Source organism: Salmo salar, chromosome 09 (genome assembly GCF_965601325.2).
Source record: "Salmo salar chromosome 09, fSalSal1, whole genome shotgun sequence".
NCBI lineage: Eukaryota > Metazoa > Chordata > Actinopteri > Salmoniformes > Salmonidae > Salmo > Salmo salar.
Window position 1 is genome coordinate 27,454,432 of NC_138299.1, and position 111,496 is coordinate 27,565,927.

A 111,496-nucleotide genomic window follows, 5' to 3' on the forward strand; every position below is an offset into this window, starting at 1 on the left:
ATGAGGGCCAGACTGGGAATTTAGCCAGGACATCAGGGTTAACAACCCTACTCTTAAGATAAGTGCCATGGGATCTTTAGTGACCACAGAGAGTCAGGACACCCGTTTAACATCCCATCAGAAAGACGGCACCCTAGACATGGCAATTTCCCCAATCACTGCCCTGGGGCATTGAGATACACAGTGCCTTTGGAAAGTATTCAGACCCCTTGACTTTTTCCACATTTTGTTACGTTACAGCCTTATTCTAAAATTGATAAAATAAAAAGATTTCCTCACCAAACTACACACAATACGAGATAATGACAAAGTGAAAACAGGTTTTTTGAAATATTGGCAAATATTTAAATTAGAAATACGTTATATACATAAGTATTCAAATCCTTTGCTATGAGACTCTAAATTGAGATGATGTGCATCCTGTTTCCATTTATCATCCTAGAGATGTTTCTACAACTTGATTGGAGTCCATCTGTGGAAAATTCAATTGATTGGACATGATTTGGCACACACCTGTCATTTTTTTTTTTTTTTACCTTTATTTAACTAGGCAAGTCAGTTAAGAACAAATTCTTATTTATAATGACGGCTTACCCCGGCCAAACCTGGACGACGCTGGGCCAATTGGCGCCGCCCAATGGGACTCCCAATCACGGCCGATTGTCATACAGCCTGAATTCGAACCAGGGACTGTAGTGACGCCTCTTGCACTGAGATGCAGTGCCTTAGACTGCTGCGCCACTCGGGAGCCTAAAACGCCCGAGGTCCCACAGTTGACAGTGTATGTCAGATCAAAAACCAAGCCATGAGGTCGAAGGAATTGTCCGTAGAGCTCCGAGACAGGACTGTGTCGAGGCACACATCTGGTGCAGGGTACCAAAAAATTTCTGCAGCATTGAAGGTCCCCAAGAACACAGTGGCCTCCATCATTTTTAAATGGAACCACCAAGACTCTTCCTAGAGCTGGCTGCCCGGCCAAACTGAGCAATCGGGGGAGAAGGGCCTTGGTCAGGGAGGTGACCAAGAACCCGATGGTCACTCTGACAGAGCTCTAGAGTTCCTCTGTGGAGATGGGAGAACCTTCCAGAAGGACAACCATCTCTGCAACACTCCATCAATCAGGCCTTTATGGTAGAGAGGCCAGATGGAAGCCACTCCTCAGGAAAAAGGCACATGACAGGCCGCTTGGAATTTGCCAAAAGGCACCTCTACCCTACCGAATCTCATACCATAAGAAACAAGATTCTCTGGTGTGAGGAAACCAATATTGAACTCTTTGGCCTGAATGGCAAGCGTCACATCTGGAGGAAACCTGGCACCATCCCTAAGGTGAAGAATGGTGGTGGCAGCATCATGCTGTAGGGATGTTTTTTCAGCGGCAGGGACTGAGAGACTAGTCAGCATCAAGGCAAAGATTAACGGAGCAAAGTACAGAGAGATCCTTGATGAAAACCTGCTATAGAGAGCTGAGGACCTCAGACTGGGGCGAAGGTTCACCTTCTAACAGGACAACAACTCTAAGCACACAGCGAAGACAACGCAGGAGTGGCTTCGGGACAAGTCTCTGAATGTGCTTAAGTGGCCCAGCCAGAGCCTGGACTTGAATCCGATCGAACATCTCTGGAGAGACCTGAAAATAGCTGTGCAGCAACGCTCTCCATCCATCCTGACAGAGGATCTGCAGAGAAGAATGGGAGAAACTCCCCAAATACAGGTGTGCCAAGCTTGTAGCGTCATACCCAAGAAGACCCAAGGCTGTAATCGCTGCCAAAGGTGCTTCAAAAAAGTACTGAGTAAAAGTTTTGAATACTTGTGTAAATGTGATATTTCAAGAATCTATTGTGTGTAGATTGATGAGGGAAAAAACGATTTAATCAATTTTAGAATAACCCTAACCCTAACCCTAACCCTAACCCTAACCCTAACCCTAACCCTAACCCTAACCCAAGCTAATTTCCTGTAATTAAAAAAAGAAAATCCATGGCTTATGACATGTTCATATGCTATCTGGGGTTCCGACCTATGGTTAAAAAGGGAAGGGGTGCTGTCCGAGGTGCTGAAAATGAAGTACAATACCAATAAAAAGGAAACATCTGGTTCTGTGAATATGATTTCCGGCAGTTATTATGCAGTCCCTTAGATTTTGTATTGGTCCAATTGATGTCTCCTAATTTCAGCACTTGGATAATGTGATGCTTGCTGTCTGGTGTCTGTGTTGCCTGGAGATAGCTAAAGCATGGGACAATAAAATGTCATACATGACAAGAAGGGATCTCAACAAGGCCTCCCGAGTAGCACTGTGGTCTAAGGCACTGCATAGGTTTGAGTCCAGGCTCTGTCGCAGCCGGCCGTGACCGGGAGACCCATGGAGCGGCGCACAATCCGGGTTAGGGGAGGGTTTGGTCGGCAGGGATGTCCTTGTCCCATCGCGCACTAGCAACTCCTGTGGCAAGCTGGACACAGTGCACGCTGACACGATCACCAGGTGTACGGTGTTTCCTCCGACACATTGGTGCGGCTGGCTTCCGGGTTAAGTGGGCATTGTGTCAAGAAGCAGTGTGGCTTGGTTGGGTTGTGATTCGGAGGACACACAGCTCTCGACCTTCGCCTCTCCCGAGTCCGTATGGAAGTTGGATGAGACAAGACTGTAACTACCAATTGGATACCATGAAATTGGGAGAAAAAGGGGTAGAAAAAAGAAAAGGGACCTCAACAAATGACATAATCCTCTCTTTATTACATTTGTATTTTACTATTTTTTTAGCAGATGCTCTTATCCAGAGCGACTTACATTTACAACATACTTTGTAATGGTGTATTCTCCTTACATTCTATTCTCTCTTCAATTAGGGTGTTTAATTAACACTTGTAACTCCACAAACAAAGCCTGAAAGCACAAAACAAATAGAGGGGATCTACTGTAAAACCATGAGATACCACTTGGCATTACACATGTAAATGTATTGTCTCTCGCCAACAGACTAAACACGCACATAGAGATTTAGAGAATACTGGGTTCTGAGGACCAAAGGGGGAAAGTGATCCTGAATAGCCTGCCATTTGAGGTAACAATGTCAAGACAGTCAGGGCTTTAAATACCTCTCTTCAATCGCTGTGTCATGGAAGGATAATTACCATCATCATCCCCACCATTTAAGAGGAGAAGAACAGACAAGGAAAAATACTGATTACATAAGTCTGCTGTTAACTGCGGCCATATTGATATAGCACGCAGTGGAAGGTATGCTGCTTATTAGTAGGCAGACATTTGTGACATAAATGTTCATAGAAATGATTCTCCATAATGTGTCATCTCCTCCAGCTTGGCTAGCACAATTAATTGTCCTATTTAGGACAGAGATGAGGAGGCATGAGCCATCACAGACATCTACATCAGCCTGTCAGTCAAAAAGAGATTTCCCTAAATGAATATAATTAAAGGTCCAATGCAGCCATTTTATCTCAATATCATATACTGTCTGGGTAACAATTGAGTACCTTAATGTGATTGTTTTCAATTAAAATGGTAATAAATTAAAAAAAATAGCAGAGCAAACAATCATTTTTCTAGTACTGTATAGGTGTGATCTGAGTGGGGAGGAGAAATCTGAAAACTAGTTGTTATTGTCAGAGAGGTTTGGAACTCTCATTCGTATTGGGTCTATTAACTCATTTACAGCATGATCACCAAAACAGGCTGACATTTCAAGCGGTCTTTTCAAACAGCTCTTACACTAAAAGGGCATTATCATAATGTTCACAATTTCACAGTATTATTCCAACCTTATGGTGTGGAAATATATATAAAAGACATCAAAATCATGTTTTTGACTGCACTGGGCCTAGTCCCTTGGCACATACAACTGTCAACGGGGCTGCAGGTAGCTTAGCACTTACAAGCGTTGGGCCAGTAACCAACCGGTTGCTGGTTCGAATCCCTGAGCCAGCAAGATGGAAAAATCTGCCGTTCTGCACTAGAGCAAGGCAGTTAACCCCCAACAACAACTGCTCCCTGGGTGCTGTGGATGTCAATTAAGGCATTCCTCCACACCTCTCTGCAGAAGACATATTTCGGTTGAATACATTCAGTTGTGCAACTGATTAGGTATCCCCTTCCCTCAATATGTAAAATGTATACTCTTGAAATGTGTCTTTATATGATAGTATTTCTGAGTATCATATTTAGCAGTGCACAATTGTTACAATTCTCCAGCTTTCAGATGTAATATTTCCATTTTCACTGAGTAGTCTATTTTGATTTCTTCCTGTCTGCATGTCTGTGCTGTGTTATCCAATAGGACACATGCTGTGCCATGGGGTGACACAGCAGTCAGATATTATATCACAGTGTGATTCATCAACCTGACCTAGGAGTGTGAGATAGGCCCTAAGGGCACCTTAGCCATACTAAGCTCAGTGCAGTGAGCACATCTGTCTCTAAACAACTCTGCTCTGTATTATGCAATGGTTTCTCTCTCTCTCGCTCGCTCGCTCTCTCTCACACACACACACATAGAAGTTTGCTGTTAACTGTTGTCTCCAGACCTGAACAACCTGTCCATCAAAAATGCTTAACTTAGAACCAGAGATGACAATATAGGGATGATCCACAGCCAGTTCAAATGCCCACACAAAGTGACCTAAAGTTACACTATGGTGCCATCTGGTGGATGTATTTTCCAATGCTCAATTCTCACATGGACAGTTATACAGGCCTTTTTGGCCCTGTATGGAGTGGCTGTGGATCCAACTTCTCTGGAACCCTCTTCCTGACAGGAAAGGTACAAAGCTTATGCACATGTGTGGGATGCTCTACTGTTCACACAGGGAGAATCTCAATTGCACACTCCTCGCGTCCTCGCCTTCTTCCCAAAACCAATTGGAAGAGAAGGCCAGAGGTGAGGGATCTGTGGCTTTCTCATCCAATGGGTTTTGAGAAGGCATGGAGAGATGCAATTGAGATTCTCCCACAGTATGCAATTGAGATTCTCCCACAGTCTCTGCTCTAGCCTACTGTTGGGCTGCCAAGAGAACAGGCTACTCTGACAAATGTTGCTTGTTTAATAAAGTTAGATCAAAGCTGAATCAATGTCAATGATAGTCTCCTACATACTGTAACAGAGCCTCGGCCTAAGGTCTGTACACGTGTCAGCAATTTCCTTATCCTGCAATCCTGGCTGATATCCCATTGAGTACAATGGATATTTTGTAGGAATTTTTATCCTGTGTTAACATTCTCAAAATCTACAGGCCTACTATTCTACTGATATAATGCCATGATCATTTATAAAAGCTTTAGTGCAACAATCTTGCATTGCAGATTTACTGTATCTTCCCAGTACACAACACAGGCCTAAATTGTTGCATTGACAGCATAGATTGATTATTGCTGTGTAAATATATTTTTTATTTTCTTTATCTCGGGAAAATCGGGTTTGAATAGGCATCTGTAGGTACCACGCCTTGTCTTCTGTCCAGTAGAGACTGCTCTGGTACAGTTGTGGAAAGCATGCAACCTGGACTCAGGGGTAGACTTAACATAGTTAACAAAAATCCAGGACATTCAAATTAGTATTATATGTTACATTTAGTATGGTATGTATTCATTTCGGGATGTCCATCATCCATTTCATATGATACACTATATATACAAACGTATGTGGACCCCCTTTCGAATTAGTGGATTCGGCTTTTTCAGCCATACCCGTTGCTCCAGCCATGCAATCTCCATAGTCAAACATTGGCAGTAGAATGGCCTTACTGAAGAGCTTAGTGACTTTCAACGTGGCACCATCATAGGATGCCACCTTTCCAACAAGTCAGTTTGTCAAATTTCTGCCGTGCTAGAGCTGCCCTGGTCACCTGTATGTGTTGTTATTGTGAAGTGCAAATGTCTAGGAGCAACAACAGCTCAGCCACAAAGTGGTAGGCAACACAAGCTCACAAAACGGGACCGCCGAGTGCTGAAGAGTGTAGCGCGTAAAAATCGTCTGTCCTTGGTTGCGACACTCACTGCCAAGTTCCAAACCGCCTCTGGAAGCAATGTCAGCACAAGAACTGTTCGTTAGGAGCTTCAAGAAATGGGTTTCCAAGGCCGAGCAGCTGCACACAAGCCTAAGAACAGTATACGCAATGCCAAGCGTCGGCTGGAGTGGTGTATAGCTTGCGACCATTGCACACTGGAGCAGTGGAAGCGCGTTCTCTGGAGTGATGAATCACCCTTCACCATCTGGCAGTCCGACGGACGAAGCTGAATTTTGCAGATGCCAGGAGAACGCTACCTGCCCGAATGCATAGTGCCAACTGTAAGGTTTGGTGGAGTAATAATGGTCTGGGGCTGTTTTTCATGGTTTTGGCTAGGTCCCTTAGTTCCAATGAAGGAAATCTAAACGCTACAGCATACAATGATATTCTAGATAATTCTGTGCTTCCAACTTTGTGGCAACAGAAGGCCCTTTCCTGTTTTAGCATGACAATGCCCCCGTGCACAAAGCGAGGTCCATACAGAAATGGTTTGTCGAGTTCGGTGTGGAAGAACTTGACTGGCCTGCACAGAGCCCTGACCTCAACTCCATCGAACACCTTTGGGATGAATTGGAACCCGACTGTGAGCCAGGCCTAATCGCCCAACATCCGTGCCTGACCTCGCTAATGCTCTTGTTGCTGAATGGAAGCAAGTCCACGCAGCAATGTTCCAACACTCTAGTGGACTGCATTCCCAGAAGAGTGGACATTGTTATAGCAGCAAAGGGGGATCAACTCCATATTAATGGCCATAATTGTGGAATGAGATGTTCGACAAGCGGTTGTCCACATACTTTGGGCCATGTATTGAATGATACGAATTACAATCCATATGATATGTTACGAATTGCAATTCATACAATATGTTACGAATTTCTAATATGTCAGATATTTCTTGTGGCTAATGTTAACTAGCAGGCTAGGTGGCTAACGCTAATGTTAGCTAGGTGGCTAACATTAGCTAGACTAGGGGTTAGGGGTTAAGGTTTGGGTTCAAGTTGGGTTAAGGTTAGGGGAAGGGTTAGCTAGCATGTTAAGTAGTTGTAAAGTAGCTCAAAAGTACTAAGTAGTTGCTAATTAGCTAAAATGCTAAAGTTGTCCGAGATGAGATTCAAACACACAATCTTTGGGTTACTACCTGTTTGTGTTAAACACAGTCCTTCCATTTTTGCCTTAAGTAACCTTCTGTCTTATATAACCATAAAACTTCACTGCTGTTTAATGGGCATTTCATTTCTATTCAGATACTGCCCCTCTTTTATATTTATTCTTCAGGAATGAAACACATCAATGCAAAGTCGCAGACAAAGCTATTTGCTACTCATGCCACAACTGCATTGTATGAGTAGGCCTAGACAACCATAGGCCTATAAGCCTACAATCATCTTTGTGTTTTGATCCACAGGCAGAAGAATTTGAGTATTCTCAAGAACTATGATCATCAGCTGTTAAATTATTAGCCAATTTGTTATCTGTTAAATAGTCAACTGTTTTATTTTAACACAATCTCTTATTGATATCAATGCTGCACTATTTCATGATGTGACCCTAGCACTTTGTGCCCACTTGTCCTCACAGGGTAACCTCAGGGCAGAGAGCCCTTTCCCAACCTATGTGCCAGTGTTCTCTGACCATCTCCCCAATACCACCAACCAAATGTTTGGTTCTGGGCAGGGAGCTGTTGAGAATGGATCAGCTCTTAACTAGAAGCTATAGTAAGTGCAAGCAGGGTACAGATAGGCAGCCTTGCTAGCATCAGGACATAAGACTTTCCCAATAATGTATCAGTCACACCTTCCTAAAGAGTGCATATCAAATGGCTATGTTCCTTGAATTGAGGTTTTACTCATATTCTTTGGATCCTTGCTTGACAGTAGGAACACAACTTTTATTAATTTCTTCAATAAATCAATTCTAACTGATAAATGTGTTTCACCAGTGAATAGTTTCCAAATTGCCAAGAGATTTATTATAGACTCTACGTTGCTTAGAAAAGTATGCAATTTTTGTAACATTTCTGTTATATTTCTAAATAAAGAAATACAGTGTATTGTACTATGTATATTATTGTGTGAACGCATAGCCTATTCAATGATACATAAAAAAGCTGTCTTTTCATAGTGAATACTTTCGCATCAGAAGTTGACCACAGAAGTTATCATAGCGAGTCATTGTCATTTGCCATATGTTGTGTAGATCAACCGGCCATATGCCTCAACCTCAAAATAATGTATAGGCAATACTTGTAATGAAATGATATGGTGCTATTTTCCACATTCATTTGGGATTGAGGCATACCTGGAGCTACACAACAGATGATGAACTGAATTATCAATGGGCTTGTAAATGATGAACACATCAAAGCTATGTCAACGTGATGAACCATCTTAAGCAGCCATCTTCAGATACAGTAGAACATACTTCGTAGACTCATCTGTCACTGCCTGGAGATAGCAGTCTGCAACTCAATAAACCCTGCATGTTGTTCAGCTGCCCCTGCATGTGGGTCATCGACTGCTTTAAATTGTTCAGCAGGACCTGAATCTCCGGCCTAGAGGAAATCAGGTGAAGATGAAGACAGAGGCTTAATGCCCATTTGACCATCTTTAGGATTCTTTCTCACTTTCTCACCAATCAATAATCTGGTGCCTCTGGCTGAATCCCAAATCACCCCTTCCCCCTCGGCCCTCCATTTGCGTGTCTGCGCGCGCCTCCGCCATTTCCAAAGCTGAGGGGGTGAAAATGATCGAGGTGGTGTAGGGGGTAGTTAGACCCTCAGATAGCCACTTCGACCAAGCCAGCAAGGCTTCAGTACAAAGTGCTATCCTGACACGCACTGCAATATGTTTGGAGTTTGCACAATTTCATATAAAATGGAGAGGCGTGTCTAATTAAATTCCGCCTGCATTTTTTTATGTCTGATTTCGAGACTTCACACATGTAACAGATTAACTACCTCACAAAATAAATGTTCAAATCAAATCAAAGTTTATTTGTCACGTGCACCGAATACAACAGTGAAATGCTTACTTACAGGCTCTAACCAATAGAGCAAAAAAGGTATTAGTGCAAAAAAGGTATTAGGTGAACAAAAGGTAAGTAAAGAAATAAAACAACAGTAAAAAGACAGGCTATATACAGTAGCGAGGCTATATATAGACACCGGTTAGTCAGGCTGATTAAGGTAGTATGTACATGTAGATATGGTTAAAGTGACTATGCATATATTATGAACAGAGAATAACAGTAGTGTAAAAGAGTGGTTAACTGTTACTGATGTTGATATCTTCTAAAACGACAGGGGGATTTGTTAATTTGAATTTCATGCTCGTTTTATTATTTAAAAGTGGAACATGAATTGCATAATTCAAGTCAGGAGTGTTAGCAACATGTGACAATGTAGGGCCCTCTGAGTTAGTTGGTAGGGGCAAGGAGGTGGTTTCGGATTCCCCCGAAGGGCCAGGGTTCAGGTCTGGAAGCACGGTTTGGATTGCTCCTACAGTTTTGCTTCAGTACTGCATTTTAACTGACGCCAGGCCCAGAAAGACAATTTCCATAGACGGCCACATAGAGAAGTCAGATTAGAAAATTCCAAATAAGAATCTTTAGTCAACACTTTTATGCACAAAACATTAATTGAATTATTCAAATAATCCTCGCTGAGGCCGATTTTTCTCCATCACACACCCGAAGATATTAAGATTTTATATTCACCCAATGTCTGACATGTTTTTGGATGACGTGATGATGTAATTGCTGCTAGCGCTGCTGCCTGTGTGCACTGAGTGCTAGTGCGCATGTGATGTTGGTCCATATGAGTCAGTCAATGAGCATTATGGGTAATGTAGTCAGATTCATGGAGTGACTGGCAAATGCTGATTTTGGAATGAGACCCAGCCAGGGTTTATGCCAGGATGGCCAAATAGATTATGCATAAACGCATTTCATCAATCAGTGTCTGTGATCTCCGTGGTGTGAGACCAGTCAGGCCACCTATCCAGGTCGGAATATAACGTTGCAATTAGGTGCAAGTTCACAGAATTGATTAATTACAGAGTTCGTTTTTTGACTGAGTGTTCCGAATTTAAAGCAAAAGTAGGCTATGGTTTGTCTTGACAAATCCTACTGGGCACAGACATCAGCTCAACTTCTAGTTTTGAGTTACATTTGGTTGAGTTGTCAACTAACGTGAATTCAACAAAAAGTGTCACCATGTCAATGGATTTAGGTTAAAAGTTGGGTGAAAAAAAAGACTAAATACCCTTATGTTGATGACTTTTTTGCAAATTCAATCAGTTCTCCATGTTGATTCAACGTCCTCACATAGTTTTTCTTGGTTGAAATGGCGTGGAAACAACAATGATTCAACCAGATTTTGCCCAGTGGAATGCTTACCTTGCCAACTCGCAGTGTTGGAAAAATCACTCAAGTATCATCTTGATTAAAAGGAAAGATACCTTAATAGAAAATTACTCAAGTAAAAGTGAAAGTCACCCAGCAAAATACTACTTGAGTAAAAGTAAATAAAATATCTGGTTTTAAATGTAATTAAGTACAGGGGTGGAAAATCACAAAATTGTCATACTTAATTTTTTTGTCTTTTACCCCCTATTTTGTTATATCCAATTATGATCTTGTCTCATCGCTGTAACTCCCCAATGTGCTCTGGAGAGGCAAAAGTCGAGTCATGCGTCCTCCGAAACATAACCTGACAAACTGCGCTTATTAACACCAGCCCGCATAACTAGCTGCACCAATGTGCCGGAGGAAACACCGTTCAACTGACAACCAGAGTCAGCTTGCAGGCGCCCAGGCCACCACAAGGAGTCGCTAGAGCGCGATGAGCCTTGTAAAGCCCCCCCCAGCCAAACCAGCCCCTAACCCGGACGACACTGGGCCAATTGTGCGTCGCCCTATGGGACTCCCGCTCATGGCCGGTTGTGACACAGCCTGGGATTGAACCCCGGTCTATAGTGATGCCTCAAGCACTGCCTTAGACCGCTGCACCACTAGGGAGGCCTCTAAATTGTCATACTTGAGTAAAAGTAAAATGTAAAAGTAAATACTATACATCAACGTTAGCTAGGTGGCTAACACTATCGTAAGCTAGGTGGCTAACGTTAGGTAGGCTAGGTGTTAGGGTTGGTTAAGGTTAGGGTTAGAAGTTAGGTTAGAGGGTTAAGGTTAGAGTTAGGTGTTAGCTAACATGTAGTTGTCTGAAGAGGTTACAGAAGACATAAATGCAAAAACTGTCCCACTTTTTCTGAATTCACTCAAATAACAGTACTAATGACAGTACTACAAGAAAAAATTAACAGGATATAGTACTACAAGAACCAGAGCCCTGACTAACCTAAGTACAGGGGGTCCCTTATGTAAACTGGATCTCTTTCCTCCATTGGAAAAGCCTATAAAATTGTCCCACTTTATCTACTCCATGCTGTCCTACTTTAGCTAGCTAAGGTTGGTAAAGTGGGACAACAAAAAATGACAATTACTAAATATAAACATAATATTGGCAACTTCTTTATGTATTTTGATGCACCAGTACATATTATGTACATTTACATCACAATTTGGGACAGTGCATTATTTATGACAGTTTTATAATCTTAAAATCAAAACAGAAAAAAAGCTATGTCACTGATCTTACTGTGAGCTTCCTAAAGTGATGTGGTTTTGAACATGGGTTTTCTCTGCAAAGGCTTAGTAACAATAGTTTTGATTTGTCAGACCAAAAAATAAATGGGTGAAGATTAAGCTGTCACTGTTTATATGATGTCCCACTCTTTTTGAATTCATCCTAGAGGTTTGATTGATGTGTGCTTGTGTTCAACTCCCCACTCTGACATCCATAAAAAGGCTTAAAGCCCATCACATGTTCCACATCAAATTTAATTGAGATTACATGTACTGCACCACTAAAACTACTGTATGTAGCCTACAATATCCTATGAGGATCATATTTCCAATACCAGAATCATGGCAATGGAAAACACAATAAAACACTGAGTGTACAGTAGACTTTGAAATCCACTGTAACACAATAAAATGGCTAATTAAAATGTATTGAATAAATCCCCTACATTAGGCTACAAATAAACGGTTTTTTTTTCTCGAAAGAGTGTAATTAAATTATAATTGTCTGTTTGAACGATGCTGAGTGAATGGCGTTTCAAGCCTCTCTGCCTCACACTAGAAAACAATGAGGCTATTCTTATTGAAATATTTGTAAACATTTTGCGCAAAGTTCATAATATTGGAAAAATGTTCTCCAAAATATCGATTTAAAGCCACCGTCTACAATATTGCTATAAATTAAAATGATAGATACCGGTAATTATAATAACTTTCAATTTCTAAATTTGTTTTACTACGGATGGGACTTGGGGTAAAAAAAAAAAAAAAACATAGGGGTGGGGTAATGTGTGCGGAAGTGAAATCAAAACTCCGTGCAAGCCACCTCGATCCTGTGATAGTTAGTAGTCGTTAGTGATCTATGAGCCAAAGGTCGATAGATCTTCATCTAATTGTGAAATCATGGAATCAGACAAGGTACTACATGTCGCTAACTTTAGCACACTGTTTGTGTGCATGGTGCTAAAGTTTCCGCAAATATTTGTTTTGATGCGCGCGAAATCGACAACGGGTGTCAGCCTCAACAGTCTTCTGCTGGAGCTAACCGGGTATGTTTTACAAAGCAGTGCATAGTTATATTATACTCCGTCCTAATATCTGCCTTTTTAGGTTCTATTAATGTGTAATTTGTTGTTGATTAATGTTTGCATGGTGGTTTAATTGTAGACTAGAAATCTAATTATATGTGATAATACATAATTGCAACGCTTGCGGATACAGTGTAGCCGACAACATCATGCATAAATGAAGTTGCATTGTATCGAGTAAACCCATGATATGCAATACACTTCCTGCGTTCTGTGGTTGACTCATGTAAGATGAAAGTAAATAGACATTCAGAAAAATTACATCAAACCATACATTAAATCATGATGACTGTACAGACCATGTTGCAGTGTTGCTCTGAATTGAAATATCCTTGTTTCAGGGCAAGTATTTATCAGATTTGGTTCAGCATCAGATTAAAGATGGCCCAGGGAATTTGACCTCATCCACCCAGATGGCAGTCTGCCTATTTTGTGATAAAAAAAATCAGTGTGTTTGCTTGTTCTAATGGACATGGAGAAGCTCTATCTTTGTGAGACAGTAAATATATAAATGTGAAGAATATAAGTTATCATCCTCCACAGCTCACTGGATCCTGACACTCTGCCAGAATTACACTGGCTCTCAGGCAAGGAAGGAGTGGTAGGCCTACAGCATGGGTATTTTACCGTCTCCCTGCTACTTTACATGGTTTGTTGACGTTGCAGTCCCTAATCTCTCCTTTTAGCAACACATCATCCTTTCACTTCTCTCATATCCTGTTGGCTCGAAGCTCATTGCACCATATCGCGATACACACCTAACTTTGTTATTGTTCTAAGGAACATTCTCTAATTTGGATCCTGAGGCATTATCGTATGAAAATGCCCTTAAATACAGCGCATGGTTGGGTCAGGTATGAATATTCCATCACCAGGTTGCTCCCTTGCAGATCCACGGCTTGCTTGTTCACTTTGTGTTCCCTGTTGTTCCTACACATAATTCTTTATCTTCCATAAACTTAATATCACATTTCTTTGTTTTAGGTTCATTGTGTTTGTCACCTACCAGATGTACTATGACTACCCACCCCCAACCTACTTGGAGTACCCCATCCTCATTGCTCAAGGTGGGACATCTTTCTACCCTTTGGTAAAGGTGAACTTTCCTGTTCATTCATTTAATGAAATAGTCCTGTTTCCCTGTTAACAATACTCTCCAGACAATAATCCAACCACATTGTTAGCTGCCGACTTATCTTGCATCCCTTCAGGGTTGTTGCTAACCACAAATGGTAAAAAATGAAGATAATCTATAGTGGTTGTAACTCCGGGTATTCGTTCCCCAAACCTACAGTGGGTGACAATGCACAAGCCTTGCATACCTGATCTCTGTATAAGTGTGTTACACAGTGAGTTACAGCATGTTCTTTTAATCCTGTTGTGTGCCATTATTTGTCCCAGATGTCATCCTCCTGCTCTTGATTCTACATTACAATGGCAGCCTGAAGCAGAGTCTGATCTATGCAGTTGTGTATCCTTCCTTGCTCATGCAACAAAACAAAACACACACACACACTCCTGATTTACATAATGCTAACATTTTGGAAATTGGTAGCAGATCCTTGACATGGCTTGATCAGGTTTGTGGGAGGCTGGCAACTACTCACTGTGCAGAAGTGGATAATTGATTTGGCCATGGTAAGTAGAAGACTGAGGAGAGATGTGAAAAAGAGCAGTAGGTTATTCAGACAGTCAATGTCCACAATGCCAGAAAGCATATTGTATTATGAAGAACAGCTTGCAAAGGACTCTTATTAGAGTCACATTGATGAAATTGTTTCCACAGCCAAATATAGATATAGCACCAGTCAATGATGAAATAACATTGAAAGGACTTTTGACATTGATGCAAGTTATCTTAATCAATTGCTTACCTTTCCATCTCTCTCAGAGCCTGTGTACATTCATCAGTGCTGGCAGTAAGTTTGCCCAGCTCCAATGCCTGTGGCAGTCCAAGGACTCAGGCCAGGTTAGCGCCCTCTCCTGGGGTATGGCTACCTACACATGTTTTGGTGAGTGAACCGTTCTAAACCACACACATAGGCCGTAGCCCTTACAGATCTGTAAGGATATAAGCATGAGCGATACAGCAGCAAATTGGAGCTATGACCAAGTGCCTGCCTAGGTGATCTCGTAACCACAGCAATGAAGATAGTCATGGAATAATGTGATTTATGTTAACTGTCTTGTTTCAGCAAGGATTTACACCACCAGTGTGACAACTGGAGACATGCAGGGTAAGCCAGTCCTGCCACTGCAATTATCAGGTGTTGGCTGGAGAATGAAAATGTCTGTTATTACTCATTACATTAGTGCGCAGCAGCATGTGTTTCTAACATCTGTTTTATCTTCCGCTGTCCACAGTTCTGGTGCGATTTATTGTCATGGCACTGCTGAATTCATGGGTGCTAGCTTCAGTCCTGTACTACAGGAAAAGGGCTGGGGAAGTACAGAAGAAGCAGGATTAAGTCTCCTGTCACAAACAGTTTTTACCTCCCAATGTCTAAAACTGGACAATTTGTCTGCACTCTCTTCTTTCAATGTTTAATTTCACCCAGACATGAAGCTGAGAACTGGACTGTGTGGGTGACAAATGGACAGGCGGCAACCCTTTTGATATCAAAAGGAGGGCTTTCTTTTCTAAAGTTTGGTACCATTCTTTAACATTAATGCTGGTTATAAGCCAGACATTCCATTTGGCTGTATTCTCAGTTTGACAACAGGTCAAGTTAGTGCAAAAGATTTAAAAATGTGTTAATCCTTTGTTTTGAGATGCAGATGTTTCTCAGGATGAAACATTAAACACAGCTGTAACTTTCAATTTATTTTCTAAAGATTTTAATCAATAAACCATATCACCTTTGAAATAGCCTCCAGTTATTAGTGAATATCAGAAAGCATAATTGTTCTTTCAGCATATCTATAGAACTATTTGACTGGTATATGCAGATATCACAGGATAGTGATGCATAACTTATTGGTATAGAAAAGACAGCATACACCTCAATGACCTAAACCAGAAGGCACATACGTTTCTTTATTGTAGCAATATCAAACATGCATTCTGGATGAAGCGCCTTTAAATACAAAAGTGGATAAGGCAGTATAAATAATACAATGTGCACTGTATGTCATGTAAAATATTGTATATTAATATTTATATGTATAAAACATGCTTTTCAGAAGCTTGAATAAAGGAGAGCACATCACTCTCCACCTGAAATATGAGCCAGATGCACACCACGTGCCAAGAGGAATTCTTTACAAAAATATCAGAAACATTCAAAAAGCTTCCATTACATGTTACTGTTCAATACTTTCAGCTTGTGAATGAATACATTTGTAGAGACTTTTTCCATCTTTATTTAAACAAAGATAAGTAAACTTGATGTTCCCCTCTTCCATGGAGAAAAATAGAAATCTTACTATGGGTGGACTTCCCAAAAGAAAAGACATGTAGGCAACAGCACACAGACGATTTTGAAGATGGTCAGGGGGCCCTCCAAGTAGATTTTGAATAGAAAATAAACAGCATAATTTCTAAGTCATACAATACTCGTGCTTCATCTCTGGTTTGCTCAGATGTACATCCAAACAATGAAGGAGTCAAGCTATGGTATTAATGTTGCATTCAGCTGGTGCATTAAACATCTCCTTCTTATAAATTGTCATGCTGCATGGTGTAAGTACATTAAGGCAATGCCAGGGTGAAGTGCTATTAGGTAAGTGTTAGCATCTGAACTTCAGCTCTATCCACCTACCAGTTTACAGTATAGTTCTCCTTGTGGGCGTAGTGTTCTGCACTAGATACTTACGATGGCTTGTAATCGTGAACTGTATTATTGAAAGAATTGTCTTTGCCACGAACATTCAGGTTGGCAGATCACCTCAAACCTCATCTCTTGATCTCTGCTTTTTCCAATGTGGATTTCTTAAGTGTTGTCAAGGTAAGTGCTTCAGCCCACTGCTCTCACATGTCGTTTAGCTTAAATGAGGCTGCTGTTCTGTGTTGAGTGAAAATCGGGATACAAAGTCCAAAGCCCTTCCCATGACCTCGACATCCCCTGGCCTCACCCCCTCCTTAAGGAACCTGGAGAGAAGTTGCTCTTCGTATGCACACAGACGACAAGTAGTTGTGTTGGCACATTGTTCTCAGGAGACTAGCAGTTGAAGTGACTGGCAAAAAAGACAAGGCGGAAGTGGAATAGATAGAAGTCTTCTGGAAGAGTGAAGTGCAATCAAAGTTGTGCATGGAGGAAATGCCAAGTGGAACATTGTTTGTTATCAGTCTTTTGATTGCGTGTTAGGAGGAAACACCCACCACCTCGAACCAGCACCACATTCCCAAGTAAGGTTAACTGGAGAAAGAGAAAAGAGGGGAAAAGTATTAGTTTCTCTAAAACCAACCCACAGCTCAGCGACATTGCCTGCATCACAGTATGCATCCCTCCACATAGAATGCAGCTGTCACATACAACCACCCATAGTTACACAACTTTGCAGAATGGATCTTTTGATTGCATGTTTTATTGCAAAATGTCAGAAGTCATCGTAAATAAACATACAAACCATCATATTATAACACTCTCTTCTACATTAAAAAGACTAGTCAATCTGAAACACACAAGAGGTAAGTCATGATGTCAATGGCCACTTTTGGAGTCTTCTCGTTGCATCCTGGGGGCGTCGGATCTAGGGGGACTGAGGTGAAAGGTCACACGGTTCAGTAGGAGGCTGATATAACAAATGGGATATCCAGAAAGGAAAGGGTTTTAAGGGTCTGATCATAGGAATCAGATCCAGTAGTGTGGTAGGGTTCCTGGAAACCTAAAAGTGTTTAATATTTCCTGACATATTCAACTATGAAGACAAGAGAACACATGCACATTTAATTTCTTAAATTCAGGTACACAAACCCCTTCTTGGGCATGGTCCAAGAACACCAGGCAATAGATTAAAGAAATATAAGAATAAACAATATCCAGCTGAGAATATCCAAGTTCTATTCCAATACAACCAAACTCACTGCACAACATGCCTTTCTGGGGATTTACCTAGGCTTTCACCCTATCTGCTCATCAGAAATCAAAAGCATCATCATCATCGATATCATCTAACTCCCAATGCCAGTCCTGTAGGCCAAAGTTGAGCAATCTGAAAGAGGAAAGTGGTGTTGAGCATGGCCCCTAACCACAGAGCACTAGTCACATCCTTCTCACATATAAGTATTTAAAAGGTGTAAGGTTACCCCTTTTCCGTCCACCAGAGCCCAAGCTTTACGGTCTATGTCTGGCCTTTCCCTTTACCTGTTCTTGCTGGGGGGCAGCTGTCTGCTGGGCCGCCTCATGGACTGGCTGGGCTGGACCTTCATGGAGACCCGGGGTGAGGAGCGGGCAAAGTGCTCGGGGGCCGGCGGCTTCTTTGGGATCTTCTTGACCAGTCGTCCCACCCACTCCTGCTGCTCCTCCTGCGACACAGCCAGCAGCAGCAAGTTCTTGGCCATGGACACATCATAGTTCACTGCAGGGGGACAAAAAGGGTTTATATTGTGTTTAAGACAAAGAACTGTGCAAACAAACTTACGAAACAGCGCTGTACACCTCAACCCCCTAACCATCCCTATATATGCCCCTGACAATGTATTTTTATATGATTATACAGTGCCTTCAGAAAGTATTGATACCCCTTGACTTATTCCAGTTTGTTGTGTTGCAGCCTGAATTAAATATTTCTCTCACCCATCTCCACACACACTACCCCATAATGACAAAGTGAAAACATGTTATTAGAAATGTTTGCACATTTATTCTATATAAAATACAGAAATCACATTTACATAAGTATTCAAAACCCTTTGCTATGACGCTCCAAATTGAGCTCAGGTGCATCCAATTTCCTTTGATCATCCTTGAGATGTCACTACAACTTGAATGGAGTCCACCTGTGGCCAATTAAATTGTTTGGAGAGAAACACACCCGTCTATATAAGGGCCTACAGTTGACAGTGCATGTCAGAGCAGAAACTAGATCATGAAGTCCAAGGAACTGTCCGTAGATCTCCGAGATAGAATTGTGATAAAGCGCAAATCTTGGGAAGGGTATAAATCTATTTGTAGAGTGTTGAAAGTTTCCAAGAGCACAGTGGTCTCCATCATTGGTAAATGAAAAAATATGGAACTACCCAAACTCTGCCTATTGCTGGCCATCCGACCAAACTGAGGAACTAGGTAAGAAGGACCTTGGTCATTGGCCAAGAACCCAATGACCACTGTGACAGAACTACAGAGTTCCTTGGCTGAGATGAGAGATCCTGCCAGAAGGACAACAGTCTCTTCACCAATATGGGATTTATGGGACAGTGGCTAGACAGAAGCCAGTCATGAGAAAAAAGGCACATGACAGCATGGTTGGAGTTGGCAAAAAGGCATGTGAAAGACTGAGACCATAAGAGATTCTGTGATCTAATGAGACAAACATGAAACTCTTTAGCCTAAATGCAAAGCGCTATGTCTGGAGAAAAACAGGCACAGCTCATCACCCGTCTAACACCATCCCTACCTTGAAGCATGGTGGTGGCAGCATCATGCTATGGGGATGCTTTTCAGCGGCAGGAAGACAGGTAAGGATCAATGGGGAACAATAAATGGAGCCAAATACAGGCAAATCCTTGATAAGTGCAAACAACCTTAGACTGGGAAGATTTCCGTTCCAACAGGACAATGACCCCAAGCATACAGGCAAAGCAACACTGGAATGGCTTCAGAACAAGAATGTGAAAGTCCTTGAGACAAAACTTGAATCCCATTGAAAATCTGTGGAAAGATTTGAAGATAGCTGGGGAACGGCAAACTTAAGAGCTTGCAAGGAAAAATGGGAGAAAATCCCCAACTCCAGATGCTTCTACAAAGTATTGACTCAGGGGTGTGTTATACTTATGGAAATTAGATATTTCTGCATTTAATTTTCAATAAATTAGCAAATGATTATAAAAACATGTTTTCACTTTGTCATTATTGGGGTAGTGTGTGTAGATGAGTGAGATTAAAAAATACAATTTTGAATTCAGGCTAACAACAAAACGTAGAATAAGTCAAGGGGTATGAATTCTTTCTGAAGGCACTGTATGTAAACCTGCTCTGCAATAAGCGACGACACCACCCTCACGCCCCACCCCTACCTTTGCAGGGCGCGATGATCTCCTCCTTCTTGTCCATGTGGTCCTTGTGACACTTGATGTGGCAGCGCCTGCACTCCAGGGCAGGAGGAGGCTTAAACATGTGCCACAGGGGCTTGGTGCACGCCTCACAGTTGGTAGGGAAGTGGTAGAGCGTAGGGATGAACTCGTGGCCCTTGTGGCAGATGTAGCTGGACTTCTCTCCACTTGCCAGCTCCACTGGGAACTCAGGCTCCTTCTTACACTCTCCCTCGTTGGCGTACAGAATCTGAGGAGAGAAGAGGTCATCATGGTCAACGCCAATCATTACCATCAACAGTATAAACTAGCCTCATCACATGAATCGTTAAATAAATGCATGAACAAAGAGCCATAAGAAGCAAGGGACCTGGAATATCCTAGGGATCTCTTTGGCGTCAGCACGGTAAACATCTGTTTGAGTGACAGGTCGCACGTGGAAGAGTTTACTGAAAAGGGAATAGAACAAAACGTTAAGGTAAAAAAAAAAAAGAAAAAAAAAGACTACAGTTATCTGCATTAGCATGATCATTTAAATGTAAATAAAAGGAGCAGGTAGATAGTCATTACTCACTCGATATCCAGCACCATATAGGGGTTGGATAGCTCTTTGTCCTGTTCGCTGTTATAGAACAGAATCTTCTTGCTGCTCACAACCACATACTAAAGAGAGACAAGAAAACATTTGTAACTGTAGAACATCAACAATATAAAACTACAATGTCTGATCAGTAAGCCAGGTTGAAAATATTTTCACCTTTCTCTCCCATCCAAACTTCTTGGTGTTGTTCCTCACCGGCAGTGAGAGCCATCCCTCTAGTCTCATTTCTGAGAGTGAAAGAGGGGGAAACATTAAAACAGCAGGGCAATGTTCTGATAGATCTACACACTTCAGTTTGTACATATTCCCAGGAAACATAGCTTTTTCTATTTCAGTCCACAAAAATTTGGTAAACAGCAGATGCAGAAAATGTCCACAGCAACTCTGCAAACATTATGGATGGACTCAAATGCAAAACATGCAGGTTAAATGGTTTGTTTCAGCTGCAAAGAAGTTTTCCTTCATAAATGGACAAAATATCAATCCATCAATGTATCAATCACGCAAATCATCTGAGTCATTAGTAGCCTATTAAAGTGATCCTGTAAACATACTGGCAACTGGACAACACAAGTCAAAAACAATCACATGCCAAAGACAATAGGAAAGATAGCTGGCACTCCAGGACGAGAGAGCAAGTCACCTCATTTCCCCCCCCATTTGTTTTTGGCCATGTTCAATAGAATAAAGGTGCAATCTTTCTTGTACTTAAAAAAGGGTGGTTACAGAAGGACTCTGAAGACAGCAGATAGGAAGGCCAAACCAGACTCCAAGTACTAAAACTGTCCAGAGAGATGGGGGGGAAAAAGGAAAGAAAGGATAAACGAAGACAATAGAAAATGCAAGAGGTATAGAAACATTACTGTAAAAGTTAAGTGTAAAAATCATTGAGTGAATAAACTGAAGACAGAAGCTCAAGTGGTCTTAGTTCTTTATTAAGCAATAAGGCCCAAGGGGGTGTGGTATATGGCTAATATACCATGGCTATGGGCTGTTAGGTGCTCTAAGGTAGCCCAATTATTGTTTTCACTAATTGGTCTTTCGATCAATCAGATCAGCTCTGAAAAATATTTGATGTGATTGGTCAAAAGACCAATTAGTGGAAAAAAGATGATTTAAACACAGCCTGTTTGCTACATACTGCAGTCAGACTGTCAACATTGAAGTTGCTTGTGGTGAATAGAAAATAAGGGGTGTTGTACAAAACAAAGTCATCAGCGATTGTATCATCTCTTACCAATCAGAGAATCGAAGCAAATGACGAATTTTCAAAACACTGCATACCCACGTGTGTTCTGGCATTGGCCCAACCCATTGGTTTTTGGGAACAATCAGAACGGTTCGAATGTGTTTGCATTCTAGAAATCGTTGGGGAAGTACTCAGATCCATCCGTGGCGTAGCGTTTGGCCGGAGCAAGGAGTCTGGGTAGCCAGGCAACGCGGACCGCCTGGATACAGCCCTTAGCCGTGGTATATTGGCCATAAACCACAAACCCCTGAGGTACCTTACTGTTATTATAAACAGGTTACCAATGTAATTAGAACAGTAAACAAGTAGTTGTGTCATACCCGTGGTATATTGTCTCATACCACGGCTTTCAGCCAATCAGCATCCAGGGCTCGAACGACAGTTTATAATTAGGCTTAGAGTTAAGAAAATAACCGAAAGTCAATTTAAACATACATGTGAGGTACAATGCTATGTGAACAGGACTGCTTGTACATTGGGTTTTGCACACACATACAGTATAAAATGGGTACTCCTTACCTGTGTAGGCGTCGTCCGCATCAAAGTCTGGTCCACTGTTGATACTGGCTGATTCCAGGGAGGAAACGTTGGTGGAGCTCAGGAGGTTACGTAGCTGCTCTATGTCACTATCCTTACTGTCCAGGGCCATCTGCAGCTCAATACGTACCTGACTCTCATCCGCTATTTGCTATTTGACACAAACAGGGGGAAACATACATATGAAATGTCTATATTTTGGAGGCCCCTGTTAACTTAGTTGATCTCTCTTGGTGTGACAGACCACCTGCATGTCATTGATCTCTCTCTGGTAATTAATGATGGTGCTATACAGGTGGTTGTGTAATGGTTGTGTGACAGTTAGTATAAGGTTGTGTTGCACTTGGACTGACCGCCTGCATGTCATTGATCTCTCTCTGGTACTTGATGATGGAAGAGTTGAGTTTCTCCTTCTCCGATCTCAGCTCCAGCTGCAGCTTCCTATTCTCCTTCTCCTTCCTGCGTACGTCAGTGTCGTTGCCGCGCCGACTGCCTGCGGCACGTACCTCCTTCCTGTTCATGATCTCCGCCAGCTTGTTCACAGCCTGATGCACACAAGATAAATCAATAGTCATGATGAACATTAAAACAATAGACAATAAAGACAAGTGTCTTCAACACGATTTCCTTGCTGTGCAACATTGTAAAACTTTGAAGAAATGACATTAAATCTGCCTTACCTGGGTCTTCAGTGTTCTCTCTGACTGGAGCTGCTTCTCAAACGTGAGCTTCATCTGGCTCATCTGCTGTTCGTCATCCTTGGACATCTGCAGCTCTGAACACATGGCAAATAGAATAGAACATTATCTGATGTTGAATGGAAATATAGTTTACGCTTTCTAACCAACCACATGCACACCCACCCACACAGGTTGGAGGCAGAAACTCACCTTCAAGTGTCTCCTTGAGTTTGTTGTTGAGCTCCTCCTTCTCATTGGCTAGGTTAGCCACGTCACTGGTGAGGGTTCGGTTGGCCTCCTCCAGCTGGGCAGGAAAGAGCAGACAAAAAGTGAGACCAATACAATAGTATTTCTCTGCAGAAAGCATCCTCACGGCCCAGCAAGTGTCACCTCAGTCAGACTCACAGATCTATTGGTCACAATGCTCAGTTCTGTTGTTGTTTACTCCTGGTCCTGGCTATAGTCCCAGCCAAGTACTACAGTAGCACACAAGCAAGCCTGATTGAATAATCATCAAGAACTTGATAAGTTGAATCAGTTGAATTCTGTGTTTTCTAAACCACTAAGCAGGGACAAAAGCCCAATCCCACTGCAGCCCTCCAGGAACAGGACACCAGGCAGGGTTCGTACAGACAGTGGCAAGTCAAATTCAAGGACTTTCAAGTACTTTTTCAAACGCTAATATTTCTTTTCAAGGACCATCAATTTGTAATAGTTTCTATTATGCAATTGTTTTTAGTCACCAACAGATGGCAGTATATCTCCACAACCTCATGAAAAAAAACTAACCGATGATGTTGGTCGATTTCCTTATATGAACTGTAACTGAGTAACATCTTTGAAATTGTTGCACGTTGCGTTTATTCTTTTGTTCAGTGTACATAATATTAAATTGACTTCATATTTAAATTGTCTTTATACTGTATTTCACTACATTTTAGGTCCCACAGGCTGTCCCAACACATAATGGCATGAAAGTGAATTCTGACAGTGTAAAAGGACCTTAGATTACTCTAAAATGTTGTATTCTATAACCATTTGAAGAGAAACTAGTTATTAATGTGTTTGATTTAAAACTCTCTCAGGGGACCCTATTTACATTTTAGGGGACCCCTATATGGGTCCCAGACCCCAAGTTTGGCAACCACTGTACTACTAACCTCTCCCCCTGCTTGCTTCAATGCTTCCTCTCTCTGTGCATCTCCTTTGCCTCCTTCATTGCAGCCTGACTCAGCACTGTCTGTCTCACTACTCTCTATAAAGGAAAGGTATTTTGTTAGGGTACTATAAGTTCTCATATCTTTTGATTATAGCCAGCTTAATTTCAGTCAACTGCTCCTGCTGAGTCAGGCTCCGTTCAACGTTAGCTTCTAACCAGCTAGTTATAGCTAGCTACCTGGCTAATAGCCAGAGCTCTTGAGCTACCTTGCTAGCTAGACATCTGACTGTCATATCAGCAACCAGTTGTACACTCATTCTCCAAGAGTCGGGGGGGGGGGTTGTTTGGGCGATGTCTGTTGACACAACAGGAGTCGAGGGATGTTAAAATAATTCCTAGTGTCAGCGGTGTCTCTGCTACTTGCCACTGTAGGTCTGGGCTGAGGTAGCTCGTTTCACCTCTCTGCCTATGTCGTGGGCCGAGTTTCCCGTTGGAAAGTGGTGAATGAATGCGCTGCTAACAAGGCAAATCTGGGGGATCAGGTCAACATAACGAGCATACATGAATCATTCTTGATTCCACTCGTTTGCAGAAGTGGACGCAATTAGAACTCGGATCAAGATGCCTTCTGAGCGTTTATCAACGCTGGAAACGCAATAAGTGGGTAAACGATAATTAACAAAATAAAAAAGGTAAATAAACGCTTTCATAAATAAATACAATCCCTGGTTGGTCTGGCAAAACCCATTCATAAACATCAATATCCTGCCAGGCAACATTGAATCTACATTTGCCTGGCATTTTACCTATGGATGTGACGTTTGGCGGTGCCTAATCAGTCACTTCTGTACCTGCCTGGCTGAGTGGCAGTATGGGTGGAATGAGCGATCTCACCTGGCAACCAGAGAGCGAAACACGTGAGGAAATAAAACTTCTGGTCTGCCTGGAAATTAATTCGCAAGACCAATACATTTTTCATATTAACATAGTGGATCATTTTCCGTTCTCCTCTCATTCTAATTCAAATACTTTTCAAGTACTAACTTGAGAAAATGTCTGACTCTCAAGATATTCCAGTATAAGAATTTCAGAGTGCCAAATTCAAGTACTTTAAGTACCTTGTGCAAACCCTGATCAGAAGAACACGGACCAGTGCCGACTCACCGAGCAGATGGTGATGTCCTTCTCGCCCAGCTCCTGCTTGTGTCGGGCCATCATCTCCTTGAGCTCCAACTCCTTCATGATCTTCTCCTTCTCCAGGTCTGAGTACTGCTCCTCAGCGATGGAGCGAGCCAGCTGCTCCGAGTCTGCTTTGGTCAGCGTGATCTCCAGCTGCGCCGCCAGGGAGTCCCTGGGGGGGGTCAAATATGTCACATCATGGTGAATTGAACATGGGTGTTGGTTGTGTTGTTTTTTTGTGTCGTTTGTGTAAATAAATCAATAACGATATTCATTACAAGAACTCTGTAAAGAGGAATAAGGCTTAAACCAGACCCTAGAGAAGCTCATCCTCTTCTGAATATCTGGTCAGGTGTTTAAGTTCAGCAGGACTTGAGTTGTAGACTAATGTCAGTAAACAGTGTAGGGCCACGCCACTTCCTTGTACTCACCTCTCCTCTTGTAACTCCTGAAGTGACTGCTGCATGTCCTTGTAGAGCTTGCTCTTCTCTTCGCATTCATCCTTCAACTCCCGCACCTGGGTCTTATACAGCGTCTGGGCAACACAAAGAGATGAGCATCTTCAAAACACAAATTCACACTGCCAATGTGCAAGAATGCATACAAAGGGTGCAAGTTCTCAAGTTAGGATTCCACTGTCAAAAACCAACCATTAAGTGTTATAGCTGCAGCGGACTTACCGAAAAATACTGCTCAGCCTCTAGCTGGTCCTGAAGTTCCTTCATTTGGCCATCTGAGTCCTGCCTTTCTCTGTGGTCACAAACACAAATGAATCCTTTGAGTTTGTTTTATTGTGATGCCATTTTCTGTCTGCGTTATTATTTGCTAAAAAAGTAAAACATTAAAAAAGGGAGAGAAAAGAAAGTCAGAATGTTGACTGACTTGCGTAGCTCCTGGTTCTGTTTCTCCAGGCTGCGTTTGATTTCCAGAAGGTGGTTGGCCTCCTGTTTCAGCTGCTTCTCAGAGGTCTTCAGGGCATTTAGCTGCTGGTTCTGGGCCTTCAGGTCGTTCTGGGTAAGACTGCGCTTCTGGGTCTCCTGCTCGATCTTCAGGGTCAGGTTCTTCACCTCCTCGGTGAGCCTCTCCTTGTGCCTGCGAAGCTCGTCAAGTTTCTGCAGGGACTGCTTGTAGTCACAGTCCAGCATGCTGCTGTGTTTCTCCAGCTCCAACATCCTGTTCTCCACACGCAGCTTGGATGCCCTCTCCTCTTGCAGCTTCTGCTCCATATCTGGGGGAAGAGAGCAAGAGGAGTGATTTATTTCATTAGATTTGACCCTGCTAACCAGAGTCTAGTTTCTTTACCGAAGACTGATTCCTGTCCTTTGTCATACCTGAGAACTCAGGAATGGTCTTACCCTTCATGGCCTCAGACTTGGCGCCTTCGATCGATTCAATCTTGCTCTTGTCCGCGAGACGTGCCTTGGTGGCTTTGTGTGATGCCTCCTCCTGCTCCAGCCCCTGTTGCAACACCTTCAGCTTGTACGTCATGTCTATCTCCTTGTTGTTCTTCTCCTACAGGAATGAATATGAAAGACGATTAAACAAGTAATAAAAGTACAGAAATGATAGGTATTGATATGAATCAGTGTGGATGTTTACCTTCTCCAGATCTGTGAGTTTCTCCTGTAGTTGTCTCTTCTCGGTCTCTGCCTTGGAAAGGGCCTGTCTCACCTGCCAAACCTCATCCTCCAGCCCCGAGATTCGCCCTACAGAGAGAAAAATATCACCAAAGGTAAAATCATGCTGCAAGAGACGTACATGTGAATACATGCACACAGTCTCTCCCACACAAACAAAATCCCCACTCACCCTGCATGTCTGTGATGGTCTCAGAGCCCTGGCAGTGTTCTCTCCTCTCAGCCTCCAGTGCTGCCTGCAGCCCGATGAACTCCTTCTCCAGCGTGAGCTTGGAGCGCTCCAGCAGGCAGCACTTGTCCTGCAGCTCTCTGCCCCCGGCCTCCAGAGCTTGCAGCTGCTTGCCTGTTTCCGTCTGGGCCTTCCTCAGCCTTGTGGCCACCTCCTGCTCCGCACGCAACAGAGCATTGGCCTCGTCCAGCTGAAATATTATGGAGAGCACGTCAGTTAGTCACTTTGTAATGTGCATTCCAATCACACACAAACACATGCACATAAACACTCAGTATACATACGTGGACATATGCACATTAACATACACAAACAGACAAGCACTTAAACACACTTAAAGCCATTTTATCCTAAAGCAGAAACACACACCTGTCTTTGTAAGTGAATGTTCTTCTCGTTGGATATGTGTGAGTTCTGATTTCTCTTCTTCATTTCGTCCAGCTGGTCTCGTAGGCTGTTGACTGCAGACCACATCACAAGTTAGAAATGAAAGTATACTGTGTGTGTGTGTGTGTGTGTGTGTGTGTGTGTTTGTTTTCAGCCAGCGATCCTCACCCTCGTTCTCCAGGCAGCGTTTCCTGTCTGCTTCGCTCTCTGCCTTGCGATGGCTCTCCACAGTCTTGTGCTGCAGTAGAGCCTTCTCTCTCTCCAGCTGCCTCAGACTCGACTCCAGAGCCTTCCTGCTACTCATCTGTCAACGTACCACCACAAAGGAAAGTGTTGGAATGGAACAACTTGTATTCCTTCTTGGTTGCCATTTTTCTCAGTTGTGTGCTATAGTTGTATGCTATATTGCTACTGTAGCTCCAAAGTTCTCACTTCTTCATCAAGATCTTTGGAGGTTTTCTCTAGACGACTGGTGGCAGTTCTGCAGGAAGAGAGTGCATGTCAACTTCCTCATCTCCCACGATCATACATGTAACGCTAATGGTTTTTAGTAAGTGTGTATGATGCCTACCTGCACTTGTGTTCCAGCTCATCTTTGGTCTGCATCTCATTATTGAGCTGCTCTTCCAGCTGGTGGAGTTTCTTCTGCAGCTTGGCCGACTGAGCAAGGAGGAAGAGGAGGAGGGAAGAGGAAGCACAACCGTTACGATATACTTCACCTGGACTCTGCTCTGACACTATAGCGTATCATTTTACCACAATTTGTTCAAAGCCAATTGATTTCAAAACAAAGGACATTTCAGTCAAGAAAGAGAATACTTACCATCACAATATCCTGCAGCAGATGAGAAATTAATTAAGTTAGTTCGGCAAAACAATTTCAGTCAGCATAGAAGTCAATGATCGGACTGCCTTTCCAGGATTAGCTTGTTGTTTAGCTACTGGAGGAAAGCTCCTTAAAATGTTTCAGCATCACTAAGAACCTGATAGATTGTGTACAACTCCTCAGCTCAACTACAGGAATTAGACTTATGACCAGTTATGACATTGTTATTATAGCTTTGCATTAGATTAATACGCACAAAACAGAAATACCCACCTCTCCTTTCAAGGCTGTTGAGTTCACAGTCACAACTGTTGAGTTATTCACACCGCTTAGTAACCTGGAGGAAACACATTGGTGTTTGATGAGGAACTAACAGCTCACACACACTTTCATACTCCTTAACACAATCAAAGCTTGGTGAAACCGAGTAACTCATGAGTAGTGGATGGCTGAGGTCAAAATATTGTCCATGATGAGGACGGGGGTGTAATAGGGAGACATGCATTTTCAAGTCTTACTGGTCCTCCTTGAAGTATGTGAAGCCGACGAAGGGAAGCTGGTTGCCCACAAAGGCCTTAGGAGTAGGGAAGGTCTCCACGTCACCCTTGTCATCTTCTATCTCATCAAAGTTACTGGTGTCAATGTCACTGCTCAATTCTGGAACCACAGGAGCGGCCGCTGAACAGTAGCAAGACGAGAGAGAAAAAAAAAATATATTGTTTGTGTTATTCATGTCATTTCTAGGTATCCATATGTAATATATTGTGTATTGTACCAGGATGATAAAATAATAACATTTAATTGACAGACACCTACTGTTTCTAATGCTGTCAAAATTCCATTGGTCATTCTTGAAAAAGGGGTGTCGTTTGATCTCCTCCACCCCGTTGCGGCCCAGTCGTACCTCCCTAAACGCCAAATAAAGGGCCATGGACTTCTGTTATGAGAGCTGGGACAGTTCCGTCTGAATACATTCTAGATATTGGTCGGTTTATTTGGACTACAACAAAAATTTGTTTGCAAACTGTAACTTCAAGTTTTTGTAACTGTGGTTACTTTATTTTTTTTATCATTGCTACCTGTCTGTCAAGAAGGCACAGATTAAGTTTTTGGCATCTTTGGAGATCTCTACGTCATCTGGAAAGTTGAGCGAATTCTTGTGGTCCATGATCTTACTGTAGGTTCCAACAAGGGAGTCGGCATAGAACGGTGTGTCACCTAATAGGAACAAACACAGAAATGAGGTGAAAAATAATGCCGACATGTTCTAAGCAATTTGCTTACAAGTTCTCTAATATATCTTTATAGGCAGACTTTAAATATCTTAGTTCCAGATAAACCATCCAGTAAAACACTTCAGTTAGTGGAAATGTAGATTGAGTCGTTATTTTTGAGGCATAAACAAAGAGCGGAAACATACACACCAACTCACCAACTAGCATCTCGAAGATGAAGACCCCTACAGACCACCAGTCACACTCCCGTCCATAGTAACCATCTCCACCCTGCGACTTCAGAACCTCAGGAGAGATGTAATCTGGAGTGCCAACCGCTGTGTCACAGTGCACCATCCCAGTCTGTAACCAGTCAATCCTTCAGTTAGATACACTATCTCAAGCAAACCAGGTCTGAATCATCAAGTATATACAGTTAAGATATAAGTGTTAACTTAAAGCACAGCGAGACACTAGAGATATTCCGCTGGAAGTATTGTGAGTCATGCTCTCTTTAGCACATTGCACAACTGGAACAAGAGGAAAATATTGTCCTTACAGAGTCCATCTTCATGCAGGTTCCGAAGTCTGCCAGTTTGAGGTGTCCGTGGCAGTCCAGGAGCATGTTGTCAGGCTTGACGTCGCGGTGGATGAAGCCCAGGGAGTGGATGGCATCCAGTGCCATGACCACCTCGGCCGTATAGAACCGGGCCCACTTCTCAGGCACATCGTAGGTACTGGTGAGGTTCACCAGGTCCCCTCCAGGCATGTACTCCATCACCATGTAGAGGTAACGGTCATCTTGGAAGGCACAGCACAACTAGACACAGACCGGAAAGCAAAAACAATACAAGTTAAAGGGTTCTCTTACATCACACTTTTCTGGTTCGATATGGTTTGTGCTGATCGTTTTGAGACATTTTTGTCTTATGTGATATATTATATAGTGTGTGTGTGTCATGTCTAGGGCTGTGCTGGTCACAACATTTCATCAGCTGGTGATTGTCAAGCAAAAAACTGCCAGTCTCACGGTAATTAACAAACATGTTAAGTACTGATCTGACTATACCATATGGCTGTGGGCTACATTAGCTCATTTAGCAGACAAGATTTGCTTAGAATTCCGTGGCATTATTTATAGTATGAAGAATACAATTGAATAAAATAGGATATTTTCTCCAAACGATTTAAGGGAGTGTGCACATGCAGCTATTTTGTGTTGAGCGGTTAACAAAGAAACAGGTACTTCTATATGCTTCATTTAGAGATATTAATGTAACTTTAGGTTGTTCTACAAACATTGGGCTATACATTTAGATTTGTAATACATTGTAAGGCTGCATGATACGACTAATGATGATTTGAAAAAAGTCGCTTAAAAAGCATGAGCTCTGCTTTGGTTTTTGCGCAGGCTGTACACACTTCATCAGTCTCTTATTCACAATGTGACAAGCACTTGATATTGCCTAGAATTTCCCAGCGGCATCCCCTTTGTGGACTACAGAAAAAGGAGGACCGAGCACACCCCCCATTCTCATCGAAGGGGCTGTAGTGGAGCAGGTTGAGAGCTTCAAGTTCCTGTGTGTCCACATCACCAACAAACTATCATGGTCCAAACACACCAAGAGTCGTGAAAAGGTCACAACAAAGCCTATTCCCCCTTAAGAGACTGAAAATATTTGGCATGGGTCCTCAGATCCTCAAGAAGTTCGACAGCTGCACCATCGAGAGCATCCTGACTGATTGCATCACTGCCTGGTATGGCAACTGCTCCGCCTCCGACCGCAAGACACTACAGAGGGTAGTGCGTATGGCCAAGTACATCACTGGGGCCAAGCTTCCTGCCATCCAGGACCTCTATACCAGGCGGTGTCAGAGGAAGGTCCTAAAAATTGCCAAAGACTCCAGCCACCCTAGTCATAGACTGTTCTATCTGCTACCACACAGCACTGGAGCGCCAAGTCTAGGTCCAAAAGGTTTCTTAACAGCTTCTACCCCAAAGCCATAAGACTCCTGAACAGCTAATCAAATGGCTACCCAGACTATTTGCATTGCCCCCCACCCCCTCTCTTTTACGCTGCTGCTACTCTGTTTGTATGCATAGTCACTTTAACTCTACATGTACAGATTACCTCAATTAACCTGTGCCCCCGCACCGGTAGCCCTGGTATATAGCCTCGCTACTGTTATTTTACTGCTGCTCTTTAATTATTTATCTATTTTTTTTTACTTAACACTTATTTTTCTTAAAACTGCATTATTAGTTAAGGGCTTGTCAGTAAGCATTTCACTGTAAAGTTTACAGCTGTTGTATTCGGCGCATGTGACAAATACAATTTGATTTGTGTGGCAGTAATCCCCCCTAAAAAAATCAATGACTTTCGCGGCCAGTGGCCGTTGTGCCCTTAAGCTGAATATAATCATTATAATTCCCCTCTCCCTGCATGCTACGAAGCACCGCTCTCTCACATGGCTCTCCATCACATGATCGGGTCTTTCTCACAGGCGTGAAACAGACACTTCGGGGACGCAACTGCGTGCATCCTTATCCAATTCTGATCAGCATATTAAAGATATTGGAAGAACTGTCCATTTTTACTTTGTCAGCCAACAAGATGAATAGGCCTAACAAACAGCAAAAGGATTAGCCTATGTCAATCTACTATCCCCCATAGTACAAAAGTTGACCTATTCTATACAAGAAATATTCCAAACAGTTTTGGAGAGTTGTGGGATGCGATAGATCCCAAATGAATACAACCACTAGCATAAAAAACCCTGTTTTAAGCAATGAGCCTGATGCAACAGATCAGAACATTTAGCTTAAAATGTTGATAAACTGTTAAGCCATTTCTTTACATTATAAGCTCAGTAATGCGCTCATGGCAGTAGGCCATATGCACAAATGTTCCATTATCAAGAAAACACCATTATCAAGTGTCAGTAAATGCGATTACTCTTATAATGCTTTTATTATAAAAGGTGCATTTTTAATGGTGAAAATTATCTTCTCCAAATTTCAAATTCACGTGCTGCGTATGAATGCCAGTTAGGCTCTACACCTGTTGTAAAGTGGAATAATGTGCTTCATTTTAAGAAGTTATTTGGCCACTTTAGTTGTGATACAAACCTTATCAAAACAAAGACCTATGGGCTTTATGTGGTGTGTGACTATGATTTGAGAAATTAAAAAAAGGTACGCAATGTTTCTTGCCTCACGCAGGGAATCATTCACAAGTGATAGGCTAATTTTGTCACCCATCAGACTATTCTTGATTTAATCTTGTCTACACATATACTAAATAATATATGTGTGTGAAATGTGTTTTGGTTTAGAATGGACCATATCATGCACCGGTCTTGTAACCAGGGCAGGGGGAAAAAATACATGTTGTTATCTATGTATAGGGATGGGTATCATTAAGGTTTTAAATGTATTACTACGTTTACCAATACTGCTTATCGATCCAGTACTTTAACAGTATTCTTAACGGTTCTTTTTGTTATTTTTCACAGAAAAAAAAATAATTAAGAACAAAATTAACATTGTTTTATTTTCTGAAATGTAAAAACAATTATTTACAGCAAAAGAAACAGCAATGTTTTGAACAAATCACTATTATAGACTAATGTTGTGATGGAAATGTAAAACAAATTAAATAAACAATATTTTCCTGCAAAAGAAAATACAGTGGTATAGAGCAACACGGGTGGGGCTGCAAAAGGACTAACAGTTCTGAGCAGTTCTTCTGGAGAAAGATCAACATAAACTCACCAAAAAAAGTAATGTCCTCTAAATGTCAACTGAATGACCATAACAAGATTCAACAACAGACATGAACAAGTTCCACAGACACAGAAATGGAATAATGTGTCCCTGAACAAAGGGGGGGGTGGGTCAAAATCAAAAGTAACAGTCAGTATCTGGTGTGGCACTAGCTGCATTAAGTACTGCAGTGCATCTCCTCCTCATGGACTGCACCAGATTAGCCAGTTCTTGCTGTGAGATGTTACCCCATTCGTCCACCAAGGCATCTGCAAGTTCCCAGACATTTCTGGTGGGGGGGAAAATGGCCCTAGCCCTCACCCTCCGATCCAACAGGTCCCAGATGTGCTCAATGGGATTGAGATCCGGGCTCTTCGCTGGTCATGGCAGAACACTGACATTCCTGTCTTGCAGGAAATCACGCACAGAACTAGCAGTATGGCTGGTGGCATTGTCATGCTGGAGGGTCATGTCAGGATGAGCCTGCAGGAAGGGTACCACATGAGGGAGGAGGATGTCTTCTCTGTACCGCACAGCATTGAGATTGCCTGCAATGACAACAAGCTCAGTCCGATGATGCTGTGACACACCGCCCCAGACCATGACGGACCCTCCACCTCGATCCCGCTCCAGAGTTACAGGCCTCGGTGTAACGCTCATTCCTTCGACGATAAACGCGAATCCGACCATCACCCCTTGTGAGACAAAACCACGTCTCGTCAAAGAGCACTTTTTGCCAGTCCTGTCTGGTCCAGCGACGGTGGGTTTGTGCCCATAGGCAACGATGTTGCCGGTGATGTCTGGTGAGGACCTGCCTTACAACAGGCCTAGAAGCCCTCAGTCCAGCCTCTCTCAGCCCATTGCGGACAGTCTAAGCACTGATGGAGGGATTGTGCGTTCCTGGTGTAACTCGGGCAGTTATTGTTGCCATCCTGTACCTGTCCCGCAGGTGTGATGTTCGTATGTACCGATCCTGTGCAGGTGTTGTTACATGTGGTCTGCCACTGCGAGGACGATCAGCTGTCCGTCCTGTCTCCCTGTAGGGCTGTCTAAGGCGTCTCACAGTATAAACATTGCAATTTATTGCCCTGGCCACATCTGCAGTCCTCATGCCTAAGGCACGTTCACACAGATGAGCAGGGACCCTGGGCATCTTTCTTTTGGTGTTTTCAGAGTCAGTAGAAAGGCCTCTTTAGTGTCCTAAGTTTTCATAACTGTGACCTTAAATTGTCTACCGTCTGTCAGATGTTAGTGTCTCAACGACCGTTCCACAGGTGCATGTTCATTAATTGTTTGTGGTTCATTGAACAAGCATGGGAAACAGTGTTTTAACCCTTTACAGTGAAGATCTGTGAAGTTACTTGGATTTTTACGAATTATCTTTGAAAGACAGAGTCCTGAAAAAGGGAAGTTTCTTTTTTTGCTGAGTTTATTTGCCTTCTCTGGCAGAAGTTGGGACCTCTCTTGGCTTATTGTGTTGCCTGCAGTCAAAATTACCCTCTCACTAGAGGTGGAGGAGGCTTGGGCACAGAGGTAGCTTGTTGCAATGTTTGTGAGGAGGGGCAGAGTAGCTCTCTTCTCCCACCACTACATCACAGGATCTTCAGCCATGGGGATGGGAGTCAGGCCTTTGTAGAGCTCGACCTCTAGGTTAACACGCTCGCTGAGGGTGAGGGACGTGGTGTCCTGTTGGATCGTCAACCTCAACTCCATGTCCTCCTCTGAGAACAGCTCCAAGGCACTCCTTGTTATGTACAATGGAGGGACTGTCTCCTCCATTTCCTCTCCTTCAGCCTCCTCCTGTTGCTGGTGCCCTGTGTGTCTGCTCCGGCTCCTCTGACAGCCCTGGTATTGCTCCTGTCACATCAGCCTCAACAGTTGCCTTCATCAGCCTGTCCCAGTTGGCTTCACTCACCGGCCTCCCTTTAAATCTGGGGTACATTGCTGTGGCCTCATGCAGGAAGGCTTGAATGTCCTCATCCTGATAGCGCTCAGAGAGGTTCTCCCACACCTTCTCTTTGATGGTTGCCACAAACGTATCTTCATGCTTCACAGTGAAGTGCTCTTCCAGTTTTTGGAGGATGGGTTTGATCTGTCCACAGGTGGCATTCTTTTCACATGACACACACAGTGTGGATGTATAGAGGATTCTCATGAACTGGAAAACTCGTCAGCCTTACGGAAGTACTCGTCCTTCAGACGGTCCAGGTTGTCCTTGGTCATTGATTTTCGCAGTCGTGGGTTCAACGCTGCTGCTTGGATCGCTGGATACTGCTCCATGAATCTCTCTATCATTAGATAGAGAGTTCCATCTGGTCTTGGCATCAAGGATGAGAGTATTGCAGAAGGCCTGAAACAAAAAACATAGCGCATACTTGAATATTGAATTAAATTGTTAAAATGTGGGAATTTTAAAAATATTACTTTAATAGTCTGAACTGGCTTCTTACCAAGGAGCTGCTGCTTTTCCTTTAAGACTGTTTTGGACAGAGGATCTTGAACCACACAACCACTTCTCTGATTCGGGCTGCCCATTTATCAATTAGTCATTTTGTAGATTTTCTGTACTGCCAGATTCAATGTGTGTGCAAAGCATCCTGTTTTTAGGATGTGTAGCCTCTTGATGGCAACATCCATATTGCCAGCATTATCAACAGTCACAGCTACAATCTTGCTCGGCTCTGTCTAAAACTCTTCCAGAATGTCTGAGATCTCCTCTGCCACTACTTCGCCAGTTTGCGATTTGTACACTGTCCTGGTGTGGAAGACCTTCTGTTTTACACTGCCCTGGCTTGTGTAATGCACTTTAACAGTGAGATAGTGGTCCTCACAGAGGCTGGGCCACCTGTCTGATGTGATGGCCAGCTTTGGCACGTCCTTCAGCTCAGTGATCACATTGGCCTTTTCTACACCCTACCAGGTAGGAATTAATGTGTCACTGAGGTAACTTCTGGAGGGAGGGGTATACAATTGAAGTCGGAAGCTTACATACACCTTAGCCAAATACATTTAAAAACTCAGTTTTTCACAGTTCCTGACATTTAACCCTAGTAAAAATGCCCCGTCTTAGGTCAGTTTGGTTCAACACTATTTTAAGAATGTGACAAGTCAGAATAATAGTAGAGAATTATTTATTTCAGCTTTTATTTCTTTCATCACATTCCCAGTGGGTCAGAAGTTGACATGCTACCAAATACTCATTGAGTGTATTGCCTTTAAATTGTATAACTTGGGTCAAACATTTCAGGTAGCCTTCCACAAACTTCCCACAATAAGTTGGGTGAATTTTGGCCCATTCCTCCTGACAGAGCGGATGTAACTGAGTCAGGTTTGTAGGCCTTCTTGCTTGCACACGCTTTTTCAGTTATGCCCACAAAATTTCTATAAGATTGAGGTCAGGGCTTTGTGATGGCCACTCCAATATCTTGACTTTGTTGTCCTGAAGCCATTTTGCCACAACTTTGGAAGTTTGCGTGGGGTCATTGTCCATTTGGAAGACCCATTTGCGACCAAGCTTTAACTTCCTGACTGATGTCTTGAGATGTTGCTTCAATATATCCACATCATTTTCCTACCTCATGATGCCATCTATTTTGTGAAGTGCACCAGTCCCTCCTGCAGCAAAGCACCCCCACAACATGATGCTGCCACCCCCATGCTTCACGGTTGGGATGGTGTTCTTCGGCTTGCAAGCCTCCCCCTTTTTCCTCTAAACATAACAATGGTCATTATGGCCAAACAGTTATATTTTTGTTTCATCAGACCAGAGGACATTTCTCCAAAAAGTATGATCTTTGTCTCCATGTGCAATTGAAAACCGTAGTCTGGCTTTTTTTAATGGCGGTTTTAAAGCAGTGGCTTCTTCCTTGCTGAGCGGTCTTTCAGGGTATGTCGATATAGGACTCTTTTTACTGTGGATATAGATACTTTTGTACCGGTTTCCTCCAGCATCTTCACAAGGTCCTTTGCTGTTGTTCTGGGATTTATTTGCACTTTTGGCACAAAAGTACGTTCATCTCTAGGAGACAGAAAGCGTCTCCTTCCTGAGCGGTATGATGGCTGCGTGGTCCCATGGTGTTTATACTTGCATACTATTGCTTGTACAGATGAATGTGGTACCTTCAGGCATTTGGTAATTACAGGTGTAGATGAACCAGACTTGTTGAGGTCTACAATTCTTTTTCTGAGGTCTTGGCTGATTTCCCCATGATGTCAAGCAAAGAGGCACTGAGTTTGAAGGTAGGCCTTGAAATACATCCACAGGTACACCTCCAATTGACTCAAATGATGTCAATTAACCTATCAGAAGCTTCTAAAGCCATGACATCATTTTATGGAATTTTCCAAGCTGTTTAAAGGCAAAGTCAACTTAGTGTTTGTAAACTTCTGACCCATTGGAATTGTGATACAGTGAATTATAAGTGAAATAATCTGTCTGTAAACAATTGTTGGAAAAATTACTTGTGTCATGCACAAAGTAGATGTCCTAAACGAATTGCCAAAACTAGTTTGTTAACAAATTTGTGGTGGATGAAAAACGAGAATTAACATAAGTGTATGTAAACTTCCGACTTCATCTGTATTTGGGGTTGAGTGCCTTGCTCATCTCCCTACAGTAAAAAAAAATATTTTCATGTGTTGAATTATCATTATTGAATTATTGTGTTGTGTATTGTATTGTGATGGGACTAACATACAACCCTTTTATACTACTATATCCTAAAAATGAATACAACTCAATATATACTGACAGACTGTTACTTAAAGCCCTTGGACTGCACTGTTGCGAAGGGGTGTAGGCCTTTCACTTATGAACTTGGTCATGGCTAGGTGTCACTCAATCACCCTCTCCTCAGTCATCCTCCCACTAGCTGCCAGTGTGAAGGTGCTGTCATGACGTTGGCCTCTTTTGGTACAGGGAGGACAGTTGACCCCCTCCCTTTTGCACCACCACCCAACCTACCTTCCCCCCCAACCCAGGCCCTGTGTGTAAAGGGTTGTAAAAACTAAAATTCCAGGAGAGTCTCTGGCCACATGGCCCATAGAGAGACACAGGAAATTCTTCCAACTCATAGAATTGGAGAGCCAAGTGACATTTTGTGTTCTGGAGAAGGTATGGCAGATTGGTGAAGAATCCAGCTACGAACTGATCCGCTTGGTACAATTTTGTGATACTCAGAAGAGACAATATAGCCATATTACCATAAAACTGTTTATATAATAGACTCAGCTTGAGACTTGCATCATAATGGGTGTATAGAATGTATTAATAAGGATGAAGCTTTTATAATACATTGAGATGCTATTGTACTGATGTTAATGTGATAGAATTGTATTTCTGTAACCAAGTCTAGCTCAGTCATAGGCACGCCCCAGGAACACATACAGGACCAGGCGTCATTTGACAAGCCTGTTCGATGGGCACTATAAAACACCCCCTGATTTACATTTCCCCAGACCAGGCCCCCACTCCATGGCCAATAGGTTTTACCATCCAATTCCACTACTGAAAGTGAACCATACCACGTGGTTAACTTTTAGACTATTGATACCGACAGAATAAGAACAAGTCTTTGATATTAATTATTAGTCTGCAGCTAAGTAAATTATATCATTGAACGCGAAGACCAACGAAACAACCATTCTATGACGACATTAATGAATGTCACTCTGAAAGAACCATTCTAACCGAGAGAGAGAGAACGCGGACCAAACTCCCCAACAGAACCGAACTCTCCAACCAGAATCAGAACGACACACTGAGCGTAAATATATATTGATTGCAATTGTTCCCGAATGAGTGAGTCTTCAATTGTCAATTGTTAATATTAATGAACTCTGTAGGTGTGCATTCTCAGCTGACCGTTTATGACCCATTGTCTAACAGACCAGCCATGCCTGTTAGCCATTAGCGCACATTACTATACCAATCCTTTGTGACGATAATTACTGTTTGTATGTTTTCTGTTAATTACTTAGTGTAGTAAATAAATGATTTTAAGACAATTGATGTATGGATGATTTTAGTAAAGACTGGGTTCGTGCAGATACAACAATTTACGACGTTTGGAATGAGACTGGACTCGAGGTAAAATACACCATTTAAACCAGAAGATAATCGGCCTATACTATAATAGAATATAATATTATAGTACAGGAAAGTTATATTAGGAAAATTATAGCTTTGTAATCTGAATATTCTCCTTGGTGCCCCGATCTCCTAGTTAATTACAATTAAACGATTAATCAGTTTAATCGCGTGATAATAATTACACGGAGCTAATTGATAAACATATCTTCAGTTTAATGGTACCCCCAAAGACACGACAGTGCTTTGGACTTGTCTTTGGCTTGGACCAGCTGTATTAGAGGGAGGAGTGGGTTGGTTCATTGTAACTGCAACTTTAACAAAAAAGTAGCAAAATCTTTAAATGGGTGATTGAATTTCTGAACGCACCCATAGCTAAACAATCAGCTGGCTAATGGTTACATTTTAGCAGACGCTCTTATCCAGAGCGACTTACAGTAGTGAATGCATACATTTCATAAATTTTTTCTTTTTCCTGTGCTGGCCCCCCGTGGGAATCGAACCCACAACCCTGGCGTTGCAAACACCATGCTCTACCAACTGAGCTACAGGGAAGGCCAGTTACTAATGATCAGGCTGCTAGCATACATACCTAACGTAGATCAGAGATGAATTATGAGCTAGGCAATTGAACAATGTATTTCTCTGCCAGTACATTATGCACTTTTGATAGATGTTTGGACAGATTGCTTGTGTTTCCGCCCTTACAAGCAAAAGTCTTGTGGCAACGAGCGCTGTCAGCATCGACTCTGGTGATGTGTAACCACACTTTTGAACGTTTAGTTCTCTCCGCCGTCGCCACTAACTAAGAGCAGGGTGCTGTGTGTGCTGTAGCGTCAGAGACATCTCTTTGGGATTGGGAATAGTGAAAATGCATCATAGACGAATGTCTTAATCTTACTACAAATTAGAAACAGTTGGTGAGATAAAATGTGCAAGATAACATTTATGTAGCAATAATAATTTCTCCAGTACTGAAAGCAGAACCGATAACGTCGGAGCTTATCGATACTACAGTCTTTCATAATTTAGCCCTGGGCCCCGTTTAATACCGGGTTTCGGTACCCATCCCTATCTATGTACTTAAATAGCGAATGGAGGTCGCTTTTCCTGTGGTTCATTTTCATGCCAGCCAGGTAGGCTATGCTCCTGTTGTAAAGACAAGCAATGTGCTTAATATTAGGAAAGTTGATAAATATAGTAGGCCTAGCCTATAGAAAGCTGATGGGATCCTCTTTTTTTAATAGAGGTCATCACTCTGTTTTCTCACACAATTGCATAGCCTATAGATATGTTTGATTAGATTTGCATTGATGTCAGAGTGATTAGAGGGACAATAGAGTGCTGAGTACCAGGCAGTTAGCAAGTTTGGTTGGCTACTAATGAACATCAGCAGCATCAGAGCTTGGAGAAGCCTAATTATCATGACTAAACGGTCACGTGGAATTTGACTGCTTTCATGACTCGTGACTGCCAGTGCGGCGGTAATATGGTCACCGTAACAGCCCTAGTCATGCCTTACTTGTACGACCCAGGGACTGTTGGCGAAGGCCATAATATCCCTCTCCTCCCAGAAGAAGGCAGAGTCAGATCGTTTGATCATCTCAAACTTGCTCAGCAACTTCATGGCATACACTTTTTGAGAGGCTTTGTGTCGAACCTGGGGAAAACAAAGGAATTAAAGTGTCAGAAAGAGAGACGGAAAGACAAAGACATAGGGGTAGAGTCAAAACTAAGTGGTGTGGTGAATACGCAGATCCTTAACATCTCTATGAAATACAAAAATCTCACCAGCTGAACCTCACCAAACGCCCCTCTGCCGATCACCTTCACCCTGTCAAAGTCCTCAGACCTCATCTGAAACTCCCGTATGTGCCCCATCACCTTCTCATCTGCATGGAGAAGAGAGGAGTCAGTCATCCATTACTCACATTCACATGAACTACTTTCAAACGTATACTTACATCTGTTTAAAAAGGTTTCTATGTTTTTGTTTTTCCGTAGGGCAGGGTAGTCCAGATCTAGAACGAAGGCATTGATAGAATCCTGAAAGAGAGAAAAAAAACGAATTCATTGGAAAAGAGAAACCAACATAAAACATGCAATCAAGCTAATATAAAGTGACAGCGTTATTTTTAGGGTGCAATTAGACTTTGTACCCAAAACCATTAGGACATTTAAGTGCCACATTGGATAACATTTTTGTCCATTTCAATAAATGTCATTCAGGAATTGGGCATATAATATGATAAAATAAAAATAATTCCAGAACTTTGATTTGGTGAAGTGAATTTGACATAACAGGCTTAAAAACACAGAATGCAGGGCAATGGATTTGTCAACTGTCATTCTCTGACACCAACAGATCTTTGTCAACCTCTGAGGTTTGTAGTTTGTTCCAAGAATAACAGTACAACAAACCTTACTCTAACCTCTCTGATCCTATGGGTGTCTGTTCCTCCCCCTCTACTCTGCAGAAATCAGTGTACACTGTACAGCTTGCTGCCAGCGGTTTCATCATCTCTGCTCCACTTCCCAATAAAGGACGTACCTCACACAGAACTACTATTTAAGGAGAAAAAACACATGCAGACACGCTCACACCCACACGCTTACACACAATCTCCCTTAGAGCATAGCAATACAGGACATGGTCCACCCCGCCCAGTACTCTGAAGATAATGTCATTGTGTCATGAAGCCAGTCCCTCAGTGTGCAATTCATTTCCTCTTCAGAGAGACAACTCTACGTAGCCCGGCTATGGGCCGTGAGAAAAAAAAGTAGTTAGGCTACACTTTTTAAATAGTGGACTGTAGAAGTTGTATTAGTTGGCATCTATTTAGAAACATCACGGTAAAATGGCCGATTGTGGTAATGACCAATCACTTCATTTTGGGTTCATTGAAAAATGTAAAGGTGCAATTACACAAAGCACCTGTATGCCTATGAAGTGGTCTACAGGTACCAGGAAGAGCTGCATTTACTTCATAGACAACATAAGATTATATTACCACCACAATTTCCTATGAAATACCAGTTAAAACAGGACTGTAAACACTAAGTATCCTCCTTCCTGGGGGGAAAATGCAACCTACTTCTCAGAGCATCTTCTCAGGTGCAAAGCAGCATCCTGACTGCTCACTCATCATGTCAATCATACATAACTGGACAGGCATTGGACAAGAGCCATCCATGCCCCTCCCCCATTGCAAAAATTGGAAATACTTTGAGTGGGAATGTCCATTCCATGCGTGTTTGTGGACAACACCCGGGGAGATTCAGAACCCTTCTTTCAGACTACAGTGTGTGTTCAGTGTGCCCGTGTGTCTGTGTGCCCGTGTGAGTCCAGTGGTTATTGGGGGCTGGGAGGACTGAAACCTTCCAGAGCATAAAAAAAGAAGAAAAAAAAGAGCCATGACACAAACATTAAAAACCACACAGAGAAACGGGGTAGAAACAAAAATAGGACCCTAACACCTAGTACTTTATACACGCAAGTAACAATCTGAATTTCTTAATTTCCACACATCTTTATAACTCCTAGAGATAGTGTATTAAACTATAGAGACACAAATAGATTGACTCTCAGGAATAGGTCAATGTTATTATGAATAGGTATGAACTCTTCAGACAGTGATGCTAAGGCAGGGACACTGACTGACTCACTGCTGCTATCTTATCAGTTCTTTCTTATTGGTCTGATCCATATCTGAACTACAGTGAAAAAACACTGCTGCTTGGGAGCACACTGCAAACCTGCCAACGTATTGGGTTGCATGGCAACGTCTTAGGAACATGATTCAGTGGGTGACGCAGTGAGAACAAAGTTGGTGACAAGCAACAAATCAATATCTACTAAAATACAACACAATTATCAATCCTATCATCTAACAAAATGTATGCACACTGGCTTGTAGAAGAATACAATGCACATGTCAAGCTTGAACACTGGAAGGAGGAGCTGAGAGAAAAGGATGAAAAGTAAGAATAAAAAGAACAGTTTGTTGGTAGCAGCTGCACACCAGTTAACAATAGCCTACTGCATGTCCAAGTTTTAATTGTATTATTGGTTGATTTCCTTAGGACTTTCCTGTTTGGCAACACAAAAATAAAAAATTGAAGGCGAGATTTTTTATTTTATTTTTTAAATGTCATTTTCTGATACATTTCCATTCAACTACAACTATTCCCAAACTATTCCCAGGGGTACGCGCAATGCCATCGAGGGTACGCCAAATAAAAATGTGATTCACATTTTCAAAATGGGGCTATACATTTGGGTAATGTTTTTTTCCTTGTTTGACTGCCTCGTTTGACTGCCCAAAATAAAATTCAACTATATAGTGTTCAGCGAAATAACGTCAAATACAGGTAGCCAAATCAAATAATTAACCATTACTCTCTCGCGCGCGAACTCCACTAACAGTTCGTATGTAGCCAAACATAGCTGCTGCTCATTCCGTTTGCTCGAAAATTGATAAATGCTTAAAAGAATGTAAGGCCGGCGTCCATAGAGACACATACCAGCTCTACAGGTAGTACTGCTACTACCAGCAGTACTACACCTGCACCTGTCAACAACACAAGTTGTTCTGCTTCCACGAGCACATCCAATGCTAGCATCAGTAATTCTACATTTGTTGTTATCCCAGCTAGCATGGACACTGACAGTTGTGAATCTGATGCAGCTGAAGAGCTACTGCCCCCTTACCTGGGAAAGCACCGAACAGACAGGGACGTTGAACCATCGAAGAGTAAATATGATGAGAAATACATTGATTTCAGGTTCACTTATATATTGGGAGTTGTGCCTTTCCTCAGCCACAGTGTGTTATGTACAAAAGTACTCACAACTCTATGAAACCTTCACTCATCTGCAGACATTTAGAAACGAAACATGCCAATTTGAAAAATAAACCACAGGAGTTTGAGCGAGAATTAAGACAACTTTGGAGTAGTAAGACATGTATAAAAGCAACAGATACCATTAATAAGGAGGGGCTAGAAGCATATTCAACAACTTACAAAAAAATTGAAGCTGAAATTAGGATTTTATTTTAGTAATAAGGTTTGTTTTTCTTTTGAAGCCAGAAGGAGGCTAGTATCAGCTACATTTATGCCTTTACTAGACTATGGGGATATTTTATATATGAATGCTTCCGCTCAGTGTTTGAGATCAATTGACACCCTTTACCATGGCACTTTGAGATTTATTTTAAATTGCAAAACCCTTACGCACCACTGCACTTTGTATACCAGGGTTGGCTGGCCTTCTCTAGTCACTCGTAGGCTCAGTCACTGGTATACTTTTATTTACAAAGCCATTTTGGGTTTACTACCTTTTTATTTGGGCATTTTTATTGTTCAGAAATGTGGTGGGTACTCTCTTCGTTTCGCTGGACTTTATCCTGCTAACTGTTCCAAATGTCCGAACTGAATTTGGTAAAAGGGCTTTTATGTACTCTGCGCCATCGTCTTGGAACGCCTTACAAAATACTTTTAAACTGGAAGAACTTGTCCCGATTGGTAATTTTAAATCACTGATGAATGATCTTGAGACTGATTCCCTGACATGTCAATGTTTTTAATTTGCTGTTTTTGATTTTGTTATATTCTTTGTTAATTCTATGGTTTTTACTAGAGTACTTGTAGTTTTTCATGTTGTTTGTCTAATTTTTTTAATGACTTGGCGCTGCCTATCTTGGCCAGGACGCTCTTGAAAAAGAGATTTTAAATCTCAATGAGCCCTTCCTGGTTAAACTATTGTGGAGGACTTGAATTCTTCCTGCTGCCGCAGATATGGCTGGGACAATGCTGAGGGAAAAGCCCCCCCCCCAAAAAAACCTACACAGACAATGCCTTCATCAAACAACAGTTTCAAGACGCATCAGTGACATGCCAGGAGATGTTTTGAAACAATTACTGCTTCGCATACAAGCCAGTGAATTCTAGGCGTTACTGCTGGATGAGTCAACAGACGTGGCGGGCCTGGCACAGCTCCTGGTATATGTCTGTTACATTTATGGGGGGTCAATTAAGGAAGACTTACTCTTCTGCAAACCAGGACAACAGGAGAGGATATTTTTAAAGTACTGGACAGCTTTGTGACATCAACTGGACTTGGGGTCAAGAAGTGTTAGTATCTGTACTGATGGTGCAAAAGCCATGACAGGGAGACATAGTGGAGTGGTAATGCGCGTGCAAGCAGTTTCTCCTGACACCACTTGGGTACACTGCAGCATCCATCGAGAGGCACTTGCTGCCAAGGGAACACCTGACAGCTTGAAAGACGTCTTGGACACCACAGTGAAAATGGTTAACTTTGTTAAATCAAGGCCCCTGAACTCTCGTGTATTTTCTGCATTACGCAAAGATATGGCAGCGACCATGTAACAATTTTACAACATACAGAAGTGCACTGGTTATCAAGGCGCAAAGTATTGACACTTTAAAAAAAAAAATTCATCGAGAGACAAGCTTAAAGTTCTCTTTACTGACCCTAATTTTCACTTGTCTGACCGCTTGCATGATGAGTTTCACACAACTGGCCTATCTGGGTGATGTTTTTCCCTCGCCTGAATGATTGGAGTCTAGGATTACAGGGACTCTACGCAACTAAACTCAGCAAAAAAAAGAAACGGCAACTGCGTTTATTTTCAGAAAACTTAACATGCCTAAATATTTGTATGAACACAAGATTCAACAACTGAGACATAAACTGAACAAGTTCCACAGACACGTGACTAAATTGAATGTGTCCCTGAACAAAGGGGGGTCAAAATCAAAAGTAAGTCAGTATCTGGTGTGGCCACCAGCTGCATTAAAACCTGTTGGGGATAGGGGGCAGTATTTGCACGGCCGGATAAAAAAACGTACCCGATTTAATCTGGTTACTACTCCTGCCCAGTAACTAGAATATGCATATAATTAGTAGATTTGGATAGAAAACACCCTAAAGTTTCTAAAACTGTTTGAATGGTGTCTGTGAGTATAACAGAACTCATATGGCAGTCAAAACCCCGAGACAGATCCTAACAGGAAGTGGAAATCTGATTTGTGGGATCACCTTCAGCACTTTGCCTATAAAACAGACCGTGAGTTAGGATTCATTGAGCACTTCCTAAGGCTTCCACTAGATGTCAACAGTCTTTACAAAGTGGTTTGAGTCTTCTATGGTAGAAACTGACCCAAAGAGAGGCTTGGGAAGTTGGTCACAGGAGGAGGGCCATTACTACTATGACGCGGGCGCCCATGGGAACCCTTTTGTTCCGAAACGTTTAGTAAGACAATGCAATCGTCCGCCTTGAATATTATTGAAGCTCTGGTTTAAAAAGGCCCTAAAGATTTATGTTATACAACGTTTTACATGTTTGAACGAACGTAAACATAAATTTTTTGCACATTCGTGACGACAAGTCCAGCGCGCCTCGTACATTATGAGTAGCCTTCGGAACGCGCTAACAAGAAGGAGCTATTGGGACATAAATTATTAACTTTTTCGAACAAAACTACATTTGTTGTGGACCTGGGATTCCTGGAAGTTCCTTCTGATGAAGATAATCAATGGTACGGGAATATTTACAATAGTATATTTGATTTTAGATGGTTCCAAGATGGCGCTAACATGTATCGCCTAGCCTATTTTTCTGAGCATACCACGTCGTTTATTGCAAAGTGTGATTTCCCAGTAAAGTTATTTTTAAATCTGGCAATGCGGTCGCATTCACGAGATGTTAATCTATAATTCTTTGAATGACAATATTACATTTTAACAATGTTTTCGAAAAGTAATTTTGTAAATTGTAGCGCTGATTCACCGGAAGCATATTTTCTGAACGTCACACGCCGATGTAAAATGCTGTTTTTATATATAAATATGAACTTTATCGAACAAAAAAAATGCATGTATTGTGTAACATGATGTCCTAGGAGTGTCATCTGATGAAGATTGTCAAAGGTTAGTGCTGCATTTAGCTGTGTTTTGGGTATTTGTGATGCATGGTAGTTGCTTTGAAAATGGCAGTGTGATTTTTTTTGGCAGGGTACTCTCCGAACAATCTAATGTTTTGCGGTAAAGCTTTTTTGAAATCGGACAACGTGGTTCGATTCAGGAGAGGTGCATCTATAAAATGGTGTAAAATAGTCATGTGTTTGAGAAATTGAAGTTATAGCATATAGAGGTATTTGTATTTCACGCGACGCGATTCCACTGGCTGTTGACTAGGGTGGGATGCAAGCATCCCAGGTTCCCAGACAGGATAAGTACTGCAGTGCATCTCCTCCTCATGGACTGCACCAGATTTGCCAGTTCTTGCTGTGAGATGTTACCCCACTCTTCCACCTGCAAGTTCCCAGACATTTCTGGGGGGGAGGAAATGGCCCTAGCCCTCACCCTCCGATCCCTCACCCTCCGATCCAACAGGTCCCAGATGTGCTCAATGGGATTGAGATCTGGGGTCTTCGCTGGCCATGGCAGAACACTGACATTCCTGTCTTGCAGGAAATCACACACAGAACGAGCAGTATGGCTGGTGGCATTGTCATGCTGGAGGGTCATGTCAGGATGAGTCTACAGGAAGGGTACCACGAGGGAGGAGTACGTCTTCCCTGTAACGCACAGCGTTGAGATTGCCTGCAATGACAACAAGCTCAGTCCGATGATGCTGTGACACACCGCCCCAGACCATGACGGACCCTCCACCTCCATCCCGCTCCAGAGTACAGGCCTCGGTGTAACGCTCATTCCTTCGACAATAAACGCGAATCCGACCATCACCCATGGTGAGACAAAACCATGACTCATCAGTGAAGAGCACTTTTTGCCAGTCCTGTCTGGCCAGTAACGGTGGATTTGTGCCCAGAGGCGACATTGTTACTGGTGATGTAAGGCAGGTTCTCACCAGACAACAGGCCTAGAAGCCCTCATTCCTGCCTCTCCCAGCCCATTGCGGACAATCTGAGCACTGATGGAGGGATTGTGCGTTCCTGGTGTAACTCGGGCCGTTGTTGTTGCCATCCTGTACCTGTCCCACAGGTGTGATGTTTGGATGTACCGATCCTGTGCAGGTGTTGTTACATGTGGTCTGCCACTGCGAGGACGATCAGCTGTCCGTCCTGTCTCCCTGTAGCGCTGTCTTATGCGTCTCACAGCACAGACATTGCAATTCATTGCCCTGGCCACATCTGCAGTCCTCATGCCTCCTTGCAGCATGCCTAAGGCACGTTCACGCAGATGAGCAGGGACCCTGGGCATCTTTCTTTTGGTGTTTTTCAGAGTTAGTGTCCTAAGTTTTCATAACTGTGACCTTAATTGTCTACCATCTGTTAGTGTCTTAACAACCATTCCACAGGTGCATGTTCATTAATTGTTTATGGTTCATTGAACAAGCACGGGAAACAGTGTTTAAACCCTTTACAATGAAGATCTGTGAAGTTACAAATTATCTTTGAAAGACAAGGTCATGAAAAAGGGACGTTTATTTTTTGGTTTTGTTGACTTTATATTCGATGTACGGGACAAAATTGAGGCTAAGTTGGAGCTCCTCTGTCTGCATTAACAAGGACAACACACAGGTCTTTCCATCATTGTATGATTTTTTTGTGTGCAAATGAACTCAAGCTTACGGAGAATGTCAAATGTGATATAGCGAAGCACCTGAGTGAGCTGGGTGTGCAAGTGTAACAGTGTAGGTTCCGTCCCTCTCTTCGCCCCAACCCGGGCTCAAACCAGGGACCCTTGCACACATCAACAACTGACACCCCACGAAGCATCGTTACCCATCGCGCAACAAAAGCCACGGCCCTTGCAACGCAAGGGGAAACCCTACTTCAAGTCTCAGAGCGAGTGACGTCACTGATTGAAACGCTATTAGCGCGCACCACCGCTAACTAACTAGCCATTTCACATCGGTTACAGTAGTTTCATTTGAAACCTTCTCTTCGTCAGGGATGTTAATTATAACCAATTCTCGTTAGTTAAAGCAATAGATCTGACAGGGACCCTCCCCATCTCCCAAACCCTCCTCCATCTCCCAAACCCTCCTGTCCGATCCCATCTCCTGGCATGTGGAACAGAAAACAACAGCCTCTGGACTTTAGAAGGCTTGAGTAGAAAGCAAATGTTTGATCAAATTCCAGATGTTTAAAAATAGTTGTTGGGAGAAGCAGAGCCGGAGCCTAGGCGGAGTGAGGGGTATGCCAGGCAGAGCACATAACTCTGGCGTACTGGAACAGCCAGAGCCATAGTCTCAAATAGCAAGGCCCCATGTCATACTGTGACCCATGCAGGGAAACAGACGAGCACCACGTCTGTGTTTTGTCTAACTGCTGATGGATGTCATGCCTGATATGTTTGTTATTTAACAGATGTGTTGGACGTCAGAGAAATTAAACAGATACGTTGTCAACTTCTTCATCAAGTATATTATATACACTGAACTAAAATATAAAAACGCAACAATTACAAAGATATTACTGAGTTACAGTTCATGTAAGGAAATCAGTCAATTGAAATAAATTCATTAGGCCCTAATCTATGGATTTCACATGACTGGGAATACAGATATGCATCTGTTGGTCACAGATACCTTCAAAAAAAGGTAGGGGCATGGACCAGAAAACCAGTCAGTATCTGGTATGACCACCATTTGCCTCATGCAGCGCAACATCCTCCTTCGCATAGAGTTGATCAGGCTGTTGACTGTGGCCTGTGGAATGTTGTCCCAGTCCTCTTCATTGGCTGCGCAAAGTTTCTTGATATTGGCAGGAACTGGAACACACTGTCGGCTACGTCATCCAAAGCATTCTAAACTTGCTCAATGGGTGACATGTCTGGTGAGTATGCAGGCCATGGAAGAACTGGGACATTTTCAGCTTCCAGGAATTGTGTACAAATCCTTGCGATATGGAGACGCACATTATCATGCAGAAACATGGTGATGGCAGAGGATGAATGGCAGGACAATGGGCCTCAGGATCTCATCACGGTATCTCTGTGCATTCAAATTGCCATCGATAAAATGCAATTGTGTTCGTTGTCCGTAGCTTATGCCTGCCCATACCATAACCCCACCGCAACCATGGGGCACTCTGTTCACAACGTTGACGTCAGCAAACCTTTCGCCCACATGACGGTATACTGCCATACAGATCGCTGTCTGCCATCTGCCCAGTACAGTCGAAACCGGGATTCATCCGTTTAGAGCACACTTCTCCAGCATGCCAGTGGCCATCGAAGGTGTGCATTTGTTCACTGAAATTGGTTACAACGACGAACTGCAGTCAGATCAAGACCCTGGTGGGGACGACGAGCACTCAATGAGCTTCCCTGAGACGGTTTCTGACCATTTGTGCAGAAATTATTCAGTTGTGCAAACCCACAGTTTCGTCAGCTGTCTGGTCTCAGACAATCCCGCAGGTGCAGTGTCAGTTCTAGACCATTTCAACTGGGGGGGCCAAGCTGGGGCCAGTTGTACTGTTAGAGGGGCCAGTTACATTAGACATTATTGTTGTCATATCGTTTTCTTCACTGCATTGCAGGCATTAGCAGGCAAAAGATCATGTTCATAATCATAAGTGTTCTGCGTTGCCACTGTCTAATAACAGATGTAAAAAAAGAACGATAGCAACAATTAGTTATGTAAAAATTATTTCATACTCCACATTTAGGGGGGCCACAAGGGGGTCCAAAATTGTTGTGACAGGGGCACTGCCCCCCCAGAACCGCCCCTGCGCAGGTGAAGAAGCTGGATGTGGAGGTCCTGGGTTGGTGTGGTTAGACGTGGTCTCTGGCTGTGAGGCCGGTTAAACGTCCTGCCAAATTATCCAAAATGAAGCTTATGGTAGAGAAAGGAACATTCCATTTTCTGGCAACAGCTCTGGTGGACATTCCTGCAGTTGGCAGGCCAATTGCACGGCCCTCCAAAACTTGAGACATCTGTGGCATTGTGTTGCGTGACAAAACGGCACAATTTAGAGTGGCCTTCTATTGTCCCCAGCACAAGGTGCACCTGTGTACTGATGCTGTTTAATCAGCTTCTTGATATGTCACACCTGTCAGGTGGATGGTTTATCTTGGCAAAGGAGAAATGCTCACTAACAGGGATGTAAACAAATTAGTGCACACAATGGGAGAAGCTTTTTGTGCATATGGTACATTTCTGGGATCTTTTATTTCAGCTCATGAAACATGGGACCAACATGTTACGTGTTGCGTTTATATTTTTGTTCAGTATATTTTTCCATAGGTGATTTGGCTCACTACTTTAGAAAGGAGTGTGTACGTGTGCCTGCGAGTGTGTGCGTGCACAGTGTTTGTGTGTCAATATGGGAGGCTTTCTTTTCCCAGGAAGTGGTCATGAAGTTGTGATGCTTAAGGCAGATTAATAAAAATGGTACACGAGTAGGCGGAACACTTCGCCAAAGTCCTTCCTCCTCCCATCCCTGACATGTCTTCATGCCTAAAAATAAAGTCTGACTCTTCCCCCCCCCCCAAGATCCAGTGGTTTTAGTCGCAATATGTTTTCCCTTCTCCCTCAGATGCCACAAACCGTGCTCATGCCCCCTATAAGGGCTACACCAAACAAGGCAAAAAACAAATCTAAGACTAACTATCTTCAGTCGTAAGGCTTAGCCCCTTGACCAACTATTACAGCATATACTGCACTACATTTGCATGGCCAGCAGTGCAAACTAGCTAACAACGTTCTCACAATGTTAGAACTGCATTCTGCACAGGAGCTGGGACTTCCACGGCTAAGGAGAATGGAGGAGGAGGAATAGGGGAGGAGAATGAGAGGCTGTCTCAAGAGAGGAGGTGTGCATGCTTGTTTTGCTAAACTTGGCCCTGGCCACCATCACGCCACCATATATGGAGTGTTTCTCCCCACTGGTACAAAGCAGCCAATGCAGCTAGCGAGCAGTCACACTTAGAGACAAATTGAACAGAAATTCAGCCTCTGAGGAGTCAGAGCAGAGCAGCAGTTCCATGTAACACTGGATTTCCCCCACGACTGGAGACAGGAGGAGCGAGAGGATGAGAGGGGGACAGGACAGAGAGAGGGAGAACGAGAGAAAGGAGAGTCAAAAGATAAATGAATGTGGAAACAAATGCAATTGTTTTTTATTTTACACTACTTATAGGCAAGTACAGAAGTTTAACTTCATTTTAGCAATCTGCTGGGGTAAAAGCCTCTAACTTCTGTGCTTTGCAGCAGCTTCACTGTGTTTGTCTGCCCTGGATAACACGCTACCATTCATCTTGGACAAAGTACAAACTTGAACAGATCAATTCAAACAATGTCTCCTATCCAAAGAGACATCCTAATGATCAAATCAGTCAAATCCTCTTGTTAGCACTGGAGTGACTCCATACGAAACCAGGACAAAACAAATACCATGATTGTGGGGATTTTCACTAAATTGAATCCATATATAGAATGGTCCTTTGGAGAAAGGATTGCTGACATACTGTACACTCAGTGTACAAAACATGAACACCTGCTCTTTCCATGACATAGATTGACCAGGTGAATCCTAGTGAAATGATCCCCTGTTGATGCCACTTGTTAAATCCACTTCAAATCAGTGTAGATGCAGGGAAGGGGACAGGTTAAAGAAGGATTTTTAATCCTCGAGTAAAAGTAAATACATTTATGAATATTGGAAAAACACAATTTTGGACATGGCAAAATGTTTAATAAATGGTTGAACATAATACGCTCTATGGGCATATGAAAGGTCCAGAGTGGGATCTCAGCTACTTTAGGACTTATGATCCAATTTGTAAGCATTACCAACAGAGTGAATGTGAAAATGGATTCAAAATGGTCACCCCCTGCTGGTAATTTTCAGGATGTGGAATGACACAATTAAAAGGCTGGCTGTGATTGGTAACATCGCCTACCATTAGGGACATCTAACCTTCAGGCTGCTGCACAGACATGATGGTGGCTCATCTAGAGCGTTCAGTTAAATTGTGTTTGAGAGCATTTTAAAACTCTCTAAAATGGTTAAATGAGTGAGAAGTTGGTGTAATTGTTGCATTAGCTTGTGAGTGGGCAAAGTATAATATTATCCTAAATTGACATTACTTATTTTTCCATATTAAAATTATTGGCCGTGGCTGCAAATACTGAGTTGTTGCTCGTGGTCAAACCCCTCCCGCCCCTCTGGAAACCTCTTTCTCAAAGCTAAGGATCCGGATCACGTTCTGCACATGTTATTTTACACACACACACACACACACACTACACAGCTGCTGCTCACACTCCCGTTCCCTTTAGGTTTCTCTCTTTACTCACCCTCTTCTGCACCATGATGATGCAGCCTCTGTCTGCCTCATATTTCTTTAACAGCTCAAATAAAAAAACCCTGTGGCGATCTGAACAAACAATCCAAAAAATATTTATAGAAGGTTTTATAGCCTTCAGTCTGTTGTAATGGATATTGCATTTGAACAAGCAGGACGTAGTCCGTTCACATTGCATTGGAGCAAAAACAGTGTTGTGTGTGATGTAGGCTAATCTTTATAGTTGCTGTCATACAGCGCACGCCATTATTCCTAACGCCGTTTGTCAAGTACTGCTTTAGACTGCCTACTATTTGTGATGATAATCTTCAGTTATGCTGCCATATCGTAGTGAGAGTTGCTGAAAAAAAAAGAACTTGCCAATGTTTGCAATCATAATTCATCGCTATTTTGACTGTATGTGTCTTGCTTTGTTTGATATGCTTGCTTAAATATACACAAATGCGCAGAAATCTCCGTATCAACAGCCAGGTCGGGTTCCAGAAAATATGGAACCGCAGCTACTCCGTAAATAATTGTATATCCCGCTAATTTCCCTAATGTAGACAATTTGTGTTACTACCGTACACAAGCTTGTATTTTCACCACATAAATTAGGTGGAATTACACATCCTTTTCACCTGAACATAAAAGTTTGTAGTCATCAAGATGATACTAAATCGATTGCTTTAAAACATAAATAGATTTGGTTTGGCACCGTTGATTTTATCATATGTGCCTGTCCATAGCATTTTCAATCTCAAATGGAAAGGACAAAAATCGGGGCGGTGTCTTCAGAAAAGTCACTGGCCACAAACAAATGCACAGATTTGCCAGTCAAGCTATCACTCAAATTAAAGCCAACGAGTCACTATGTAGAACTATATCTGTGAGGTGATTATTCATTGAAATGATCCAGTCAAAGTGTTGCGTTACCTTTTTTGTATTGGCCATCTACCATAAACATTGTGGCACTACAGGTTCTCATCTATCGATAGGTACAGTATATTCAAGTTCGTTATGGTTTGTCTTTTAGAAGAGCGCAAACTGTACATGTGTCCGCGGTTATTGTCCCAGTTCCATTGATTTCTATAGAATATCGATGCGACCGATTCATTTGTGCACGCTATTGAAAACAGTAGAACAAGCTAATTAATTCCAGTTTAGAGTGGCTGCTTGGTAAATGTTGGTGTGTGTGTGCAGTTTATGAGGTAGCTACTAATTTAGGAAAATATAAGTAATCTAAAACACACGTGTGACACATGTATGTGTAGCAGGAGGCGGCTGGAGGTAGGAGGATGGGCTCATGGTAATGGCTGGAATGGAGTCAAACGTGTAGTTTCCTTAATGCTTGATACCATTAATTCCATTTCAGCAATAACAATGACCTATCCTACTATAGCTCCTCCCACCAGCCTCCTCTGATGTGTAGGGAGTATTTTTTGGTCTTCAAAATATTACAACCAATTTCAGCATATTGATTATGAATTTGAACATTTAAAACTGGTGTTTTGAGACTGGGCTATAAATCAAAAACAGGAATCAGCAACAGTATAATTAAAAAAAAAATTGTTTTAGGAATATAAATGATACTTCTAACATTAAGTAAAATTAAATCACATAAGAACTACTAAATAAGCCAAATAACATGCTATGATTTATTGAAATCATGAAAATGTGTTTGTCTATGCCAATTTCTCTATATGAAATGGGCCATAACTTTAAAACTAGCAGAGATCCGACTCTGGACCTTTGATATACCCGTAGAGTATATTATGTTTATTCTTTTTTATTTAACCTTAAATTTAACTAGGCAAGTCAGTTAAGAACAAATTCTTATTTACAATGACGGCCTAGGAACAGTGGGTTAACTACCTTGTTCAGGGGCAGAACAACAGATTTTTACCTTGTCAGCTCGGGGATTCGATCTAGCAACCTTTTGGTTAATGGACCAACTACCTGCCGCCCCAAATGTGTTAAACAATATATTGACAAATTTGCAAAATCATTTTATATAAAAAAATACACGTTTATATTTTTCAAGAATTATAAATTAAATGGGGAAAAAAAGTATAAAATCGGAATACTACTCATATTACAGAGCAAGCAGTAACACGGAACCCAAACTGGCTGCGTGCGTGCGCCATCGTGCATAAATTTAATTTTGTCCCCCCACACCAAACGCGATCACGACACGCAGGTTAAAATATTATATTAATTTGGGGACAGGTCGAAAAGCATTAAACATTTATGGCAATTCAGCTAGTTAGCTTGCACTTGCTAGCTAATTTGTCCTATTTAGCTAGCTGTTGCTAGCTAATTTGTCCTGGGATATAAACATTGAGTTGTTATTTTACCTGAAATGCACAAGGTCCTCTACTCCGCCAATTAATCCACACATAAAACGGTCAATCGAATCGTTTCTAGTCATCCCTCTTCCTTCCAGGCTTTTTCTTCTCGACTTTATATTGCGATTGGCAACTTTCATAAATTAGGTGCATTACCGCCACCGACCTCGTTCGTCTTTCAGTCACCCATGTGGGTATAACCAATGAGGAGATGGCACATGGGTACCTGCTTCTATAAACCAATGGGGAGATGGGAGAGGCAGGACTTGCAGTGATCTGCGTCAGAAATAGAACTGACTTCTATTTTAGCCCTTGGCAATGCAGACGCTCGTTGGTGCGTGCGAGCAGTGTGGGTGCAATAATTGAATAACAGATTTCTAAATTTATTTTTGTGTGGTCAGCCTATAAAGCTTCACATGACACCAACTGTTGTTTTGTAGCACCTACAGATGAAGGAGGCCTGAATAAGGCCAAAATGTAATAAATATGCCAACTTTGGTCAATTATTTCTCAATTCTGCTTTTAGATACAAATGTCAAATACATGTCAACAATCTTTCCTCCTAAGCACCAATCTATGGATTACATTGTGACAATCCCCCAAATCATGGTCTTTTTATGTCCTGATTTCATATGGAATCCCTCACTACCAATAACATGGTGCAACATCAGAAGGGAGAATGGCAGTCTGCTACTAAACATACACACCAATTTATTCTCAATACCCAAACAAAGCTCATTGAAGATAATACTTCCTACAGATGGCACCACCTATCCCAGCCTATGCCAAGCTCACACCATAAAGAGTATAGACCCAGAAATCAACACCGCCATTCTCACGGGTGTGTGTTTCCATTCAAATTAACCCACAGAGATAATCAAAACAAGCAGGCAACTAATACTAAACACAGAGGTACTAGCAGTGTTGGTGAATACATAGAAACAGTATATGGACGTTCTGGGGCATCAGCATGATTTGACAAGAACTAGATGAAACCTCCAACGGACATTTGAAGTGCCAATCAGACTCACAGCACCAGAGAGAAGCTTGATAGACTAGAGCAGGGCTCTCCATGCCTGTTCCTAGAGAGCTACCTTCCTGTAGGGTCACTCCAACCAGATTTGTATCCTGATTCAGCTCATCAATCAGCTAATTATTAAATTCAGGTGCGCTAGATTAGGGTTGGCATGAAAGCCTACAGGACCATAGCTCTCCAGTAACAGGGTTGGGAGCGCTGGACTAGAGTAACCAATACACCAGCAGTGTCAAACTCATACCACGGTGGGCAGAGTGTCTGCAAGTTTTTTTCTTTTCCTTTCAGTTAAGAGCTAGACAACCAGGTGAGGGGAGTTCCTTACCAACTAGTGACCTTAAATTAATCAAGTACAAGGGAGGAGGTAACACCCGCAGACACTCGGCACTCCGTGGAATGAGTTTGACATGTGCAATACACTTTTACACATTTCATTACGATGTTGAGGGTTCAACTTGATGTCAATCATTTTTTTATTCTCTCGCTAGACTCCGCAAGCGACACAGAGACTGAGAACACTAATCATTTATATAATTCCATAATTTGAATGTTGTCACTCACAGTGGAAGTTGAAGCTAGGTGCAGAGTCCGGCTATCACATTTGAGACTTGAGCATAAAAAATAACCATAGTTCCATGTCTATTGCGGATGCGATCATGTCCCAAAAGGTTAAGTAACAGTTATGTAGGTGCATGTGGGCAATTCCATGCAAACATAGTGATGCTGAGACTACAATTTTTCATTTTAAAATGTATGTCAAACCAAAATCAATGATTCTAAGTTAAACAAAAACCATACAACTCTATGCACAAGGCCTACTTAACACTTTCCACTGAACATTTTACAAAAACACATTTACTTGAACAGTGCAGATGCAAAGTTTGTGCTGTTTGTGCCGTCATTTTGTTACGAAACTAACTGCACTTCAAGTAAGTGTTTTAAAATGTTCAGTGGAAATTATTAAAAAGTAGACATTGTGCATAGAGTTGTATATATGTTTTGTTAAACTTTGCAATAATTTTTGGGGGTTTGATATACATTTTAAAAAGGAAAAAATATAAAAGTCTCAGCATCACTCGGTTACAGTGGAATTGCCCATATCTCCAGCAACACACAAATGAAACAAACATTGAGAAGAATGAAACACCACAGTCAGATCTAAGTCACTGGTGTTGATCTAACTTTGAAAATCAAATATTCCGTTTGAACCAGTGAGCGAGAGAGAGAGAGAGAGAGAGAGAGAGAGAGAGAAGGGAAGCAGTTAAGAGAAAAGTGAAAGGGGAAAGAGCAGCAATTCAGAGGGACTTTCAGCCCCATATATAGCTCCAACTATTTACTCAATGAGGTAATTTCCTCGAGGACAGCAAAAAGGCTGCTCATGCAACTGAATCAAGTAGTTAGGCCTACCTAGAGAAATGCCATCTCTTTAATGCTGCTATCCCAGAGGGGCTGTTTTGGAGTCAGTATAACTTCTGCCTGACGCTGGAGACTGTAAAAAAGTTACCCAGTCAGCAATGGTGCTCTGCCAACTAAATGGGATCAGTGGGGCTGGGGCCTGGGGGAAAATACTGCCATCATTGATGTTTTGCGTCAAGCTTCTATGATACAGTATGTCTAATGTGCCTAAGCTGAGCACTACTGAAATTAAAAATGGTGTGCTCTGGGATGTTATTAACAGTATACCGTGCAATCGGAAAGTATTCAGACCCCTTCACTTTTTCCACATTGTTACGTTACAGCCTTATTCTAAAATGGATTCAATTGTGTATTCAGACCCTTTGCTCAGAGCTTTGTTGAAGCATCTTTGGCATCGATTACAGCGTTTAGTCTTCTTGGGTATGACGCTACAACCTTGGCACACATGTATTTGGGGGGGGGGGGGGTTTCTCCCATTCTTCTCTGCAGATCCTCTCAAGCTCTGTCAGGTTGGATGGGGAGCGTCGCTGCACAGCTATTTTCAGGTCTCTCCAGAGATGTTTGATCAGGTTCAAGTCCGTGCTCTGGCTGGGCCACTCAAGAACAGTGAGACTTGTCCCCGAAGCCACTACTGTTTTGTCTTCGCTGTGTGCCTAGGGTTGGTGTCCTGTTGGAAGCTAAACCTTTTCCCCAGTCTGAGGTCCTGAGCGCTCTGGAGTAGGTTTTCATCAAGGATCTCTCTGTACTTTGCCTCGTTCATCTTTCCCTCGATCCTGATTAGTCTCCCAGTCCCTGCCACTGAAAAACATCCCCACAGCATGATGCTGCCACCACCATGCTTCACCGTAGGGATGGTGCCAGGTTTCCTCATGACGTGACGCTTGGCATTCAGGCCAAAGAGATCAATCTTGGTTTCATCAGACCAGAGAATCTTGTTTATCATGGTCAGAGAGTCCTTTAGGTGTCTTTAGGCAAACTCCAAGTGGGCTGTCATGTGCCTTTTACTGAGGCTTGGCTTCAGTCTGGCCACTACCATAAAGGCCTGATTGGTAGAGTGCTGCAGAGATGGTTGTCCTTCTAGAAGGTTCTCCCATCTCCACAGAGGAACTCTAGAGCTCTGTCAGAGTGACCATCGGGTTCTTGGTCACCTCCCTGACCAAGGCCCTTCTCCCCCGATTGCTCAGTTTGGCCGGGCGACCAGCTCTAGGAAGAGTCTTGGTGGTTCCAAACTTCTTCCATTTAAGAATGGAGGCCACTGTGTTCTTGGGAACCTTCAACGCTGCATAAATGTTTTAGTACCATTCCCCAGATCTGTGCCTCGACACAATCCTGTCTGAGCTCTACGGACAATTCCTTCGACCTCATGGCTTGGTTTTTGCTCTGACATGCACGGTCAACTGTGGGACCTTATATAGACAGGTGTGCCTTTCCAAAGCATGTCCAATCAATTGAATTTACCACAAGGGGACTCCAATCAAGTTGTACAAATATCTCAAGGACGATTAATGGAAAGAGGATGCACCTGAGCTTAATTTTGAGTCTCATAGCAAAACGGTCTGAATACTTATGCAAATAAAGGAATTTTTGTTTTTTACTTTTAATACATTTGCTAAAACTAATCAATTGCTGTAACAAAAATGTGGAAAAAGGGAAGGAGTCTGAATACTCTTCCGAATGCACTGTATTGGCCTATTAGAGAGAATCAACAAACTCATGCACGCCACCCTCGTGTACGTGTGACGCTGGGCCAATTTTGTGCCGCCCTATGGGACTCCCAATCACGGCCGGTTGTGATACAGCCTGGAATCGAACCAGGGTCTGTAGTGACGCCTCTTGCACTGAGATACAGTGCCTTAGACCACTGCACCACTCGGGAGCCCAAGTGGCCTGGGGAGGCCAGCATTGGAAATACGATTTTTTTCTTAAATAAAAAGTACCCATACAATCCAAGCCACCAGCGTATGTCAAACACAAGTGCAAATATTTATCCTCTCCTTAAAATGAATTTAAAAAAAACCTAGGCCCAGCTTAGGCTTTCCTGAAAGTACCCTATAATATAATGAAAGTATGAAGGGGACAGCTTTGCCATAGTATGAAGATGAAATTGACAATCATTAAAATAGAAACAAAAAAAATACAACATGTCCATAGCCTATTTATCAGCGACTCTGATCATCGAGGGGTAGAGTTTGGGAAAGATTTTTCATTAGAATGGACGTAAAACACATTTTTAAAAGTAACACTCTTCTTTGACAGTGTGAGGTGAACTAAACAAGGACTGAGAAGCCCAGATGGGCACTTTCCTACATTTGACATTTGCGAGAAGCAGGCCAGGTACTTCAATGCATGTGTGCTCTATCAACATTAACAGGACAGAGAAACCACACAATTACTCTTGAATAGAGGTCGACCGATTAATCAGGGCCGATTTCAAGTTTTCATAACAATCGGAAATCGGTATTTTTGGACGCTGATTTGGCCGTTTTCTTTTACAATTTTTTTAGACCTTTATTTAACTAGGCAAGTCAGTTAAGAACACATTCTTATTTTCAATGACGGCCTAGGAACAGTGGGTTAACTGCCTTGTTCAGGGGCAGAAAGACAGATTTTTACCTTGTCAGCTCGGGGATTCAATCTTGCAACCATACGGTTAACTAGTCCAACGCTCTAACCACCTGCTTTACATTGCACTCCACGAGGAGCCTGACTGTTACGCGAATGCAGTAAGAAGCCAAGGTAAGTTGCTAGCTAGCATTAAACTTATCTTATAAAAAACAATCAATCATAATCACTAGTTAACTACACATGGTTGATGATATTACTAGTTTATCTAGCCTGTCCTGCGTTGCATATAATCGCTTAGGTACATGTTGCTCCAGCCCTAAACATCAATGCCTTTCTTAAAATCAATACACAAGTATATATTTTTAAACCTGCATATTTAGTTAATATTGCCTGCTAACATGAATTTCTTTTAACTAGGGAAAATGTGTCACTTCTCTTGCAACAGAGTCAGGATATATGCAGCAATTTGGGCCGCCTGGCTCGTTGCGAACTGTGAAGACTATTTCTTCCTAACAAAGACAGCCGACTTCGCCAAACGGGGGATGATTTAACAAAAGCGCATTTGCAAAAAAAAGCACAATCGTTGCACGACTGTACCTAACCATAAATGCCTTTCTTAAAATCAATACACAGAAGTATATATTTTTAAACCTGCATATTTAGCTAAAAGAAATCCAGGTTAGCAGGCAATATTAACCAGGTGAAATTGTGTAATTTTGCGTTCATTGCACACAGAGTGAGGGTATATGCAACAGTTTGGGCCGCCTGGCTCGTTGAACTAATTTGCCAGAATTTTACGCAGTCTGACTGAGCGGTGGTAGGCAGCAGCAGGCTCGTAAGCATTCATTCAAACAGCACTTTCGTGCGTTTTGCCAGCAGCTCTTCGCTGTGCTTCAAGCATTGCGCTGTTTATGACTTCAAGCCTATCAACTCCCAAGATTAGGCTGGTGTAACCGATGTGAAATGGCTAGCTAGTTAGCGGGGTGCGCGCTAATAGCGTTTCAAACATCACTCGCTCTGAGACTTGGAGTAGTTGTTCCCCTTGCTCTGCATGGGGAAGTTACACAGTTGTTCAGCCCTATCCCTGACCCAGTCTGTAATATCTATATGTTTAAAGCAGACCACAGAGTCCCTGTGCCCAAGAACACCACAGCAACATGTCTAAATGACAATCGCCCCGTAGCACTCACATCTGTAGCAATGAAATGCTTTTAAAGGCTGGTCATGGCTCACAGCTACACCATCATCCCAGACACCCTGGACCCACTCCAATTTGCATGCTGCCCCAACAGATCCACAGACAATGGCGCCGGAGGTGATGGCTGCCGTTTTACGGGCTCCTAACCAACGGTGCTATTTTGTGTGTTTTTTCGCATTGTGTGAAACGCATTTTGTACATAATGTTGCTGCTATCGTCACTTATGACCGAAACGAGCCTATGGGTATCAGAACAGCGATTACTCACCTCGAATTGAATGAAGATTTTTTCTTTAATGAGCGAGTTCGACGCAAAGGATATACTGTTTCCCCGAGACAAGGACCAAATCCCAGCCATTCGCGTGAAGAAAAGACGGATGTACAGGGGGCGGAGATCGGGGTGGCTTGTGCGAATTCGTCGGCGAGTGTGTAACCCGCCTCAACCATCTGTTCTATTGGTCAACACGCAATCACTGGAGAATAAACTGGATAAGCTCCGTTTGCAACTATCCCAGCAACGGGACATTAAAAACTGTAATATCTTATGGTTCACCGAGTCGTGGCTGAAAGACAACACGGATAATATACAGTTGGCTGGGTTTTCCGTGCATTGGTGGTGTGTGGTGTGTGTATTTGTCAATAACAGCTGGAGTGTGATGCCTAATTTTAAGGAAGTCTCGAGGTATTGCTCGCCTGAGGTAAGGTACCTCATGATAAGCTGTAGACCATACTATCTATATTTTTCGGAACCGTCTATTTACCACTAAGACCGCACTCAACGAGCTGTACAAGGTCATAATCAAACAAGAACATGTTCATCCGGAAGCAGAGCTCCTAGTGGCCGGGGACTTTAATGCAGAAAACGTCAATCTGTTTTACCTCTTTTCTACCAGCATGTCGCGTGCAACCAGAGGAAGTAAAACTCTAGAAAACGTTTGCTCCACACAGAGACGCATACAAAGCTCTCCCTCGCCCTGCATTTGGCAAATCTGACCATAATTCTATCCTCCTGATTCCTGCTTACAAGGAAAAACTAAAGCAGGAAGTACCAGTGACTCACTCAATACAGAAGTCGTCAGATGATCCAGATGCTACGCTACAGGACTGTTTTGCTAGCAGACTAGAATATGTTCCAGGATTCATCTGATGGCATTGAGGAGTATACCACCTCAGTCACCGGCTTCATCAATAAGTGCATTGACCCCCCCCCCCCCCCCCAGTGATCGTACGTACATATCACAACCAGAAGACATGGATTACAGGCCACATCCGCACCAAGCTAAAGGCTAGAGCTACAACTTTCAAGGAGCGGGACACTAATCCGGATGCTTATAAGAAATCCTGCTATGCCCTTAGACAAACCATCAAACAGGCAAAGAGACAATACAGGACTAAGATTGAATCCGGCTCTGACGCTCGTTGGATGTGGCAGGGCTTGCAAACTATTACGAACTACAAAGGGAAACTCAGCTACGAGCTGCCCAGTGTCACGAGCCTACCAGACGGGCTAAATACCTTTTATGCTCACTTCGAGGCAAGCAATACTGAAGCATGCATGAGAGCACCCGCTGTTTCGGACAACTGTGTGATCACGTTCTCCGTAGCCGATGTGAGCAAGACCTTTAACGAGGTCAACATTCACAAGGCCGCTTGGCCAGACGGATTACCAGGAAGTGTACTCAAAGCATGCGCGGACCAACTGGCAAGTGTCTTGACACTGACATTTTCAACCTCTCCCTGACCGAGACTTTAATACCCATGTTTCAAGCAGCCCACCATAGTCCCTGTGCCCAAGAAAGTGAACGGAACCTGCCTAAATGACTACCACCCTGTAGCACTCACCTTGGCAGCATGAAGTGCTTTAAAAGGCTGGTCATGGCTCATAACATCATCCCGGAATCCCCATGCCCAATCCAATTAGAATACCGCCCCAACAGATCCATAGATGACGCAATCTCAATCCACACTGCCCTTCCCCACCTGGACAAAAGGAACACCTGTGAGAATGCTGTTCATTGACTACAGCTCAGTGTTCAACACCATAGTGCCCACAAAGCTCATTACTAAGCTAACGACCCTGGGTCTAAACACCTCCCTTTGCAACTGGATCCTGGACTTCCTGACGGGCCGACCCCAGGTGGTGAGGGTAGGCCACAACACATCTGCAACGTTGACCCTCAAGACGGGGGCCCCTCAGGGGTGTGTACTTAGTCCCCCCTGTGGTCACACATGACTCCAAAACCATCATTTTGTTTGCTGATTACACAACGGTGGTTGGCCTGATCGCCGACAACGATGAGACAGCCTAGAGGGAGGCGGTCAGAGACCTGTCAGTGTAGTGCCAGGACAACAACCTCTCCCTGGCACTACAAGGGGGTCTATCATGGTCCATGTACACCAACAGTCGTGAAGAGGGCACAACAATGGCTTTGGCATGGGCCCTCAGATCCTCAAAACATTCAATAGCTGCACCATCAAGAACACTGACTGGCTGCATCACCACTTTGTATGGCAACTGCTTGGCATTCCACCGCAAGGTGCCTCAGAGGGTAGTGCGTAAGGCCCAGTAATTCACTGGGCCAAGCTCCCTGCCATCCAGGACCTTTATACCAGGCAGTGTCAGAGGAAGGCCCAAAATATTATCAAAGACTACAGCCACCCAAACCACAGACTTATCTCTGCTACAACATGGCAACCGGAACCAATGCAGCAAGTCTGGAACCTGAACAGCTTCTACACTCAAGCCATCATACTTCTAAACAATACTGCTAAATAGCTACCCGGACTACCTGCATTGACCGTTTTATTGCACCAACTCCTGCACTGACTATGCACACACACACACAAAAGTATGTGGATACCCATTCAAATTAGTGGACTCTGCCATTTCAGCCAAACTTGTTGTTGACAGGTCGATAAAATCAAGCACACAGCCATGCAATCTCTATAGACAAACATTGGCAGCGAATGGCCTTACTATTTAACAGCACATGGGGAGCTATCTCTTGATATTGTTCTAACAGTTAAGAGTTTTTTATGGCTGTGTGCAATGATCATGAAGTGTGCAACAAGTCGGCTACTTGCAGAGGATATCATATAGCTTCAAGTTGGGCCTAATAGAATATTTGATATTGGATTTAACATCTGGTCTCCCAGCAGCGCCATCACACTTTGACACCAGCGTAGCGATTTGGGGGGCTAGCTTGACTGGGAATTTAACCTGTGACCCTACAACTGTCCCTATCAAGCCAACACCTTGTTACAACAATACATTTGAACCTCTTGATGGGTTGCCACATCATTTTCCACCACTATGCTAGAAAGGCTAATGCTTCCTGATGTTTCGCCCTGTGGTCAGCCAGTGGTAAACAGACTGCTGCAACCTGATTGGCTGAACGCACCATCAGGAAGTAGCATTCCTAGGCTTTAGCCACTCTAGCCTGGTAGTAGAAAATGGTGTTTCATAAAGAAAGTATGCATATTTTCCCTTTTTTTTTTGAAATTTTTTTGTTTTTTTTCAGCCTTCTCGTCATTAAATCTAGTTAAGAAGGAAATCGAAACCTTTGCAGCCTGAATGGAGAATGTTTTATGTATGAACCCGTCGCCGGGGGACTCCACTGTAGGAGGACGGCTCATAATATATGGATAGATATAATATATATATTATATATATTATATTAATATAATATATACTGTGAACCATCAGATCCTCCTCTCCACCCTCTCCGAGTTGGGCATCTCCGGCGCGGCCCACGCTTGGATTGCGTCCTACCTGACAGGTCGCTCCTACCAGGTGGCGTGGCGAGAATCTGTCTCCGCACCATGCGCTCTCACCACTGGTGTCCCCCAGGGCTCTGTTCTAGGCCCTCTCCTATTCTCGCTATACACCAAGTCACTTGGCTCTGTCATATCCTCACATGGTCTCTCCTATCATTGCTATGCAGACGACACACAATTAATCTTCTCCTTTCCCCCTTCTGATAACCAGGCGGCGAATCGCATCTCTGCATGTCTGTCAGACATATCAGTGTGGATGACGGATCACCACCTCAAGCTGAACCTCGGCAAGACGGAGCTGCTCTTCCTCCCGGGGAAGGACTGCCCGTTCCATGATCTCGCCATCACGGTTGACAACTCCCTTGTGTCCTCCTCCCAGAGTGCTAAGAACCTTGGCGTGATCCTGGACAACACCCTGTCGTTCTCCACTAACATCAAGGCGGTGACCCGATCCTGTAGGTTCATGCTCTACAACATTCGCAGAGTACGACCCTGCCTCACACAGGAAGCGGCGCAGGTCCTAATCCAGGCACTTGTCATCTCCCGTCTGGATTACTGCAACTCGCTGTTGGCTGGGCTCCCTGCCTGTGCCATTAAACCCCTACAACTCATCTAGAACGCCGCAGCCCGTCTGGTGTTCAACCTTCCCAAGTTCTCTCACGTCACCCCGCTCCTCCGCTCTCTCCACTGGCTTCCAGTTGAAGCTCGCATCCGCTACAAGACCATGGTGATTGCCTACGGAGCTGTGAAGGGAACGGCACCTCCATACCTTCAGGCTCTGATCAGGCCCTACACCCAAACAAGGGCACTGCGTTCATCCACCTCTGGCCTGCTGGCCCCCCTACCTCTGAGGAAGCACAGTTCCCGCTCAGCCCAGTCAAAACTGTTCGCTGCTCTGGCACCCCAATGGTGGAACAAGCTCCCTCACGACGCCAGGACAGTGGAGTCAATCACCACCTTCCGGAGACACCTGAAACCCCACCTCTTTAAGGAATACCTAGGATAGGATAAAGTAATCCTTCTAACCCCCCCCCCCCCCCTTAAAAGATTTAGATGCACTATTGTAAAGTGGTTGTTCCACTAGATATCATAAGGTGAATGCACCAATTTGTAAGTCGCTCTGGATAAGAGCGTCTGCTAAATGACTTAAATGTAAATGTAAATGTAAATAATAATGTCTGGAATGGAGCTAATGAAAAACCATGCGTTTGATGTATTTGATACCATTCTACTAATTCCGCTCCAGCCATTACCACAAACCTGTCCTCCCCAATTAAAGTGCCACCAACCTCCTGTGGTGGAGATCCATAAAGTCCATTAGTGGCTGCCCAGGCTAGCAGTAGACATACTGTATGACTTTCCTTCGATGTCGATGATGATATTGCTCCCAGTAATTATCAGCTATTGGTGGTGTTGTTTTGGTGCATTGTGTTTATGCCAATGCATGTAGCTGTGCAGGCCGATGTGAAACCCACATGGTTTGCTACATAAGGGGCATTACTGGGAAGGGGGACCCTTGCTGGTGGGCTATTAAAGTGGGTAGTAGTTCACTGTAGGATAAGAGCCATAGGGTGGCGCTATAGACCCACAGACGGCACCTACGGTAGACCTACATACACTAGATATACAAAAGTATGTGGACACCCCTTCAAATGACTGGATTCAGCTATTTAAGCCACACCCATTTCTGACAGGTGTATAAAATCAAGCACACAGCCATGCAATCTCCATTGACAAACATTGGCAGTAGAATGGTCTTACTGAAGAGCTCAGTGACATTCAATTTGGCACCGTCATAGGATACCACCTTCGCAACAAGTCAGTTCGTCACATTTCTGCCCTGCTAGAGCGGCCCCAATCAACTATAAGTGCTCTTATTGTGAAGTAGAAACGTCTAGGCGCAACAATGGCTCAGCCGCGAAGTTCCAAGTTCCAAACTGCCTCTGGAAGCAATGTCAGCACAATAACTGTTTGTCAGGAGCTTCATGAAACAGGTTTCCCTGGCCAAACAGCCGCACACAAGCCTAAGATCACCATGCGCAATGCCAAGCGTCGGCTGGAGTGGTGTAAAGCTCACAGCCATTGGCCTCTGGAGTAGTGGAAACGAGTTCTCTGGAGTGATGAATCACGCTTCACCATCTGGCAGTCCAACGGACAAATCTGGGTTTGGCGGATGCCAGGAGAACGCTACCTGCCCCAATGCGTGGTGCCAACTGTAAAGTTTGGTGAGGAGGAATAATGGTCTGGGGCTGTTTTTCATGGTTTGGGCTAGGCCCCTTAGTTCCAGTGAAGGGAAATCTTAACGCTACAGCATACAATGACATTCTAGACAATTCTGTGCGTCCAACTTTGTGGCAACAGTTTGGGGAAGGCCCTTTCCTGTTCCAGCATGACAATGCACCCTGTGCACAAAGCGAAGTCCATACAGAAATGGTTTGTTGAGATCGGTGTGAAAGAACTTGACTGGCCTGCACGGAGCCCTGACCTCACCCCCATCGAACACCTTTGGGATGAAAAGGGAACGCGAGCCAGGCCTAATTGCTCAACATCAATGTCCGACCTCACTAATGCTTGTGGCTGAATGGAAGCAAGTCCCCGCAGCAATGTTCCAACATCTAGTTGAAAGCCTTCCTAGAAGAGTGGAGGCTGTTATAGCTGCAAAGGAGGGACCAACTCCATATTAATGTCCATGATTTTGGAATGAGATGTTCGACGTGCAGGTGTCCACATACTTCTGGTCATGTAGTGTACTTATCCTCTCCCCCCCCCCCCCCCACACACAAACACACTTTCACAACATACGCTATTGTTTTTATCTATCGCGTTGCCTAGTCACTTTAACCCTACCGATTAGTACAGTATATAGATACTTCAATTACCTCGTACCCCTGCACATAGACTTTGTACATCCTGTATATAGCCATGTTATTTTCTACTCCCTATACACTGAGTGTACAAAACATTAGGAACACCTTCCCAATATTGACGTGCACCCCCTTTTGCCATCAGAACAGTCTCAATTAGTCAGGGCATGGACTCTACAAGGTGTCAAAAGCATTCCACTGGGATGCTGGCCCATGTTGACGCCAATGCTTTCCACAGTTGATTCAAGTTGGCTGGATGTCCTTTGGGTGGTGGACCATTCTTGATTCACATGGGAAATTGTTGAGCGTGAAAAACTCAGCAGCGTTGCAGTTCGTGACATACAAACTGGTGCGCCAGGCATCTACTACCATACCCCGTTCAAAAGGCACTGAAATCTTTTGTCTTGCCCATTCACCTTCTGAATGACACAATACATGTCTCAATTGTCAAGGCTTAAAAATCCTTTAAACCAGTCTCCTCCCTTTTATATACACTGATTGAAGTGGATATAACATCATTACTTGATGATGTACTGACCTGGTGAATGCTGCGTCATGTAAAGAGCAGGTGTTCCTAATGTTTTGTGCACTCAGTATATAGCAATGTAATTCTTACTCTTTATTTTTTGTTATTCAGTGTATTTATTTCTCATGTCACTACTTCAAATTGTTTTATTTGATCTTCTCTTTAACTCTGCATTGTTGAAAAATGACCCTTAAGCATTTCACGGTTAGTCTATGAAGCATGAGACAAATAAAAACATTATTTGAACACCAAATGATGGAATTTCTCATGGAAGAATGGTGCCATATACCTCCAATAGAATTCCAGACAATTGTCAAATATATGCCAAGATACATTGAAGCTGTTCTGGCCAAACACCCTATTAAGACACTTTATGTTGGCGTTTCCTTTATTTTGGCAATTACCTGTACATAGAGTGCAAAGCAAGAAGAGTACAGGATGAAAAACGTTTACAGTAAAAGAGGACATAAAATGGCCCAGGCATTGTTCTGCTGAGGCAATTAGAGACTTATCCAGGATAATTACAGTGCATTCAGACAGTATTCAGACCCCTTCCCCTTTTCCACATTTTGTTATGTTCAAGCCTTATTCTAAAATGGATTAATATATATCCCTCAATCTACACAATACCCAATAATGACAAAGCAAAAACAGCTTTAGAATTGTTTTTAAATGTATTGAAAATAAAAACCAGAAATACCTTATTTACATAAGTATTCAGACCCTTTAATATGAGACTCGAGCTCAGGTGAATCCTGTTTCCAATGATCATCCTTGAGATGTTTCTACAACTTGGAGTCCACCTGTGGTAAATTCAATTGATTGGACATGATTTGGAAAGGCACACACCTGTCTATATAAGGTCCCGCAGTTGACAGTGCATGTTAGAGCAAAAACCAAGCCATGAGGAGGAAGGAATTGTCCATAGAGCTCAGAGACAGGATTGTGTCGAGGCACAGATCTGGGGAAGGGTACCAAAAACATTATGCTGCATTGAAGGTCCCCAACACAGCGGCCTTCATCATTATTAAATGGAAGAAGTTTGGTGGTTCCAAGACTCTTCCTAGAGCTGGCCGCCTGGCCAAACTGAGCAATGGGGGGAGAAGGGCCTTTGTCAGGGAGGTGACCAAGAACCCGATGGTCACTCAGAGGATCTCTGCAGGTCTTTCAGTGGAGATGAGAGAACCTTCCAGAAGGACAACCATCTCTGCAGCACTCTACCAATCAGGCCTTTATGGTAGAGTGGTCAGATGGAAGCCACTCCTCAGTAAAAAGCACTTGACAGCCCACTTGGAGTTTTCCAAAAGGCACCTAAAGGACTCCGACTATGAGAAACAAGATTATCTGGTCTGATGAAACCAAGATTAAACTCTTGGGCCTGAATACCAAGCATCACATCTGGAGGAACCCAGGCACAGCTCATCACATCACCTGGGCAATACCATCCCCACGGTGAAGCGTGGTGGCAGCATCACGCTGTGGGGATGTTTTTCAGTGGCAGGGACTGCGAGCTTAGTCAGGATTGGGGTAAAGATGAACGGAGCAAAATATAGAGAGATCCTTGATGAAGTCCTGAGCACTCTGGAGCAGGTTCTCAGACTAGGGTCAAGGTTCACCTTCCAACAGGACAACGACCCTAAGCACACAGCTCAGACAACGCAGGAGTGGCCTCGGGACAAGTCTCTGAATGTCCTTGAGTGGACCAGCTAGAGCCGGGACTTGAACCCGATCGAACATCTCTGAGACCTGCAAATAGCTGTGCAGCGACACTTCCCATCCAACCTGACAGCGCTTGAGGATCTGCAGTGAAGAATGGGAGAAACTCCCCAAATACAGGTGTGCCAAACTTGTAGCGTCATACCCAAGAAGACTCGCTGCCAAAGGTGCTTCAAAAGTACTGAGTAAAGGTTCTAAATACTTATGTAAATGTGATAGTTTTTTTTAATACATTTGCAAACATTTCTAAACTTGTTTTTGCTTTTCATTATGGGGTATTGTGTGTAGATTGAGGAAAAAAACGATTGAATCAATTTTAGAATAAGGCTAATGTAACAAAATGTCAAAAAAGTGAAGGGATCTGAATACTTTTAGAATGCACTGTATATGTAAGAAGCTTTTATAGGCGTTAATGGATGTCGATGACTGTGTTCATAATTTACCATTAGGCAAAGTTTTTAAAGACAAAAATGGAGGGTATGCCGGGGGTCTGAATGTGTGCTGCTGGTCAGAACATGTAGAAGCAGGTCTGAATATGTGCTGCTGGTCAAAGCATGTAGAAACAGTCTGACTGCATCAATGCAATGCCTGATGCGTGTCCTCTGCCTTCTTCATAGCAAGCGATAAAGAGAGCGAGGCACTAAAAATGGCTTGGGAGGGGAGAGGGCTAGGGGATCCAGCCTGTTCAAACCCACGCACTCTTCCCACTCAACTTCAGTCTACAACAGTCATCTAGCTTTGATATCCATCTCCTACTCATTCCCAGGAAATAAACAGCTGAGGATTCAGTCACTGCATATAAACTATATCCATTCTGCACTTCTAAACAGATTTTAACCGGCACTGAAGAAGTTTAATTCAGGTTCAGAAACTGCTTGACATAGCATCTATGGTAACGGCAGGAAAATCCACTGCTAGGCATTCAATTCAGTTTTGAAAAGTGTCTGAGGGATTCAGATGGAAATACATTTGTAAATGATGAGTGTTTAGGATGTAGGTGTGGCTATTTCAGTCTGGAACAACTATTATCACAATAAGTTTATGTGGAATGTTTTCAGGCCTATTAACAGATGACAGTCCTCCCGACATTCCACAGCAGAGCCTGTCTGGGTAAATGCTCCTCAATCGTTTACTTGTTATTATCCTCTTAAACAGTTGGCTGAGGTCTACAACCCAGTCCTCTCTTTGGCAGCTACTACAACGCATCCGTCTGTATAAGAGACAAGCGCGCATGTGGCATGCCGTTGGTAGTGGTACCCGTCTGGTGCATATCCCATATAGTGGGCCAATCCCTTGCCAAGTGGAAGATCGCTCAATGATTTGACCGGAAGAAATGTTTCCATAGAAGTAACCTACAACGACATACACATTTTCCACTAATCCCCATAATCTTCAAACAGACAGTTAAAGGCTACGGCTATGGTTAAAGTATGTTGTCTGCTGCATCAAATGCTCTCATATGTCACTAGAAAACTAAGGGCGCAACTATTTTCTATGACTGTCCTTATACCCTTACATAGGCTTATGTAGCCACTAGTATCGTAACTTTACCGGGAGCAATTCATTATAGGCCTCGTCTGCATGTCATCTGAATAGCCGGGCAATTACTATTAGCATATAGGCTCGGCTACACATTGTCATAGGATACACATGGTGTGGTTATCGGTGCTAAAATGTAGGCTAACGATAATGTGCAAATACAGTTTGTTAATCTAAAAGATATAGTGCAATAGGTCTATAATTTCTCAAGTGAATGTTGTTGACCTGCATCAAAGGCTTTGTGGAAATTCGGTTACAATGTATTATCTGAACATCAAAATGTATACATATCTTGGTTAAAAGACGTAAGAAGTCTACTTATTGCTATGTATTTTGTCGGTTGCTTCAAAATGCGAAAGGGGAAATCATGGGACCTATTAATAATTAATAAAATATTTAAGCAGACTTACCAGTAAACTTTCTAAATTTATCGCAGATCTTGGATCTTTGATCATGGCCTCCAGCTTTTTCAACCGGTTTTCCATCCTTCTCTCTGCACCAAGCGACATCTTTGCGATTGATGAATGCCCGTTTCGTTTACATATAAGACGAGCCTTATGAGAAGTCTTAAGAGTTTACATGAGAAAAAATATTTTTGTTCTTGAGCAATCGCCGTGGGCCTAGCAGCCTCCGACTCACCGCCCTCTGAAATCGCTTCGGAATTACAGTGTCCACAGTGAAGGGGAAAACATAATCCACCGTGAAGGGAGAAGTGCCGCTCCTCAAACTTGCCAATTAGTTAGGAGATGTTGTTAAACGCAAAAGAAGGTAACAACTTATGGTAATATATTCAATATAAATGTTCTATATGGTCCACACGGCGATTAAGTTAGCATTTTTAGAAGATTCAGCAACAGGGCGTTTTCTTTGACCCCCCTCCCCTTCTCTTTTTGGGCGCTCCGAAATGCTTTGCTTCAATTTCAAAAATGTGTTTCTAAAACAGTCCGCAGTGTTTAAAATCCAACTTTAGAAACTCTCAAATTACATGGATTTTGTGACTGCCTCATAGTCGTAGGCAAATTTACAGGGTAAGAATGGCGTTCTCCAAAATAGCTTGCGTGATGAATCGTTAAACTTTCCATGACCAGTTCTTCTCCCATGCACTACATGGGTATTTATCCCTGCATGCCCAAAAACAAAGGTTTGTCGGTGGGTGGATTCCTCGTACACTACATACTCCACTTCCAGAGCTAGATCTCTCTCCTCCCTCTTCTGATATCAACATGCAAACACAGCCGCCTCATTTACCCATAAGTCTCCTCTTGTCTATATAGCCTGCTGTTCAACGTGGGAAGCTGCATGATGAACCATAGGAAGGCCTATGTGATGAAAGCTCTCCTAAAGTTGTACTAATACGTTCTTCACACTGAGTAATGATTCATCTGATTGATACATTATTTCCACTATTTAACAGCACATAGGTATCTATCTCTTGATATTGTTGGGACTTGAACCTGCGACCCTACAACTGTCCCTGTGACTATCACACCAACACCTTGTTACAACAATACGTTTGGACCTCTTGATAGGTTGCCACATCCTTTTCCACCACTATGCTAGAATGGGTAATGCCTAGGGAATGCTATACTTCCTGTGTTTCGCCCCGTGTTCAGCCAGGGGTAAACAACAGACTGCTGCAACCTGATAGGCTGAACGCAGGGCGCAACATCAGGAAGTAGCATTCCTAGGCTTTATCCACTCTAGCCTGGTAGTGGAAAATTGTGTGTTCATTAAGAAAGTATGCATATTTTCCCAGTTTTTTTTTTTTTTGCCTTCTCTCATTAAATCTAGTTAAAGAGAAAATCGAAGACTTTGCAGCCTGAATGGATATGTACGAACCGGTCGCCAGGGACACCAGTGTATTACCAGCTGTGCACATCAAGCCCAGACCATAGTGGAGATCACAGGAGGCTGCTGAGAGGAGGACGGCTCATAATAATATCTGGAAAGGAGTTAGTGGAATGGCATCAAACACCTGGAAACCATGTGTTTGATGTATTTGATACCATTCTACTAATTTCACTCCAGCCATTACCACAAACCTGTCCTCCCCAATTAAGGTGCCACCAACCTCCTGTGGTGGAGATCCATAAAGTCAATTAGCAGCTGCCCAGGCTAGCAGTAGACATACTGCATGGCTGTCCTTCGATGTCGATGATGATATTGCTCCCAGTAATTATAAGCCATTTGTGGTGTTGTTTTGATGCATTGGTACCTAAAGTAGAACTACATACTGTACCTTCAGTAGAGTATCAGTATGTCAGTATGTCACCAGTCTCTCCTTTGTTCATTATGCTGTATCGGCTGGTGCAGACTTTTTGCTAATTGCCACACCAAGTGTTCTGTGATGCGCAGTGAAGAATAAGACACAATGTGTCCAAATAATATTTGAGTGTTTTGCGCCATGGCAAGAGAAGGGGAAATAACGTGTGTGAGCGCGTGTCTGCAGTTTATATGAACGGATATTGACAAAGATGAAACAAGTTGGTGTGTGCCTCTATTTATTAGTCTCCATAAGCAAGTCACTGAATAAAGCAAATACTGTTACAGCACAACATTATTATTTTCAAGCAATCTTGGCAACAAGTTATAGTAACAACTTCATAATAAAAAGACAAGGGTTATTTCCATTTCTTGCAGTTTTTTTTCTCACTTTAATTATAAAAGAAACAATTGACTCTTCACCAAGCATTGACATTTAAATAAAATGCCCAGTCCAAATAATGTAATTTTGTCAATAATAAATAATACTATAAAATGTACACAAAAAGGTTGAGAATTCACCATAAGATAAAATATAGAAGGGGTAGGGGAATGCTTGGGACAAGTAGGAGTTGTTGGTGCTGTAGGAAGAAGGGTCTTTTAGCAAAATGTGAGGGTTGGGTTTACAAGTCACAAAAAAGCTGATCAGCTATACATCAACACTAGCAACACAACAAAGATTTTTTGTCTATTTTCTTTTGTACAAAGTGGGGAGTCTTACTAGTGAGCATCATCGTATGCACTGTGGAGTTGTACTCAAGCGAGAGTTAAGGCAGCTTTTCTGTTCACGTTTGAAAAGTGACATGAAAAATGTCATGTTTTTGTATTTCTACTCTCTGTCATAAAGATTTTGAATATGAAGTTGTCATTGCATATCTTAGGCTGTTGACCTAGCCTATTTAATTTCATTACATGGTTGCTGAATGTTCTCTTTTATTCTTAATCTCTCTGCCATAAAATAGGCAGATGACTTTAACCAAATACAATTTGCTTTCCACTTAATTCCTGTAAGCATTAGCAAGACTGATGATGCTGGCACTGGAGGGTTGAATTGTCTTTTCGGTCACAACGAGGAAGGTGATATTAAAGTGTGCGTGTTGTTGTGTTCGGGTGAGTAGGTCTATGCGTCAGGGCCACTCAAAGCTATGTGGAAGTGTTAAAAGGGGGCTCTGCTAAAAATAAATAATAATAATAGTTGTATTTTCAGGCCCACCGTGTTGGCAGCAAAGAATATCTACCCTGACACCTAGTGGCAATTCTAAGCCTTGCACATGTTTATTTTTCACTGAGATGCACCCAGACAACGACAGCAATGGTCAGATGAGATCAATTCAACACGTGCATGCACACAGACCGGCACACACATTTCTGCAGTCAGACAGAAGCCTGACCTGTTTCATTGTCTCAGTTTCAACTGTCTCCCACATCTGTCAAGCACCGTAGACACTACACGTTTCCAGTTTCAAGGCTATATTTATCCAAGTATCTCTGGTTCACATTACATATGGTGGTGAAAGTGAATGAAGTAAAAGTGAATGAAGAAATGTAAATGATCTCTGATTTTGGTTGGAATCAGTGAGAATAAGTCTGTACAAAATTGAATTGTTTGAAAATGAATTGCTACTCTTGGAGTGTGCACTATAATGACTGCAAAGGCTAGGTGGCCGAGTCTGGAAATATCAGACACATTAAAAACAAATATATAAAAAAGAATAATAAGCGAGAGACTGAAATTCAAGGCAATGATTACTGTGACAGAATCTCAGTCTTGGCACATGACAGGCAAAGCCTAAATGCCTGACTATCAACATGGGGCAGATTGTGTTGCAGTGCATACTCAGAGTCAACAGACTCTAATATGAACATTGGCAAACACTACTGTCATCAGGAAGGGAGTCAAGAGAGAGCAGTTAGAACAATACATGGATGGAGAGAGAATGAATATCTAAACTTCATTTTAGTTAGTGTATGTGCGTGTGAAAGCGAGAGTACATCAGAGCGTGGTGAGTTGTTACTTTTGACACCTCTGTGTGTGTGTGTATAAATGCACGCGTGTGTGTGTGTGTGTGTGTGTGTAACCCATTTTTGTAATAAAATAAGCAACCCATAGCTCTGGAGGGTGTATGACATGACATTTCCCATTGGTGTTCAGTGAAAGAGAAAAAAGGTTCAGACTCAAAGGGAAATGGAGAGATGGAAAAAGAAGTTGGCAAGAAGGTGGAGATTTTGGCAGGAAAGATTGCACATGAAAATCGAAAAAGCTAATTTGATGTTGAAAGAAGTCTGTGGGGGAGAAATCGTTTAATCTTTGCACCAAAAGATTTGAAGACATACTAGATCTACAAGATAATTGAGCAAAAAAATTCCTCCATGAAGCCATAGCAAACGTAATGACACCAAAACATAGTAATTAAATAGATGGCAAAAATTTTAGTGTCTACTGGCAGTATAAACTCTGATGAAGCAAAATAAACACTGCCAAAATGTTATAATCCAGACAGATTAACACTGGAAAATGACAAAATGTAGAACAGGATGAAGGACAGGGAAGTGAGATGATTCCCTATATCATAATAAAAGTCCAGGCTGCATCACATCCGGATGTGATTGGGAGTCCCATAGGGCGCACAATTGGCCCAACGTCGTCCAGGTTTTGCCGGGGTAGGCCGTCATTGTAAATAAGAATTTGTTCTTAACTGACTTGCCTAGTTCAATAAAAGGTTAAATAACTGTTAAATTGTTAAAAAAAAATGTAAATATGACTATCTATGACAACATATGTGACTGATTAAAGAATTGTTTAATTTATTTCAGTAGTTTGGCTTGACAAATAGTTTGGACCATTGTTTCCAGAAAATTATCCAAGAATGACAAGCAAATTTGATTGTAAGAGAGAGTCGGCATCACTTGTCAATGGTAAATCCTAGTGCAGCATTACGACCCTGAACACTAGTGATGAAACAATGCTAATGGGTGTGGTCTTCAACTCCTGATTGACGCAATCCCTTAGCGGTGTGATGAGCAGCAGTCCTGTTTTTGCTTCCATGATGGAAGTCACTCCATTACCATAACCTTACTGTACACATCAGAGATGTGGCTGAAGATACAGTATATCATTATCATCAATAGCATTAGGATGTGAAAAATGTAAATATATAAATTATGATAAGAATTACACATCTGATTCAGTCTGACCAGGGGCTTGCAGAGATGCAAAATGGCCTCCACGATGGCAGAGATTGCACATAGTCCACAGTTGCCCACCGTCATTTGCTGGTGAGATCGCTACCCTGTTGTCCACAAATCAGTGAGTGAAGATATACTTAAATCCTTGTCTTTTATGACCATGAAACTCACTAAAGAGGAGCAGATCAATAGTCCCAAGGTCTCCTTTTATTGTGGAGATATCCCCATTGCTCTACTAGAGAAAGGCTCTGTGGTGGCAGGGGGGCCCTGGTATCTCCAGGGATGGAGAGTGCTACAGTCAGAACACAAGGATTTCACCGCTCCACTTTTTCCTTCTTATTCCTGAACCCATGAGGCTCAGAAAATGTCTCCTTCTGATTGTTACCTTCCATCATGAGATGTCTCTTTTTGGTTACCAGTTAAAAACAAAAGTCCTGTTACTGTCAATGGTGGGATGGGGGTTGGAGGTTAGCATTTTGTACTGGTTGTGATCATGCAAAGGAGGGGGGGGGGGGGGGGGGGGGGGTGACTTTAGCCTGAATTTCTTGCCACATGAAAACTCCCCCTTTCACTGTGGAACAGACTGGCTAAAAATGCTACATTAAGCCTCTTCCAGCGAACATAAAACTGCTGGTAAACCTATTGGGTTAGCATTGTGGCTTCTCCGGTCGGGTAGCAGAGATCTGACAGAGCATTTGCTTTGGAAGGGAGACGGGCAGTGTGGATGGTTTGAGTGGTCAAGATTAGGGTTACATGGCTGGTTGGCTGGGAGAGAGGTTCGTGGAGTGGAGGAGCAGATGGTTGAAGGCTAGTGTTGTCAACAGCTTCAAAAGCGTCCCTCATTCTGTTGGGGAAATACTGCCACCTGTCTGAGCTGAAATGTGAAACGAGAAAGAGGATCCAGAATTAGACATATTAGATCAGACAAAGGGAATCCCCATTCTACAGGTCTATTTTTCAACCAGACACATCTCTCGCTCAGATCCAGTTGATTTACTGCTGCATGCTTGACTAAAATAGCATTAGCTTTTTATCAACCCTAACTTCAGAGTATATCTTCCCTGATGCTGGTACATTTCTGTCAGCACTCCTCTCAGATCAGGTCGAAAGCTACAGCAAGGGCAGTAGTGAGAGGGAAACATTGCAATACATCTATGCAGACAAAAAAGGTCAGTTTATGCTTGATGAGGAAACTTTTCTATACATTTAAACAATATGATCAAACATCAGTGCAATTATATACATCAACATATGCTGCAAAGCAGCACAAACAACCTCCACAGAGTTAAATCAGACATCTTTATGTTATGAAGGCCTTTTTGTGTGTCATTTCCACACCAGCTGTAGTAGGGACAGGTACAGGGCAGATATTATGAGAGGGGGACCTCTTTGGATCCTCAGTAGGGGGCCCCATGAGACCAACCTTTTCTGCCTCATTTGTTCTGATTGCGTATTCGCAGGCACCTCCTCTTTAACGGCGGCTCCAGCTCGGGGCTCCCTGCCGCCAGAGGAGCGCTGATGCTATAGGACACAATGGCTGTCTTGTCGCTGGGCTTTGGCCCGGGCTGGATGACACAGCCAGCCTTGGGCAGCAGCAGTGCATAGGCGTGGTCGTCATCATCGTCCAGATCCATAAGGTCGCCGTAAGCTTCTAGCTTGCCTTCATCTGTGCCCCCCTGTGCTGCCTCGTCACTCGGGCCTCTCTTACCTGGTTCCCATTCCGCCACTGCGCAGCTGTTCTCCTTCAGGGCATCCCGCTCCAGCTCGCAGTTGGCCGGTTCGCCGCCACCTCCTCTCTGACCAGTGTCAGACGGAGGTGTGGGTAGCGTGCTCCTGCCGGGACTGTCTGTGGATTGACTGCTGCCATTTACTATGACATTAAAGGGGGCAGCGAGGTTGCAGGGCTGGGTCTGTGGGGTGCCATGGTGGTTTATGAGCTGGGTGGGGTAGGAGTTTTGGTTTGGCTGGGGGGATGGTGATGTGGCCTGGCAACAAGATATGGAGTTTGGCTTCAGAGAAACACTAATGGCCTCCCTGACCTCCTGGCTCATGTCCTCTAGGCTGCTGTCCCCCTTCCCAGAGACATCCAGAGGGGATGGTCCAGAGGGTGGGGGGCTGGATGAGTCCCCTTCCGGTTCCACCTTCACCTGGACACTGGGCACCACCCGCTGGATGACCTGCTGCAGCCGTGACCGCTGGCCCAGAGTCAGGTCGATCACTCCCTCGGGGAGGGAGGCTGCGGAGCCACCAGAGAGCGAGAGTCCCAAGGTGGTGGCACTCCCCGGACTCTCAGTCTTCACGGTCAGGTCCACCACGTCAATCCTACTCCTCTCAGAGCCAAAGCGGTCCAGAGTGTAACCAGAAAAGCCCAAGGAGTGCACCCCAGAACTGGAGGACCCCAACTTCAGTTCCCCTCTGGAGGAACCAGGGTAGAAAGGCTTGAGCTCTGTCGGATCAGTGTTCTCCCCCGATGCACTCGGAATGGGGTCGTTGTTGTTGCTGGGGTTGTCCTTCGAGGTCTTGGGGTTGAAGGGGAAGGGTATGGGTATAGGGATGGGCACCGGCAGGGGCACGATGACAGGGTAAGGGACCAGCAGGGTTGGTGGGGGCACCAGGGGGGCGAGGGAAGGTATACCGAAGTTCATCATGTGCGGCATATGCATGGGCCCGTTTGGCATCATGTTGGAGGTGAAAGGAAAACCAGGTATGTGTAGGCCTGGATAGGGTGGCATCATCCCTGGAGGGTTCCCTCCAAGGTTGGGGTTGTTGGAGGGGTGGTGGTGGGGTGAGAACTGGGGCCTGTGCATAGGGCTGGATGGCGGAGCCAGGGTTCTGGGTGGTGGGGGTGGTGGTCCGATGCCAGGGATCATTGGGTTGGACAGAGGACTGTTGGGGCCTGGGCCGTGGGGAGGTGGGCGGAGGAACGACGGGCGCATCTGCTGCATCATCTGATGCTCCATGAAGAAGGGCAGGGGCACGGGCCCCCGGGGCGTCATCACCATGGGGGGGCTGCCCGAGGGGACTCCCATGGGAGGGTGCCGCGAGGGGTGTGGGGGAGGGGGTAAGGTGGGACTCTCGTGGGGTCTGGGTGTGGGGTTTTTGGCGGACGAGGAAGAAGGAGAGCAGACAGTGCCTGTCTCAGAGGGAGAGGCAGCGGTGGAACTGGAGGGGACTGGCACAGAGGGGTTTGCCCCAGGAGAAGGGGCTTTGCGACGTAAGTCACCCAAAGGTGTGCCCCAGGAATCGGGGGTTAAAAGCTGCAACCCAGTGCTGCTCTCTGACTTGCCCTCCACAGGGCCGTGTCCTGGGTTACACAGGCCCCCTGGCAGCGCCGCCTGAGTCTCTTTGTAGAAGATGTCCATCTTGTACTGGTTCAGGCATTTGGCACTGCAGAACTGCAGCCTCCGTTCACCGGCACCAAAATCCAGGTACTCCTTGGTGTGGCGGATGTGTTTGCACCAGTCACACACCTGTAACACAAAAAAAAAACACAAGACCAAAGACATAATCAGGTACAATGCACTACAGACACCACACATAAGCAGTTAAAAAGTCAGCAACATCATACACTGAGTGTACAAAACATTAGGAACACCTGCTCTTACATTTACATTTAAGTCATTTAGCAGACGCTCTTATTGCGACTTACAAATTGGTGCATTCACCTTATGCCATGACAGACTGACCAGGTGACTCTAGGTGAAAGCTATGATCCCTTATTTATGTCACTTGTTAAATAAACTTCAATCAGTGTAGATGAAGGGAAGGAGAAAGGTTAACGAAGGAATTTTTAAGCCTTGAGACAAATGAGACATGCATTGCGTATTTGTGCCATTCAGATGGTGAATGGGCAAGACAAAAGATTTAAGTGCCTTTGAACGCGGTATGGTAATTTCTCCAGGCGCACCGGTTTGAGTGTGTCAAGAGCTGCAACGCTGCTGGGTTTTCACGTTCAAAGAGTTTCCTGTGTGTACTGTATCAAGAATGGTCCAACACCCAATTGGCATTCAGCCAAATTGACACAACTGTGGGACGCATTGGAGTCAACATGGGCCAGCATCCCTGTGGAACGCTTTCGACACCTTGTACTGTAGAGTCCATCCCCCGACTAATTGAGGCTGTTCTGAGGGCAAAAGGGGGGTGGAACTCAACATTAGAAAGGTGTTTGCCCTTTTGCCATGTTGTTACTCTATAAAATTGGGCGGGGGGGGGGGGGGGGGGGGCATTGATCATCAGCTATCATATTAAAAATTGCAAACATTTGCCTCTACCCTATGGAAAAATGTGTAGATTTGCTTTAAAAAAAAAATATTTAAATCTTCGCTGTCATGAGGGGGGACCAATTAAATGTTTTGCTCGTAAGGTGGGGGGGGGGGGTATGGATACACAGAGTTCCGTTTTGGATCGTAATGAAATGACTTGGTCAAATTCTGTTTCGTTACACCAAGTAAATAAAAGTCCATCTGCACTGCACCTGTGCATGTTTGTATCCTCGTTAGGAAAACCCATCTGTATTTTTCTTCCACTGCATAAATCTGCATACTCTACCCAAAACCCCCAAAATATGATCGAATGTGTGTGTGTGAGACAGAGATTTTCATAGCAACTTCGTACTGCTATGACCCTTGCGGTGCAAATACTGTCCTACACATGGTAACACCCTGATAAATACAACCTGAGGAAAATCCAGCTTTAAGACTTAAGTGAGTGCAAATCTGGATGGGTGTATGTAAAGCTTTTAAAAGGACAACACTTTCTCCAGACATGTAATTCCCATTTACACTTGCCATGGGGTTGTCACCTCTTAAACGAACCACTCAGATACACATTTAGCCACTGTGACAGTGGCAGTGGCCACAGGCACAGCACAGGCACAGCACATAACAGCCTCAAGTAAAAGGTTTTCGCCAAGGTATGATCATGAGTGGGGGTAAGTGATTGTGGTGGGTGGGTGAGATGGACAGACGGAGACAGTGAACAAGCTGCCAGTAGGGGGCACAGAAGAGAGACTGACAGCTGGGCGGAGTTCTACGTGTTCAGTTGGCTGCTGAGCACCACCTAGGAGGGTGCTATAATGCGGCGCTATTCACTACGGATGTGCAACTTTAGTATGAGTGTTTGGGATATTTTCATTACATAAAAAAAGCCTCTTTGATTCATGAATTGACAGCATTAAAATATAATTTACAGCATTAAAGTGGAATTGACAGCATTAAAATGGAATGGGATCATCCAACCCTACCGCGGGGCCATTACACACATTGGGCAGGGCAGGGGAGCAACCTAGCACAACTTTTCAATACTCTGTGGGATGTCAGGATATTTTTTTATTGGCTACAAACATTTCCAAAATGCTCAAAAACACTGAACGTCCAATCATCACGTGGCCGTTCTCATTAGAGTACCTGAAATAATTAATGTGACCCTAGTGAGTGGAAGGCGATGGGTGGGCCAGGGAGATGGGGCACACAACTCACTCTGCCAGCTCAGAGGGACGTGGCAGCGACTCACTGGAGATAATTAAGGCATTAATCAGCTGTCAGACCCCTCAACGACGTCCATCCATCACACACACCCTAATCCCCTTTGCTGAATGCTAATCCGTTGTGGGATGCTACTGGAAGACGACTATGATCCTACGCATTCAATCTTTCAGAGATTCATGTATATGCCTGCTGCACTTGAGTCCCATGTTGATTAGAACATGCACACAAGCGCGCAGACACACGCGCACACCATGACAACTTCAGATTTGGAATGGTCATGAATTCTTCCCAAAATCAACACCAGCTTCAGGAACCCCCATCATTTGGCTTTCCCAGTAACATGGCACTCGTGTGTCATCCTCCTCTGAACCCTGTCCTGTTTCATTGATTTGTTCTTCATTTGTCACTCTAGTAGTTTAAGACCTACTGAAGTACCTACTCAGATCTCAGGTGATAGGCCACCCTGATTCATTCACTCTCCCCTTTTATCTCTCTTTTCCATCTCTTCCCCCTGTCTGTCAATTGACAGGTCACACATGTCAAAGCGATGGACAAATCAGTCAATAACAATCTTGTCCATACTGGAATTTTACTGTTAAACAGAGATCTCCTCCATCGTCAAACGGCCACTGTGGGAGAGGCTGTCATGATGTAGACATGACAATCAGACCATCTCTGCAATGCTCTGTTATAGTGGCCAGCATTACAGGGTTAGTGTTTCATGTACTGTGTTGGTACTGTTACAGGTGAGTGATCCATAGTCAGCGAGCGTTGATATCTGTAGTCTTCTTTTTAAAAGTGTCTATTCGATCCCGTGGAACGCAATGAGCCATAGCAAAAAAAAGTCTGAAAAGTGCCCTGAGAGTTGGGGTCAATGATTGTAAGCCCGGATATTTTAAATTATAAGTGTTGAAATTTTCCTGGGCTAAAAAAGAAGACAGATGGAGAGCACTTAACGAGTTTCTGCACCGTGAGTGAAATTTCACTGTGCATTACCCTAATGGAGTTATTTCTCTCTCTCTCTCTCTAGTCTCTCCCTCTCCTGCACACAGATGTTTTCAGTTGACTATAATTATGGTCATTTATTTCCACCGTGGCCATCGTAATAGCGGTCGCTCCGGCTCCGTTTAACCATTTGCGTTGCTGTAGGTATTTACCTAGCTACCTACCAAGTACACATGGACATCATGGGGCCATTTATTCCTTGATTATCTTTCAAGGACCTGTTACACGATTTCAGTCTTGTTTCTAATGCTCTTGAACTGGAATTTACTATTCATAATAATATGGTATGATTAATTAAAGAGTAATTAATAGATCATTATTATGTTGTAACCACTTTGTCATGACATTGTTTAAAGTACTTGTAATACTGATTTCTCATTTGTCTAATGAATTTAGTTTTGAAAATCCATCCATCTCGCTAACCGTCTGGTTAAACACTAAGCAAACGGATCAGCAAGGGAACAGAGTATGATACTGTGTGTGTGATAGTACGCACTGGAGGAACAATATCTGATGGGGGGGACAGTATTATTCTGGACAGTATATTATGGGGACCAGTTTCTGATGGGGGAACAATGATGAGCTTATGAAGCCTGCAAAAAATGCATGAGTCTATTCCATCACAAATCACTTAAATTCATGAATTGAACCAGATACAATTCAAATCTAAAATGGCCATTATTGTAGAGCTAATATTTACATGCGAATCGTATGTCCAATTCTGTTGCTGGATTGAAATGTATTGATGTCACCAAGCCCAAAATGGTAATGATCAAATTGGCAGAAAATTCCCTAAAATTTTCTATGGAGTGAACATAACATCTGAATCTAACACAGTGCAGAATGAAAATGAGAAAATAAAACTATTTGAATGAAAAAAAGTATGTTATTCACATTAAATCAATAAAAATGAAAAATGTTTTTTAAAAATTGACTAACAGCACATTCTCTAAAAACAAACATCTCTACATTATTCAACACATCAAACAGTCATGAATATCAAAATATACTATTACATTTCTACAGTTAGCCATCAAAAACTTAAACTATCTTGTTGTTAAATGTTTTAGTCCTTACAAGCACATCGCTGTTTGTTTTGAAGACAAGCCTGGGCGTATCCTTAGAATAGCTGTGCTGGGGTAATTTCTCACCACGGCCGTCTTCGTCTCTCGCCTGAGGGGAGAAATAACGGCCTCTTTTTACGAACTGACAAAATAAACAGGTGGACAGAAAAGAAAGGAAAACAACATCAAACGTATGAATGGAAAGACACCGACAAAGGTGAAAGGGTGAGCATGCTTTGGGTTGTGGAATCATAAGCAAGTTCTCATTATCATAAATTAAAGCCATGTGGAAAAGTGTGAGTGTGTGTGTGTGTGTGTGTGTGTGTGTGTGTGTGTGTGTGTGTGTGTGTGTGTGTGTGTGTGTGTGTGTGTGTGTAACTATGGTTAAATGTTCACATTGACAGCTGAAAAGAAGTTATACTGGCCTTATCATTATGAACTGTGAAAGAGGGGAATTCTAATCTAATTTAACCAGGGAGGCTGGTTAAAAGGCTACATTAATCAGATTTAAAGACTTCCATGGAGAAACAATTATTTAACAATGTCACAAAAATCAAGGTTAAAGGAAACTGGATAAGGGATTTAAAATCCACTAGCACTACTTCGGCACCAGACACCGTGTAGATACACATTGATAATAATTTAAATGTACCCCCCCCCCCCCCCCCTACACACAAACACGCACGCCATTGTGTCATTACCCAGTCTCCATTTTGTGCTGTGACCCTCTGGCCCTGTGCCAATTCATTTACATATAGTGCTAATGAGGTGCTGGCACAGTGGATGAGGCATGAGGGGCACACAAACAGAGAGAGAGACAGCGAGGGAGAGAGAGACAGCGAGGGAGAGAGAGACAGCGAGAGAGAGAGAGACAGCGAGAGAGAGAGACAGCGAGAGAGAGAGACAGCGAGAGAGAGAGAGAGAGAGAGAGAGAGAGAGAGAGAGAGAGAGAGAGAGAGAGAGAGAGAGAGAGAGAGAGAGAGAGAGAGAAATTACCCAGCGTGAAAGTTCAGTCATACAATGGGGACACCATGTATTTTACTGTGAATCAGGCCCACCACTGTTGTATGAAGAGACTGAGAGCATGAAGGAGAACAGACTACCTGGAGACAAATCCAGACACTAAGAAAGTATCTACCCGCCATGGGTTAAAAATGAGTCCTCCAGAGATCTCAAGCCACATTTTGAAACAACTTCCCATCCAAAGTAATCATTGGTCATCATTTTCTAACCATCAGTTGCTGTTGCAGTGATTATGGGAGATGTCCCACTCTCCACTTTCAAAAGTTACTCTTCCTCAAATTACTTCTTGGCTATTAGACATTTACTTTACGCAAATATTACCACAGTTGGTTCCCCTGAAATATTCAGTAACATGTCTTATGGACGGCCACACCATGTCAGCTAAATACAGTTGCAGTCCGGCTAAAGGGTCCGGTGTAAACATGGCATCACAGTTCCACGCCACTGGTATGTGTGCTCACTGGTGACTCCAATGCCCAGAGGGAGTGGTACAACAGCTGTCACTGTGAGGAGCTCCATCTGGGCATCTGGGCCTGCCCAGGTGTGTGTGCGTTTCAACTGCCAAGAGGTGTTTTCCAAAAGATACTGACGGGTTTACCCTCACAATTGTACACACACATACCCACAACAAGAAACAGACATTCACGGAGACGTCCCATTGCACAAATCCTCACACACATCTAACACAAATGCAACATTTTTCCCCCACCTGGGACAACACACATCTTTGGGCCAGCCCCCTCCTTCTGTCCTCTCATTAGATTACTCAGCTAACAGGAAATGTTCCTCGAACATTCTCTTCTTGTTCCCATTTGGTTGTGGGATAACAAGCTTGTATACGATAGTCAAGTAACTTATGTACTGTAATGCCATTCTAAAAGTGGAATTCATGTCATAGTTCAATGTTCTTGGAAGTCAGTGTTTATTAAGCTGGCTAACAGATAAATAATGAAAATTGCTGATTGTTCCATCCAAGCCACGATTTGTAAGGATCTTTACTCTAGCTGGGCTAGTTAGACTTTCAGAAGGAGAAAGAGCATGATATGACCATCTCAGTGTAATGCAAGTTCAAGCTCCAGTTTCTTTCCTCAAACTCCTCTCAAAGTTACCCTTTCCCTTTTTTTGTATTAAATCGCTGTCAGCTATGAAATAATCACCTCCCTCACTAGGCTCTCCTGCTGCGACAAAGGGGCCTAGACTGAGTCACAATGCTGACAGTTTACACACACACCTCTATTATTCAGTGTGTCTTCCTTGACACTGGATCCAGAAGCTAAAGTAAATTGCAGAGTGTGTCAGAGCAGTGCAGGCAACCGCTAGCCGGTGTGTAAAGATTTGTGTCTGTTTGAAGTGATGTGACAATACTGTGGTGACGTAAAGAAGCACTCTGCCCCCTCTTGCCTGGAGGGACCTCGGAGACAAAGACACAAAGTCTCTTGAGGTGTATGGAAAGATTCCTGAGCCATGAAAAAAAGAGGCGTATTGCAGCGGAAATGAGATGTAAAATACAAGCTAGGGTCTCTTCACTTGGACTTTACCCTCCCTCTCTAGTGCTTTTACATGATGTGACAGTGTGTGTGTGTGTGTGTGTGTGTGTGTGTGTGTGTGTGTGTGTGTGTGTGTGTGGTGTGTGTGTGTGTGTGTGTGTGTGTGTGTGTTTGTAAAACATTTTTCACAACATCAGTTTTATTATTCTGTATTTCTTGAATGTCTATGTGAAATAAACCAGACTAGTCATTAGCTGAGCTCAAAACTGAATCAAAACTCTTCTACCCCAAGCCACCCTATCATATGTCTAAATGTTGGTATTATTCCTGGTGCACTGGATGGATGGTGTTGTGCAGTGGCAATGGTAGAAACTGAATCCTCCCCACCCGCTCGCCATAACAGGAGATTGGGTTACACGGACGAGGCAGCTGTAGATATTTAGTGAAACTCAATGCGTCTCCACTGCCCACCCCTTTGCCATCCTACTCGCTATGTCCTACCTCCCCTTTCAGACACACACAGACACAAGACACATTTTCAGCCATGCAATTTTTTGTTGTTGGAAAAAACTGGAGGGTTTGTTGTTGTGGCCAACCTTGTGGGTGCATGAAAAAAGAAACGTGGATATCACTTACACAAATGGCCTGCATGAATGTGAGAGTGTGAGACATAATATAGAATCTGCACCTCCTCAGCAGACAAGGACTTTCTGTGCTCTAGCCATGTCTGTTTTCCTAATGCGGGAATTCTTGTCCCTGGATAACACTTCACTTTGTTCCTTACTCACTGAAATACAATATCTCTTCTGTTGTGCTTTTGTTTATATATACATACATAAAGCAATCATAGTGAGTAAGGAACTTAGATTTTAGAGTGAACTATCACTTTAAGACTAGCAATGCTTAGCAAACGTGTGAAGAAGAACAGCAGGCACAAGGCAACTCATGCTGTGAAAATAGATAGTTTGAACAGGAAAAAAATGGGTTCACGTATCTTGAAAAAATGATCATACATATGTGTACTTCCATTTCAACAGCTAGTAGCATACACAGCTATGCTAAGTGATTATGTTTGGGTGAAAAATGTCCTTTAGACAAACAAGGGAAAGGAATAAAGACATATCATACTTACCCTGTAATTCCTTAAATATCCAAGCTTAGGTATAAGAAAGAAAGCAGAATGTTTAACTTCAGGAATCAGGACAAACACTATTTAACTTAATGACTGTCTGTCTTTGGAACGACAATATATACTGATCATTGGAACCAATGCATGTTTGAAAGTAAACTGATCTGCATAGGCCATGAGGGTTTAAATGACTGAAACTGTGTTTCTGGATATCCAATGATGAAACCACAGGCCAAGGCTGGATATTGGTTTCATGTCAATCTACTACAACGGGTACTCAGAAGCGAAAGGTCAAAACTCAGGAGTGAAATATCCAAAGAACCTAAACTTGTGGGCACCTTACCCAGCCAACTAGTGGAAATACTGTACAAAGCTGAAAGTTGGTCACTACAATTCCTAAGGTTTGACAAGTGTCTTACAGCGTCTTAATCTGAGATATCAGGAAGAGTAGATGTAGGGAGGAAGTGATGTATGTCAGTACACATGTATTTATCACATGGTCTTGTGTGCACTTTCATAATTGGTTAAGTAATAAGGCAGGAGTGTTGAGAAGGAGCTTACCTTGTTTCTCTTGAAGTAGGCTCTGCGGCAGGCAGCAAAGCACTTCTCACTGCAGAAGCTCTTTAGCTCAGTGCCCATGTTGAGGGAGTAGCGTTTGACGCCAACCTTCTGACACCATGCGCACATGATCTGGGCGTTAGACACATCCTCGTCTGGGGGACCACAAACACATGACCTGGACGTTAGACACATCCTCGTCTGGGGGACCACAAACACATGACCTGGACGTTAGACACATCCTCGTCTGGGGGACCACAAACACATGATCTGGACGTTAGACACATCCTCGTCTGGGGGACCACAAACACATGACCTGGACGTTAGACACATCCTCGTCTGGGGGACCACAAACACATGATCTGGACGTTAGACACATCCTCGTCTGGGGGACCACAAACACATGATCTGGACGTTAGACACATCCTCGTCTGGGGGACCACAAACACATGACCTGGACGTTAGACACATCCTCGTCTGGGGGACCACAAACACATGACCTGGACGTTAGACACATCCTCGTCTGGGGGACCACAAACACATGATCTGGACGTTAGACACATCCTCGTCTGGGGGACCACAAACACATGATCTGGACGTTAGACACATCCTCGTCTGGGGGACCACAAACACATGATCTGGACGTTAGACACATCCTCGTCTGGGGGAACCACAAACACATGATCTGGAACACCCCAGACAAATTTGCTGGAACTAGGACAAAGCATAATGATAGTCCAACCGTTGGCCCCCACCCCATCAACTCCGCCTCCTCCCCCCTACCCCAACCCCCCCAACAATCTGACAGCCACCTGTCAAATCTTATCATGTGAATGATCCCACCAACAATGCATCCTGACCGTATTCCCCTTCCAGGCAAAATAGGACAGTGCTTCCTACCCCAAGGGGATTTTGCTGCAGTCATGAAGGCAGTACGAGACATTCTAACCAGACAGAGATACCCGAAGGAATGTCTGTGGACCGAAATTGGTTGCTGATTTTACAAAAATATTTTAGCTGAAGTTTACCTAATTAAATTGCAGAGGGTTTCATTGGAAATTCATTAGAAAATGGAAACTAAACACTATTCAGCCCTCCATGACATCAAATGGGTCTGTCATCTTAAACAACGGCTGCTGGTTAATTGTCATTGGTTTTTATCTGCTTAGTGTAGTACTATGTAGAGAGAGTTCCAATAACTTACAATTATCACATTATGACTATGTGTGTGCAAAGGTGAAAAACAATGTGGCCATTAGTGTTTCACCTTCGCTCACCCTTTTATCACACCGTGGTGGGTACTGGAAAGGCTTTTTCCTCTCTTGTTAAGCTTAATGGATCTATAGTGCAAATCCTTTTCAAAGTAAAGACTAATTATCAATTAAGGGGAATAGCTCCCAGGAGGCCCAACGTTAGCACCATGGCCACAGCATGCATATTATATGCTCCTTTATGCTCCTGCTGCATGGTTCATCTTTACCAGTGAAAAAGATAGATTTTTTTCTTTCAAGCAAATAATTCCTGGGGAAGATCATTTTAGAAAATCTATGTTAAAATGTCCCATGGTAACCTTGCAGTATTGAAATAAAATGTACGGCAACAACACACAAGTTGAGGTGTTCATTTGGAAGTATCTCATTATTTCATACAAAAAGGTCACTTGAGGTGGTTTGTTTGCATTCAGATTTTTCTGGCCTTTTCCTCATCTCTCGTTATGCGTTCTCTCAAACAGCTCACGTCTGCTGGGAGAGAGCCTGGTACTGTAATTATGCAGTGCCCATATTAAATACCTCCATCATCCAGTGTACCTGCACCTCAAAGGGCCCTCTGTTGCTCTAGCAGGGCATATGAATATTTCAAAAGGGGTACAAGTCGAGTGTTGAGCTGTTAGAAAGGGACTATACCATCTGTTTTTCCCGCTGTGCATTGCGAGGTTGTGTGAAGCTGTGGGTACTCCTCTAGAGTGATGCCAAGTCACTCTCCTCTCCCAATGCAGGCTGATGAGCCTCTGGAGTCTCACAGCACACTTGTGGTTCAATGAAGCCCTCTGTCTGGCCAGCAGGCCATGTACATTTCCACTGAGAGTTGACTGGGTGATACTGACACTTAACAGCTGGAGGAGGGGAAGCAGGGTTGTGTGTGCAAGTCTTTATGGAATGTGGGCCCTCATCAAGTGATTGGAAAACTGACCATGGATTTGAGCACTGAAATGGAAGTGATTTGTTAAATTTGTATAACACCGTTTTGTATATTTTGTACCGGATTGTAGGATACATTCAATTGGTCCTTAAAGTGCAAGCTTAAACACGTCTCATTTTTAGGTGTGCGTGTGAGAGGTGTTTTACCTGCTGGTGGCTTGATCATGGAGGGTGGGATCAGTGGGACTATGATCGGCATGTTCCCATGCTCCCTGGTGCTGGGTGTGGAGGTGGATGGGGTGGTGGAGGACTCTGTCACTCCGTTCCTCGATGTTGATGTAGAGTGGGAGCTATTGACTTGGTTTGGGGAGACATCACTGTTCTCCCCCGATCCTCCTGGGATTTTTGGCAAAGAGTTTTCTGAGGGAGACAAAAGTCAGTGCGTTGGTCTTTCTTGACTTATTGTATGTAAAGCAATGGAAATGGACATCATTGTTCACTCCAGCAGTACAGCCCTGGAAGATCTGCAGAATAGTTTGTTTCAAACTGTAAACATGTTTTGGTGTGTACATGAATCCAAACAAATATGCTTTTAACGCAAGATGGGTATCCTTTTTGTTACCCTGGAAACCAGATTAGCAGCTTTGATTGGATAAGGCCCTATGTTTGTTCCATTACTGATGTGAATCTCTCAATTTTTATCCAGCATTACAATCAGGAGTCACCATGTAGAGATTCCGGAAACACCTGTCTAATCATCAATAGAAAAGCAAAGTGCAGTTTCCTGCTGAAAACAACTACGCCATAATGACTGGATGAAACATCTAGAACAGGTTTTAATCTGGATAGCCTGACTGAATTGCCTCATCAATCCTGGTGAACTACTGCCAACCCACTGGAACAAACTGGGTGAATCAATGTTGTTTCCATGTCATTTAAACAATTATTTTTTAATGCGATGACATTGAATCAACGTGGAAAGCTTGGATTTGCATAAAGTAATCTGCGTAAGGGAATTTCGTATTTTTTTCACCCAACTTTCACCTAAATCCAATGACATTTCACGTTGAATTCACGTTAGTTGACAACTCAACCAAATGTAAATCAAAACTAGACCTTGAAATGATATCTTTGCCCAGTGGGAAGTGGCAGCAGTATCTTCCTCAGCCTTTTCATCACAACATCACTTGTATTACCCCTTGTGAAACATTCTTTTTTTAGCCTCGTCAAAGAATCAACAACTGCAATGTCCAGATAATACAATATTTATCTCCATGGTTATGCTCACCTTTCAGGACAGAGATGTGTTGTACCTCTCCATCTGGGTAGTTCCGTATGTCCATGTTGTCCTGGTCTCTCAGGTCTACCTTGTCATAGCCGTACCAGCCCAGCAGCTCGTTCATAGTGTTCTCTGCAAAACTCTGCAAGACAAGAGACACCATATTGGCCATTAGGATTAACAAGCATGAACCCTGTTTCACTATTACGTCACAGTGTTATGAGGGGGGCAATAAGGGATAAAAGGGTTTGGTAGCATATGATTATATGAAAATGGCTTTTCCCCCCCAAAACACACAATAAAGGAAATGCAGTATTATATGTTTGCTATATGAAACCAAGCTGCATGTTTTTTTTAAATGGGTCTGCCCAATTTCCTGAACCATAATGCAATAATGTGTAATATGTTCACAGCAGCAAATATTCACTAGTGGCAGAACCCTTACCAGAGATATGTGCACACGGATCAGGACAACTTGACAGTTGACTTATCCCAGACTGGTTTGATCAAGGCCTCAATGAATTCTGTTTTTACCAGCACATAATCTAAGTTCTTTCATAACTTCTTACAGTTGATTTCCAAAAGCAATCCACATGAGTTGCATGTAACTTTCCACAAATAGTCTATACTGATCACATTACAAAAATTCCACATTGTCTTATGCAGAATTCCCAACCCATCAAACCACGAGCACTACCCCAGATGTATTTTTACTGCACTTCCACTGCAAATCTACACAACCAGTAACATCCAACCAACCCCACCTCACCTCCTTACATGTAAGGAGCACAATACTGTTCTTCTATTGAGACAAAACTATCAGCCTATCATTCATTTAACCTGAAAATCTCAGTAGCAGCAGAATCGTATGTAGAGAGAGTTTGGTCATCTTTAGAGGTGCTACTGTATGTTCATGTTATAATTCTAACAGTTCAATTAGCTATCTGTGTTTAAAATTCACAAGATTATATGCTATTAGTGAACGTTAGGCTGTAAAGGAAACATTAACATGGCTGCCATAGAATTATGTGATGTTATGTAAATGGGATAAATACAGATGTTTGGCTGAAATCTCTCTATATATGGCTCAGAGTAGCACTATTGTCTCGCACGGACAAAGGGGCTCACCATGGAGTAGGGTGGGTTGCCATGGAGATCACCCGCCTTGCCTGCCCATGGGCGGGCCCGCTCAGCCCGAACCTGATGAGACATTAGTCATTTCATTACATTCTGGCATTGAACTGTCAATCAAATAGTACTCAATCAAGCATTTAATTGTCAATTACGGGCTGCCCTGTCAATACCATTGTATCGGGGAAGTCATTTCATTACATGAAAGCATAATCAACGTTAGTTATAACATCAGCTCTGAATCAAAAACTGCAGACGTGGAATCACAAGGCATGAGATACAAGTACAATTCAGAAACAGGAAAAAGGCAATCTTTAAGAAACACAAACACTGATATACTTCTATCTTAAACCAAGAACACACTGAAACAATACTAGGCTACCTGCTACACTGCTGTTCATGTACTGTATACATCATTTATACAAAGTTTATAGTCACAACTATTGTCTAGGGTGGATTCTGCCACACTGCTTCAATCAACAACTGCTGGGGTTTTGACATGTTACAGAAGAACATTGACTCAGTCAGTAAGTGCTTGCTTGACTCAGATGTGACTGCATCACATTACTCAAACAAAATGAAAAGGTGTGAAGCCAGCAACAGTCATCTGTCTCTCTCTATCTTCAAGAACGTTTGCCCTCGTCTTTGCTCCCTGTTCCCTCTGTCACCCTGCCACTTCCAGAAAGAGGGAGCGGTAAAGAGAGTGGAACCCAATCTGTATGCCAGGTCATGAAAGCAGCACACAGGCTTGACTCAGGGTGAGATGGAAGGCAGTGCTATGGTGCAGTCTGGGAGCAGAGTGTCAACTGTCCACTGCAGATGTGCAAACTCTCTGGACTGGACTAAATCTCCTCTATGGCTATCCAATTTATAATTTGTGGGCCCTACAGACCCACAATGTGTGTAGACTTTTGTTTCAGCCCAAGACTAATACACCCGATTCAACGAATCATCAACAGAGATCAAAAGTGACCAATGTATGAGCAAAATCTATTTATACAAAATACCACCATTCAAACCTAATATCAGCTCTGCAAAACACCAACTTGCTGCCACTGTTCAACCCTGGAACAGTCTAAACTTTAGCAGTTTACAATAATTATATTATTTTGATAGATTAAATCAAAAGCAGGAGTTCCCTTATTTCCTTCAGTTAGCAAGAGGTGCTGCTGGTAAGGGTGAGCAGGGGGAATCCGATACCTTGTGTGCAGAAACCAGAGTAGGTCACAGTACACCATGATAAAATTCCCTAATCCGCATGCCAAGTTTCCTTGAGTGGGCCCTCCTTCAGACTCTCCTGGCCCACACTTTTCCATTCCCTTGTTCACACTCTCCTCTCTCTCCCACTGCTCTGCTTCCATTTCCTCTACCTTCCTTGACATCTGATCCTGTGCAGACGCTCAGGTTTCAGTTTTTACAGCTTAGGCAGCCTATTGCTGTATACATTCCTTTCTCCCCTGCTCTTAACCTCCACTATCCCCTATCCCACCAAGTACAGCCCCCCTCTCCTAGATTACTTACTGTGGCTTATTTTACCATGGTGCACATTAAAGCGGCACAAGATGAAGGAAACACTGTCAGACTGTTTGGTTTTTCTGAGGTATGATCTCTCACAAGGGCACATTGTGTGGTGTTTTTTTTTTGCCTGCTTTTTCAAACAGACGAGAGAGAATGGAGAAAATAAATAAATAAACGTATCAAACGGTTTAAAGTAGCGAACAGGCCTTCAGTCTCTGGTTTAGGGAGAGCGTTATACTGTAGCATGTTTGGCAGAGAATGTTGAAGATAGTGGCTTTTGAGATAAATACTGTATCTTAATCTGAACATTAAACTAGGGCTACTTTGTCATCTGTATCTGCTAGTCTTATTGGTCTTTGTTCAAGCAGTAACAATTTTGTCACACTGACATAAATGGCATACCTACATAATAAATCTGTGTTCATCAAATCCATGAACACATTCAGGGCCAGATTTGATTTAGTACCAGGTGCAAAGTTTGAACCTTGTTTTTCTAGGGGGAAATTACTGCATCTCAGACAAATAAAGTCAATTGTAATTGTGTGCCCATATGAGTCTTGTTTCAGAACAGTTTGTTGACACTACAGCACATTCTATGGCCACAAACTGTTTAGGAATGCTACTAGTCTCCAATACTATTACCGCCTCCTTCATAATCCCTTCTCTGGATAGGCTGACATAGAACTTGAACTCACAGAAGTCATTGAAAGATACACATTGTGTTTAATGTAGAAGAAAGCACCTGTATGCCTGGGTGTATACAGTTGAAGTCGGACGTTCACATACACTTAGGTTGGAGTCATTAAAACTCGTTTTTCAACCGCTTCACAAATTTCTTGTTAAAAACTATAGTTTTGGCAAGTCGGTTAGGACATCTACTTTGTGCATGCCACAAGTCATTTTTCCAACAATTGTTTACAGACAGATTATTTCACTTATAATGCACTGTATCACAATTCCAGTGGGTCAGAAGTTTACATACACTAAGTTGACTGTGCCTTCAAACAGCTTGGAAAATTCCAGAATATGATGTCATGGCTTTAGAAGCTTCTGATAGGCTAATTGACATCATTTGAGTCAATTGGAGGTATACCTGTGGATGTATTTCAAGGCCTACCTCCAAACTCAGTGCCTCTTTGCTTGACCGTGGGAAAATCTAAAGAAATCAGCCAAGACCTCAGAAAGAAATTGTAGACCTCCACAAGTCTGGTTCATCCTCGGGAGCAATTTCCAAATGCCTGAAGGTACCACGTTCATCTGTACAAACAATAGTAAGCAAGTATAAACACCATGGTACCACGCAGCCGTCATACCGCTCAGGAAGGAGACGCGTTCCGTCTCCTAGAGATGAACATACTTTGGTGCCAAAAGTGCGAATCAATCCCAGAACAACAGCAAAAGGACCTTGCGAAGATGCTGGAGGAAACAGGTACAAAAGTATCTATATCCACAGTAAAACGAGTCCTATATCAACATAACCTGAAAGGCCGCTCAGCAAGGAAGAAGCCACTGCTCTAAAACTGCCATAAAAAAGCAAGACTATGGTTTGCAACTGCACATGGAGACAAAGATTGTACTTTTTGGAGAAATGTCCTCTGGTCTGATGGAAGAAAAAAAAACCTGTTTGGCTGAAATGACCATAGTTATGTTTGGAGGAAAAAGGGGGAGGCTTGCAAGCCAAAGAACACCATCCCAACCGTGAAGCACAGGGGTGGCAGCATCATGTTGTGGGGGTGCTTTGCTGCAGGAGGGACAGGTGCACTTCATAAAATAGATGGCATCATGAGGAAGATTATGTGGATATATTGAAGCAACATCTCAAGACATCAGTCAGAAAGTTAAAGCTTGGTCGTAAATGGGTCTTCCAAATGGACAATGACTCCAAGCATACTTCCAAAGTTGTGGCAAAATAGTTAAGGACAACAAAGTCAAGGTATTGGAGTGGCCATCACAAAGCCCTGACCTCAATCCTATAGAACATTTGTGGGCAGAACTGAAAAAGCATGTGCGAGCAAGGCCTACAAACCTGACTCCGTTACACCAGCTCTGTCAGGAGGAATGGGCCAAAATTCACCCAACTTATTATGGGAAGCTTGTGGAAGACTACCCGAAATGTTTGACCCAAGTTAAACAATTTAAAGGCAATGCTACCAAATACTAATTGAGTGTATGTAAACTTCTGACCCACCTGGAATGTGATGAAAGAAATAAAAGCTGAAATAAATCTCTACTATTATTTCACATTCTTAAAATAAAGTGGTGATCCTAACTGACCTAAGACAGGGAATGTTTACTAGGATTAAATGTCAGGAATTGTGAAAAGCTGAGTTTAAATGTATTTGGCTAAGGTGTATGTAAACATCCGACTTCAACTGTAGGGGCACCTCTGACTTTTGCTGTTGTCTGGCTGCCAACAGATCTAAACTGGAGCTGTGTTCTTCAATGTTGAAGATGAATCATATTGGTTGTTCAGGAGACATCCAGGATGCTCTACATATGGTGATAATTATAGATGTGTAACCTTCCACATTTTAAACTAAGCTCATTAACAAGCAGATGGAGCAGAAGATTTGGCAGCTTCAGAGAATGAATGAATTGAGTCATTTTCCCAACAGTGCAGAAAACGTTTGTCTGTCTGTCTGACATATAATTTGATTGATGGAGACAACGAAACAAAATTACATACACAGAATACCATTATGTGCTAGTCAAAATAATTCCCAATTCAAATGCTTTTTGTCCATAGTATAGCCTGTGTTCTTTCAATTTTAAATAACTGCTGTTTATCTTTATTTTGCACATGCAACTGCCACTCATTTTTAACAAATGTAAATAAACCAATAAATAAATGGCATGCATTAGGGCTGAATGTAGCACACACGAGACCAATGTCCAGAAGGGGCAATCAATATCTGTCCCCTTTATGGGTCCCAATGCAACGATTAACAAAACGTTAAAGTGCAAATATTTAGCATTCCTCAAGAGAAAAAAATTGTTTCTTTGAAACCCAAGGCCAGTACACACACCTCTTGGACGAGAAGAGACATGATGCACACGGTGTTAGGCTTTCCTGACTATATTTGTTCATAATTCCTCTGAATTAATGAAATCAAAATAAAAACCAAGCTCTAATAACAGGACCATATCTGACTTTGCTCTGGTAATTATTCTGTATTGGGAATTATTTTTCTCAACCCAGGCATATAATGTGTACAAACAGTGAACACATGATGAAACCCCGAGACAAAGCAGCGATATCGTTAGGTCCCCTGCATGCCATACCCCCTTTTCTCCACAATTTATTCCAACACAGCTGGAAAATCTATTTCTCTCTGCAAAATATTTATATTAATACATGACATGCATGGTTGTACCATCGGGTACGCTGTTACGCTTATACAGAACAGCATAACGCACGATAAACAATGGGCTCTTATCCGGCACCTGTAGACACATCTGGAGTACACGTTGCGGGTCGTCCATAGCAAGACAATACACATCGTTTGGCATACGTTAAGAATGTGAATTAAGTTGATTTCCTTTCATATATCTAAATAGTCTCCCCACGCGATTTTATTTTAATTGCGTCGCCTATGGTCAGTGTTGTTTCCGCGGGAGCAGAGGTAGTAATAGTAGTAGTGGCACTGTTGACGCCTTGACTGATGCACAGGATTTTCCATTTACCTTACTCCAATGGAATCATCTAAAGAAAACTCCACAAATGGCAATAAATGGGTTCCTAATTATCGTTAATATGTTTCCCCATTCATTGACAAAAAGTACATGTAGCCTTTTGGTATGTGGAACAACAAAGACGGTGTAGCCTATAGGCTATAATGTATAACGCATGGCAAGAAAATCGACCCTATCGATTTGTATTCAAAATGCGGTGGACATGGGACTAGGTTATGAGTGGGTTTAAGTCATTGCCAAAAATGAATATGACAATTGAACTTGTTGGCTATTCATCCAACAAATTGCAGTTCAATTAATCCAATCTTCTCTAAATTTTGAAAGAGGATGCGCGCTTTACGCATCCACAGAAAATCACGCGCTTTAATGAGCGTTCTGTTTCCATGCGTAATCCTAGGAAAGTGGTCCAATATCGATCACTTACCTTCATTTCTTCGTTGATTTCCCTTTTCACGGGGTGAGCCGGTTTTCTGCTTCTTTTATTTTCGGGGGGTCTGCCCTCTTTTTCCATCTCTGCCATTGTTTATAATAGCTCTGTCAATATTTGCGGTGGTGGATGGCTGGATAAGGCGGGGCTGATTTAAAGTTGCCCAACGGCGAATGTCAAGCTTGGGAACAGCCCGGGTGATGTTGATGATGCTGTTGAGGGCTCGCGATGCCCGGTAAAGTCAGCCATCTTCTGCCCCTATTTTTCCACGGTCTGTGCGCAAGTTGGTGTGTGACTGCCTCTGAGTCAAATGAGAGGTTGAGTGAAAAAAAAATCTAGACAGGGGGAGGAGCGTCCACTGTACATAATATGACGTTGCTGATCAGAGGCGGGCTATTGCCATGTTCACGTGCTAGTCGGAATTAGGAAACTCGGGAATGTCTGACTTGCTAAAAGGTTGTAGTTCAACCTGGTCTCAGAGCCTTTCATATTATTCTGTATGTAAATTCGAGACAATCCGTTTAGTATAATATGTTACGTTTCGTATGGTAGCCTATGCGTTCATTTGTGGATGACCATCATCCATTATATATTACTAATTACAATTCACATGATATGTCATGAATTTGCTAAATGTACAATATGTTATCAATTTGCTAAACTTATGATATGTTACGAATTCTAATTTGTTGTGGCTAACGTTAGCTAGGTGGCAAAGGCTCACATTAGCTAGCTGGCTAACGTTAGCTAGGCTAGGGGTTGGGGTTAGGGTTAAGGTTAGGATTTAGGTTAACAGGTTAATGTTAGGGGGTTAGGGGAAGGGTTAGCTAACATGCTAAGTAGTTGCAAAGTAGTTGAAAAGTTGCTAATTAGCTAAAATGCTAAAGTTGTCCATGATGAGATTCAAACACACAGCGTTTGGGTTGCTAGATGTTCATGTCATACACCCATCCAACCAAACCAAGCAACCAACCACTCTCCTTTCCTTTTCCTTCTGTCTTATGTAACCATATCAAATGTAACATATGGTATTCATTTAAGTGTCCTGGATTTACATTTACTATGTAACCTCTAGTGTATGAGACCAGGCTGTGTAGTTTTACACATGCTGCATTCAACCTACAAAGTCGGAAGTTTCAGAGTTTCCTAGTTCTGACTAGTACTTGAATGCACAATATTTCCGCCGCTTCCTGTAGGTTCATGCTATACAACATTCGCAGAGTACGACCCTGCCTTACACAGGAAGTGGCGCAGGTCCTAATCCAGGCACTTGTCATCTCCCGTCTGGATTACTGCAACTCCCTGTTGGCGGGGCTCCCTGCCTGTGCCACTAAACCCCTACAACTCATCCAGAACGCCGCAGCCCGTCTGGTGTTTAACCTTCCAAAGTTCTCTCACGTCACCCCGCTCCTCCGCACACTCCACTGGCTTCCAGTTGAAGCTCGCATCTGCTACAAGACCATGGTGCTTGCCTACGGAGCTGTGAGGGGAACGGCACCTCCGTACCTTCAGGCTCTGATCAGGCCCTACACCCAAACAAGGGCACTGCGTTCATCCACCTCTGGCCTGCTGGCCCCCCTACCTCTGCGGAAGCACAGTTCCCACTCAGCCCAGTCAAAACTGTTCGCTGCTCTGGCACCCCAATGGTGGAACAAGCTCCCTCACGACGCCAGGACAGCGGAGTCAATCACCACCTTCCGTAGACACCTGAAACCCCACCTCTTTAAGGAATACCTGGGATAGGATATAGTAATCCTTCTAACCCCCCCCCTCAAAAAAAGATATAGATGTACTATTGTAAAGTGGTTGTTCCACTGGATATCTTAAGGTGAATGCACCAATTTGTAAGTCGCTCTGGATAAGAGCGTCTGCTAAATGACGTAAATGTAAATGTAAAATTTCCTCTCGATTTTCCACAACATTTTTACTTTGGGCCCTCCTCACCTCACCTCTGGTGTTGAACGCTGAGCTATATTCAATGAAGAGCATTCTCACACAGGTGTCTAGGTGGGAGAGGGCAGTGTGGAGTGCAATAGAGATTGCATAGTCTGTGGATCTGTTGGGGCGGTATGCAAATTGGAGTGGGTCCAGGGTGTCTGGGATGATGGTGTTGATGTGAGCCATGACCAGCATTTAAAGCAATTCATGGCTAGAGAATTGAGTGCTATGGGACGTAGTCATTTAGACAGGTTACCTTGGTGTTCTTGGGCACAGGGACTATGGTGGTTTGCTTGAAACAGGTCGGTATTACAGACTGGGTCAGGGAGAGGTTAAACATGTCAATGAAGACACTTGCCCCCTGGTCAATGCATGCTCTTTGTACGCTTCCTGGTAATCCATCTGGCCCGGGGCCTTGTAAATGTTAACCTGTTTAAAGGTCTTACTCACATCGGTGAGAGAGAGCGAGATCACAGTCATCCGGAACAGCTGGTGCTTTCATTCATGGTTCAGTGTTGCTTGCCTCGAAGCGAGCATAGAAGTAATTTAGCTCATTTTGCAGGCTCGCGTCACTCGGCAGCTCGCAGCTGGGTTTCCCTTTGTAATTTGTGATAGTTTGCAAGCCCTGCCACATCCGACAATCCACTTCATGGAGGTAATTGTGCCGCATCCTGTCTGCCACTGCTGGACAGATGTTTCTTATCTGTTGCCATTACAGCTTTACAATATAAATTGTGCACGCCTCTGACAGGTGAGGTGGTCCCAGTCAAGTTATTGAGCTCTTCAGTATGATAGAATCAAGGAGTTTGGGTAGAACTCAGTTACAGCACTGGCAAAGTCCTAACACACTTGCATGCTCACCATGATCGTTCTATGGTAAGACGAGGCCAATGCCCTCCTATTTCACATATTAGCTACATGACCTTCCACTTGGTGTATCTACTGTAAGGTGGCTGACTTCTCCTCCAGTAGGCTATAATTTATTTTACTATCCTCAATGCAGATGAAGAAAAGGAGAAGCATCATCATCAATCCACAGAGGAGTCCCAAAAAGGGGAGCTCCTTGTTCTAAATAAATGTTCTTGAAATTATCTCTCTCTCACACACACACACACACACACACACACACACACACACACACACACACACACACACACACACACACACACACACACACACACAGCTGGCAGTTCAATATTGTTCCTTTGTAACATGTTACATTAACTGAAACAAAATAATTTGTAACTTGCTTTTACTGTAGAATAGTCAAAACAAAATGTTATGTAGCACAGCTCTTTCCACTCCACCAGATCCTCCAGATATCTGCAATTGGTTATACCACAATGTTAGTGTAATTACACAGCTATACGAGCAACTTTTTTCTTTTTTCTTAAAACCGCATTGTTGGTTAAGGGCTTTGGAGTGCATGTGACAAATACATTTGATTTGATTTGAACTTAATATAAAATGTTACCAAAACGTTAAATGAATGTGAAGACATATTATATGAAATCATGGCTATCCGTCATATTCAATGGATAGATTGATTGTAAATCCATAGATTGACTGGTCAATTATGCGCAAAGTACTTTGAAAAACAGTGTACTTACAAATGTGCCCCATTGTGAAGATCCCACTCTGGAAATATTGTGTGCTTATAAGTTAACTTTTTCACTAGCAATGGTGCTCCTGTCACGGTTGTCGTAGGGATTAGACCAAAATGCAGCGGGAATGTGTATACTCATCTTCTTTTATTCGGCAGAAAGAAGGAAAACCGAAACAAAACACACGTATACAAAACAACGACGATAACAGTCTTGTCAGGCACACAGCTAAACAAGAAACAACTACCCACAAAATCCCATAGAAAAACACCCCTCTTAAATAGGACCTTCAATTAGAAGCAAATAGGAGCAGCTGCTTCCAATTGAAGGTCAACCCAACAAACACCACATAGAAATAGACATACTAGAACATAACCCAACAAACCCCGAAACACTCTAAACAAACACACCCCTGCCACGTCCTGACCAAACTACAATAACAAATAACCCCTTATACTGGTCAGGACGTGACAGCTCCCAACAAATGTAGGAGCACCAAACAATATTTAGGAGCACCAGAAAAAGAGATTAGGCCTATATGAATCCTACTTTTGAAGCACATCTCCTGGAGGTATCCAGGAGTGCATTTCCTTTGCCATCTAAAACCATATGGGCCAATTACCAGATTGTTAGCCAGCTACAGTAGGTAACATGACTGGACAAGGTTGTTTTTTTATCACACAAAAAAAGAGCAGAACTGCATTGGTTTTAGTTTAACAATAGATAAGAACTTTTATCAACTTCCACTGTTCTCCTGTCACGACTTCCACCGAAGGTGGCTCCTCTCCCTGTTCGGGCGGTGCTCGTGTAACGCCCTGGCCATAGAGAGGGGTTTTTTGTTCTTTATTTTGGTTAGGCCAGGGTGTTACATTGGGTGGGCGTTCTATGTTCCTTTTTCTATGTTTTTGTATTTCTTTGTTTTGGGCCGAGTAGGGTTCCTAATCAGAGGCAGCTGTCTATTGTTGTCTCTGATTAGGAATCATACTTAGGCAGCCTGTTTTCCTTTGGGGTTTTGTGGGTAGTTGTTTCTGTTGTGTGGTTTGCACTGACATAACTGTTGGCGTTCATTTGTGTCTTATGTTCAAGTGTTTTGTATTATTAAAATTCAATATGAACACTCACCACGCTGCATCTTGGTCCCCTCTTTCAGATGATCGTTACAGAACTACCCACCACAACTGGATCAAGCAGCGTGCTCGGGAGGAGATGGACACCTGGTCTCGTCAGGAGTGGCTGGGAAGGAAAGACTGGACATGGGGCCAGGTGATCGAAAGATATCGGAGCCTACCCGGGAAGAACGAGAGGCAGCCCCAAACATTTTTTTTGGGGGGGCACACGGGTAGTTCGGCTGGACCAGGGGTGAGGCCTGAGTCAACTACCCATGCTTTTCAGGTGCCTGCCTATCGCACTCTCTCTCCAGTACATCCTGTTCCTGCTCCCCGCACTAGCCTGAAGGTGTGTGTTACTAGTCTGTTGTCTCCAAAGCCAGTCCCACGCATCAGGCCTACAGTGCGCATTCCCCGTCCAGAGCTTCCGACGACAGTTCCCCGTCCTGAGCTTCCGGCGACAGTTTACAGTCCGGAGCTGACAGAGACGGCCGACAGTCCGGAGCCGACAGAGACGCTCCTCAGCCCGGAGCCTCCAGTGGGTCTCTCCAGCCTGGTCTATCCTGTGCCTCCTCCCAGGACCAGGCCTCCAGTGAGTCTCTCCAGCCTGGTCTGTCCTGTGCCTCCTCCCAGGACCAGGCCTCCTGTGGGTCTCCCCAGCCTGGTGAATCCTGGGCCAGAGCCGTCAGAGCCGCCCGCCAGTCCGGAGCCGTCAGAGCCGCCCACCTGTCCGGAGCCGCCTGAGCCGCCCGCCTGTCGGGAGCCGCCGGAGCCGCCCGCCTGTCCGGAGCAGCTGGAGCCGCCCGCCTGTCCGGAGCAGCCGGAGCCGCCCGCCTGTCCGGAGCAGCCGGAGCCGCCCGCCAGCCTGGTGAGTCCTGTGCCTGCGCCCAGAGCCAGGCCTCCTTCATGTCTCCCCAGCCTGGTGAATCCTGGGCCAGAGCTGCCAGAGCCGCCGGCCTGTCCGGAGCTGCCAGAGCCGCCCGCCTGTCCGGAGCAGCCAGAGCCGCCCGCCTGTCCGGAGCAGCCAGAGCCGCCCGCCAGCCTGGAGCAGCCAGGGTCGCCAGCCGGGCGCAGCCAGGGTCGCCCGCCAGCCGGGCGCAGCCAGGGTCGGTCACCAGCCGGGCGCAGCCAGGGTCGCCCAACAGTCCTCCGGCGCAGCCAGCGGCGCCACCTAAGTGGGCGAAGCCGAGGGTGGAGCGGAGGCCACGTCCCGCACCTGAGCCGCCGCCGTAGGAAGGCCCACCCGGACCCTCCTCTTCAGAGTCAGGTTTTGGGGGGGGGGGGGTGGTGCTTCTACACCTGCATTGCTTGCTATTTGGGGTTTTAGGCTGGGTTTCTGTACAGCACTTTGAGATATCAGCTGATGTAAGAAGGGCTATATAAATAAATTTGATTTGATACTGTAACGCCCTGGCCATAGAGAGGGGTTTTTTGTTCTTTATTTTGGTTAGGCCAGGGTGTTACATTGGGTGGGCGTTCTATGTTCTTTTTTCTATGTTTTTGTATTTCTTTGTTTTGGGCCGAGTAGGGTTCCTAATCAGAGGCGGCTGTCTATCGTTGTCTCTGATTAGGAATCATACTTAGGCAGCCTGTTTTCCTTTGGGGTTTTGTGGGTAGTTGTTTCTGTTGTGTGGTGTGCACCGACAGAACTGTTGGCGTTCGTTTGTGTCTTTATGTTCAAGTGTTTTGTACTATTAAAATTCAATATGAACACTCACCACGCTGCATCTTGGTCCCCTCTTTCAGATGATCGTTACAGCTCAGCGGTCGTCGTCGCCGGCCTACTAGCTGCCACCGATCCATTTTTCATTTTCGTTTGTGTCTGTCTGTTTTTGTTTTACACCTGTATCCTATTAGTTAATTTCAGTGGGTTTATTAACCCCCCACTCCTGCTATTCTTTGTGCGGGATTATTTTGCTGTTGTGTATACGGTAGGGGTGCATGTTTGCGCCACAGGGTTTTTTTTCTCACGGTCGTATATTACCATTGTAGTTGTTTTTTGAGTAGAGGTTTCTCCTCCGTGTGTTACGTTTATTTCCCTGTGTGTGTCGACTTCGTTGGGTGTGTTTCCCCAGCTGTTGTTGTCGTGTTTGGGATGTTCTATTAAACGTTTGTGCATCTGGAAATCCTTGCTCTCCTGCTCCTGACTCTTGCACCTACCTCTCTTAGGAGGCACCTTAACAGAATCCCGCTTATCATGGAGTCAACAGGAGCTGACGCGCTCTCCACATCTATGGAGGAGCGCGTGCAACACCACACCACAGTTCTCCACCGTTTGGGGACCGCCATGGATCAAGTGATGGCGATGATGGAGAGATGGGAGAGGGGTGGCCTCCCTACCCCTCCACCAGCCACACTCCAACCAGCACCACCACCTTCTCCGACGTCGTCTGGCCCCAGCGGTATTCGGCTCGCGCTCCCGAGGAAGTACGATGGGACGGCTGCCAGGTGCAAGGGGTTCCTGCTCCAGCTGGATCTTTACCTGGCAACCGTTCACCCGGCTCCTTCGGGAGGTGAGAGCATGAACGCCCTCGTCTCCTGCCTACGCAGGTCTGGGATGGACCAGACTCGGCGAAGGACCACTATCCAGAGTTCACCCGTCGCTGCCGGGCTGTGTTCGATCATCCACCGGAGGGTCGAGCGGCGGGTGAACGTCTGTTCCACTTACGGCAGGAGACGAGGAGCGCACAGGACTTTGCTCTGGAGTTTAGGACCTTGGCCGCCGGCACGGGGTGGAACGACAGGGCCCTGATTGACCATTATAGGTGCAGTTCACGTGAGGACGTCCGCAGGGAGCTAGCATGCAGAGACACCACCCTCACCCTGGACCGGCTGGTGGACATGTCCATAAGGTTGGACAACTTGCTGGCTACGCGCTGGCGTCCGGATCGGGTCCTGTTGGTTCCACCTCCCAGCGGCCCCCCTCCAACACCCATGGAGTTAGGGGCCGCCGCAGCAAGGGCGATCGGAGGAGGAGCTCCTTCCTGCACTAGGTGTGGTCGGAGAGGGCACACTGCCGACCGGTGCTGGAGGGGCTCGTCTGGGAGTTGAGACGGCAGGCCGAGCACTGTTCGGACACCCCAGATGAGTCAGCACCAAGCTTACCCAGAGCCCCCCGTTGGTCACATGTATGTGTTGATTTCTTTCCCAGAGTTTTCCCCCCATTCCCAACATAAGGTGCTAGTAGATGCAGGCGCAGCGGGGAATTTTATAGACTGCGGTTTTGCGCATAGTTTAGGGATTCCCCTGGTTCAGATGGACAAACCCTTCTCCGTGCACTCCCTAGATAGTTGACCATTAGGGTCTGGGGTGGTCAGGGAGGCCATGGCTCCACTGGACATGATTACGCAGTGGGGTCATGGGGATAAAATTAGTCTCTTCCTCATTGATTCTCCTACGTTTCCGGTGGTGCTGAGGATTCCCTGGTTGGCCTTTCACAACCCCACTATTTTGTGGCAACAGAGGGCTCTAAAGGGGTGGTCGGAGGAGTGCTCAGGTAGGTGTGTGGGAGTTTCCACCGGTGCAACGACGGTGGAGAGTCCAGACCAAATCTCCACCGTGCACATTCCCCCCGAATATGCCGATTTGGCTATCGCTTTCTGTAAAAAGAAGGCAACCCAATTACCACCCCATCGACGAGGGGATTGTGCAATAAATCTCCTGGTAAACGCCGCACTTCCCCGGAGTCACGTGTACCCCCTGTCACAGGAGGAGACGGTGGCTATGGAAACATAGGTCTCTGAATCTCTGAGGCAGGGATACATTCGGCCCTCCACGTCACCCCCCCCCCCTCGAGTTTCTTTTTTGTGAAGAAGAAGGAGGGAGGTCTGCGTCCGTGCATTGACTATAGAAGTCTAAATTCCATCACGGAGTCTTAGCTTTTAGGAATGGGGTCATAATAGGTTCAAATGCTAGAGCCAAATTCATAGGAAGAAAATACATTCAACATACCACATTAGCTTCAGAAACTGCCAGAAGCTTGTTTACCACAGAGAGTGTTCGATTGTATCTGTATCCTCAACCTTTCCTGTCTGGAAAAGTACCAGGATGTTGTCTCTGGTTAAGAACCTCAATTTGGAGAACTGAATTTGAAACTGAATCTGAATGCATCTGAGAAGTTGAATATTTGAAACTTGGATAAACTTGAAATTATAGTTTGTAAACTTAATTCACAGACAATGAATGCAATATCTACCATATTGAAACTGAATATATAAATATTGCATTTTAATATTCAATTAATTTTAATTGTATATTAAAACTGAATGCAATATTCATTGAATTTAGTTTCAAATAATGAAATTCAAGTTAAATTTATGAATTCAATGATTCAATTTGTGCATTGTAATTTCAAAAGTATTACATTTATATTCAATATCCTAATACAAATTCAAAATTATGGAATTCAAATATAATTTCTGTTGGCACTGAAATCACTCCATATGTGACACTGATGGTTTCTCAGAACTGATGGCTTCTACAGTTGTGTCACGACTTCCACCGAAGTCGGCTCCTCTCCTTGTTCGGGCGGCGTTCGGCGATCGACGTCATCGCCGCTCCATTTCTCATATTCCATTGGTTTTGTCTTGTTCCATTACACACCTGGTTTTCATTCCATAATTACTGCATGTATTTAGTCCTCTGTTCCCCTCCATGTCTTTGTGTGCAATTGTTTGTTTGTTATGTGGATATGGTCAGGTGCTTTACTTTTGCTATGTTCCGTGTTTTTGGCACGTTATTGTTTTTATGTGCTGTTATTTGTGGAACGGAATTAAAGTGCGCCTGTTCACTACACTCTGCTCTCCTGCACCTGACTTCGCCTCCCGTACACACCCTTGACAAGTTGTGGATAGATGGAAAATTGACTTGGCAGGTTAGGACAATTAACGTAGTGTGTTAGGATAATTCAAGTAGCAGGTTAGGAGAATTAACATAGCTGGTTAGGAGAATTAGGTTAGGAAAAGAGTTAGGGTTAGGGCTCCTAAGTGGCGCAGCGGTCTAAGGCATTGCATCTCAGTGCAAGAGGTGTCACTACAGTCCCTGGATTCAATCCACGCTGTGTCACATCTGGCCGTGATTGGGAGTCCCATAGGGCGGCGCACAATTGGCCCGGCGTTGTCCGGGTTTGGCCGGGGTAGGCCGTCATTGTAAAAAATAATTTTACATTATTATTATAATTTTTTATTATTGAATATTCGAAACATACAATATACTTGCAGTGAAGCCGCTCAACAACTTCATCATTCCAGTCATCCAACAGATTCTAATTCAGAGCGACACACAGAAGCATCCAGGGTCAATGCCCTGCTCAAGGGCACGTTGACCGATCTACCACCAGGTCAAAAAACGTAAACCCGAACCCTCCAAGATCACCCCACATTTCCCCAATAGCTGTCCCTCAACCATTCAAGACCCCTCCCACAGTCCCCCCCCCAAGAAGAAAAACAAAAAATACAATTAATTCCATTCGCCACCCCTAAGAAACCCCCAATGCACCAACAACCAAGAGAATGAACTAAAGAGAAAAAAGGAAAAGACAGAAGAAAACAGCAAACAACAATGCAAAAAAATTATAAAACAAAAGAATAAATTTACAACAAAGGACATCAAGGACAACTAAAATCATAACAGCAATGCCAACTGTATATGTTTGTGTGCATGTCTGGCACTATCACATGTATGTGTGTGTTCTTGTATGTGTTTATTTGAATGAGAGTGTGTGTATATGCATGTGTACAAACACCTGCACGGCATCAGCCTCAGGCAAACCGGCATTAGTTGTAAAAACACTGCCCCTCAGTGTCATTCAAATGTACTTTTTATTATGTTTTATTTTGACTTTAAAAAAAATCTAATTTTTTTAAAACGTTTATCTTTGACCATTATTCTATCTCCCACACAGCAAGAATTTGTTCTTAACTGACTTGCCTAGTTAAATTTTAAAAAGTAAATAAAAAAAGCTAAAATGCTGTACACCATCTAGCCACAACCGTAGAAGCCATCAGTTCAGAGAAATCATCAGTTTCACCACACCTGCCACGAAACACAAATGTAACAACTTTGCTCCAAACTACACAAATTCTAGCCTACATGGTGGCACCATGTCAACTTTGATAAGCCTACTGTACATGACTTCTCAATAATCACATCACTAAGACTGCACTCAGTCAGCTGTATAAGGAAATAAGCAAACAGGAAACCACTCACCCAGAGGTGGTGCTCCTAGTGGCCAGAGACTTTAATGCAGGGAAACTTAAATCAGTTCTACCAAATTTCCATCAACATGTTAAATGTGCAACCAGAGGGAAAAAATTCTACATCACCTGTACTCCACACACAGAGACGCGTACAAAGCTCTCCCTCGCCCTCCATTTGGTAAATCCGACCACAACTCTATCCTCCTGATTCCTGCTTACAAGCAAAAATTAAAGCAGGAAGCACCAGTGACTCGGTTCACAAAAAAAGTGGTCAGATGAAGCAGATGCTAAACTACAGGACTGTTTTGCTATCACAGACTGGAACATGTTCCGGTATTCTTCCGATGGCATTGAGGAGTCCACCACAGTCACTGGCTTCATCAATAAGTGAATCGAGGACGTCATCCCCACATTGACTGTACGTACATACCCCAACCAGAAGCCATGGATTACAGGCAACATTCGCACTGAGCTAAAGGGTAGAGCTGCCGCTTTCAAGGTGCA

General features: G+C 43.5%; 3 protein-coding genes and 1 pseudogene across 9 annotated transcripts; 1 reads left to right on the forward strand and 3 right to left on the reverse strand.

Moving 5' to 3' along the window:
• Positions 1-12,443: 12,443 nt before the first annotated feature.
• On the forward strand, positions 12,444-15,616 carry slc66a3 (solute carrier family 66 member 3). Its single transcript, XM_014211023.3, has 7 exons — positions 12,444-12,710; positions 13,734-13,816; positions 14,151-14,220; positions 14,330-14,387; positions 14,641-14,761; positions 14,945-14,986; positions 15,114-15,616. Exons 1-7 carry the CDS (start codon positions 12,565-12,567, stop codon positions 15,215-15,217), a joined length of 624 nt encoding a protein of 207 aa, XP_014066498.2. The 5' UTR covers positions 12,444-12,564; the 3' UTR covers positions 15,218-15,616.
• Positions 15,617-15,756: 140 nt separating this feature from the next.
• Positions 15,757-74,112, reverse strand: LOC106611132 (rho-associated protein kinase 2). Of its 2 annotated transcripts, none has more exons than XM_082955700.1 (31): positions 73,172-74,109; positions 41,458-41,539; positions 41,285-41,385; positions 41,016-41,153; positions 30,199-30,459; positions 29,858-30,002; positions 29,505-29,643; positions 29,242-29,333; positions 28,944-29,103; positions 28,699-28,762; positions 28,171-28,259; positions 28,032-28,080; positions 27,768-27,903; positions 27,582-27,673; positions 27,156-27,402; positions 26,946-27,052; positions 26,702-26,858; positions 26,229-26,574; positions 26,027-26,096; positions 25,778-25,881; positions 25,332-25,518; positions 23,219-23,312; positions 23,009-23,103; positions 22,682-22,873; positions 22,311-22,479; positions 20,699-20,769; positions 20,516-20,604; positions 20,312-20,390; positions 19,927-20,191; positions 18,056-18,269; positions 15,757-17,107 (listed from the first exon to the last, which is right to left on the reverse strand). In XM_082955700.1, the coding sequence occupies exons 1-31, from the start codon at positions 73,268-73,270 to the stop codon at positions 17,104-17,106; spliced, it is 4,137 nt and encodes a 1,378-aa protein (XP_082811826.1). In that variant the 5' UTR covers positions 73,271-74,109; the 3' UTR covers positions 15,757-17,103. The 2 variants fall into 2 exon arrangements, with proteins under 2 accessions (XP_082811826.1, XP_082811825.1); XM_082955699.1 differs by lacking the exon at positions 15,757-17,107 and adding an exon at positions 17,259-17,450 and having other exon boundaries at positions 73,172-74,112.
• LOC145858097 (uncharacterized) lies at positions 48,047-48,815 on the reverse strand (annotated as a pseudogene).
• A 4,609-nt stretch (positions 74,113-78,721) lies between the features above and the next one.
• LOC106611130 (sine oculis-binding protein homolog A) lies at positions 78,722-100,477 on the reverse strand. Of its 6 annotated transcripts, none has more exons than XM_045723539.2 (9): positions 100,145-100,477; positions 94,507-94,578; positions 93,388-93,520; positions 92,307-92,519; positions 89,965-90,116; positions 89,407-89,430; positions 85,778-85,873; positions 79,918-81,679; positions 78,722-79,083 (listed from the first exon to the last, which is right to left on the reverse strand). In XM_045723539.2, exons 1-9 carry the CDS (start codon positions 100,238-100,240, stop codon positions 79,049-79,051), a joined length of 2,583 nt encoding a protein of 860 aa, XP_045579495.2. In that variant the 5' UTR covers positions 100,241-100,477; the 3' UTR covers positions 78,722-79,048. The 6 variants fall into 6 exon arrangements, with proteins under 6 accessions (XP_045579495.2, XP_045579490.2, XP_045579492.2 ...); XM_045723534.2 differs by having other exon boundaries at positions 79,633-81,679; XM_045723536.2 differs by lacking the exon at positions 94,507-94,578 and having other exon boundaries at positions 79,633-81,679.
• Positions 100,478-111,496: the final 11,019 nt, after the last annotated feature.

What these genes read in the sequence shown, in the direction of transcription:
- slc66a3 (XM_014211023.3), top strand. Translation starts at nt 12,565, where the DNA reads ATGGAATCAGACAAGGTACTACATGTCGCTAACTTTAGCACACTGTTT. An exon ending in AGTCTGATCTATGCAGTTGT is followed by an intron (nt 14,221 to 14,329) that starts GTATCCTTCCTT and finishes TGGCTTGATCAG; the next exon opens with GTTTGTGGGAGGCTGGCAAC. An exon ending in GGATAATTGATTTGGCCATG is followed by an intron (nt 14,388 to 14,640) that starts GTAAGTAGAAGA and finishes CATCTCTCTCAG; the next exon opens with AGCCTGTGTACATTCATCAG.
- LOC106611130 (XM_045723534.2), bottom strand. Translation starts at nt 100,240, where the DNA reads ATGGCAGAGATGGAAAAAGAGGGCAGACCCCCCGAAAATAAAAGAAGC. An exon ending in GCAACCCACCCTACTCCATG is followed by an intron (nt 93,521 to 94,506) that starts GTGAGCCCCTTT and finishes CTTGTCTTGCAG; the next exon opens with AGTTTTGCAGAGAACACTAT. An exon ending in GATATTTAAGGAATTACAGG is followed by an intron (nt 85,874 to 89,406) that starts GTAAGTATGATA and finishes TTCTCCCCTCAG; the next exon opens with GCGAGAGACGAAGACGGCCG.
- LOC106611132 (XM_082955699.1), bottom strand. Translation starts at nt 73,270, where the DNA reads ATGTCGCTTGGTGCAGAGAGAAGGATGGAAAACCGGTTGAAAAAGCTG. An exon ending in ACAGTCCCTGGGTCGTACAA is followed by an intron (nt 30,460 to 41,015) that starts GTAAGGCATGAC and finishes GTCTGTGTCTAG; the next exon opens with TTGTGCTGTGCCTTCCAAGA. An exon ending in AGTTTGGATGGGAGAGAAAG is followed by an intron (nt 20,605 to 20,698) that starts GTGAAAATATTT and finishes GTCTCTCTTTAG; the next exon opens with TATGTGGTTGTGAGCAGCAA.